The sequence below is a fragment of the Archocentrus centrarchus genome, chromosome 22 (assembly GCF_007364275.1).
Source record: "Archocentrus centrarchus isolate MPI-CPG fArcCen1 chromosome 22, fArcCen1, whole genome shotgun sequence".
Classification (NCBI taxonomy): Eukaryota; Metazoa; Chordata; class Actinopteri; order Cichliformes; family Cichlidae; genus Archocentrus; species Archocentrus centrarchus.
The window spans coordinates 1,237,845-1,379,652 of record NC_044367.1 but is presented as its reverse complement, the minus strand read 5'-3'; the positions used below and the strand labels follow the sequence as shown (position 1 = coordinate 1,379,652).

The window sequence follows — 141,808 nt, the reverse complement described above, 5'->3', positions numbered from 1 at the left end:
ATTGGATTGGCAGACCGGGGTGGTGGTCCCCATCTTTAAGAAGGGAGACCGGAGGGTGTGCTCCAACTTTCGGGGGATCACACTCCTCAGCCTCCCCGGTAAGGTCTATGCCAGGGTGCTGGAAAGGAGGGTGCGTCCGTTAGTCGAACCTCGGATTCAGGAGGAACAATGCGGTTTTCGTCCTGGTCGTGGAACGCTGGACCAGCTCTTTATCCTCTCAAGGATATTCGAGTGTGCGTGGGAGTTTGCCCAACCAGTCTACATGTGCTTTGTGGACTTGGAGAAGGCATTCGACCGTGTTCCTCGGGGTGTTCTTTGGGAGGTTCTGCGGGAGTATGGGGTGTCTGGCCCATTGTTGCGGGCCATTCAGTCCTTGTACAACCACAGTGAGAGCTTGGTCCGTATAGCCGGTAATAAGTCGGATTCCTTTCCTGTGGGTGTTGGACTCCGTCAGGGCTGCCCTTTGTCACCGATTCTGTTCATAATTTTTATGGACAGAATTTCTAGGCGTAGCCAGGTGGCGGAAGGCTTCTTCCTTGGTGGCCTCAGAGTCACATCTCTGCTTTTTGCAGATGATGCGGTTCTGTTGGCTTCATCACGGGGGGGCCTCCAGCTCGCAGTGGAACGGTTCGCAGCCGAGTGTGAAGCGGCTGGCATGAGAATCAGCACCTCTAAGTCTGAGGCCATGGTCCTCAGCCGGAAAAGGGTGGAGTGCCATCTCCGGCTCAGGAACGAGTTCTTGCCTCAAGTGGAGGAGTTTAAGTATCTCGGGGTCTTGTTCACGAGTGATGGGAGAAGGGAACGGGAGATCGACAGGCGGATCGGGGCTGCTTCTGCAGTGATGCGGACGCTGCACCGGTCCGTCGTGGTGAAGAGGGAGCTTAGCGTAAAAGCGAGGCTCTCGATTTACCGGTCGATCTACGTTCCTACCCTCACCTATGGTCACGAGCTTTGGGTAGTGACCGAAAGAATAAGATCGCGAATACAAGCTGCAGAAATGAGTTTCCTTCGAAGGGTGGCTGGCCTCTCCCTTAGAGATAAGGTGAGGAGTGCGGCCATCCGGGAGGGGCTCGGAGTAGAGCCGCTGCACCTCCACATCGAAAGGAGCCAGTTGAGGTGGCTCGGGCATCTGATTAGGATGCCTCCTGGCCGCCTCCTGGGTGAGGTGTTCCGGGCATGTCCCACCGGGAGGAGGCCCCGTGGTAGACCCAGGACACGCCGAGTGCACTCATTAGAATTAAAATTTACATTGGAATAACATTTGTGTTCTCATGTAATATATAATGAGGTAATATATAATTAGCTTTATACAAAAATAGCTGGTAGAAACGTCCTCCAAAGAGCTACTTTTACTTTCTTACTCTGAGTACATTTCAAAGCCTGTACTTTACTTTTACTTAAGTAAAAGTAAAGAAGTTGAACCAGTACTTCGACTTTTACCAAAGTATTTTTTAACACAAGTACTTGTACTTCTACTTAAGAACAGAATGTCAGTGCTTTTGCCACCTCTGATTGTTACCAATACATATATAATTGTTACCAGTGCATAGTTACCAAAGCACAGATAATTGTTACAATGCACAGATAATTGTTAGCAGTGCACACATAAATGCTACCAGTGCATAGATAACTGTTACAAATGCACACATAAATGCTACCAGTGCACACATAAATCACCCCCTGGTGATCAGAGGTCCCCTCCGTCCCGTCCCGTCCCCCCCCCCCCCCCCCCCCCCCACGTCTATGCTTATCTGTGCAGGTTTGTGGTAGAACCTGCTCTAACTGTAATTTTCAATTTGCAATGACAACACTCTGCTCTGCTATTTCCAGTTTCCTTAAACTGCAGCCAAATACTACTTCTTTTATGGGTATCACTCATTCATGTGTTTTTTGCACCGCTATATCCCGCCGTCTTGCTGTCTGTACCTGGACTACGCCTATGCATGGTGGAAAATCCCCCCCCCCCGTCCCTCCTTTAACATAATGGTATAATCCCATGTCCCCTTGTGTGATTGGCTGCATGGTGTGCCCATCAGTTCAAATTCAGTACCAAGCATCGGCTCTTAGAGCCGGCTGTTTTGCGAACGACACATCACTACTTCCTCACGGTCTCTAACCAGGGATCTTTCACGTTAGACCACTGCACTATAACATTAATAACCTAGTTTATGGTGTATTTTCTGGCTGTTTATACATTTAGTTTGATGTAGTGGTTTGCACTGTCACTTAGCAAGCAAAAGGTTGCTGGTTTGATTCCAGCTGGAGACACAAAGCCCTCCAGGGTTGCATCAGGAAGATCATCTGGTGTAAAACACGCAGAACTTCCTGGTGTGACAAGGAGCGCTTTGTCTGCACGTTACTGCACTTTTGTTTCAGGGTTTCTTGTATGTTCTTTGAATTTTTCCATATTTGTCAGTCTACTAAATGTGCTTTGAGTGTTCTCTCGTGTCCTCTGGATATTTTGGAATATTTTGCTGATATTTTCGGAATGTTTTCTCCATTGACACATTTACTGTGCGTGCTGTTTTCTGCATGTCCCTGTGGTGTTGTGTTGACAGTGGGTGCGGCTTTCTCACGCTAAACAAACAGCAGCCTGCAGCACACTCGATGACACCCATGTCAGCAGACCTTTCTGTCAGCTCTGAGCTGGAATCAAAGAGACGTCTGTTCCTCGGTATAAATAAAGCTTAAATGAAAGGATCCATGGTCAAACCGCCCTGAATAACATACATGAAACTTCACAGATCTGAGTTTAGCAACTTCCTCTTTTTCTGCGCAACAAACTGAATCACCAACGGTTTCAGGTCCCTCACCAGTTTCCTGTGTGCCTTTCTGCTTTGATTTGAGCGTCAGAGGAAGAGGAGAAACTCTGCCAGGTTTAAACTAATGTCTGAGTCAAGCTGAGGATGAAGAAGAGAAAGGAGACATACCTGAGTTCACCTGAGCGCTGTAGACTAACACAGACTGAAACAGGAGATGCTTTTTTAGTCCTGAGCCTCGCCCTGCTCCTACATGCAGACCACACCCAGCCCTCCCCCCAAAACACACACACACACACACACACGCACACACACACACACACACACACACACACACACACACACACTCCTGCTGGGTGTGTTTTTGATTTTCATGAATACTAGAGTGCCAATAAGAGTTTTTCTTCAGCACACGGTTTTTCTAAGGATCAGACGTGTTTTCCAACACTGGTTCCTGGAAGTTTCACCCCGCCTCATATCATGGCTGGTGTTTTTTTTCCCGTTTCATGGATCAGGACTGGAAGGATTACCTTCTGAATCGAATATGTTACATATTCCAAAGGGCTGTTAGAATACTCAGATTACTTTAAGTAACTTTAAGTAGTAATTTAACCTGTTAGTTTGAAGATTGAAGTAATCTAGCATTTTTTTAAAGTAACCAGTACCTGTTGAATCTTCTATGGAGGGTATCAACCCACAAGGAGGACTCTCACAAAAGTATTCAAATGATTTTGTTTCAGGCTGATGATGAGCTGCTCAGGAGTTCTGCTGCATGTGTTACAGACACCTGGAAGCTGAGTGTGACTCCACAACGCTGGCAGTGATGATGAGAAATAGAATGATGCTGTCCTACTGCTGGAGTCAGTAAACACTGAGTCCACCGCCTGATCCAGCAGCTTCAGCAGCAATAAGTTAGAGTGATGGTTTCCTGTGTTATCAGTTTGTCACATCACTGTGGAGGAGTTTTGGTCATAGCTTCAGCTCAGTGAGGTTTGCAGCATTCATTCATGCACAGCTCTCTGAAGGTCCCACCACAGCATTCAGTGAGGCTGAGGTCTGGACTCTGACTGGGCCGTTGCAGCACCTTCATTCTTTTCTTTTGCTGCTGTGCTTGGGATCATCGTCCTGTTCATGACCCAGTTTGGTCCAAGCTTTAGCTGTGGGACAGACGGCCTCACATGTGACTCTGAATACTTTGGATTAGAGAGAAGTTCGTTGTCCACTCAGTGACTGCAAGGAGCCCAAATCCTCAGCCCTCCTCCACCGTGCTGACAGCTGGTCTGAGGTGTTTGTGCTGATGTGCTGAGTTTGGTTTCCTCCAAACGTGCTGCTGTGCATCATGGACAAACATCTGCACTTTGGTCTTGTCTGTTCAGAGGTCCTGTGGTTTGTTCAGATGCAGCTTTGCAAACCTGAGCTGTGCAGCCGTGTTCTTTAAGAGAGGAGAGGCTTTCTGCTGCTGTCCTTACAAACCAGCTAACTGAGGCCTGTAGAGTCTGAGATGGAGCTCTTTGGCTTTCGCAGTTTCTCTGAGTGCTGCAGGGTCTGAGGTTGGGGTGAATCTGCTGGGACGTCCACTCCTGGGAAATTGTGGTATTGGGTTAACACACCTGAATGCTCCAGACCAGCAAAATGCAGAAACTTCTGCTTTTATAGAGCTGTTCACACTGCTGATGATCAGTTAATCAACTTTGGTATACAGAGGAGTTCATGGTCCACTCAATGGCTGCAAGGAGCCCAAATCCTCAGCCCTCCTCCACCGTGCTGACAGCTGGTCTGAGGTGTTTGTGCTGATGTTTGGTTTCCTCCAAACGTGCTGCTGTGCATTTTGGACAAACTTCCCTGTTTTCTGATAGTTTTAATCATTTACTGCAGAACGCTCTGAACAACGAGCTGTAATTTCATATTTTTTAACATGAATATATTCTCTATTTCTTTGACCATGTAGCTCTTGGACTCTGCAGAGGTACAAACATCCCAGAATAGAAATGACTGGTTTGGAGGTTAAGCTGCAGCTTTTTGATTGGCTGCAAACTGAACAATCACCAAACATCTTTCATCTGCACAATTTTAAACCTGAACAATGATGAAACCCACAAATCAACATGGAGAGGGGACCCGGACCCAGAGAAGACCCCCCCCCCCCCAAAAAAAAAAATAAAACAAATATCTGAGTTTACATAAACTGTAACATGACAAACACACAGAACACGACCAGCAGGTCAGAGGTCAGCCTGCTCCTGACTGCCAGCTAATCCAGCTCTGTTTGTGTGACAGATGCAGAACCATCAGACACACATCTGTCAACCTGCTGGGCTCAGAGATCCACCTGTTTACCTTCAGACTGCTCAGGACCAGAACTCTGAACACCTGACCTCAGTTCTGAGCCTCCAACAGGCCGACGGGTCCCTGTAGGAGGGAGAGAGAAACAGAGCGCAGGTCCCAGCTTTGTACAAACATCCCCATAGACACACACACACACACACACACACACACACACAGAGGGTTTAGTGAAGTAAAATCTCTCAGAGAAATGAGGAAATGTGAGTTTTTATTTCTTCCAAAAAAAAAGGCTGAAATCAAATGAAATCCACCCCCACCCTCATGTCCTCCATCTCCCCCTGTTGTCTCTGCAGGTGTCTGGCATCAGTTGATTTATGGAGGCTCACAGTTTGTCAGCGCGGAGGACTCGCTGCTCATCTTTATTTGGACTCAGGCTGCTCATGGGGCCTTTCTGTGTGGCGTTTGCATGTTTTTCAGGGTTTGTGGAGTCATGAATGTTAATTTTAAACGGAAGATAAATAAATAAAGTGCTTTTAGTGGTCACACACATTTCAGAGTGTGTCTTTGTCATTGTGGCTGCAGAAGTTTGAATCTTATCTCAGCAGAACAGCGAGGAAGTTCAACATTTCACCTGACCACTGTTTGTTTCTTCTTTCTTCATTTATTAAAATAAACTGGTGTTTTTCATAAACTGCAGTAAACTTTGTTCTAGCAGTTAATGATGAATAAATCTGATCTGGGGTTTCATACATTGTCCATCCATCCATTTTCTTCCGCTTATCCAGAGCCAAGTTGAGGGAAGAGAAGCACAGACCCCAGCCACCTCCTCCAGCTCATTTGGGGAGGTGGGGGGCACAGAGGTGTTCCCAGGCTAGCCAAGAGACATAATCTCTCAAGTGTGTCCCGGGTCTGCCCCGGGGGCTTCTCCTAAGTAGGACATGCATGTTACTAGTCAGATGCCCGAACTGCTTCAACTGGCTCCTTTCAATGTGGTGGAGCAGCGGCTCTACTCTGAGCCCCTCCTGGATGACTGCACTACTCACTCTATCTCTAAGCAGCAGCCACCCTTCGGAGGAAGCTCATTTCTGCCACTTGTATCTGCGATGTAGTTCTTTCCGTCACTACACAAAGCTTGTGACGATAGGCGAGGGTGGAGACGTAGATTGACCAGTCAATCGACAGCTTCGCTTACACGCTCAGGTCCCTCTTCACCACGACAGACCAGTGCAGCATCCGCATCACTGCAGATACAGCAGCAGCCTGTCTCTCAATCTCCTGCTCCCTTCTCCCCTCCCTTTTGGACAGACACCAAGATACAACTCCTCCACCTGGGGCAGCAACTTAGCTAATTATAGGCCAATCTCCAACCTTCCTTTTCTCTCAAAGACTCCTGAAAGAGTAGTTGTAAAACAGCTAACTGATCATCTGCAGAGGAACGATTTATTTGAAGAGTTTCAGTCAGGTTTCAGAATTCATCACAGTACAGAAACAGCATTAGTGAAGGTTACAAATGATCTTCTTAGAGCCTCTGACAGTGGACTCATCTCTGTTCTTGTCCTGTTGGACCTCAGTGCAGCTTTGATACTGTTGACCATAACATTTTATTACAGAGATTAGAGCTTGCTATAGGTATTAAAGGTACTGCACTGCAGTGTTTGAATGATATTTATCTAATAGACTCCAATTTGTTCATGTAAATGGGGAGTCTTCTTCACACACTAAGGTTAATTATGGAGTTCCACAGGGTTCTGTGCTAGGACCAATTCTATTTACACTATACCTGCTTCCCTTAGGCAGTATTATTAGAAAGCATTGCATACACTTTCACTGTTATGCAGATGATCTTTTGGGTGGGCTGTAGCTCAGTAGGTAGAGCAGGTCACCTACTGATCAGAAGGTCAGCGGTTCGAATCCTGGCTACTCCAGGCTATATGCCAATGTATCCTTGGGCAAGATACTTAACCCTAAGTTGCTCTCCGACCGTTCTGTCGGAGTGTGAATGCTAGTTAATTAAAAAAAGCACTTAGCTTAATTAATGATGGAAGTGCTTGTATGAATGGGAGTGCATGGGTGAATGCAAAACAGGTTGTATAAGTGCTTTGAGTGCTCTGATTGAGTAGAAAAGCGCTATATAAGAACTTACGTACCATGATATCCAGCTTTATCTATCCATTATGCCAGACGACACACATCAATTAGTTAATTCAATTCAATTTTATGTAGATAACACCAAATAACAACAAACAGTTGCCTCAAGGTGCTTTATATTGTAAGGTAAAGACCCTACAATAAACTGTTGTAGGGTCAATATTTAGTTAAACTGCAGGAATGTCTTAAAGACATGAAGGCCTGGATGACCTCTAATTTCCTTCTTCTAAATTCAGATAAAACTTAAGTTATTGTACTCGGCCCTAAAAATCTTAGGAGCATAGTGTCTAACTACATACTTACTCAAGATGGCATTACTTTGGCCTCCAGTAACACTGTGAGAAATCTTGGAGTCATTTTTGACCAGGATATGTCCTTCAATGCACATATTAAGCAAATATGTAGGACCGCTTTTCTGCATTTGCACAATATCTCTAAAAAGCTCATTCATGCATTTATTACTTCTAGGCTGGACTATTGTAATTCATTATTATCAGGCTGTCCTAAAAGCTCCCTGAAAAGCCTTCAGCTGATCCAAAATGCTGCAGCTAGAGTACTGACAGGGACTAGAAAGAGAGAGCAGATTTCTCCCATATTGGCTTCTCTTCATTGGCTCCCTGTTAAATCTAGAATAGAATTTAAAATTCTTCTCCTCACATACAAGGTCTTGAATAATCAGGCCCCATCTTATCTCAGAGACCTCATAGTACCATATCACCCCAACAGAGCACTTCGCTCTCAGACTGCTGGCTTACTTGTGGTTCCTCGGATACTTAAGAGTAGAATGGGAGGCAGAGCCTTCAGCTTTCAGGCCCCTCTTCTGTGGAACCAGCTTCCAGCTTGGATTCAGGAGACAGACACCCTCTCTATTTTTAAGATTAGGACTAAAACTTTCCTTTTTGATGAAGCTTATAGTTAGGGCTGGATCAGGTGACCCTGAACCTTAGTTATGCTGCTATAGGCCTAGGCTGCTGGGGGGTTCCCATGATGCACTGTTTCTTTTCATTTACCTTATTTACTTTGTTTATACTCCACTCTGCATTTAATCATTAATTGTTATTAATCTCTGTTTCTCTTCTACAGTGTGTCTTTTGTCCTGTCTCTCCCCTCAGCCCAACCGGTTGCGGCAGATGACTGCCCCTCCCTGAGCCTGGATCTGCTGGATGTTTCTTCCTGTTGAAAGGAAGTTTTTTCTTCCCACTGCCACTAAATGTTTGCTCATCAGGGGTTGTTTTGACTGTTGGGTTTTCTGTGTAATTATTGTAGGGTCTTTACCTTACAATATAAAGTGCCTTGAGGTGACTGTATGTTGTCATTTGGCACTATATAAATAATAGTTTTCCATGTTCTGCAGCCTGACCTCTTTACAGCTGATGTCATACAGACACCAAACCAATGAGAAAGTCTGTCACCTCACAGGTACACTGCACTGTCTGCTACCACAGAACATAAACACAGATGTACCAAACAATTTCTGAGCAGTTTGGATCACAGTCTGAACCATAAGTAGGCCATACTGGACAGAGGTCATGTGTCAGAGAAGTTTCTGTTTCTCACCACTGAAATCTAGTTTCTGAACTCATTCATTAAAGCAGCTTTTACTTTGAAACTAAACTTTAAACTGTTTGATTGTGGCTGAAAATAGAAAGCTTTAAAAAGCTGCCACACTAACAGAGTTCATCATATTTGCTGACTGTGACCACATGCTCAGAGCACTGTGAGGGTTCAGACGTGTGATGACACTTCAATAAGCTTTCTGCTCTTCTTCCTCATGCTGCACTTCCTCATTTTTAGGGTTCTGGTGATGAGCTGTTAGGGCTGCTCGTCCTGCCCCTCTGCTTCTATAAAACCTCCTGAATTACTGCAGACGGAGTGACTCCCTTTGTGCTAACTGAAGATCAGAGACCTTCATCCACCTGAGCAGGTAAATGAACAGCAGCACTTTGTTTGCAGCTTGGTCTGAATTCTGTTTCCTGTATTTCACTGGTTTCTTTTCTCTGTTGCAGTTTTGGAAGAAAGCAGTGAAGGTGAGAGAGTTTGAGAGTGTTTCTGATTGAACTCCTTAAATGAATCTCAGTTTGATTGTTGCTGTTGTTTAAACGGTGCAGATGAAGGTGCTGCGCTGCTTCCTGATGGGCGTCCTGCTGGCTGCTGGAAACAGTGTGGCTGTGGACGTGAACTGGCTGACTGGGATTGTAAAAGCCATCAGGAAAGAGTGAGTGAATTTATTAGCATTCACCGGTAATTTTCCAATTTTTTCATCAAATCTTTGAAACTGTTTTCCTGCTTTTGCTGAGAGTCCTTTTAGGGCACCCATCAGTCTGTCACCTAAGCTTTGAAAAAAGTGGCAGTTGAACTCAAACTGGCTGCTTTTCTTTCTTTATGTGGGGACCGTGCATAAAACCACTGGTGTGTGTGGTTTTTATATATATATATACCTTTATTAGATAGTGTACAGGAGAGAGAGCAGTAGAGGAAGACATGCAGCAGAGGGTCACAGGTCAGATGCGAGCCCAAGCCCTCTGCACCAAAGCCATGTGGCGTATGTGGTCACCTGCTCACCCACTGAGCCACCCCAGGGCCTCTATTATATTTTTTAATATTCCTAAATGTTATTTTTATTTTACTTTTTGTGCTCATTTGCTTCAGTTTGTCACCTTGTTGTTGTTTAATAAATAATCCAGAAACCTGCAGATGGAAATCTGTCTATATGAGTAAATCTGGCCCTTGTGCATTCAAAGCTATGGGGTCAGCTTTAGCAGAAAGGTCATGCTCTGGGTCACCTTTTCTTTTGAAGCCCTGGTTTCTTGGTTTCCATGGTGACACACCCCTTGCTAATTTGTGCTCACTGACACAAAAAAGGCCACAATTCATGTCCATGAACACAAACTCACAGATACAGTCTGAAATGACCTGAGATCTGTTTCTTTCTCCTTTGACAGATACAGACTGAAAGGTCAATTCTGTGTGGCTGCAGCCATCCCACATCGACAGGACTCAAACACACTTGCTGGAGACGTTCTCCACAATGTCCGCTTTTATGAGGGAATGGAAGAAGAAGCTAAAGGGGGTCAAGTATTTGTTGGCAGCAGGGTGATTTTAGCTGCTCCTGCAGGACCTGTGCATGCAGAATATTCAGTCCTGGAAAACCTGCCCAAACTAAACAAATACAAGGACGACTTCCTGCTTATCTACTCTTATCTCTCCCCATGTAGCAAGTGCACAGACAGGAACGACAAACACAACATCCTTAGACAGATTGACAAAAACATTCAGAATTGGAGTGATGGGGCCTTTGTGTTTACAAATGTTTATGACAAACCCAAAGATGGTTTCACTGTCCCCAGAGAGGTTTTGAGATCCTCACTTAAAGAGCTTGCATTTTCGATGGGTGGTCTCCAATATATATTTCGCTGTGCCAACATTCCTGATTTAGAGTGTCACAGCTGCTCAGTACATAACAAAATTTCAGAGTTTTGCATTGACAACAATGCTAAGCCTCATCAGGCAGGAAGCAGTGGGAGCTGGAGACAGAGGAGCCGGAGTAAGAGCAGAGACAGCAGGATCAGAAACAGAGGTGGAGGCAGCAGCAGGAGGAGAGGCATACACAAGAGTCAGAGTGAACGCAACATCAGTGAGAGCAGGAGGAGGAGCATCAGCAGGAGTGAGAGCAGGGGGAACAGGAGGAGGAGCAGGAGTGAGAGCAGGAGGAGGAGCATCAGCAGGAGTGGTTAGAGGAGTTCAATTAAACCAACATCGTCCCTGAAGACAGACTTCCTTTCTGCTCTAAAATGATTTCTTTTCCAACGTTATTTAAATTCTGCTTAAAATGAAAGATGAAAAATATTCTGGTCTATTTTTTCTGAATAAACTCAGCTTCAGCATCAAACCTGCTCCGTGTGTCCGTCACTGTCACAAGAACATCAGCACATTAAACTCAGTCTACGGATATAAATCCCACATCTGCCTCAGAGCGACTCCCTCATCCATCATCAGAGCCCAAAATATATGAAGCAGTATCAACCACACAGGAGCAGCAGCAGAAACAAAGGTGGAGGCTGCAGGGTTAGAGTTCAAACAGAACAATGATGTCCTTCAACGTAACCTGACAGATATCAACTTGCTTTAAAATAATTTTTGTGATCAAATGTGATGGAAAATAAGTGACTCGTTGCTGTGCAGGTATTATCTGTCCAGCTTTAGGTGCTTGTAAAAATTTTCATGCAGAGCTTTCTGAGCTGCTGATGAAAACAGGAAGTTATCATATTCTAAGGTGTAACTCACACAGAGTGAAGCTGCTCATTTGACCTGCACTGAACTGTGAATTTAACATATAAAATATGAATAAACGCTGTGTAATGGGCACATTACTGCTGACCATGCAGTGCTGATTAGTGTGAGTCAGAAACCAGCTTTTATCATTCTTACTGTCTTTTTAAAATCTCTGTGAAGGAAAGAGACACAGAAACAGCTGAGAAACATCTCACCTGCTCAGGTAACTGATGGTTGGAAGGCTGCAGGTGTTTGCTCTGCAGATCAGAACATCATGCAGGCCATCATTTCATAACCACATTTTCCCCTCAACATGCACAACTGATCCATCAGAAGGTCTCTGTGTCCACGCTCACCTCATGTGATCCTCAGTGTACCAAGACCGATTGTTTTCACATAGATGCTCTCAGATTCTCCTATCTGATAATCCAAAGCCTATAGTGCAGGGTGTCTTTAACCTGTGACCGAGTCTACATAATAAAAACAGGAACATGAAAATGCAGCATTTTCTACAGCTTGGTCACAATCGAAAAACTTCTTCTTTTAAAGTATAAGTTTCCTTATTTCTCAGTTCTGGCTCTGTGTTGGTATGATCGTATTTATACTTCAGGGTGTGTTGATCAGCAGTCTTATCTTCACTGTGCTAAATTACAGTATTGAGTTTCAGGTCCTGCTCTGAACCATGATGTTAAAGGTGTCAGAGAAGTTTCTGTTTCTCTCCCCTGAACTCTAGTTTCTTTTTTCCCATAGCAGCTTTTATCGGGAGTGGAGAGAGACAGAAAATGGGGGAAGACACGCGGGCAAATTGGCGACGGGCCGGGACTCGAACCCGCACCGCAACGTGGCATATGTGGTTGCCGGCTTCACCACTTAGCCACCCAGGCGCCCTGAACTCTAGTTTCTAAATGATAATAAATAATAATATATAACTGTTACGTGTTTTAATTGCATTTTGGGAAGTGGGTGAATACTCCTGCCAGATTGTTAGCAAGGTGTGGCTCATCAGCAGCTGGTTATAATTACCCAGTTGGGGTTGGTTTTTGTTTGTGCTGCTGGAACAGGTCATATTTGCTTCATGAGGCAGCTGAGATAAGCATTGTAAATTAAAGTGTTGATAAATAAAAATAATGAAACTTGAACTATATTAAAAATCCTGTGTCTGCCTGCAGTGATTGAAGTCTTGCTGCTCAGTGGTCTTTCCTCACATTCATTAAAGCAGCTTTTACTTTGAAACTAAACTTTAAACTGATTGCGGCTCAAAGTTGAAAGCCTTTAAAAAGTTGAAACACTAACAGAGTTCATCATGTTCGCTGACTGTGACCTCATGTTCAGAGGACTGTGGGGCTTTGAAAAGATCTCTGCTCTTCTTCTTGTCTCGGTCTTCCTCATTTTTAGGGTTCTGAGCTCTATTCTTGCTGCCCTTCACTGGCTCCCTGTGAAATTCAGAGTCCCCTTTAAAATCCTGTTATTTACATATGAAGCTCTACATGGACAGACCCCTGCTTATGTATCAGAGCTACTGAGACCTTCTGACTGCAGCTGGCCTCTCTGAACCTCTAACCAGGGTCTCCTAACTGTCCCACGCTCTGATTTTAAAACCAGAGGCGATCGTGCTTTTGAGGTGGTGGCGCCCAAACTTTGGAAGAGCCTTCCTCAGCCAATCAGGTCAGCTGAGTCTGTGATTGGTTTCAAACGACTGCTGAAAACACATTTTTATGTTTTCTTTGCCTTACTCTTTCCCCTTTAACTTAGTTTGCAACTATTTGTGTGTATGGAAGTGTGTGTGTTTGGGAATGAATGTGTGACTGTGTGGTTGATGTGTCTGTATGTTAATGTGTGGCTTTTATTCATATAAAGTTATCTTTTGGTTTCTCATGTTTGGGAACATACATTTTCCCACATTATTTTTGTGTCCTTGAACAGAGAGAGAAGTTCGAGTCATTTGTCACAGATTTTCTGACATTATTTGAATTATGTTTTATATGTGATACTTCATTAGCCTCAGAAATGAGAAACTGCTCAGTTAGTTTTAGAAAATGATTCAAATCCAAGGTTTTTCAGATCAAGACAAAAAAAAATCTGCTCCTCAGCAGGTCTTAAAATTCAGTAAATAAAACCTCAGATCAACAACACACATTACACAGTATCATTATTTGATTAACAAAAAGACAAAATGCAGAAAAACAGAAGTGCTTGTTTTTACTGGGAACACATGGAAACTTTGTGAAGTGAAAGTTTTTCTGTTTCAGTTTTTATTCCTAGTTGGCGGTGCTCTTACTGATCTATTCAGATCAAAAGTGTTTGAGTAGGTTCATATCACTCACTCACACACACACACACACACACACACACACACACACACCCTGCTGCAGAAGAGCAGGAATCCTTTTTGTTTGGAGCCAAACTCTGAGTCACACAAACCTGACAGGTGTGGTCAGGCACATCCAGGTAGTCCTCCATTAATGCCACCTAATAATACCAACAGGGACATTCCTGCCATGTAAGACTTTTCCTTCATATATCTTTTAATATACATTAAATATACATTTCAAAAGTCTGCTCGAAGCTGTGCAATTAAAGTGAAAAACTTTTAGGGGAGAAAAATCAAACATTAGCATCAGTGTGCACACCCTCTACCACCCATGCTGCGTCAGAAATGAACCAGTCACATTCGAATTGATGTCAAATGGTCATCAGTACACACCTGCCATCAGGTAAAGTTCAGCTGTTCTAGTTGGACTTTCCTGATATTTAGAGCTCACAAACCTGGAGTGAGTGAACTCTTTATGTCCTCTGTAACTAATAATACAGCTGACATATTATCAGCAACTGCTGTAATATCTGACTGTTACTTTTATATATTTTATGGTTCAAAGATCTTTGATGAGTAAATCATCCTCCGGTTTTGCTTGACCAGGAAGGAGCAGACCTGTTCCACACATAATGAGAATATCTAATATAACAGGTAGGAAAGAAGCCTAACCTTCAAAATAAAACAGGAAAATCTAAAATCAAATAAAATGCTGGATAAAGGAAGCAGAGAGAGCGGCAGGCAGGAAACACGGAGGGAGGCAAACATGAGAAATAAAGACCAAGAATCCAAAACTGAGTAGAAGAATATCTACCAGGAAATAAACAGGACCCAGAACTCAGATAAATGCAATAAAACTACAACTCAGCATAAAATACTCCATCATCATAATACACTACAAAGCCAGATACACCTCAGGGACATCAGTCTGTCCTGTTTATCAAGCAGAAACCACCTGCACTGGTGGGCATCAACAACAGAGAGGCAACAACGAGACCCTACCCCAACAGCGGGATGGATCAGCAGGTGCTCACTGTTTTGCGAAATTCTGTTCCCCCGTGGAAATCTGTTCCCCGTTTCGAGAGAGTGAACTGCAGCCAGAGGCGGATCCGACAGTCTTCACGGCGCTTCTGATCAATTTCTCGGTAAAAGTCTTTTACAGTGTTTATTCCTCTCATCAAGAACAACAGCTCTTGTGAATATGAAAACATTTGCTCTTTATTTGCCAAAGTTACACGGGGGGAACCAAATATTTCAGCCATCCAAAATATTGTGTTCCCCCTCCATGAAATGGGAACAAATTAATTTACGAGCAAGTCTTTTACAGTGTCTTTTTACCGAGAAATCGATCAGAAGCGCCGTGAATTCAGTCGGATCCGCCTCTCTGGCTGCATTTCGCGCTCCTGACACAGGGGGAACAGATTTTCACGGGGGAACGGAATTTCGCACAACAATATAGTTTTTGTCATAGTTCTGGCATGACCCCTGACCCCTGGTCATGTGACTACCCATCACCTCTCTGAGAGCATTCATGATGTTTTTGTAATCTCCGTCTCTCGGAGAAAACACATCCAGGCTCATTCTGGCCCCTCCCACTCCTTGCACAAACTGTATATAAAGATGGATGTCAGTGCTGCGATGTCACCCTTTGTTTATTGAATCCATGTTTTGCAGTTGCTTTCCAAAACGGGACAATATGTATGTGACTGAGAAACTAAGAAATGCTACATACTCATACTCACCTATCAGTGGTTAGCCCCACCCCAAATCCTCTGGCTTCCTTTCTGACTTCAATAGGACCAAAATTTCAAAATGACCAAACTCACCCTGACAGCATGAACTCAGTTTCTGTCCCTGATGAAGATCATCCATAAATTTTGTTTCCTGTTGGCTACAAAGAGTTTTTTTTTTTCCTGTGAGTCTTAATATAAATGTGCAATCATAAAACAGGGCGCTTTCAGCTTTGTAATGAACCTTGAACCGTATGTCACTGAAACAGAGAGCAGATTTCTCCCATATTAGCTTCTCTTCATTGGCTCCCTGTTAAATCCAGAGTTTAGACCCGATCAGTGGATTCTGATCCAGAGCCTTGAATAATCTGGCCCCATCTTATCTTAAAGTAGTGCTTTTGAAAAGTAGTGCGTTCACACGGAAACGTTTCAGAAACGATCTCCGTTTACACAGAAACGCAAGATGCCAAAAAATGCTGCAGTTCCTTTTGCCAGGCCACAGGTTGGCGGTGTGGATATAGGAGCCGCAACCATAGTGCGCATGTGCAAGTGCACCTGTTTTCAAAAAGCTGCATTTTTGTCAGTTTACAGGGAAACGGAGGCCGGAGCATTTCAATAACGCTCCACTCTGGAGCCCGTTTCCAAAAGTATTGTTTTCACGCCATTCTCGTGTAAACGGGAGGCTGAAACGCATCAAAACTTATCCTTATTCATCTGGAAAAATCATGTAAACGTGGCCTTGGTGCTATAGAAATTAAAATGAAGTGAATGGATGCTTACATAAATTTGCAGGTAAACATCGTTCCAGGTTTTTTTTTTTTTATTTAGTGATATTTTCTGAGTTCTGAGTTCGAGTTGCCAGTTAAGAAAACATGTCTGTGATCTGTTGAAAGGATTCAGAGTGCAGGGCCCTGTGTGTGTGTGTGTGTGTGTGTGTGTGTGTGTGTGTGTGTGTGTGTAGGTGTTGGTGTATGTGTGTGTGTGAGAGAGGCCCTCAGAGCCTCATCACAGCAGCTGACAGACAGCAGAGGGCGCTGTTGATCTGTAGAGCCAAAACATTACACTTCCTGTCCTGGTTTTTCAAAAATAAAAGCACAAACTGAAGCTCTGGTTTATTTTTTAAGGTTAAAACAGCTGATTTCCATCAGATTGAACCCTTTAACCCCCAGTCTCTGCCTCTGGTTTCCTCTGACAAGCTTCAGTGGTGTTAAACATCTTAAACCGAACATGTGATGCATCGTACTGGAAGACCTCTCATTAAAGACCAGAACAATTTATAAAAGAGAAGAAAGAAGTCAAACAATAAAATGGGGATAAAAACTGAGCCATTCAAGTCAAAATGGTCACAAAGGGATGCAGAGTATGGTGAACATCCAATAAAATAAAACACATGAATAAAATGGAAAAATGTTTTGATGTTTATAAATGTTTTCTTTCTCATTTTGAGCAGATCAGTGACGGCGTTTTAATCAAATATGTATCCAATAATCATGCTCAAGTCAGTCTGATTCCTGTCTCATTTATTTAGTTTACTAATGGAAGCAGAAACAGAGACGCTCTAAAAATGTGGGAATAAAAAAGCTAAAGTTGAAACAAACAGAAGAGTGTGTGTGTGGTTAATGTTTGTGTAAACCTTGACAGGGGTGACATGTGTGCGCTTTGAGGCCCGTTTCAGGGTTCAGACTGTGTTTGGGTTTGAGTTAGAGGCCTGAGACTGAACTCCGCCAAAGAGGGTCCTCACTGTGTGTGTGTGTGTGTGTGTGTGTGTGTGTGTGTGTGTGTGTGTGTGTGTGTGTGTGTGTGTGTGTTTTGCCTGCAGACTGGGATAATCCCAGCTGAGCTGCTGACCTCGACACAAAACCAGTTCAGCAGGAGAGCAGAGACCCCAAACAGACGACAGCAGGGGGCAAAGACAAAGACTGCAGTGACCGTGTACAGTGTGTGTGTGTGTGTGTGTGTGTGTGTAAGTCAGGTTACAGATTTCTTGTGTTTGCCTGTTTAAGATAATGCTTGTCTTCCCTTTACACTCATATGAAACCACTTCAAACGGTGAACTCACTGAAATCACAGCTGCATTAAAAAGTCGGCCTCATGCAGTGACATGAAGAGAATCTGCAAATTCATCACTGCATCACTCTGATATTTAGCTTAAAGAAACATATGTGAATGTAGTTAGATGCCTCCTGATGATGGTTACAGGTTATGTCTCATCCCAAAGAATATGATGGTTTATGTGACAGTCAAGTTTATTATCGTGTCATCTCCAAACTGAGTATCAGCTGCTAAACATCAGTGAGATCATTAATGTGAATCCACAGTAATAAAGGACCTAAACCTCAGCCTAGAGGTACTCCAGATATCACTTTGGAACTTGCAGAGAACCTGAGACTACTACGAGTAAGGAAGAGACTTTGGAGGAAGTGTTATTATCCATCCATTCTCTTCTGCTTATCCTTCTCAGAGTCACAGGAGCCTATCCCAGCTGTCATGGGGCGAGAGGCAGGGTACACCCTGTCACAGGGCCAACACAGAGAGACAGACAACCATTCACACCTATGGGCAATTTAGAATCACCAACTAACCTAACCCCAGTGACTGCGTATCTTTGGACTGTGGGAGGAAACTGGAGTACCTGGAGAAAACCCACATGAACATGGGGAGAACATGCAAACTCAACACGAACAGGCCCGGGCCAAGGTGGAGTTGAACTCAGTCCTTCTAGCTGTGAAACAACAGCACTAACTACCACACCACCATGCTGCCTGGAAGTTGTGTTAATTTTTCAATAATGTTCTTTTGTAGAAAGCGGCTGATTGACTGACTATACCCTGCAAAGAAAGTCTAAGCTCAAAGAGCAGATCACTAATGTGAATAAGAAGAAGAAGAAAGAGCTTTATTTGTCACATACATATACATGCAGTGAGATTCATTCTCTGCATTTAACCCATCACACACATGGAGTATGTAGTACACACAGCACAGCATGGAGCAGCCAAGGGGCGCCCGGGGAGCAACCTGGGGGGGGGGTGGGTTTGCTCAGGGACCCACAGTGATGCCAGCCCAAGGATTTGAACCAGGGTCCTCTCAGTGATGAACCCTCTTCTTCTCCCCTAGGCCACCACTCCCCAACAATAAGGGCCCTAAACCTGAGCCCTGAGGGACCCCAGATTTAACTCAGCAGTCTGTGGATCCTTTAATTCCTGTTTGCATAAAAACAAAGAAGGTGACACTTTTCCGTGTCTGAAACATCTGATTGGAATTTTAGATGTTAGCCTTAGCTAACATAGAGAGCATGATTATTTAAATACAGAAACCAGCTGCTTTGTTTACTGTATGGACCGATAAGTGAAGGGCATTTTCCTCATGGCAGAGTTGGTGTCTCCACAGGATCTAAGCTGAGTCAGAAATGTAGCACTACAGTTGCAGCCAAAACTATATTTCTATTTATTTGCCAATAAAAAAATTTTGCAATCTTGTGATTGTTCTTCATTATTAACATGTAAAAAATAATATAAATACACACTGAAGTGGTGAAGTGCATGAAAACAAACTAATGAGATATTTAGCATGTCTGCAGCTTCAGTATGAGGAGTGATGAGCAGCAGCTGCAAAGAGAGATTCACCAGAAACATGATAACCCTCAGTGAACACTGCAGGTCAGCATGGAGAGAATCCACAAACCACAGGTGATGGGCTGCTGTGTACCTGCAGATGCACACCTGTGGTTTGTGGATCAGTGAGGTCTTCAACAGCGAGCTGTTCAGACACGTCGGAGCAGGAACACGCAGCGAGCCAGAGATGAGCTGCAGATAAACCGCAGAACAAAAAGATAAGGCTTCATCTGCTCAGGAGCCCCGACAGTCCAAACCTGCAGCTTCAAGCTCAGGTTATCTTTAATCACTTTGTTAACTGACAGGAAGTGATTATGAATAAAGTGCTTCAGTCAGAGATTTCCTCATTGCTGTCTCACATGCAAATATTTGACCATCTTTCACCTTTAAGTTTCCTTAGGATGGGAATATTTTGAGGTTGGTTCACTGCTCAGGATAATTTTTGACTCCTATGATGGATCAGTGCAATGCTTTTCAGTCTGTGGACCACCTGAAAACAGCATAATAAACTTCACAGGAAAATGTTCAGTGTGAATAAACTCCTAGTAAATAACCTGGAATAAACAAGGCTGTGGAGTCCCTAGAGGTCTGGACCTGCCCCCCCTCACCCTGCTGGAGGTGGTGAGTGTGTTAAATTCCGCAGGACCAGAAGACCTGAACGCAGATCTGATCCACTGATCAGGTCTGAAAAGCTGCAGCCACCACGTCACGTCATCACTCAGGGGATGATCTGATCTCATCACACACACATTATGCTGGTCTCAGTCTTCAGTTCATTCAGCTGAAGGATGTTCTGGCTTTGAGTTTCCTGAGAGAAAAACCAAAATGCTAAAACTGAAGTTCTTGTGCTCGGCCCCACAAATCTCAGAAACATGGTGTCAAACCAGATAGTAGACATTTTTGACCAGGATATGTCTTTCAATGCGCATATTAAACAAATATGTAGGACTTTGCGCAATATTTCTAAAATTAGAAACATCCTTTCTCAGAGTGATGCTGAAAAGCTAATTCATGCATTTATTACTTCTAGGGTGGACTATTGTAATTCATTATTATCAGGCTGTCCTAAAAGCTCCCTGAAAAGCCTTCAGCTGATCCAAAATGCTGCAGCTAGAGTACTGACAGGGACTAGAAAGAGAGAGCAGATTTCTCCCATATTGGCTTCTCTTCATTGGCTCCCTGTTAAATCTAGAATAGAATTTAAAATCCTTCTCCTCACATACAAGGTCTTGAATAATCAAGCCCCATCTTATCTCAGAGACCTCATAGTACCATATCACCCCAACAGAGCACTTCACTCTCAGACTGCTGGCTTACTTGTGGTTCCTAGGATACTTAAGAGTAGAATGGGAGGCAGAGCCTTCAGCTTTCAGGCCCCTCTTCTGTGGAACCAGCTTCCAGCTTGGATTCAGGAGACAGACACCCTCTCTATTTTTAAGATTAGGATTAAAACTTTCCTTTATGATAAAGCTTATAGTTAGGGCTGGATCAGGTGACCCTGAACCATCCCTTAGTTATGCTGCTATAGGCCTAGGCTGCTGGGGGGGGGGGGTCACATAATGCACTGTTTCTTTTCATTAACCTTATTTACTTTGTTTATACTCCACTCTGCATTTAATCATTAATTGTTATTAATCTCTGGCTCTCTTCCACAGCATGTATTTTGTCCTGTCTCTCTCCACTCAGCCCCAACTGGTCACAGCAGATGACCCCCCCTCCCTGAGCCTGGTTCTGATGGAGGTTTCTTCCTGTTAAAGGGAGTTTTTCCTTCCCACTGTCACCAAGTGCTGCTCATAGGGGGTCGTTTTGACTGTTGGGTTTTCTCTGTATTATTGTAGGGTCTTTACCCACAATACCAAGTGCCTTGAGGCGACAGTTTGTTGTGATTTGGCACTATATAAATTGAACTGAATTGAATTGAATGAAACACAACATAAAGATCTTCAAAAATATGAACATAAATTGTCTTAGAAACCTGAGATGCACACATGCACTGAAACAGCTGGGATTTTCCTCTCTGGGTTACAAATAGATTTTCTTCATGCTAAAGTAGAAAAGGCTTTTCTAATCATTTCTTTTAATGCTTCACATCACATAAAGACTTACGACCCATCAGAAAACTCAGCAGTGTGTTCTTTGTTAGCTCCAGCACACAGAATAAAGCATGCACTCCTCTGATAACGCTAGACCCAATAGGATCTGAGAGCTTTAATAAATAAAATGTCTGAGATGGAATAAAATGACTCTTCAGTCCACAGTGAAGCTGATTTTGACCATAAAACATTAGAATCTTGTAAGCGGTTCAGGATTTAGGACAGGGCGTGCTCCGGCTAAGGTGCCTGTTTCCATGCGAAGCCTCCTGTAGATGTTAGCAGCATGTTTAAAGCCCAGCAGAAGCTTCAGCTGGTTGTGGTGGTTGGAGGTGACGCTATCAGGACACTGCTTTTCACTTCATGCCCCAAATCAAAATGGAGGGTGCCATGAAGCACTCATGATGCTGTGACATTTCTGTTACTCACAGAAAACCTATAATACATCTAAACACAGATGATTGTGTCCTGAGCTGTTGTGTTTTAAACCACACTGGTACTTACACTGCTTTTCTACTAACACTGTGTGTGTGTGGCACCTTGGGGGTCCAGGATCTTATCCAAGCGTAAGATTGGAGGAGGTGGGGCTTGAACCACCAACCTTTTGAGTGTAGATGACCTATTCTCCCGCTGAGCCTCAGCCACCCCCATCCATCAAAAACTGGATGTAAATTTCCAGAAGAAAAGTGTTTAATCTACAGATTTTCTGTTTTGTTCTGCAGCTGTTCGTTCATTTTGGATGAGCTCGAGAGCGCCACCTGAGAAACAGGAAGTCACAGAGCGGATATTTCTCTGGATATATGGATTTTATTTTTAGGACATGGCAAAAAATATCCAAGTAAAGTTTCTTTTGTTTTTAAGGCAAATGAAAAAAGAAGAACAAAGCAAGCACACCAATGGGTCTCCATGCAGAGCACGTCCTCCTGCCTCCAATTCTCACACACACACACACACACACAATTTCTTGGTCTCCTGGTCGTCCTCCAACTCTTCAATTAGCTGCAATCCAGCTTTATTCATACAGCAACATGAGTCATATGAAGTCAGAGCAGCCTGGGTGACTCGGCTTTAATGGTGCTGATTCAGTGTTACTGGAAATATTTTGGACGTGTGGTTTGTGATGCCTGCAGCACAAAATTCTGATCATTATTTACAGTGACTTCAATCAGAAAAATGTCACACTGTAAATCAGTTAGATTAATAAAAACAATATGGTGGTGAGCTGTTATCAGTGTGTGTGGGAGCATCACAGACTCAGATACCTGCTGATCAGTAACATCCAATCAAAATCCAACAGTCTCACTCAGCAAACTGGAGCTCAGCCTTGTTGGACAGTCTGTAAGTCCAATGATGTGCACAGCAGCCACATTATTGGTCAGATAATTGCATTAAAATACTTCAACAGCACAAACATGGCTCTCATACCAACGCTGTAGATTTCTACAGTAGGTTTCTACTGTAACATCTGCTAAACTCATTTCAAATACACACACACACATACACACACACGCACACACACACGCACACACACACACAGCTGCTGTCGGCCGTTGCTGATTTAATAAAGTCATCCAAAGCTTACGGTGGGAAAAGCTCGTCTGATTACCCAGAATGCACTGAGCTGAAAATATCTGTTAATGTGATAAAAACATGTGATGGAGACACACACAGTCTGGACTCATGTTGTGAGTCAAAAACACTGAAATAAAGCAGCATGGATGTGTAAACCCTCAGCCTCCAGCCAATCACAGTGAGTGGAAGTTTCTTCCTGTTTAACAGGAGATTTTTTCCTTCTCTGTCACCAAGTACTGCCCAGAAGGAGTCATCAAATTTCTCTCTCATAGACTCTGAGTTAGCTCCATTAAATCTCTTGATCATTTGCACTCTGGAGCTGAAAATGAAGCCAAAACATGAAGCTCCAGAAGTTGCAGTTCCTCTGCAGTCCAGCAGAGGCGCCACAGTGAGTCAGTCCCCATAGACTCCCATGTTAAAACTTTCCAGCAGAAATAAACATGTTTACGGCCTGATACAGAAACTGCTTTGATCTCTGTGGATAATTCCCCTTCCTAACAGCTGTACAGGGGAGGATGTTTCTATAACTCATCTATTTAAAGTTTGCGTTGTTAGAGGCGTGGCCTCTCTGACTGACAGGTGGATGGTGACACAGGCGGTGTAGCTGCTAGTTGTCTGCTAGGCTTCACCTCAGCTAACTGAGTGAATTTCTGGGATTTTGATTGTATGTTACTGATCATCTGAGTCTGTGATGCTCTCGTACAGTCTGATACAGAATGATAACCATAGCTGATCACAGCACTTCACCCTCTAGTCCAAATATGGTCACTTGACAAAATTCAGACAGCAACTACGTCCATGTTTTATTAACATTATAATTTAACTGATGCTTTCATTACAGGACATTTACACTTTGTGGCCCTCAGGCTTCAAAAGCTGCATAAATAAACCTGATGGTGCAGATAATTACAGAATAATTTGGCATAGCTTTTGAATTTTTCAGGCGCGTTAATTACAGCCTGAGAGCCGCAGGGACCCCTGACCTTTACACCCTGGTTTTATGTATTCAGAAACTTTGAGGGTTGAATACGACAAACAGCTGAAGAAACACCTTATCGTGCCAGGAGAGACTGGTGTCAGTGTCTGTCTGTGTGATGGTGTGTGTGTGTGTGTGCGCGCGTGTGTGTGTGTGTGTTTTCCTGCCCCGTCATCCCCTCAAGTGAAAACAGGTTTAATTAAACGCTCTGTGGTCAGAGTCTGTGTGTGTGTTTTAATCCTCATTTTGCAGCCCCTCAAACACATTTAATTATCACTGCAGGGACTGCACACACACACACACACACACACACACACACACACACACACACACACACACACACACACACACACACACACACACACACACACACACACACACAGTTATTATGCTTTAAACCTCTTGAATATTAATTTTTCAGTTCATTGATCTTTAGTGTTTTATTGTCCACACATTAAATTTGTTCATGTTAAATACACAAACCTACACACACTTCACTGCAGAGGGAGGAGGGGGAGGAGTCTGCATCATCATCATCATCATCTCCTGCAGTCTTGTATTAAATCTTAATGATCCGCCTCTCAGAGACGTTTTTGTCCCCATGCAGTGACAGTGTGTGTCTGAGCGTCTCTCAGCCTGCAGCAGTACTCTGTGTGCTGCTGTGAGTTATGCTGTGATCCTATATGTGTCTGATGACATCACAGCGGCCTCTGACCACCCTGCTCTGAGGCATACGTCAGTGTGTGCGGTGTCTGAGGATAAATTTATACCACAGGGTTGTCTCTGTGGATGTTCGACTGCTGCAGGAGGATTAAACCGCGCCTGTATCAGTGGACCTCGGGGTCAAACTCACCTCGTGGCTCCTCCCCCTTCTCCGCAAGCACTGTGTGCATCATTTAGATTATCTGTGCTACAAACACACATGGGAAGCAGCCCTGTGAAAGATGCTTTACTGGATGACCTCACTGTGTTTGTGTGTAAATCTCACGCAGGTGTCAATGCAGTGATGGAGCTGCTGCTGCGTGGGGATGATAAATGTTATTGATAAGCCAAGACGACGATGAAGCTGAGGGGAACCCATAAAACACAGAGAGGAGGCTGTAAATTGTGGAGATTTAATGAAACTAATGGAGTGCAGGAAGTTCCTCTGTTCATCAGGAAGAAGTTCAGAGAAGAGCACTCAGGAATCACTAACTTACTTTCTTTCCTACAGACTGAAACCAAACAAATGCAGAACCATTTTATTAACTAAAGAACTGCAGCTGGAAACAACTCCAAGTCAGCACCAGCACCAGCCCACAGCTATCACCTCATCTGCACTGACACGAAGGAGATGCAGAAGGTTTTAGGAGCCAGCTCAAAGACTAATTCTGTTGTTCTAGTTCTTGTTGTTCTCGAGGATGTTCTCGTCCTATTAGATCTGTTGTAGATGTTATAAGACAGTTTTAGGAGTCATTAAAGTGGTTAAATGTGGCATATTTGTGCTAAAACACACATAAAAGTGAAGGCAGTTGGTGCAAAATTGAATCCATGTGTACTACATGTGGACCCATGCAGGCTGAATGTGGGCCTAAAGCAGCCAAACTGGACCCAGCAGGTAGCTAAATGCAGGCGCAATAAATTGGATCCAGATGGACTGAATGGAGATAAATCCCAGATAGCAGACACATGTGGGCCACACTCGGGTACCTTTGGCACTTATGGGATGACCTGCCTGTCATCTGGCCCATATACGGTGGCCTAGTGCTTGAGTTAAAACCATCGGCTGAGACTCACAGTGTTCGGCATTAAAAACAATAAAGCAGAAACAACCCCCTTCCACGAGGTTCCACTGGTCACCTGAAGGTCATAAAGGATTCATTGATATGTTCAGTGTTTATTAGAGAGAGAAAATAAAAGCATGAGTGAATTGTTCCTTCTGTTATTTGTGTGGTTTCGAGCTGCCAGTGGGACTCTGCCTTATTTCCTGACCATGTAAATCACTGAGGCGTCATTGGAGCTGCTGCAGACAGACAGTAAATCAGACCAACCATCCCACAGGACCGGAGAGCAGGGGGTGGATGTGGTATCCAAATAAACAGAGCCCGGGCTGAAATCCTCTCTGTTCACACTGACAGATGGACAGACGCTGCCCCAACAGACAGAGTCTCCTCTGTAAACCCGTCCCACGAGCGAGGACCTCCCCACGCCAAACAACTGAGAAGCAGACAAGAGCTTAAAATCAGAAATACTCGCCATGCGGACCCCATCATCCAGCTCTCCTCTGCCCTCCTTTACCTGGTCAGGTAACATCAGCTGACCTGGATCAGGACAAAGATCAGCAGGCTCAGCCAGCCGTGCTGTGACCATCTGAGGGACGTCACAAGGATATGATCAGCTGTGAGTTTATTGGTGCTTGAGTTAGATTAATGTCAGGCCTTTAAACAAACATCAATCAGAAATCAGCAGCAGTGAGACGTCATCAGGTTTAATGACTCTGCACTGACTGCATGTTCAGTTTTACATTTGAAGGCCATCATGGCTGCAGGATGGAACCTGGACCTGCTGTATTTGAACCAATCAGAACATGAGCTCCTCAGACAGGAAGCTGCTGTTGGGATCGAGCTGCCGAGGAGCTCCGACTCATTTCCCTGTGTCTCCTTTCAGACTCACTCGTATCAGAGGGCATCCCGATAAACTCGGTGGAGACTTTATTTTCTTAACTGTCACATTTTTAGGTTATTGTTATTTTATTCTCAGCGAAGGAATCATGATGTTTCTTTAATTTATTCTTACGTTTTTTAAATTTTATTTTTAACCTTCTTTAAATGTATTTTTATTTTGAAATTCATTTTGCATTTATTGTGTTTTTGTGATGAAATCTGTAAAGTGTTTTTTTTATATAGGAGCTACACAAATAAACTTTGTTATTTTTGCAGTAATATGATGCATAAACATTGTTCAAAGATTATCAGAATCGACAGATTCTTCTTCTCGTGACTTTATCGTTACACTCCCACCGTGTCTGCCTGACACCCTCAGCTCACTCAGTATAAATAAATAAAATCACCTGGTTCATGTGGCATCACTTCACTGATTCAACAAAGTTTTTCCATCCGATTTCTTTGATTTGTTTGGTGAGGTCATCTAGGCTGGATTATCCCATGCACAGCTGGAGCCGTCCAAGAGGCAAATGAAAAAAAAGATCTTATCCGAAGTTTATTTTCTTAAACATTAGAGCTTGGAACCATATATTATCAAAACATTTACACATACAGTACCAGTCAAAAGTGTGTCCAAACTTTTGACTGGTATTGTATATTTATTATAAGAAAAAGATATCATCAGGTAATGCAGTCTGTATTTTACCTGCCATTTTCCCCCCTACACTGATGAGACCAATAGTTTCTCCCAAAATTAACTAGCTATTATAGATACAAGCAGAAGTGGGACCCATCCATCCATCCATCCATCCATCCATCCATCCATCCATCCATCCATCCATCCATCCATCCATCCATCCATCCATCCATCCATCCATCCATCCATCCATCTTCTTCCACAGGAGCAGGAGCAACAGCCTATGCAGAGAAACCCAGACCTCTCTCTCCCTAGCCACCTCCTCCAGCTCATCTGGGGAAACACCAAAGTGTTCCCAGTCCAGCTAAGATTTGTCATCTCTCCAGCATGTCCCGGGAATGCCCTAAAGCCTCCTCCTAGTAGGACATGCCCAAACCACCCCAACTGGCTCCTTTCAATGTGGAGGAGCAAGGGCGCTACTCTCAGTCCTCCTGAATGACTGCATTCCTCACCTGATCTCTAAGGGAGAGGACAACCACCCCTTGGGGACATAGATCAACCAGTAAATCACGACAGTCGTCCACATCACTGCAGCCACAGCCCCAATCCGTCTGTCAATCTCCCGCTGTCCTCACTCGGGAATGAGATGGAGTTAGAAGTGGGGTTACAGAGGAAAAACGGGGATGTACAATTTTAATGGCAGTTTATATTTTTTGTAAGCTAACATGAAGCTGCTCACAATCACAGCAAATTTATGACCTGAAACCAAACCAGGCCCGCTGCACCTCACAACTGAAGAAGCATCCAGGGACACTTTGCCTGCATTCATTTTTATTGTATTTTATTGCTTATATAAATTATTTATTTTTGTTATTCTGTTTCCTCTGTCAGGTCATATCAGTCATATTTGTACTGATCTACTTGATGAAAACGAGATAATGAAGGTCTGCAGGTTTATACAGGCTTGTAAGAAAGGCTGATTTCTCCTGGACTGCAGAGTTTCATGTGTTTGTTCAGCAGCTTGATCTTCTGAGGTGAGTAAACTTGTTTGTTAAAGAGGTTTTACTGTGATACGAAGCAGCCCCGCAGCTGTGACGCCTCCCACTCATCCTCACCGCTGTGACCCACCTGAAGAGAAACCACCTTTCCCTCTTCATCACTGAGCTGAACAAAAAGGCCACACTGAATATTTCATGACCCTGACAGCATCTGTAATTACCGTCGACCCACCGCAGGAGGAGAGGCACCTTCATCCTCCTCTTCCTCAGTAAACCTGCACACTGAGAGGATTAAACAGCTTTGGACCTGCAGCTTCTCTTCTGTTTCATACACGAGGCTAACAAGGGATTAATTAAAGCTGATTATTCGGAATCTGAAGACAGATCTTTACTCTGATTCTGACTGAAGGTCCATCACAGCCTGAAGCTCCTCTCATCGATATTTCAGACTAACTGTGAGCAGCAGAGTTTTCTTCCCTGGATCAGAAAAATACAAAATAATTTGCTGCTTCACATTTTCCATTTATTTCAGGTCATGAAATAAATGGAAGCCTGGAAGCCTGGAAAACAGACTACTGTTAGTGTGTTGCTGAGGGCAGAAAACACTTCTGCAGCAATGAGCTCATTAAAGATGATCTCCCTGGCTCTCCCTTATTTCCTGTCTCATATGGACCTTCAGAGTCAGATGGGAGGAGGATGCTCTCTCTGTGATGTCAGCTCCACACTGATTTCTGCTCACTAAATGCAGCACATAAGCGCTGATTGGCTTCCCCTCTGTAGGCTTCCAGAAGCTGGCCAATCAGAAGATTGCAGGCTTAAAGGGGGAGGAGCTAATACAGCTTGTTTCAGACAAAGGATGAACAGAGAGGCTGCACCGGGGCCCTGGATCAGATAAAGAAGCATTATTATGAACTGTGACTAATGCAAAGCTGCTCTGGGACACAGTTTTCATCACTGACTTTGGAACAGGGGCAGCATAAAATCCAAACATCCAAATCTTAATGTGAAAAACAGCCGCTGATCACGCACTTAAAGGCTGTCGGTGAAGACGAACAGGCAAGTAACAAGACACGAAACCCAGGAAGAAACAACCCCACAGAGGAAGTAAAACTGAGAGGAGCGCACAAAGACCGACAAACACAAACACAACACTGTGACAGGGAGCTCTTCATCGTGCAGCCCAAGAGCACTTTCTGAGAACACAGAGCAGCGACTGGCAGCTTTAGAGCAACTGCAGCCTCACGTGTAATCAGAATCGATATGTAAGAAGGAGAAACTCTGCTCTTCCCTCTAAAACACTCTGAGCCATTTTAAATGCTGTAATTCAGAAGAATTACTGACAGTAGAAGCGTAATCTGTCACAGTCCGAGCAGCAGAACCGATGGCTCCATTAAACAGCAGCCTGGGACAGATGATGGCTCAGACCATCTGTTTTATAAATTCAGACTTCAGAAATGCAGATCTGAACTGAACCCTCCTGAGACTGAGGCTCCGCCCACTCAACCTGCAGCTCATTAATATTCATGAAGCTAAAGAGCCACCTGGGAGCAGGAAGCCCTGTTCTCTCTCTGCCGGGCAGATGATGACAAGCGCCTATGCACATGTTTTCACTCTTCATCGTCTTCATCAGTGTGTCAAAGTCACCGTTACCCGTTTACCTGTTTAAAAGCAGGACTTACTCGGTGAGTCATGCAGCAGCAGACCCGTGCATCTCTCCTTCATCCTCCTCCTCCTCCTCACTGTAGATGAAGATATCTTGATGCTGTGAACATGTCTGAGCCTGACTGACTGTCTCTTTATTGTCTCCACTCTGACCCTCAGTGACCTTTGACTTCAGACAATCCTGCTGCTGCTCTGGGACTCCCTGAGGCCTGATGAGGAGGAGGAGGAGGAAGAGGAAGACAGATTTACATGTTGATCCCAGCTGAGTCTTGCTTTGAGCTGCTGGAATAAATTTGAGATGTGTGCGTGCAGGTGTATCAGCAGGTTTGAGCCCGTCTTTTTTGCTTTTCCTCACTCGTTAGCTTTAGGCTCTAAAAATGACTTGGACAAGTTTAGTAAAATATTTCTCTTTGCAGCAGAAACTGTGCACACTGGGAGGAACCGCCCCCAGTTACTGATGCCATGACAACAGCGGATTTTGATGAGATGGGAACATGTTTTGACTCTGTAGCATCCAAATCTAACCTCTGCTGGGCTGAAGGGAGAAGCTGCAGCGGGAACAGAGACGCTCACTCATGTGTTCACAGCTGCTTTATGCTCAGACCAATAAAACCCACAGCTTTAACAGCACTGGATCCTCCTCGAGTCTCTCAGTTTAAGGCAGAGTGTTTTCTCGCGTCCCCTCTTCAACCTCCAGCTGATTAATGACACAATTAACCCCCGACAGGACAGTGTGTGTGCGCTTCATTTGCATGTTAAAGATGTGTTCATCAGCGGAGGTCATTACAGGCTGCAGGGCTGCAGCAGGACGCTGACGACCTTTGTTCAGATCTCACTGTCACTCTGCAGAAAGCCCGGCTTAAATCCACCACCAAATACTGTAAGCACAAAGAAATCCAGGCTGGGGGGCCTTTGTTCCACCCTCCTCTCTCTGCCCTGGATTCACATCTCTGCACTGCAGACCGTCAAATACCCGAAGCAGCGATCGGCCTCATGGGGAGACACAAGCTTTAAAAACAAGCAGTGAATCCTGAGAGATGCTGAAAAAGACACACAAACAGAGACATAAACAGACACACTCAGCACAAAGACAGAAAGACCAACTGAAAGATCCTAGATCACAAAGATACACACAAGAAAAACAGACACAGAACGACCATGAGTCCGAAAACGAGTGAAAGATGAAAGTTGACCAGAAAGACACAAGTGATTCAAAAAAGACACATACAGAAGCAGACACACAACAAACCAAAGAGACTGAAAATAAGCAGCAAGACAAAGCTGAATGGAAAGCTCACACACACACACACACACACACACACACACACACACACACACACACACACACAGTCACCCTCCTCAGCCCCGAGTCAGCGCTGGGTCCGGTGTGATCAAACACACGAGAAACACGTGTGCTCACATTCACACTGGTCTCCTCTTCCTTCCTGAAATTAAGAAATCCACTCAGGGAAACCCATTCAGAAGCTGCCTGAGAATCTGTCAGATTTTAGTTCTCCTTCAGTCTGTCAGTGATCAGTTATCAATAATCTGATCCGTGATGATTCACTGCAGACAGGAGCTGCTCACAGAATGATTGTCTGCTTTTCATTTTTAATTTTCTGTCCATTGATGAACATTTGGAGCGTAAAAAAGTGAGCAGGCAGCAGCTCAACAGCCAGAAAAATATGAAAAGTGATGTTTCTGAATGAGAACTGAAGGTGAGTGTGGACAGGTGAGTGCTGTCAGCTGACTATCAGGTGATTTTTGGCCTGTCAGTCACCCTGCATTAAGGCTTTCAGGGGTCAGAGGTCACAGAAGTCCTGCTGCAGCTGCAGGTCGTTACGACTAAAAAGATAAACCTTCTTAAGGTGGAATTTTTCTTTTGTTTCCCCTCCTTAAACAGTCCCAACATCCAGAATAGATGACCTGATTTCTGAAACGGGGGCAGAAGAAGCGTCCAGCAGCTGTTTCTGTCTCATTAACAGCTTCTGTGCGCAGGGGTCGGTCGTCTCCTTTAACTTCCTCTTTCATTGTTTTGTTTCTTTGTGTCTCCTGTGAAGCTGCTGCAGGTTAAACACATTTTATTGGCTCTCTGCTGTTTGTCAGCCAATCAGATAATTAACCTCCCTCATTTTCTCCTTTTCTCTCCATCAGACACACACACACACACACACACACACACACACACACACACACACTCTCACCTCTCGGCTGGACTGTCACTCATCCCTGCTGTGCAGATGGTTTCCATGGAAACGGGAGGAAACTGCAGTCCAGGTCTGTCAGTGTGATGGAGGGATGAGCTTTAAAGCCTCGTTGCAGCCAAACGAATAAAGAAATGGCAAAAATATTATTTCTGAAACACAACATTTTCAATTCTTTCAATTTTTTGCTTTTATTTTGAAAGTACAGTGCTTTATTTTTTAATAATTTTAAATCTCACATTTTCTAAGTATGACATTTAAAAACGTTTCTGAAAATTTTCACTTTTATTCCTGAGACATTGTTATTTTGCACTCATCGTTATTTTATTATTATTTTTGTATTTTGCATTCCTGTTGTTTTTAAAGACATTTTATTTTTAAATTATACTGTTGCTATTTTGAATTTTTTATCAGAATAAAAGCATTTGTGATCTTTTATATGATTTTACTTTGAAATTTTGAGCTTTTATTTGTGAAACACAAATAAAATGTGCAGTGTGGGATCTCTGAAACTGAAAGTGACTCATTTACCGTCATCAGGTGGTTTCAGTTTTTTGCAGTGAACTGATCAGTTATTAATGCAGTTAATCAATAACCCTGAAGGACACTGCAGTGTTGCTGTTAAGCCCTCTGGGACCTTTGACCCCACAGGTCGGGCAGTGAAACAGCTGATGAATGAAGCTAATGTCACTCATGGTCATAGCTTGTGTTGTTAGACTGAACATAAGAACAGAAATCTCTCTCTCCTCTACATCACTTCCACTCTCAGTGTTGCACAGTCTGTATAAAAAAGATGGCTGAAGCTTCTTAAACCAGCAGGTGGCACCTCCTCTGATGCTCCTGCTCAGCTGATCTCATCAAGCTCTGAGGTCTCAGCCAGTGCTCTCAGGCCTGACTGAAGAAAACATGAGGAAGGAGCAGGAAGTGTGTGTGTGTGTGTGTGTGTGTGTGTGTGTGTGTGTGTCGAGGGGGGGGGTGTTGGAGCTACACAATTCTTCAAGTCACAAGCATTTCTGCGTCAGATCCCCACCTTGGTCATCACGGCTGGTTTCAAAACACTAAGATGTGTCCATCCCTCTGAACCCTTCAGAGCTCCTGCTCAGTGAAATCATGCTTGGACTAAAGATAAAGAAACACAACCTGAAAACAACCCCGAGATGAGCCACAAAACATCCTGCATGAAACTTTTAACCTTTGACCCCTCTGACCTGCTGATGTTCAGCCTTGTGCAGTTTTATTTAGAGACAGCTCTTGGTGTGGATCAACTGCAGGTCTATGTGCTACAGGCAGGAAAACAGCAGGCTGAGGTGGAGGCTGTTTTCAGTGAATCAGTGAGCTCTGAGCACCATTTGTCCCCCAGCAGCATGAGTCAGAGAAGAAGAAGAAGAGGAGGAGGAGGAGGAGGAGGAGATGGCAGCTGATGCAGGAGATTTCCTGCTGATAATCTGGACTTTGACGCATCTGCGGGTCCCTCCACATCTGGATCCATTTGAGACCAAACTGACTCGGATTTATGGATTCAGCTCCAGTTCAGATCAATTTTCTTTCCTTTGATCGATGATGAAACCAGCACTCTGTGATTATTCACACAGATTCAGGCAGGATGGAGACAACAGCTCATCCACTGCAGAGGAAAGAGTTTAAAATCCTGTTAAGCTTCAAAGTTAGACACCACGTTTCTAAAGCATCCAGAAGCCTCAGACAATCGGGAAAAAGGCTTCTTGTTCACCTGTTTAACAAACTTCCTGAACACCTCAGAGCAGCTTAATTTGAATCAAACCTGCAGCTTTTCTTTGCTTTTGGTTCTTTTTGTTGTTGTTGTTTTTTTGTTTTATTTTTTTATTCTGTTGGCACTTTTGATTCCAGCTGATGTCTTGTGTGATTTCTTCAGTTCTGAACCAAGAACAACGAGATTTAAAAAAGGTGGAACTTCTGCAGGTACCTGAAGGCCCTTCAGCTTCTGTTTCTGCTGCCACCAAAACACTTGTTTGCTTTTGTGGATGTGATTTTTTTATGACAGTTGGTACATTTTAGAAGCTGCTCTGTTTCAGCATGAAGTTTGTCTGCAGCACAAATGTGATCAGGACTCTTCAGAGGAGATGAAAATGAAGCACTGAAAAAGTGTCAGCTGTTGTGTTTTCACTCCAACAGTGAACCCAGCTGATTTTTAATGCTAAATGATAGATTTTAAATATATAACAGTCCAGCTGAAGTGTATCCATCTGTGACATGTGTGTCTCTGATGTGAATGCCAAAATCCAAAACCACCTCTCTGAATGCAGTTTTCCTCATTTCAAAAGTGGAAAATATAAGTTCATGAATCGGTGGAGTGGAGATGATGTGGATGGTGCTGCAGTGTGCAGACGAACTGAAGCTGGTGCTTTCCCTCCTTTTATTCATGATTCTGATGAAACCGCTGCAGGAGGAGACGATCGAATCAGCTGTCAGGAGTTTGACTGAAGTGTTTGCGACTGAAATCAATACGAGAAAGAAGAGAAGACTCTCATGTGTGTGTGTTTGCAGGTTAAAACACACACACACACACACACACACACACACACACACACACACACACACACACACTCACCCACGCTGCCGCCCACGCAGACACATAAACACTCTGCTGGTGTGCGCTCAGCATCATGAACATCACAAACAGACTCCATTCTGAAGCTGTTTCAGTTTCCCAGTTTGGAGAAGGAACATGAATGAATTCCCTTCCTGGGCCACACAAACAGCTGCAGCACCTCACTTTTGTTTATCCCGTCCATCACAGAGGTCACACTGAACGCATGAAGGCAGATTTGGAAGGTGGAGATCAGCTTGAGCTGTGCCTCAAACGGTGAATCCACGCCTCAGACTAACACACTGTAACTGGTTCTCAGCAAAAACAGACCAAACTTCAGTCCAGAGAACATCTGAGATGGTCCATGCGCAGCACCAGGTCTTCATTACTACACCAATGACTCGCTGTGAAAAAGCGCTGATCCTCAGCTTCATGCCCACATTTAGAGCGATTCTTCTCTGAAGTGTGTCTGGGACACTGTGAGATTGTGGGTTATAATAATAATGTTTATTTGCATTGCACTTATTAAAACTAGCACTGCAAAGTGCTTCCCAGAAACACAGAATAGAAGAACAAATTAGGAGGAAATTATAACAACAATTTACATATCAGTTAAAACAGCCCACCCAAGACTCAAGAGCAACATCATATAGAAATAAGATCAAGTGTCATTCCACTGTAATGAATAAGATAGACGTCCCATTAAAGTCTAGAAGTTAAAAGAATAAGTTGGAGTTTATGCTCAGAATGTCATGGTCCTGGGCCGTCTGCCCAGCATTTTGTGTTTAGTTCTGTCTTCCCTGAGTTTTGTTGTTTTGATACGTTTGTTCCCCTCGTCCCTGTCTCCCCTGCTCCATGGTCTTGTCATGATGTCTTGTCCCTGACCTCCTGTGTTTTCATGTTGAGTTTATTCCTAGTGTTGTGACTAGTCTGTGTCTCTGCCCCGTGTCTGTGTGCCAGTCCCCCGTATGTAGTCTGCGTGCGCCTTGGTTAGTCACTTCCTGTATTATTTTGACAGTCGTATGTTCCCTGTGCTTTGTGTTTAGTTTTGCTTCCCATGTTGTTAGTTTCATTTGCTTCACCTGTTTTGCCCTGCTGTTTCTTCTTGCCCTAATTACCTGCTGTGTATTTAAGCCCTCAGTGTTCATCTGTTTCTTGTCGCGTCGTCTTCAGTGTTCCCTCGTTGTGTCTGTTCCTTCTCTGTAGTTCCTTTAGTTTAGTTTTGGCATCTGTCCAGCCCCTGCCTAGCTGTGTTCTGGTTTCTGTTATTTTCCCAATAAATCCTGTTTTTGAGTCTGCATCCTGGGGTCCAATTCTGCCTGCCACACACACGCCATGACACAGAATGTCAAAAAATATAAAATCTGTAGTAAAATTTACAAAAGGATTTATGATATAAATGAGTCTTTAGTTGTGCTTTAAAAGAAGACTGCTGAGGTGAGTCAGAGCTCCTCATACAGATCATTCTCCAGCCAAAGAGCCCCAACAGCAAATGCTCCATTGCTTTTGGTCTTTAAGTGGGAGGTGAAAACAGTTACCAGGTTTCTGCTGAGGATCTGAGGATGGACTTTTTAAAACTGAGCACATGCACATGAGCAGAGCTGATAAACAGCTGGAGAGGCCGAGAGCGACGCCTGAACTGCAGCACATTAAAAAGATGAGAACCTCATCCAACGTAGATTCTCAGACTGGAACCACAGTGGATAAACCAGCAGAATGACTGTATATGAAAGCAGTCCTACAGATTTGTTTAATATGTGCATTGAAGGACATTTCCTGGTCACAAATGACTTTTCCACTGACATGGTGCTGGTGCCAAGTGCTCGACCCAAGGTAATGTCATCTGTATCAAGTATCTAGTTAGACACCATGTTTCTAAGGTTTAGATAGATAGACAGATAGATAGATAGATAGATAGATAGATAGATAGATAGATAGATAGTAATGCAAAGTGCATTAATAAATAATATGCACACTAGAAATCTGAAAGACCATTGCAAGAAAATGTAATACAAAAATATGTGTGGGATCTCATGTCCCAGTGGGTGTGTTCATCTGTCACAGAAAGAAGAGTTAGTATACAGTTTTATAGCAAAGGGTAGGAATGATTTCCTGAAGCATTCTTTGTGGGGCCGAGCACAAGAACTTCAGTTTTATCTGAATTTAGAAACAGGAAATTAGAGGTCATCCAGGTCTTTATATCTTTAAGACATTCCTGTAGTTTAGCTTATTGGTATGTGCCATCTGGCTTCATGGAAGGGAAGCATGTATAGTGTAAATAAAATTGGTCCTAGAACAGAACCCTGTGGAACTCCATAATTAACCTTAGTGTGTGAAGAAGAATCAATTCAATTCAATTTTATTTCTAAAGTGCCAAATCACAACAAATAAACAAAACAAACTTCAACCTGCATTTCAGCTATAAAACCAAAGCTTTGATTAGGCGTTCATCAGTCTGACTCTGAATGGAAATATCTGAAATAATCTAAAATAATCAAAGATAAGGTTGCTTTATTGTCATTTCATGTGTTTCCACATAAAAAACTGATTTTGTCCACAGGACCAGCAGCGTACATGACTAAGCTATCCTTAAGAATAAATAAAATAAATAAACAACATAACTTAATAAACATATTGCTAATAAAACTCTAGCACAACATATTAGTAGCAGCGCAGCAGGCAGAGCAGTGTGAGGCAGTCAGTGAGGAGCTGAGCTGAGCAGTCTTACAGCCTCAGGGGAGAAGCTGCGTTTGAGCTCCTCTGCAGCCTCCTACCTGAGGGGTGGGGCTCAAACAGTTTATGGGCTGGTGGGTGGGGTCCCTGATGCAGGCTGCACTGCTCCTGCACCTGCTGACATAAATGTCCTCAAAGGAGGAAAGGCTGTTATGAGTGATCATCTCTGCAGCACCTTCCTGTGAGCAGCAGTGCAGTTCCTGTACCAAGTGGTGACAACGTAAGTAGGTGTACTCTCCACCACACCTGTAGAAAGCTGTCAGCACTGGGGTGTTGAGGCTGGTGTGTCTCAGCCTCTTGTGGAAACAGAGGAGATGTTGGAGGTGTTAATGGTTTATGGGAAATCCCTGGAAATGTGGACTCTGAGGTATCTGAAGCTGTGGGCAGTTTCCACAGCGTTTCCTCTAATGAACAGGGGAGAAGAGGTGTGGCTCCTCCTTCTAAAGTCCATGACCAGCTAATGCAGAGGTTGTGTTTCCCATACCGGTCCACCAGATCTTTCACCTCCTGTCGGTACAGTGACTCATCACTGTGGGATCTCAGTCCCACCACTGCTGCATCAAACTTCACAATACGGTGGTCCTGGTGTTCAGCTGAGGAGTCCTATGTGAATAGTATGCACAGCAGGGGGCTCAGGACACACTACTGGGGCAAGCTGGTGTTGAGGGTGATGGTGAGGACTTTGATGGTCTGTGGCTGGTGTGTCAAAAAGTCCAGGTCCCAGGTGCAGGGGGGAGGTGTTAATCTAAGCAGCAGTGGTTTGCTTTCCAGAGTCTGCGGTATGATCACTTTGAAGGTAAAGGTAAAGCTAAAGGAAAGGAAAAGCAGCCTCATGTAGGCGTCACCGCTCGCACACACCTGGACTTCAGTCAAATCAGCTTATTTTTACTCTGAATTTGAATTAGAAGCAAACGAAGAGCTTTGAATACCAGCAGGGTTTGCACGATTCACCCACACTACAGTACAGTGCTGCTATTCATGCTACACCCACTGCAGGAGAGCGTGCATAGGACCACTGGTGGAGTGTAACTGAGCATGTTTACTCGAGTACTTTATTGCAGTACAGTTTTAATTTTTAATGTACTTTATGGAAGGACTTCTGCTGCATTCTGTATTTTGATGTAAATGTTGCAGTTGGTCCTTTGAACCATCTGAACTCCATCTTTAGTTCCCGGTTATTAAATAAATGAAGCTGTATTATTACAGATGAAGCTCATAGAAGTATACAAGTCCTAAAACTCATCCAGTGACATCAGGGATCTGAGTCTGCAGAACGAGTACTTTTACTTCAGCTGCTTTGAGTTTACATTCATGCTAAAAGATGAGAAGCTAAATTCTTGTCTCAGCACTTTGTGAAGCTGTAAACAAATACACTGCCTGTAATCCATCTGTATGAGGGCCAAACATGAGCCTCAGAGATTCATGTTTTCATATTGGATTCATTCTGATTTCCTTTGGGGCTCCTGCTTTGTTCAGATTCAAAACTCCTGGAAACAGCCCTGACTCCCAGAACAAAGCAGGTCTCATCACTCAGCAGTCATGTTGGTAACACCTCTGGGCTCTTATTTTGAAGTTCTGGGCTAAACGTGTGGAGAGGGTAAAACTGGCATTCTGTTGTAAAATACAGTTTAACTGCTTTGTCCCTGCAGGTGAAGGTCCTGCTGCACATGCAAGAAGGTTCAGCCTCACAGCTTCATGAAGGCTCGGCTCAGAGACCGTTGTTATGGATACAGTGAGAAAAAGAGCACACTTACCTCCATCTTCACTACAGTGATGACTACATATGATGACCTCACAGCTCCGTCTGTTCTGAACCGCAGTCAAAACGATCGACTTCTGTGTTTCCCATCCCGGCTCTTTGTGACAGAACGTTCCTCTCTAATACAACATCAGCAGGGTCCTCACTTTAACCTACAAACTATACATTCAAGTCAACTCAATTCAATTTTATTTATACTGTGTCAAATCACAATTGGTGCTTCATATTTTAAGATAAAGACCCTACAATAATTACACAGAAAACCCAACAATCAAAACAACCCCCTATGAGCAGCACTTTGTGACAGTGGGAAGGAAAAACTCCTTTTTAACAGGAAGAAACCTCCAGCAGAACCAGGCTCAGGGAGGGGCTGAGGGGAGAGAGAGGACAAAAGTCATGCTGTGGAAGAGAGACAGAGATTAATAACAACAAATGATTAAATGCAGAGTGAAGTATAAACAGAGTGAAAAGAGGTGAATGAAGAAAATCTTAAAAATAGAAAGGGTGTCTGTCTCCCAAATCCAAACTGGGATCTGGTTCCACAGAAAAGGGGGGCCTGAAAGCTGAAGGCTCTGCCTCCCATTCTACTTTGAAGTATCCTAGGAACCAGTAGAATGGGAGGCAGAGCCTTCAGCTTTCAGGCCCCCCTTTTCTGTGGAACCAGATCCCAGTTTGGATTTGGGAGACAGACACCCTTTCTATTTTTAAGATTAGGCTTAAAACTTTCCTTTATGGTAAAGCTAAGGGATGGATCAGGTGACCCTGAACCATCCCTTAGTTATGCTGCAATAGGCCTAGTCTGCTGGGGGGTTCCTATGTTTGAGTGTTTCTTTTCATTCACCTCTTTTTACTCTGTTTATACCCCACTCTGCGTTTAATCATTAGTTATTATTAATCTCTGTCTCTCTTATACAGAGTTTCTTTTGTCCTGTCTCTCTCCCCTCAGCCCCAACCAGTCTCAGCAGATGACTGCCCCTCCCTGCGCCTGGTTCTACTGGAGTTAAAAGGGAGTTTTTCCTTTCCACTGTTGCCAAGTACTTGCTCACAGGGGGTCATTTTGACTGTTGGGTTTTCTGTGTAATTATTGTAGGGTCTTTACCTTACAATACAAAGCGCCTTGAGGCGACTGTTGTGATTTGGTGCTTTAGAAATAAAATTGAACTGAATTGAATTCGATAGTGACAGCATTACTGAGTGTTTGGTTAAAATATAAAGTGTGTGAGGAATTCTCCACCAGCAGCTTCACCTTCTCCACCCTGTGAGGATCTGCTGGACATTTTCATCAGGGTGAGCCACGTCTACACAAAACCACCATGAAGTTCAGCAAACTTTGCAGAAAGGTGCTGGGGGTGGGCTGAAACTAATTCAGGACCAGAACTTGGCTTCATCTCAGGCCACAAGTACTGGACTCCATGGAAAACATACAGGAAAACACGGAAAAACAGGGAAAACAGGAAAAGCAGGGAACACTCAGACCCAAACTAAAACCCCCCAAACCCAGGTCTGAAGCTCTGTGTCCTCACAAGATATCAACTCTAATAATTCCTCTCTCTATCTCTCTCTCTCTCACACACACACACACACACACACACACACACACACACACACACACACACACACACACACACACACACACACACACACACACACACATCTGCTGTGAAGGGCAACAGGGATTTTCTGTATCTGAAGGTGTTGAGGGAGGCCAGCAAATGGCTAGGGAGGGGGTGTGTTTCTGTGTGCGTGTGTGTAAGTAGTGTGTATGTTTCTCTGTGTATGTGTGTGTGTGTGTTTAAGGGCACTCTCAAGGATTTTCAGTGTTTCCTGTGAGCAACACTGGTGATTTATTCCTCTGTTCCCTCTGAGCCGGCAGCCTGATCCAGCGTGTGTGTGTGTGTGTGTGTGTGTGTGTGTGTGTGTGTGTGTGTGTGTGTGTGTGTGTGTGTCCTCTTGCAGCCAAACCTGCGGCTCAGATGGAAAAACTAAAAAAAAAAAAAAACAGAAGCAGAGCTGTTGTGTTCAGGCTCCTCAGGAAACCAGAGCGTCCTGTTTTCCTGCTGTCAGTCGGATCTAAAACATTCATTCAGACAGACTGAAGCTGATCTGTGAGCAGGTTCATCCAGGGGACAGTATTTTCAGCATCAGTGGTTCCTGACTGTTCCCCAGGGGATCTTTTCCCAGAATCCAAAAGGAACGTAGGCAGATGAGCTGGTGTCAATTGAATCAAAACAGACGATATCTGCTCGAAGACTCCTGTTTAAACATTTACTTTTGTTTTCTCTCAACTGTTTACTGCATTTTAAAAAACATTTTTATTTGTAGTTCTTGCATATTTGATTTGTATGAATACTGACAGCTCAATGCAACATGAATCTTTCTGAATATATATAAATGGGATTCGTTTGTTGTTGGCGCTTCAGTGGATGTTGGGGGTCACATGATTTTTCATCCTCAGCCAAGAGAGAAATCTATTTTTCAAAAGAGTACAAGACTTCATAGATGGCTACAAACAGTAAGAAGCTGAAAGAATGGCATGAAAATGACCCATGAAGGGTTCGGGCAGTGAAGCAGCTGATGGCTGTAACAGTCTGTGGGTAAAGTAGTTTGAGTAAAGCGTGCGTCAGAGCGACTGCAGGTTCGCTGATGAAATGTTTCATTCACAGAATAACGTGAAGCAGTAGCTTTAATGTTTGTGTGCACGTTTGTGTGTTCAGTGTATGTGAGCGTGCTTGCTGCGTGTGCATGTTAATGCAGTTCTTATCAGCTGAGCCTTCAGCAGTCGCCTCTCATTATGGTAATGATCAGATAAAAACAATGACTAATGACCTCTCAAACACACACTCGTCCACGTTAGTGGAGCAGTGTGTGAACACGCGCACCGCTGACCTGAAAATGAAGACGAGCTGGGACATTCGTCTTCATTTTCCTGCTGTCTGAGTCAGCTCTGCACAGACAAGCAGAGGTCAACGTGCGGCACAGCACAGACGCAGGCAGGACATTTGAATAAATGTTCAACTTCAGGCTTTTTAGACCTTTTAAAACCCTTTTAAATGAAATTTATATAACTGCTCCACCTGTCTCTGGCACACCTGGCAGCCAACAGGCCTAAATGACTGCATTTCACACATTCAGACTTGTTAAGGACCCAAATGAAGCCAGGTGTAGTTTTAATTCTGGAAGAACCGCCGACGGTGAGCTGTGAAAACCGAATGATTTGAAATTCCTGATCGAGCAGCAGCTTCAGGATTCCTTTTGAGTGCTCTGCTCAATAAGACTCAACTGTTTCTGGTTAGCCTACTGCTAATATTTTGATTGTTGGACCTTCCCAGGCCGTGCTGGGAGCCACAGACGGCCTCCTCATACATTTGTGGGCTGTGCAGAGGCACAATTTGCTGAATTGCAGGACACTCTGCAGCAGCAGCAGGATGATGATGATGATGATGATGATGCAGTGGTCGGAGTGAAACAGAGTGTCAGTGTGCAGACGGACTGAACGTCCTCTGTGGAGTGCGGCTGCATGCAAATAAATCCCAGGAGAGAGCAGACCAACACACACTCAACTGTTCCCTGCAGAGAGAAACCATGGCCCACTTTATATTCATTACAGGAAAAACCTTCACTCACTGAGTCACAAACCTCTGGATTCTACTGCTGACGGCTCTGATTGATGATATTATGAATGAACAGTTGGGGTTTTGGTCTTTTTCTCTCCAACATGAAGTCGCCAGGATGCAAACATGAGAGCGTCACAGAGGTGAAATCAGCTGAAGCATGCCGACTATGTGAGACCATCTGTACGACCATATGCGTTTCTCCAGACTGACCATTCAGACACACGTGTGCGCACGCTGATCAGCAGCCATCAGATCTTCATCCTCACATCACAGAGAAACGTGCACTCAGTGACCCCCGTTAGACTCGACCCTAGCTTAAAAACTCCCTCCTTCTCCGATTCTCTGACTCGCTGGTTTCCTCTAACAGCCTGTGGATGGATTTTTACATGAAGGTCTCAGGACGAGTTTTCCACTGAACCCTGAAGGATGTGACATTCATGTTCTGTCTGAGGGAAAATGGCCGTCAGCGCTAACCTCTGTAAACTCATTCCTAAAGACTTTGCGGAGGTCACTCGCTCCTTTAAGCTCATACTGAATAAAACATGAAGTCCATTTGAAGATTCTGGTTACTCCACATGTCAGAAAGGAGGATCACCGAGGACACGCTGACTGGCTGATGACTCGCTCTGCACTCGACACGTCAGCTTTCAAATCACAAAGAAAGAGCTCACCTCGAGGCTTTGTAAGAAGATATGACAAACCAGCCGGTGAGGTCACGGTCCATCTTTGATACCGTCTGCGGTTCTATGCGGTTGTTAAGTGATGATGTAGAATTCCATTTCCGGGTCCAAACTGTCATGTGATCAATATGCCGCAATGCTGTGTCCCTGTTTGTTTTAACTGATCCGACTCAAAAAAACACACTCAGCTGTGATTTTACCGATGAGAGAGAGAGAAGAGGAAATGGCTGCAGTTGATAAGGTATGTTACGATCTTCTTTAACAGTGAACAGTCACTGGTTCTGTCATTGCTGTGTATTTAGGAGTATTTGGACCCGGAAATGACGTCGGACTTAAAGACTGGACTGGAAGTCTGTTCCTGTTAAAATGGAGTTCTTCCTTCCCACTGTCACCTTGAGATGACTGTTTTTGTGACTTGGTGCTTTATAAAGTAAGATGAATTAAATCCACATAAACTCACAAACCTAACTTACCCAGAGTGCTTTGTTCCTGCCATACATACCCACATGGCTTCTCTTTGCTCTCCTCCACAGCTGCATTATATTTGTTTTGTGCTGCTTTCTTAGCCTCCTGTGTAAATAAAACTACATCTAAATGAAATCTGTGTGTAAAAATGTGTGTGTGTGTGAGCAGAACAAAGGTTTGTTTGAATAATGAAGTCTCAGATCAGACGACAGCGCTGGAGTCGACATCAGACGAATCAGATCAGAGCGGCAGATTAAATTCTTCAACTTTCACTTAAAATCCACACAGTCAGCACTCGCTTACATAACCAGATTCATGTGGCGGAGAGCCGGCGTGTGTGATGTGATGAGCTGAACTCTCTCTGAACTCCCTCTGAAAACAGCATGAAGATTTGTGGTTGCACTAATTACAGCCATTAGTCATCTCTCCGAAAACACGGCGAGCCACGAAGCACGTTAAAAAGCCTCCATGTTTACTGCAGCTGTACAACAGTGAGCTGCAACGTGAGAGGAAACGCAGTCACACGGACACAACCAGAGGAACGCTGCACTGGCAGGCTTTCACCTTGATCATTACTTTGTTTTCTCTTGATACTCTTCTGGTAACATCAGAATTACTGGAAAAAGATCCTCACTAACCAACTGATGCGTCATCCCGAAATCAAGAAAACCCTCCTTCAAATATGGTTTCTCCACCACCCAATCAGCTATGACTGAATTACTTTTTATTCACTGAACAATCTTGCTCTCTTCATATCTACCTCACACATCCCAGGTAGTTAAAACAAAGCTGGGGATTCTGTGAAAACACATAAATGTCAAAAATCTACAAAGAGAAAGTTCACTGTACTTGTTCACTTGTGACTGCTTTGTTGATAGTAGATTGCAATACTTTCCATAGTTTGCATGAAAGACGCTGACTTGTCTGCAAACATGTGCCATTTACTCTCTGAACTGTAGTGACCTTCAAAGTAAAAGTTGTGTCTTCCGTTACAACCAGCATGTTTCAAAAGGCACAAGTTTTACTTGGAAGGTCGACGTTCTCCGTGTCCAGTTTGTGTCACACTTTTCACAGTGTCACCAGTCGGTGTCTTCCATGCAACAGGACAGAGGTTTTTTTTGTGTACCCTGTATACCTCCGTATGACCAGTTTCACCTGCAGATCTGCTAGCAACCACTAGCCAATCAGTTGGGGAATACACATTTTCCCCTAGTGACCAGTGGTTAATGGCTGATTGCCGACCAGTCTCTAGGCTGGCGTGATTGAGGCTTAATGGAAGTCATTTTCAGTGGAAGCAGGTGACATGAAGCTGCAAACTTGACACTGCATGACAGACTGAGCTGGCCTCGACGCTTTCAGTCCTGTGATAACCGATAAAGCACTGACCACGTTCATGTGTGCACACCCTGGGACGATCAGTGGTGACAAAGCAGGCTATGTCTAGTCTTCATCGCTCATAGTGTGAACATAGCATTACGTGTAGCTAGCATTTAAACTGTTCATTCATTTCAGCTGTACATTAAGCCCATCCAAGGCTCTGACCTCATTAGGACAGTGACTGGTCCAAGCATCTACAGAGTGGGTGAAAGTGTTCAACTTCCAAGTGGAAGATTGATGGGAGACATCCCACCAAAACTGAGGGAATGCTATCGGTGACAGCTGAGCTCTCAGATTTAAACCACTGCGCCGTGTCGGTGAGGTAGGATGGGATCCACCTATGTACACTGCATCAGTGTCAGCTAGTTGATGAGAAACAGCTGCACTGAGGTCCAGGACAGTGAGCATAGACAGCGATCCATCATCTGTAGCATGGAGGTCATTATTCATCTTCACTGGGGCTGAATCTGTGCTGTGTGAAATTTGGAGTCAAATATCTCAGAGATGAGTTTTTAGGTGATCCTGAAGCTGAGATAGCGTGGCCCGCTCTAGGACTGTGTGTGTGTGTGTGCAAAATAGGGCGATAATTACCATCTGACTCATCAAAGGCTTTATCAGTGTTGAAAAAAAGCTATTTATTCCTTTTAGTTCAAACATTTTATCAGTAACTTTAGCTGTTGAGGCACAGCTGCTGCGCTGCTGTCTTTCATTGTCCACTTTGACTGTAATTTGTTGGACAGACAGAAAGCTGCACTGTTGGTACAGCTCAACGATCTGCAGACAGATCAGACTGAACTGTGAAAAATGTGCTGATAAAAAAGATTTAATGCAAAGATCAGGAGTGTGAAGCAGCTTAAAACACTTGTGATCAGGCTGAGCAACAAATGGAAGATTACTGCTGGATGCCAACTGGGACAAAGTCCTCAGAGGTCAGAGGCAACATGAACCCAGAACAAGGAAATGTTAAAGTCCACATTTAATGAAGCATAAAAATGTAAAGCACCATTGTTGGCATACACAGGCTTTGTACACACACATACATCAGTAACAGTCATTTCCAGCTGCATATGTGAACATTTACAGAATGAAGGAGGTGCAGCTGGATCAGTGTTGGCGGTTGGATGAAGTCTCACGTTTGGTTGAAGAGAAAAAAAAGAAAAATCACAGAAAACTCAAAATAGCTCAACAAAGGCAGCAGAGCACGTGGCAGCTGTGAATGGGCTTTATATGGCTTTGTAAAGCTTAGGAGCTATTTATATCTGCAACGTGTAAACTGTGGACAAATGAGAAGAGAATTTAAATCACAACTTCAAGGCTGCTCATCAAATTCCAGCAATGTTTTGAATATCTTATTTGAGTCCTCTTCACAGAACCAGATGAGTCCATGAAAGCATTCCTGCAGGACACATTCAGCCTAATTTTACACAAACACGTCTACAAGCAGTGCTCCAACAAAACTAAGAACTCTCCCCACCCCACTTTCACAGACCTCACACACTAACACACAAACTCGTGTTAGAGATCCAACATGTCTGATTACAGGCTAAAAACAGTATAAACTGCAGAGTTTCCATTTCTGTTTCTACATCTTTAAACACTTCCTGCTTCCATCTGAGTTAGGCTAAACGTGTCCTTCCTTTGTACCTGATACGCTGTAACTGCTTTATAAAAAAACAGGTCCAAATGTTGTAGAAACAGTTCACTGCAGTATTAAAAGGCTGCGTTACACTCGAGTATAAATGTCATAAAAAATATTCAGATCATTACTAACACATGGGCTTTTCTAAATGTACCAAGCAAATATATTAGGTTTTAAATAGATTTCATCAAAAAAACAAAAAAACACTCGGGATCATCTTAAAAAAAAAAAAAAGAAGAAGAAGAAAGAAAAAGCATTTACAGGTGTTTGGCGTGCTGCACCACAGCGAAGGGCAAAGGTCATGTGGTAATAAATAAAAAAAAAAAAGGCTACACACAAACAACAGAAAACCAGCATTACACCGCCGTCTGTCCACTGACGCTTTGTCTCAAAGTGCAGGAAATACAAAGGTTACTGCAGCACGATCGTCCTCAAACCAGCATTTATGGAGTCCACTGCAGGAGAGTCCCAGTAATGAAGAACCACTTCAGGAACCTGCAGGAGTCCAAATGAAGCTCAAAGAGACAAAAAGTTGGGGAAGTCTGGTGGCAGGGTTTGCAGTGCAGAATATTTCCTGCATTACAATCAATTTTAAAAAAAGGCAATTGTTGTTTCGGCACAGCGTGGAGCTACAGGAGCAATCTGCTGATCATGCATCACGTCCAAGTCCAGGCCTCAAAGTCTGAGAACTGCAGAAGATCAACCCCAAAAATCATTATGGTCCTCCTGGCTCGGTACCGTCACAAATTATGCAAAACATCTGCAGCTCTTTGATATGTTCTGACTTTAGATGGAAACAGACAAACTGGAGGAGCTTTTGATTCCTTGGGAAGTTCCTGGACATCAGTCCCTTGAAATACAAGATCTAGGGATCCTTGTTGGAACCTTTCAAGAACTTTCAGAACCATCTTGGAGACACTCTGAGGAACCAGATTAAAGTTCCACTTCTACAAAAGACCAGAGGACACAAGGACCTGGTCCAACAGCTTCAGGCTGCTTCTAACAAACAGGTTGTCAGACTGTGAGCCAGCAGAGCTACTGAACCATCGCCACCAGATTTATTACTAATTTATTCTAAAACATTTCTGCGTGAATCAGTGAGCGACACTGCTGCCCGCTCTGTCTGTCATTTAAGTCTGTGATTAATCATTTCATCTGTAGGGCCTGGCAGAGCCCCAGCAACAAACTCCTCCCCTGGGAAGCCAGGACGAGGAGGTGACAGGCGGCTTTCAGCGTGGAAACTTGTGGGTGTGGTTGGACAGTATTTGTTTAGATTTGTTTGAAGCCGACCGGCTCCAGGTTCAGGTCGGCTGAGGCAAAAGGACAGAGAACGGGACCAATTTGATTGGCTAAACCCAAACTCCAAACCACACCTTCACATCTTTACAGCTTCCCAAAAAGCAGCTCATGCTGCATTTGTAGGAAGTTCAAAATGGGAAACTTTTGTGTTTCTGATTGTAAGAATTAAAGAATAAAAGCATTGATTTAAAATGTTTTTGAAAAAAAAAAAAAAAAAACTACATTCATACTTGTTTCCTGTTTGGACAGATGTTGATTTATTTGATGTTCTAAACTAGTTTCCCAGCGCTCACCTTTAGGCTTCCCCAGATTACAAAACATGAAAATTCTGGAGAGCTGATGTGGTCTCCAATCAGGTGTCTTGGACTCTAGCATTGAAACATCACAGTGAAGGCCACAGGAAGAGGAGGGAACAGAGGTCACGTTTACCAAGTCACTCAGCTGGGCTCGACTGTGTTAGCCTAAAATGTACCTCATGGAGTTTAATAACAAAAGATCCAATCAGAACTATTTATTAGTTGGATATCAACCTGTAAAAGTCACACAGTCTTCCACAACGACTGCCAACTGCTTTAATGTGAAGAAGAGGTTTGGGGCTGGTTAAAAATTCAGCACAGAAAAATCTTTTTTCGCCAGGTAAGTGCAGCGTGCAGCACCTGTCCTGCCACAGTCCATCTGTCCACCAGGTCTGGGTGAGTCGGGTTGGGGTCAGGTCCACCTGAGGTGTGTGGGTAAGGCAGGTGTGGCTCTGGTCCAGTCTGGCAGGTCACACGGTGGTCATGAGTTTAAGAGAACCTGACCTGAACCGGAGGATCTTCTTCTTCAAGTTGTGAGACGCCTTAATCTTGACAAAAGCCTTTGCCTGTGCTGAAGTCATTTCCTGCCCCGTCACCCTGACCCCAGCTCCCCCTAACTGCCCCCGGCCCCTGCCCATGCCACCACCTCCACTCTCCTCAGTATCGCTGGTGGTGGTGCTCCCCTCCACGTACTCCTCCTCGCTTGACTCGCTGTCTCCAAAGCAATTTGTGGTGTAGTTGGACCTCTCGTCCTCACTGGTGTCCACGATGGTGGAGTGAAAGAGTGACGCACACTCGGCTGAGTACTCAGAGTCACTTCCTGCAGCGTAAGAGTACGTGCTGTTCAGCCGCGCTCCGGAGGACGGGTACACGCTGGCTGGAGTGCTGTTAAGCAGCTCCTTTCTCTGACGGCGCTGAGCACGCCTGAATGCCTCGTCATACGGGACCTCCATGATGGCGCGTAACCGCCGGTAATCGTTTCGTTTGTGCTTTGGTTTGGCAACGACCACAACCTGGTCGCGTCCATGGTGATGATGGTGGTGATGATGGTGGTGGTTCCCACTGTAGCAGTGGTGGTTTCCATGGTGATGGTGCTTGGATACACTTGGTCGCATACTGTTTAGTGCTGATGGGGCGTGTCTGTCCAGGACTTGGTCTTCTGGGATGGATGCAGGAAGGCGTTTCATTCTTGAGGAAGCACACCTCTTGGAGACCTTAATGTGGGCGGAGCATCCATCTTCCAGGAACCGGGACCTTTTTGAGCCGGACCTGTGATGGTATTTGTGACCTCTTCTCTCTGGCGGAAGCTCATTGTGTTCAGAGGGCTGACTCGTCTTCACCGATGAGGAGTTCCTCACCTTGACATTCTTGCTGCCACCCTTGCGGAGTTTGTGCTGCTGGGTGGGGATGTACCGGCTATTAACCATGTGACTCCCTCCTCCTTCGCCCGCTGCTTCATCCTGACTCTGGGAGGAAGACCCCAGACTGGTGATCTCCAGCACCGACCTATCACCTTTCTCTGTGGGGCCACCTTGGATGAGCCTCGGGCTGTTTCTGGGAGTACCTGACTGCATTTTGATGACTGGAGCAGATTTCAGGAGCACCTCCTGGTCATGGGGGCAACATGGCTGCTTGGTCTCTTTGGGGGAGGAGTTAGCCTTGGGACTGCCCAGTTCCCTGAAGTCTTTAGGCAGAGTTTTTGTGGACATCACAGAATGATGAAGAACCCCTTTGCTCTTCTTTCTCAGACTGTTGGTGCTGCTGTCGTTGGTGGCAGAGCAGCTGCTCTGTAAGCTGTACTGTTGAGGAGACCCGGACTCACCGCTGCCCCTCCTGAGGCCATTATGCTTCACATCAAGGCTGCCACCTGCGAATACATTCTGGGTCTCTTGCTCCTCGCGTTTACTCTCCACAGACCACTGCCTCTGTGGAGATGAGGTCCCAGCACCTTCTGCTGATGTTCCTCCAGCCGGCCAGGAGGGTTTAAATTCAGATCCCCTCAGAGTCCCAAAACTAGAACTGGGACCAGACAGCTGCCTCACGCAAAGACTGGCCTGCCTAAGGATGCTCTTTGAGGGGTCCGCACTGATGCTGGTCCTGGGTTTGCTGGTCCTGATTGGCTGGGCCCTACGCTGCAGAAGGCCATAGATGTAGCTTTCCAGTCGCTTATGGGAAGGAGTTTGGGAGGAAGAAGAGGAAGAGGAGGCCAGCCAGGAGGAGCTCTGAGATACATGAGGGTCTGAAACAGAGGCAGGAAGAGCCGCAGTGTCTACCTCATCTCTGCCATGGCATCCATAACCCAACATCTGCAGGAAGGCAGGGCTTTGGACCACCACAGCGTGCAGCGGACTTGGGTAGCGGTAAACATCACTGCCGTTTCGGGCCACCAGGTCACAGTGGTATTTAGACTGGGTGTCAGTGGAAAGAAATGAGGAGACTGCATCCACAGTGGGTGGGTTTGGAGCTGACACCGAGCGGCGGACCGTACCAGAAGAAGAAGAGTCATCACAAAGTCCTCCAACCAGGATGTCACACTCCAAACAGCTGGCTGGCTCATCTGGAAACAGAAAGAATGTGACATTAGTGAGCGGATCGGGGGTGTCACACGTGCTAATTTATTTGGCTGAGTGTGTGACGGTGAGCGCACGCTTACACTTCACAGCTTCAAACATAAACAGTGTGAAGCTTATTTTAACGCTGCTGTGTTTGCTAACAGCTGACAGGAAGTTCACGGAGAGCAGAGCCGTTTCCAGGCAGTGCTGCTGTGATGAAACGCTCTGCTGAGTGTGGTAATGACTCTGTTTGGTGCGCTGTGGACGCTCAGGCATTAGTAAGTGGAAAATTCTTTCGGTGGAGACAGTGTGCTGTGAAATGTTAACCCTCCACATCCACCGCTCTCCCTGGAATGGAAACGAAATGACACACATGTCTGAACAGAGCACCCATTTAGATGTTACTCCGTGGGGGCTGCTCACCACTAAAACGCTGTTTATTCACAGTTTAGCAGAATTTTAATAGGATCACAAGCAGCTTAATTCTGGGAACAAAGCTGAAACAGCACAGACACGGTGAGTAAAAACTCCTGAAAACTGACTGCACAGCTGGAAGCTCTGAGGGCAGACGAATCCACCGGGAACACCCACGCTCGCGTATTCTAGTATCAAGTCAAACATGACCAGCGGCTTAATCTGCATCCCTGCACCAACTAAAAAAAGCAGGAAGTAGCTCCGAGTCCGTCTGACATCCTGGATGAAGGCGTGCAGGAATGTAGAGCTACGAGGCATCGACTGAAGCTAAAGCTGTTTATTTACCACCTCACACACCTCCCACACCCCACACACAGATGCCCAAATGGAAATTTTAATGCATATAAAAGCGGATTGCTGGATTTCTTTCCGAGCCTGATGTGTAATGATACTGACACTAAACTATGGAGCGTTTAAGTCCTTTAAGTCCTGCAGGTCTGACGGTCTCATTACACGAAGCTCCACAGACTGGCGTCAGCGTTCCAACCTGCCAGAAACGTTAATGAAGTGTCAGGAATGTTTTTCCCGCTGTGACGCGTCAGAATCTCTGCTGGATTTACTTCCCCGTTCACGTCTGATTGTATCTGCAGCAAACTCTGACTGCGCTGTTTGCTCGTGTCGGCTCATTTCCCTGCTCCGTCCCTCGGGGTTCGTATTTACACAGTGGACAGAAATAATCTTAGAAAAGCAGGAATGAAAAGCAAACTGAGACGGAGACATGCAGACGAGTTCTGGAGTGTCTAAACATGACCATAGAAGGTGACTGTGGAGCATCTGAGGGTGCATTCAGGCTGCGTCGCGGTTCTTCGAGTACTTGTTGCTGCAGATTGGTCGCACAGAGACAGAAATGCGTGGGCGTGTTCACGCTTCTTATCTGATGATATTTTAGTGCCAAGTATGAGCGGAGCCTCGGCTTCAGCCAGAAAGCCTCCAGCACTCCCAGATTTGTTTAAAGGAATCCTCTCTGCTGAGAAAGGAAGCTGTCGGACTCTCAGTGGAGGTTAAAGGTGACGAAGCAGCTCGTTTTCATGCAGGCAGAATGACTGTGGGGTGGTTTTTCAGTCTCATCTGTGATTTGCAGCGTTTGGTATCAGCTCTGTCAGATCCAGATACTCCTCGCTGACACTGAGCACCGGGACTTTAATCTCAGTGTTATTTAACACCGTTAATTACAATAAAATCTACATTACTGCAACGTTCAGGCCTGTTTGGAAGAAGGAAGCTTCAATAATTAGAATCCAGGCTCAAAGCTTGCATACGCACAATAATGTCAGCGCTGCAAACATCCCGACCGTTGCGGCCACCGTTGCTGGAATCGCACAAAACTCGACATGCATGAGAGAAGCCTGCTGTGTCTCAGAAAGACATCAGTGGCACAAGGAAAAGACTCAAGTTTAGTCTGTTTAACATGAGCTACTGTAGCTGTTATTCGAGGAAATGTGTGTCAGTGTGAGGAGGCTGAAAGCTGGAGTCTGCAGTCCTGCTTTAAGAGAAGCGCCAACCTGGAAAACTGGAATATGTTTCACACTGAGCCACAGTAGGCTCAGTGCTCCAGGTTTTCCAGTGGAAGAGCAAATGGAGCCAGATGATAAACTAATAGTGATCATCAGGAACGCGTGAAGAAGAAAACCTGCAACCAATAATCTGAAATTGAAGCTTTTATTGTGAAGGTGACTAGGTGACTGACTCCTTCTGCTGAGTGTGTGTGCCAGTGTGTGTGTATGTATCAGTGTGTTCACACACCAAAGTGACCAAATGGAGCCGAGTTAAGAGCAGAGGTGAGGAGGGAGGGGAGAGGAAGAGGAGCTGTGTGACCTCACAGAGTGTGTCAACAATCAGCTGTTAAACCACAGAGACACACCTGACAGCACCTCTGAACAAACACCTCCAACATCTGCATTGGCTGCAGCAGCTGTTCACATCTGGACTTCCTGTTCATGGCTGATAAACGGTGCCGGCAGACCGTCCAGGAAGCCCAAGCTCCAGATTCAGTCCGTGAAATTATAGGATTTTATTTGGTGTGTGTGAGATGCTCACATACAGTGTGTGGATAACTAAGCTACCTAGCATTAGCTGATAACCCCACTCTTTTGTCCAAATATGGTCACTTCAGGAAACAAACACCGACATGACGGTGCCTTTAAAGCTCCAGCATCAACTTAATGAGAGACGTCCTCGCGATTCCATCTTTTAAGTACAGAGTGTGGAGCGTCGGATACCTGCGGATGGAAGGCGTCCGTCAGCGTCGGCTGTTGAGCAGAAACATTCGCTGAAGACCGAGTTAGATGAGTTGGAGAGCGAGCCGGATGCGGCGTCGCTGAGGTCGTAGAAACCTGAGGGAGAGAGGAAGAGGAGCCGTTTCAGCTGCATCTGTGGGCTTTTAAACTCGCTCTTCAGATATTTTATTACTTCCACAAACATTTTCACTGTGTGGATCAAATTTGCTTTAATGAACCACAAATTTGTGTTTTAAGTTCGACGTCAGGTCGACACTTGGCTTAAAGACTTCATTTAGTTTCAGAATTTTCATTTTTAATCAAAAACTCTATTTTTTATTTACCTTTAGTTTTATTTTTAAGTCATTTTGCTGCTTCACCAAAATTTGACTTTTGATAATCTAAATTTTTACGCTAAAAACATTTCATGCCTTAAATTCAGACTGAAGCATCTTTCTTTAATTTAGTCGCTCGCTTTTTGGTAAAAAAACAAAACAAAGTAACATTTTCAGTTCTGCTCTCAGATTTTTGCTTTACTTAAAAAAAATGGGACTGAAGTTTTGGTTCCCAGTTTTTGACTTATTTATCTCACAAAGGAACAAACAGGCGGTGCTGGTTATTACTGTCATAAAGCCCTGACCTCCACAGCTGCTCTGCATCACAGTCTTTAACACAAACATGTTTTAAATGTCTGAACGCGCACACACACACACACACACACACACACACACACACACACACACACAGGTAAAGTGTACCTGAGCTCGGCCGGCTGTCGGGTTCTGCCTGGTCAGGTGACGTCTCCGTGTCCAATCGCAGGTCACTGATTTGTCGATCGAGCTCCTGCAGCTGACTGATGAGGCCGGCGTCTCTCCTTCGCAGACAGTTCTGATACACAAACACAGGAACGACTCAGATCACACTCGGCAACACAACAACACAGCAATAACTACTGAAAAATAAAGACAGAAGGTGAAATTTGTGACTTTGTGTTTGAAACTAAAACTAATTTTCATTAATATTTGATTTTTTTAATTCATAGAAGACAGTTTATCTGTTTTTCTGAGAGTTTCTTTCAGTTTTTCTCCATTTTTAATCCTGAAACTGACTCCTCACAGTTTTTACAGCTGATTTATGTTTATGTTTGATGGTCTGCATCTGAACTTTAAACTCATTATTTTACTTATTACTATTTTAAACGATTTTTGCACACATGCAGCAAAAGTCCAAGGTCAGATTCTCATTTGCTTAATCCCTAAAAAGTTCATGTTTTCTCTTTAGTCTCAGATTTTTATCTTAAGCTCTAACTCAAGTTCTGTTCCTGTTTTTTCTGTATCTTTTAGGTTTGTAATCTTCCTTTTTTCTTCCTCTCTTTGCATTCAGCTCGTTTCCTGCTTCTCTCTGTTTGCGTCTGATGAAAATCTCTGAATGGTCTTTTCTCCAAACATCAGAGTCCAGATCCCAGACGGGACCTCCGAGGACTTTAATGGTTGTGCAGAGAAGCCCAGACGGACACACACACACACACACACACACACACACACACACACACACCTGAAATGACCAAAAGCTGTTAGTGAACAGACCTGAGATCAGCTGGCGGTTGGCTCGCAGATGAACAAGTTCAGTAACAATAAACAGAAATTAGAGCAGATTAAATACTCAGATTAAACGTGTGCAGGAGACCAGAGCTGATGTGACACCGAATCACGGACCAGACTCAGAGGAGGAAAACTGGCCCTGATTGGTCAGGTTTAAAACCTTCCGAGGAGAAACAGCAGCTCTGACCACAAAGGCTGGACCTCGATGGGAAACGTGAGCTCCCAAACAGCTGCGACGCTGAGAAAAGCTCGAAATACAGACTGAAGCAGAGATGTGTGAATCATTGAAAGAAAATCTGATGCCACGTTTACAGGAAAGCCCTTATCTTTGGTCTGAGGGCAGAGGCACTGAAGGTCAGAGGTCAGAGATACCAAACATGCCGGATGGTCCAGGCTGCCAAACTTCAGACCGTAAAGATTACTGATGGACTGCTGGTGTGTGTGAACAGGAAGCAGCTCAGATTTTTCAGCTCCTAATAATTACCTGCCTGAAGAGCTGCAGTTGATTTTAGGACATCCACAATCATCCTAAAAAGAATTTTGTCAAATTAAAACATCCTGAATCAGCCTTTAAAGATAAACACTTCAGTTTGAAGAAACTTTAATTTTTTAACGGTGGCTGCTGCAAGAAAAGTCGCAATTTATTCCCATTTCATTCTGACTCTGACAAAAACATGAAGCTGTAAACAGAGACTGAAGTAACAACCTGCTAATCAGCAGCACACACACACACACACACACACACACACACACACACACACACACACACACACACACACACACACACACACACGCGTGTGCACAGGCTGAGGCAGCCCCTCCCCCGGCTCCAATGGAAAACATGCGGGTTATGCGGCGCTGCTGCAGGTCATGTGCTGCATTCCTGCGACAGAGCTGCTGCAGAGGAACCCAAACACACAGCTGCTGCAGGGAACGCTGTCATCGATAATCGCTGATACACCATCAATACATGATCAATCATAAAAGATCACTGGTGTGTGTGTGTGTGTGTGTGTGTGTGTGTGGCTGAAGATCAGCTTCATGTTCAACCTCCAACTGTTTCCTCCATCAGCTGACATCTGACCTCATGCTCCACCCACCCACACTGCAGCTGAGTCCCAGCAGGAAGTGAGGTCACACGCATGCTCTTCCTGTCTAAAGCTGGCAGCCTGACCTTTGCCCTCCCCTCATGCTTGCAGGTCTTATTTTAGCCACCTTGGAGGTTGATCAGGTGAGCAGTGACACCCTGTGCAGCAGGTTGCTGTGTTGATGACATCATCACATGGTGATGATGTCACCATGTGACCATGTGATGTCACCAGCTTTGTAAGTGCATAGTGACATTTCACATCAAACAGGATGGAGCGGGTGGTGTAACGTGTCCGTTGAATCGATCGCCTCGCTCAGGATGAGAACAGAGAAGTGTCACGCCCATTTTTTTACAGGTGAGCAGGGCAGGAAGTCAGGCGCAGGAACAGTGTAGAGACTCTTTCAAAATAAATGACCCTGTGCATGCTTCTGAAACGCTCCTGATGGGATCTGGAGGTTGGACTCAAACTGTCGGAAACACGACGGTGGTTTCTCACAGAAATAAACACCAACACTCAATAATATCCAGATATGATTTTTGGCCCAGATCACCTCCTGTTTGATTAGAATCAGTCTTCATGTAGATGCAGTCCTGTCTGCTCCTTCCACTTTTTGAAATTACCCTGGCACACATTTAAAGCGCCTCTGTTAGGCTGTTCCAGGCATAGGCCTTCAAAATAAAAGCCTGCCTCTGCCCCACTCTGAGAGGATTCACTGTCATGTTGTTCCAATAAAGACTGAAGAGCAGCTCTGAATCAAGAACTCGTGACTCTGAGCTGGAAACGTTCCCGTTCTTTCTGGTTTAATGTGCAGCAGCAGGAGCTCCATTTAAAGCGTCTCTGCACAGCGTCCACCCTTCCCAGTGTTTAAGCTCCTGCTCCCACATTTATTAATTCAATGAGAAAATGTATCTGACACCAGAAATCTCCTTAGCAGGAGCGTCCCGATCAATAACAGTGACCCAGAGGGAGGAAAAGTGGCCGCCACAAACCGATCAGCCAACCAGGCCACGGCGTCGGCCCCAGCTGGACATGGTCTGATGGTAAAAACGGCACAACAAACTGACAGATTACTGCAATAAACAGCAGCATCTTTGATTTCTACTGCAACAGCTGATCAACAGCTGATTTATCTGTGACCAACAACATTTTTACTTACAATGATCTCCATGTAAAGCAAGATTACTGTAATCACATTACTCTGTAACTCAGTAATCAGCTCCTGCTTCCGGCACCTGGAGCTCTACAACTCCGAGCCCACAGCAGGTTTCTGTTCCTGCAGGAGCATCACTGCAGCAGTCGCCGTGAGGTGTCTCTGAGCTGCTGTCAGCTTTGTGCTCAGACTCAAACATCTCAGAAGGGCGTCTGTGTGGGACTACAGACTCTGGTTCAAAGTCAAAGTAACGTGATGGTTTCTCTTCTCCAGTGAGTAACTAAGTAACCTGACACATTACTTAAAAAGAAAAAAAAAGAATTGTGTAAAGTATTGTAAAGTATTGTGTAACACATCGGGCTTTTAATGCTGACCTGTGAGCAGGTTCAGACCTCTCAGGAATGTTCTCATTGAGAAAACATCAATTAAAGTCCAACAGAGACTTCCTGCAGACGTCCCCAAAGCTGAAACTTTCTTCACTTTGGAAATATTGTTCAACCAAGAAAAGATGTCAGCTGACAGTTATTCAGGTGTTTGCTGGATCTTAATACGAGAAGATCAAAACGTCTGCATCAGACAAAGAAGCTTCGTTCTTCATTTATGAGAAAAACAGCCGCACACGTATATAAGGGGACGCTGTTAACACGAGGAGTTTGCACTTTGGCTTGGTAACATCACTCTGCACATATCACAGCACCAAAGATAATGCCAAAACATGCCAGAGCAGGTGACGCTATAACCTTTACTGCATAGAAATGTCAGCAGATCAGAAGCCTCCAAACAATAACATGGCGCTCAGTCTGATGTCCAAAAAGGAAGTGAACGCACACCCCTTAAATCTCTGTTTACTCGTCCACGCATTCAGGCAGACAGCTTCGTCATGGAAGCTTAAACGTCACCGAGGTGTGGCCGAAAAACCACAATGCAGTAACACTAATACAAGCAGTACCACACACAGTAACACTTCACTCAGTCCTTTGTCCTGAAAGAAACAGCTGAAGGAGCTGCTAGGAGATGAGGGCATAGGTCATGGTTCAAAGTTACTGGGATGCTCTGGATCTGACCCGGTTATGGGAGCCTGGGATCAAAGAGCACTGTTATCTGCTGGGACTGGCTCAGTCTGAACTGTTCTCTGAGTTTTTTCTGGAATCATCTGATTTTTAGCAGCTGAGTCAGCGGGCTTGTCCCTCCTGCACCACCGACTCTCTGAGTGCTCGTTTGCGTCTCAGCTGCTCCGTCAGAGCTGAAAGTTGATCTGCAGAGTTTCCAGCAGCTCGCAGGAATCTCCATTTGTTCCTGTTCTAAACGGAGAGAGGAGGCGGTGGTGGGGGATGTGGTGAGGTGGGGCGGGGTGGGGTGGGGGGTCACTAATGCGATCCAGATTGTGGGGAAGAGCTTCAGCTGCAGGACAGACAGCAAACAAACACGACCAGTACAGAAATCTGACCTGGGAACAGACTGTTGAAGCAGATCAGAGATCAGGTTTACATGAACAACAAGAATAACACTGATCCTGTACATGAAGCTGGAGAGAGGAGAAACATCAGCGAGGGACATGCAGGAGAGCTCAGAGGTTTCTCTCAAGCGCCCACATTTCCAGACTTCTTAACGTGCATCTAAACGTCCCGTGACCCTGCAGATGAAGCTGAGGCTCTTCCTCCCTCTGCACCTCCTCTGTCCTGTTTGACTTCACACCCACTCCACTTCAAAGCTCTCACGCCGACGTGTCACAGAACGGAGACAGCAGCTGGCAGTCAGGAAGTGTCCTCAGCAGAAATCAGAGCAAAGCCCGAGTCTGTTCAAACATATTCATTCAGCTTCAGCTTCACTTCCAGGACAGAAACAGTCAGTTAGAGCCCACTTCCTGTTTTGCTCCATCCCAGCCTGGAAGTTTGAATGTCTCTGATGTCTAAGCGGCATGTAAACATGTCTCCGGATGATTTCAGGGAGTCTGACTGAGAGCAGCTCTTTGGTTTCACCTTGACTGCAGCATCAGGTGAAGCTGCGTTCCTGCTCCTGAGTTTGTGTCTGTGAAGCTCTGTGATGGTGCAGAACAAAGAATTGTAATGATTAAATGCAGAGTGGAGTATAAACAAAGTAAATAAGGTGAATGAGAAACAGTGCATTATGTGAACCCCCCAGCAGACTAGGCCTATAGCAGCATAACTAAGGGATGGCTCAGGGTCACCTGATCCAGCCCTAACTATAAGCTTTATCATAAAGGAAAGTTTTAAGCCTAATCTTAAAAATAGAGAGGGTGTCTGTCTCCCGAATCCAAGCTGGAAGCTGGTTCCACAGAAGAGGCGCCTGAAAGCTGAAGGCTCTGCCTCCCATTCTACTCTTAAGTATCCGAGGAACCACAAGTAAGCCAGCAGTCTGAGAGCGAAGTGCTCTGTTGGGGTGATATGGTACTATGAGGTCTTTGAGATAAGATGGTGCCTGATTATTCAAGACCTTGTAGGTGAGGAGAAGAATTTTAAATTCTATTCTAGATTTAACAGGGAGCCAATGAAGAGAAGCCAATATGGGAGAAATATGCTCTCTCTTTCTAGTCCCTGTCAGTACTCTAGCTGCAGCATTTTGGATCAGCTGAAGGCTTTTCAGGGAGCTTTTAGGACAGCCTGATAATAATGAATTACAATAATCCAGCCTAGAAGTAATAAATGCATGAATTAGCTTTTCAGGGAGCTTTTAGGACAGCCTGATAATAATGAATTACAATAATCCAGCCTAGAAGTAATAAATGCATGAATTAGCTTTTCAGCATCACTCTGAGAAAGGATGTTTCTAATTTTAGAAATATTGCACAAATGCAAAAAAGCGGTCCTACATATTTGTTTAATATGTGCATTGAAGGACATATCCTGGTCAAAAATGACTCCAAGATTTCTCACAGTGTTACTGGAGGCCAAAGTAATGCCATCCAGAGTAAGTATCTGGTTAGACACCATGTTTCTAAGATTTGTGGGGCCGAGAACAAGAATTTCAGTTTTATCTGAATTTAGAAGCAGGAAATTAGAGGTCATCCAGGCCTTAATATCTTTAAGACATTCCTGCAGTTTAACTAATTGATGTGTGTCATCTGGCTTCATTGATAGGTAAAGCTGAGTATCATCTGCATAACAATGAAAATTGATGCAGTGCTTTCTAATAATACTGCCTAAGGGAAGCATGTATAATGTAAATAAAATTGGTCCTAGCACAGAACCCTGTGGAACTCCATAATTAACCTTAGTGTGTGAAGAAGACTCCCCCTTTACATGAACAAATTAGAGTCTATGAGATAAATATGATTCAAACCACTGCAGTGCAGTACCTTTAATACCTATAGTATGCTCTAATCTCTGTAATAAAATGTTATGGTCAACAGTATCAAAAGCTGCACTGAGGTCCAACAGGACAAGAACAGAGATGAGTCCACTGTCAGAGGCTCTAAGAAGATCATTTGTAACCTTCACTAATGCTGTTTCTGTACTGTGATGAATTCTGAAACCTGACTGAAACTCTTCAAATAAACCGTTCCTCTGCAGATGATCAGTTAGCTGTTTTACAACTACTCTTTCAAGAATCTTTGAGAGAAAAGGAAGGTTGGAGATTGGCCTATAATTAGCTAAGACAGCTGGGTCAGTGATGGCTTTTTAAGCAGAGGTTTAATTACAGCCACCTTGAAGGTCTGTGGTACATAGCCAACTAATAAAGACTGATTGATCATTTTTAAGATTGAAGCATCAATAATTGGAAAGACTTCTTTGAACAGTCTAGTAGGAATGGGATCTAACAAACATGTTGCTGGTTTGGAGGAAGTAACTATTGAAGTTAACTCTGAAAGATCAACTGGAGCAAAAGAGTCTAAACAAATACCAGCAGTGCTGAAAGCAGCCGAACATGAAGAATAATCTTTGAGATGTTTATGAATAATTTTTTCTCTAATGTCTAAAATTTTATTTGTTAAGAAATCCATGAAGTCACTACTAGTTAACGTGAAAGGAATACTCGGCTCTACAGAGCTCTGACTCTTTGTCAGCCTGGCTACAGTGCTGAAAAGAAACCTGGGGTTGTTCTTATTTTCTTCAATTAATGATGAATAGTAAGATGTCCTAGCTTTACGGAGGGCTTTTTTATAGAGCAACAAACTCTTTTTCCAGGCTAAATGAGCATCTTCTAATTTAGTGAGACGCCATTCCCTCTCCAGCTTTCGGGTTATCTGCTTTAAGCTGTGCGTTTGTGAATTATACCACGGAGTCAGGCACTTCTGATTTGAAGCTTTCCTTTTCAGAGGAGCCACAGTATCCAAAGTTGTAGTGAAACTTGAAAAAGTGCGACATAAAGTGGAAAAAGAATGTTTCCCTTCAAAGTAAAAGCTTTACTGCTGAAACCAAGGCATTTTGAAAGGTACAACTTTTACTTTGAAGGCAACAGTATGTGATTCTGGGTTGTGTTGTCCCTTTTACACTTTGACTGCTGATTGGTGAGTACAAGTGTGCATCTTTCATACAAACTACAGGCAACCGCAGCTACCTGTGAGTGACCAAAGCAACCATATGGGTGCTTTCAGTGCAACAGTGTGTTTCCAGTCAGCAACCACTCACCAACCGGTTGGGGAATGAACATTTTTTTCGGTTACTGGGGGGTTGCTGCCCGGTCTGCGCACCTAAGGACTCAGGCCCACCGGGCTGGAGTCTATCCCAGCTGACACAGCAACTTGTGGGCCGGTGCAGATGTGCTTCACTTCCAGCTCTGACCTCAGTAACACCCTCCTGGTGGGTTTATGGTCTCAGTCACTCAGTTCAGGTCGTAATGGATAAAACAGGAAAGAAGGAGGATTATGCAGGTATGCAGGTGGTTTCACTGTCAGCTCCTCCTCTCACTCGTCACATCATCTTCAAACACCAGGATGGTGAAAAAACCACCACTGGAGCCACGCCCATCTTTTATACTATCTATGTGTACACCTGGACAGGTGACCAGCCTATCACAAGGCCAACACAGAGAGGCAACGATCACACATCTGAACCTACTGGTTGATACAGACAGACTTCAGAACAACGCAAGCAGTGATGTTGCTGTCAATGAGACAACAGAGCAACGCTGCAGAAAAAACTCAGAGATGGAAATCTTTATTTCAGCTCTCAGTGCACCTCCACGGGTTCAGTTCAGGTGTAGCTCCGCCCCACAGCCCAATGAAGAAGACACAACTGCTCCGACAGGAGACTGATGTCCTAATCTGTGATTGGTCGGTAGTGATCTTCATGCGTGAGGAACAAACTCAGCAAGGAGCTGACTTAACCTGTAAACACAACCTGCTCCAGACCAGGTGATTGGCTTCAGTCACAAAACACACACACACACACACACACACACACACACACACACACACACACACACACACACACACACACACACAATCCTGGAATCATTCAAATTCCCAGCATCCTCTCTGAGCTGCAGGGACACCGGATCAGACTGGAGGAGCTAATTACAGTGAAGTATAAACCCTCCTCCACCTCCTGACACACACACACACACACACACACTGATTAAAACCGTGCAAGTTCATTATCCATGACCTCATCGTCTTTACAGACTTCCACACGTTTATTATCCGACAGGAAAGACTCAGACTGATGATGAAAACGAGAAGAACAAGACTCCAAATGGACCCCTGCTGATCTCCATCACTTTAAACCTGCTGAACCTCAGAGAAGCCTCTGGGCCTCACAGTGACGCAGAATTCAGGAGGACGGGGAAAACCATCACACTCAGGAGAACATCAGAAGTTTGTTTCTCATAAATGTAATAAATGATCTCCATGGAGACACTCAGAGTCGGCTCAGGTCTGCCTGAGGAGTTCCTCAGGGCTCTGTGCTCGGTCCTCTTCTCATTTCTGTCTCTGTTTTACGTCCAAGTGAGTTTCCGTCTCCTCCTCTGTGCCGTCAGATGACATTAAAACAGTTTTATGTCATGTGAATGCAGATTTTTTTTTAAGCTGAAAATCTGAAACAATTTTCTGGAGTTTTCAGCCCCATCCAGCAGGTTCCATCACCAGCTTCAGCCTAATTACCTTTTAATTATTTAATAAATATATTTAATTATTAAATAATAACAAATAAATAAATAAAGCTGGAATGTGGAGTTCAGCATAATAAAATTATTTAGTTTGTGTTTTTTCCTGAATATTATAATAAAAGCAGGGCGTGTCCTCAAGAATCAATATTTTATTTAATCTTAAGATACTTTTAAAATTTTATACACCAAACTTTTTATGAAACATTCAGAAAAGTGAAAAAGCTGCTGGGACACTGAAGCTTTAAATGTGATGGGAGACATTTTTAATTAAAGCACTTAAACTGATGAGTTTTCAGTGATATTCATAAAGCCCGCCTGTGACTGATGATTATTTTAATACTGAATAATCTGCTGATTACTTTACTGATTGTAATGACTGAGTGTGTGACACTCCAGGTTTCTTGATTTTACAAGAAGACACCGGAAGCTTTAGAGTTAAAACTCAGATGTTTCATTCATCATTGAAATCGATTGTTTTCGAGGTTCTACTCTAAGCTGAAGCTCCGTGCACCTGCAGATTGCTGATCGATCACTGATCTGTGATCAGCAACTAACAGCAATCAGACTCCCTGAAGACGAGTAGCTGCAGCTCTGCCTCCCTCCAGGTGTAAATTTACCTCGTACACTCGTTCAGGCTGACCCATGCCTGCACGCCTGAGTGCGGGGTCAGAGGTCAGAGGTCACAGACAGACACACAGGTGAGGACCTACCAGCTGTTTCCTGAGCAGCAGTATGTTCTCCTCCAGCAGCTTCTCCTCTGAGCTCAACTGAGCCTCCCTCCGCCGCTCCTCCTCCTCATCCTCCTCCTCCTCCTGCGGCTCCCGGAGGTCCAGCGCCGCTCGGACCAGCACTTCCTGCCGCCGCCGCAGGAGCTCCAGCTCCCCGAGCCCGGACACGGAAGCCTCCAGCCGCTCCCGGACCGCCGTTCTGTCCCGCCTGCAGGGACCGGACAGCAGCATCTCCCCCCCGCAGTCCGAATCGCTCTGAGCTCAGGGCAGGAGCATCCCGCGGAAATACACCTGGTGAGCTCACCTGGATCCCTCACCTCAGAAGACCCGGTGCGCAAACCAAACACCCCCGCCCCCCCCTTCCTCCCTCCTTCAAGAAGCGGTCCAGCTCAGATCCTGCTCTCCTCTGAAGCCCCGCGTATCAACCGGTGGTTTAACGGTCCACCCGCGGGAAGACGGCTCCAAGTAATCCGGTCGGTGGCTCCGGGCGCTCCTCAAGTGCGTCTTCAGGTAGTTCCCAGCATGCTCTGGGGCCGCGGCGTGAGAAGAACCGAAGGAAGCCGCAGTGATCCCGCTGAGCTCCGAGCCACTGCCGCTGCTCCCGTGCACGGATCCACACTGACGGTCAGCCTCACTGCGAGCCACTAAACCCCGCCCCCTGCGCGGCGTGACAAGCACCCACCACGCGCTTCCTGCCCTGCTCTTCAAAATAAAACTATTCTTTAAAAACATTTTACACTGCATAAAGAGACCGTTTAATAATAACCACAGTTATAATGTAAGTTTAAATAATGACAACATTTAAAAATGTTGCAGTCGCGTCAGTCGTTTTAAAGATTAAAAAGAGGGAAATGAAGGTTTAGAGACCGCAAAAAACAAATAAACATCAGCGGTCAGTGGGTGAGAACAGCTGAGAGAAACATGAATGTTTGTATAGAAACAGATCATCAAAATCACAGCGAGCAATACGAAAGAAAGTTGATTAACTGCAAATATTCAGATTTATTCAATCAGGCTGAAATAATTTGATGGGATTATGTGGTTTTATTCTGATTTTTCCTGTAAAATGTTTGGATTTGAGGTTAAAACACTTGCTTTAAACAGAGAAAGTCTGCTGAGCTGCTCCTCACACCTTTCCTTCAAACACAAACTTTAAGTTTTTGAAGTAAATGTAGGCAATAAAAATCCAGCTGGGCTGCAGACTAGAGAAGGTAGAAGATACAGAGTGTGGACAGAAACAGGACTGATCACTGTAAAGATCAGATTTTCATGTTTCAGGCAGAACGCGTAATTCAGACTTTATTTTGGAGGGCCGAATCAGATCCCTTCCTTCCTTGTGAGTGTTGATTAGCGGCAGCTTGACACCCCGCCCCTCAGGCCGGCCCCCTCTCTGGGTTTTATTAATAATAATAATGTTTCTCAGTAAGGCACAGCGTGGAAACATTTACAGTTTAAAGTTTATCTTTTTTTTTACACAAACCTCTGCTACAAACAAACTTTTTATCAGCAAAAAAAACTGCCAGCAGCATCATGTTTTTATTTTTATGATGATCACACTCAGACATAAAGCTGCTGGTTTCTATCGGCTGCTACAGAACTCACAGCTGATATTTTCTCATTAATATTGAGGAGTGGCTGTGATGTGAATTAATCACGTTTGTACAGTTTGACTAATCTTTATTGTTCTCCTGTAAACAGCTGTACATACAGTGAGTGGGTCTTTGTGTGCTTTTTGGGTCACTTCGTTCTCAGTCTGTGTTAATGAGGTCAGCTTCATTAACATGTTGATGAGGTGCTCACAGCACAGCGCCCCCTGCTGCTTCAAAGCTGTTCTGCTGCAGCTTGGGGGGTCTGATGGTGACTGCTGAGCGTAAGGTGGTCCTCTGACAGGTAGGGGTGGATGGGAGGAGAGTTGGGGTATCTCAGGCTCTGGGTCTTCAGGGATGGGAAGGCGGATGGTGATATGGATACTGTGCCGGTTTGTCATGGTGAAGAGGGAGCTGAGCATGAAGGTGAAGCTGTCAGCTCACTGGTCGTTCCCACGCTGTATGGACGGAGCTTCGTCTGCCGGGTTGTCAGGGCTCAGCCTCAGAGACAGGCTGAGGTGCTCAGAGGAGAGCTGCTGCTCCTCCACATGAGGAGCAAGGAGGAGCAGTTGAGGTGGTTCATGTGAGCAGGGCGGCCCTGGATGCCTCCTGTGTGATGTGTTTCAGTTGCTGAACCGCTGTTAAGAGAATTGCATATTTCATTCAATTAAATTTTATTTATATAGCGCCAAATCACAACAGTCACCTCAAGGTGCTTTATATTGTGAGGTAAAGACCCTACAATAATACAGAGAAAACCCAACAGTCAAAACGACCCCCTATGAGCAGCACTTGGTGACAGTGGGAAGGAAAAACTCCCTTTTAACAGGAAGAAACCTCCAGCAGAACCAGGCTCAGGGAGGGGGGGTCATCTGCTGCAACCGGTTGGTGGTGAGGGGAGAGAGACGGGACAAAAGACATGCTGTGGAAGAGAGCCAGAGATTATTAGTAACTAATGATTAAATGCTGAGTGGGGTATAAACAGAGTGAAAAGAGGTGAATAAAAATCTGGCCTTGGAGACGTCCGGAGCACCTGCTCGTCCCGCCTCCACAGCTGACCTCCGGATAAGTGGAAGAAAATGGATGGACAGCTGGAAATGTTTCACATTTTTGCCCCTTTTTTGTGTTGTTTTCTGTAAACAGGGTCGGTCCTGAGCCCTCTGAGGGTCAGCAGCACTGCAGTGAAATAAAGCTTCAGATCAATGAAATCATGACATCACAGAAAAACATCGTCTCCACGAGATGAGAAGATCCGCTTGAGTTTGGACTCACCTGTGATCTAAGAGGTTTCTTTTGACCAATCAGAGCTCTAACACATTCAAGCCCCCTGCCCCCGAAGCTCAGATGACCAGAGAAATCTACGTTCTTCTGTGAATGAGAAAAGTGACTTCCTGTGAAGCTCCTGTGGAAACTTTGTGCTGTAATCTGTTGTTAATGAGCCTCAGACCCAGAAATCCTCCTGAGAGCCTGAATCCTGCTCTCCACTGCTGCTCAGGACAAAATGTCCCATTACAAACTAATCGGCTTGTCACCTGTCGACCAATCAGATGAGCCGACTGGATCAAAGACGCCACTGAGCTGGGAACAAAATGTTTTTCTTTGAAACGAGTTTCAAGGTTCAGCATGAAAGTTTAACAGGGACAAGCCTGAGTTTTCATTCTTTTAGTTATGAAGGTAACAAACCTGCTGATGGAGGAAGAAGAAGTGATGTGTTGCCCTGACGACATTGTTTGCGTTACCTGGTGATGGTTCCCAGAATCCTCAGAGGGATGTATTCAGCTTCAGCTGGCCCTGAGGTCAAGCAGCAGAGGATTTCAGACATCCTGAAGATCATGAGAACCCTGAACCCCCCTGAGCCCTGCCACCTGTGAAAGAGAAGAAATGAATTCGTGCTCAGCAGCATCCGGGTCAAATCTGAGAATTTCACCCACCAAAACTGCAGCTCAGGCTGGAATTATCTGTCGGTGAGCTTCAGTTTCTGAGACATTTGAGTGATGAACTCGTCCGGCTTTATTTCAGCATCACAGCGGCGTTAACATTTTCCAGCACCTGCTGAAAGAGACCAGAGACAGAATGAGGCAGCTTTGTTTTAAAGATGAAACCTCCAGAGAGAGGAGGAGTGTAGGAGAGGAAAAGAAGATGAGATGATAAATCATATTTTCTGCTTCACGACATGAAACAGGCCAGAGGCTGAAATCTTCGCGTGATGGAGACAGAAACAGAGAGCTGTGGACAACAAACAGAATCAAATATTCATAAATATTCAGAGGAGCAAACAAAAAACCTCCATCGAGGTTTCTGATCATATTCATGGATCTGTCGCACACAGAGTCCACAGACAGCAGCGCTCGGGTGGGAGATAGACTGACTGACTGTGGCTGCAGTGATGCGGATGCTGCACCAGTCCATGGTGATGAAGAGAGCTAACTGTGAAAGCAAAGCTGTCCATTTACTGGTTGATATACATCCCTACACTCACCCATGGTCACGAGCTTTGGGTAGTGACCGCAAGAACAAGAACACAGACACAAGCAGCAAAAATGAGCTTCCTTCGAAGGGTGATTGGGCTCAGCCTTAGAGATAGGGTGAGGAGCTCCGTCACTCAGGAGGAGCTCAGAGTAGAGTTGCTGCTCCTCCACACTGAAAGCAGTCACTACTGGGAGGAGGCAATGGGGCAGATCTAGGGCACACTGGAGAGATTATGTATCGTGGCTGGCCTGGAAACACCTCAGTGGGAGGTGGATTGATGAATGTTTTTGCCGTTTACAAACTTGGATTTGCTGCATTAAACACCAACTTCATGTTAAATGGGACTGAACAACATCAAAGTCATACTGAGGGAATTTGAGGGTTCTGAAGGAAATGAACAGGTAACTGTGTCATCTGCATAAAAACACAGCATTTCATACAGTATATTATCACAAAGGTTATTTATATAGAGAGAAGATCAGTGGGCCTAATATGGAGCCCTGGGGAACTCCTTTAGAGACTGGGAGAAAAAAGGAAGAAGACCCAGAAGGTCATTTCTATTTTCTGAGATGCCTGAGGTCCTTCAACATCTGCCGGTCTATGCTCAGTGTCTTTTATGAGTCTGTGGTGGTGAGTGCCATCCTCTATGCTGTTGCATGCTGGGGCAGCAGGCTAAGGGTGGCAGATGCTAACAGACTCAATAAACTGATCCACAAAGCCAGTGATGTTGTGGGAGTGGAGCTGGATTCGCTTCTGGCAGTGTCGGAGAGGAGGATGCTGTCTAAGCTGCAGGCCATTATGGACAAAACATATATAAATACTTCAGTGTACTCCAGATTTATATTTACTGTCACAGCCACTGCACTCACAAGATTTAGATGTGTGTATATAGCCAAATTATCTCTTTAGTTTTTATATTTTATACCTTTAGTGTATTTTATTTTATTTTGGTTTTATTCATTTAAATGGAACGTTGCAGCTGTAACAACAGAAATTTCCCTCTGGGATCAATAAAGTATTTCTGATTCAAAACCAGCATACAACATTCACAGATAAGCTGATACTGTGCAGTCTGTTTAGAAGGAGTCGATGAGCTGTGTGAAGGCCTTCAACAAACCCAGACAAACAGCAGCACAGTCCATGTTTACCAGTATACCATCAGCAGTCACTGGGCCAGCTGATGCTGGGAAAGAAGTCCAGAGTTTCATCTCCTCGAGAGAGAAGAAAGATTTATTCCTGATAACGAAGCTCAGTTTCAGAGAGATACATTCTGATGTTTAACAACGCCGTCGCCCTTTTATTTTGTGACCATTATAGTTTCAGCCCCTAAAACTGCTTGAATAGATTTTAAAATCATGTTTTACTCTTTTGTTTTTACAAAAGTGTGTTACTCTATGTATTTACTCCCTGTACAAACTCATTTATGTAGTATTTTTGAGTTCATCTCCAGTTAAATGTGTAAAATCACATAAATAAAGTTTTGTGCAGGTTCAGGTGTTTTCTTTGTCTCAAGGCTGAGCTGATGAAACAGAGTGTGAAACAGAGGAGAAGCAGAGTGTGTGTGTGTGTGTGTCCCGAGATCAGCTGATTGTCTGCAGCTTCATTAAACCTGCAGAGTTCAATCCTCTGTCTGAGAATATTGATCATCACACAAACACATGGACCCTGAGAAAGCCGATCAATCAGTCTGATCAATATTCTCCCACACTCACACTCACACACCGATGTGCTGGATTCAAAGAGCAAAACCTGTCAGACTTGCAAAGAAATCCTGAAATATTTATTCTGTTTAAAAATCCATTTATGTTTCTGTATTTTTAACTCTGCTTTTATTATAAAGGGCTGAAGTTTATATCTGAGCTCTTATTGTGGTACAAAAACACAGCTTCCTGCAGGATTCACTGTCCTGGATTCATCACACACCTCACTGTCAGGATCTGTCTGCATGACCCAGAGGCCGTACAGATGTGTGTGTGTGTCCTGGTCAGTGTCAGTCTCACTGTCTCCCCCACTGCTTCACTAATCCCATTTCCTGCCCATCATCCTCTTATCTGCAACACAGTCTGTGTCTGTGTTTACTGTGTGTGTGTGCGCGCTGATATCAGCTCTCTGCTGGTATCTGTGTGTGTGTGTGAGATGTGCTGCAGTGATGGGAAATGTTCCCAGGGTTTGGACTTGCAGGCTGACTATGGCTGTAAGCTTTGAATTATTGATGATCGGACTGATCAGCTGAAATTCACAGCAGAAACAAAACAAAAAAAGAGAAACACATTTCCCCCTGAAGGAGACACACAGAGCATTTCTTTCATTCTTTTATTGCCTTCATGTAACAAAGGTAATAAAGGTTTTGTAAGTCAAACTAAAACTGTTTGAATTGAACTTTTTTCTTTTATTTTGATGACAGATGCCATACAAAATGACATTTTACTGGCGTATAGTCAGAATAAAGATTGTGCCGATCCTCTTCCTGCATCCTGCAAGTCTCAGGTTCATTAAAGATTTTAATATCCATGTAACTTCAGCTGAAAGAACTCCAGCAGCTCTTTGAAAGGCCTCGATTTACAGATTTTACAGATACATTGGAAAAGTTTGATGTTAAAAAGAATAATATGAAACAAAAGTCCAACATCAGAGCTTTTTCCAGGTATTTACATCTGGATCTGATACACAGTTCAAAAGATAGCAGCTTTAGTCTTTGTCAAACCCAAATGTTTTCAGTGGATTGGCCTCACTGTTGCAATACTTTTGGAAGGGAGTGTAATTTCTAATCTGGGAGCTGAATCCTGAGCAACTGTGTCCCAACAATTCAATTCAATTCAATTTTATTTATATAGCACCAAATCACAACAAACAGTCACCTCAAGGCGCTTTGTATTGTGGGTAAAGACCCTACAATAATACAGAGAAAACCCAACAGCCAAAACGACCCCCTATGAGCAGCACTTGGTGACAGTGGGAAGGAAAAACTCCCTTTAACAGGAAGAAACCTCCATCAGAACCAGGCTCAGGGAGGGGGGGGTCATCTGCTGCGACCGGTTGGTGGTGAGGGGAGAGAAAAAAAGACATGCTGTGGAAGAGAGCCAGAGATTAATAGTAATTAATGATTAAATGCAGAGTGGAGTATGAGGAGTAAAAAGAGGTGAATGAAAAACAAAACAATGCATCATGGGAACCCCACAGCAGACTAGGCCTATTGCAGCATAACTAAGGGATGGTTCAGGGTCACCTGATCCAGCCCTAACTATAAGCTTGATCATAAAGGAAAGCCTTAAGCCTAATCTTAAAAATAGAGAGGGTATCCTAGGAACAAGTAAGCCAGCAGTCTGAGAGCGAAGTGCTCTATTGGGGTGATGTTTTACCATGAGGTCTTTAAGATGGGACCTGATTATTCAAGACCTTGTATGTGAGGAGAATAATTTTAATTTCTATTCTGGATTTAACAGGGAGCCAATGAAGAGAAGCCAATATGGGAGAAATCTGCTCTCTCTTTCTAGTCCCTGTCAGTACTCTAGCTGCAGCATTTTGGATCCCATTTTGACTCCTCATTTACATGAACAAATTGGAGTCTATGAGATAAATATGATTCAAACCAGTGCAGTGCAGTACCTTTAATACCTATAGCAAGCTCTAATCTCTGTAATAAAATGTTATGGTCAACAGTATCAAAGCTGCACTGAGGTCAAACAGGACAAGAACAGAGATGAGTCCACTGTCAGAGGCTGTAAGAAGATCATTTGTAACCTTCACTAATGCTGTTTCTGTACTGTGATGAATTCTGAAACCTGACTGAAACTCTTCAAATAAACCGTTCCTCTGCAGATGATCAGTTAGCTGTTTTACAACTACTCTTTCAAGGATCTTTGAGAGAAAAGGAAGGTTGGAGATTGGCCTATAATTAGCTAAGACAGCTGGGTCAGTGATGGCTTTTTAAGCAGAGGTTTAATTACAGCCACCTACAAGTAGTGCTACATTTCTGTCACCCAGTATTAAGCTTTTATTCTTGTGAACAAATAAATAAAAATACACCTTATTAAAAACATTTATTGAGCTTTCCATCAAAATTAATTCATTTTAAATGTTCTAGTTAAAATCTGTTAGTATATAAAAATATTTTTTCTAGAAAACATCGTTGGCAGAGGAACCGGAGTCTGCAGCCACACTGAGTGAGTCCTCCATCACCTCCTGCTCCTCTTGAGGTCTGATCAGGGGCCGGTGGATGTTCGTCTTGCTGGCTCCTCCCTCCTCCTGTCCCTCTGCAGGAACAAACGCAGCTCATCAGACCCCAGTATCCCCACCTGTAGCTTTAAACCGGATCTTATTGAATCTCTTTCAAGGTGACTTCAGTGGCGTCCACACAGGAAGCTGAACCCACCCATTTTGTGTCATCAGTGGTTATTTTACCTGCTGTTGCTGAATGTCACTGCCTATCTTTGGTCTCTGTGTAATCGCTGTGAATCCCTTCCTGTGTGGATGCCCCTTCTTCCTGCACAGTTCAAAATAATCCTCCTTTTTCTGATACTGGCCTCGGTGCAGCCCATCAGCTCCCCTCTGAAACAGTTCTAGCTACTCGCACTTTAAGACACTTTCTTCTGATTGGCTGACCTTTGGAAGCCTGCAGAGGGGCGGCATTCACAGCTTGTAAGCTGTACTGTTCATATTTGCTGGGCCTGCTGTGTCTGCAGCAGACGACCGTATAAGGAAAGCCAGGAAGCTTGACATGAAAGGAGAAAGAAATAATAAAATGTAGATACACACATCTACATATAAATACACAGAGAGGTCGACTAAAGGTCGTCCTCAAGCTGAAACTGGACGTGTTGTGCAGAAACATTTTGGGGAAATAAAAATGTCTGAAAAACAGACGTTGGACAGAAGCATCGTGACCTCAAATCGTCTCTGCTGTGGTCCAAACCACAGAGGTGAAGAGTGTTTATTCAGTTTCTTTCTGCTCTGAACATTGATTTTCCAGTGACAAAGACGGAAACAGGAACATTTTTAAACCATAATAACTGAACCGAATGCAGCGAAGCAGCCAGAAACTCACCGACACTGAGGTGAAACAGTAATGAAAAAGCAGGTTTTCAGGGAGGAGCGTTAAAGGGGAGCTTTCACTGAGTGAAAGGAAGTGGTGTGAAGAGCTGAGGGACACTGAGCTCACTGTGAGCAGCAGCAGCAGCCATGATGGAGGTCTGCACACTTCACTTCCTGTCCTTTAAAGGAATTTATTTTTGTTTCTCTCACTGCAGAAAATGTCTGAATCGAGTCCTCTGTGAAGCAAACCTGAGACCTCACAGAGGAGAGCTCAGTCAGCGGGTTACGGCGGCCCGGCTTCGCCTCACTTCCTGTCGTGTGTCTCTTGCTCCTTAAACATGACGTTTCTAATAACGAGGCTCAGTGTATGGACAGTAATCCCGTGAGCCCAAAACTACTCTGAACACACAGTTTATCACAGTTTTCTCTACTCAGGTATCTGTATGATGTCACAGAGCGGCTCCTCCCACCCGCTGTTCAAATGCTGCTTTTTGTGCCTTAAAGGGGGAGGAGCTAAAGTTGCTTGTTTCATGCAAACAACAAAGGCTTATTATGAACTGAGTGATACAAAGCTGCTCTAACAGTGCTGGAATAAAACCACAGAGTGAGCTGTGTTTGTCTCCATGGCAACGGAGACACAGACAGTTAGAGCGATATCCCTAACAACACGTCCCTCCATAAGCTGGTTGTCACGGTTACTGAGCATCTTCTAATTAAAGAGAAGAAGCTGAAGAACCTTCATGCCCCCACCCACACACACACACACCCACACCCACACACACACACACACACACACACACACACACACACACACACACACACACACACACACACACACACACACACACACACACACACACACACAGTGACATGCATGTAAACACGTGCTCTGATTGGCCGGTGAAGCCTAACTGCAAACACATCTGCACAGACACAAGCTGACATGTTTCCATGACAACCAGAGCAACAAAGACAGGCCGGTGATGAGCTTCAGTTCTTCCTCACCTCCTTCGTCTTCAGCTCTCAGGCACGTTTCATTCGTGGATCAGCAGGAGGTTCTCGTCTCTGTGAGCCGCTGCAGTGCAGTCGTGACATCACATGACATCATCGTGTAAACAAACCACTGGGCCCCGTTTAACAAACGCGTTCGGCCTGAAGTCTGTGATCAACGTCATCAAAGGGCAAATTCCAGATGTGGCTGGAGAACATCTGTTTATGTAACCCTGATCTGAACCGAGCCAAGAGGGGCTAAAAGCTGGGCTGTCTTGGTGACGTCTCCATGACGCTGAGTTATAATCAACATCACCTGAAGCTCACAGTGAAACACATTAAAGCTCAGACAGAATACAGAATAGAAAGTGAGAGGATGAAAGCTGCAATAACTCTGTTCAGATCTCCGAGCTCTCACCACTTCATCCAGGAACCACATTTCTGAATTCTGCTTATTTTGCTGAGTTTATATTTGGATTTAAACTTGACTGCATAAATATTTGTGTTTGGTTCTATCATGAACCATATTTCATTCTACTTATTTAAACTATCTGGCATGTTTACTGTGTTTCATTTCATTTTTAGCTACGGTTGGAATAAATAACATTATAAAACCTGCCGGAAATCAGCAGCTGTCAAATTTTACCATCAGAGCTGCAGCTCGATAGTTCCCGACAAGTGAAAGCAGAGCAGCAGACTGGGAGACAGGCTGGCTGGATTTAGCAGGAGCAGGTCAGTGTGGAGACTCGGCGCCCTCTGCTGGGCACGTGATGAAGAGCAGCCAGTTCGTTACCTCTGAGACCAAAAGTATGTGGACAGCTGCTTTCACACTCCTGAAATGAACTTAAGTCTGAATCTTCTGTTGTTGCTGTTTTTCTTTGTGGAGTGATTTTTATTTTATTGATTAAGGCATCTTACACTGTCAATTTGAGACATTATTCTTTTTTATTTTATTCTGACAGGGCTGTAATTTAATTACATCAATTAAATGGTTAATGAGCTTATCTAAAAAACATCTTCTGACCTACAAAGAGGACCCGCCAAAGTCCAACGCTCACATTTCTTTGTTTCAGGGACAGGAAGTAGAAAACAATCAGAGGCAGGTGTGTTTCTTACCTGTGTGTCTGTCGTATTTCCTGACCAGCAACACCTGAACACACACACAGTTTATTTATCAGACTGAAAACTTGGAACTGGCCAACATATGTGTGTGTGTGCGTGTGTACTTCACCTGTCCTGGATTGTGCGTGTTCTCCAAGTATGGAGGAGGAGACAGTGACAGCTCTGTGTGGAAGTCAGAGGTCAGTGTACCCATTGGTTCTCCTGCTGGATCGCCTAAAGTAAATGAGTCCTGATTGGTGGCTTCAAAACTGACCTCTGACACATCTGCAGGAAATGGAAATGAAGTGATGTCAAAGTGATGTCAGCCTGGAGTTTGGTGTAAAGTTGTTATAGAGATAAAACTGACTTCGATGGAAGCAGGATGAGACTAAAATCAGTGATTTCTGACTTGAAGTGAGGTGAGAGAATAAAATGTGGCAATTTCTGAATGGAGTTTGGTGTAAATATCAAAGAGTCTCAAAATGAAAAATAATGACATCATGTTGTGTTATTTTGTGTGAAGTCTGAGTGAACATCAGGTCTCGTCTCACTTAGAGAAATCGGCCTGTGAGGAGGAAACCTTTTGTGTTTTGGTCCCTCGGTTTTGTCTGAAGGCAGATGCACCTGCAGCGTGGCTGATCTGTCCAGGTGAGCAGGTCTCATCGCGCTGTGTAGAGCTTGGTTTCCTGTGAGGTTTTGAACTCTGATCGTCTCTCACCTCCCCCACGCTCACCTCCTCATTCTCCCTCCCCCAGGAGCCCTGAGGACAGAGGTCAGAGGTCATAAGATAAGAACTTTATTAATACCAAAGAAAATTATTTTACTCTAATAAACTCACTTTTCTTTTTCCACATTTTGATGCTGTAAACTCACCTCAGGTTGAGGCCTCTCTCCTCTCTGTGTGACCCCCTGCTCCATTTTGGTCAGCAGGGCCCGCAGGAGGTCACGACCTTTCACCTGCCCTTCACTGGGGGGGTCAAAGTCCTGGAGGGAGGACAGACAGGCAAAATCATTATGAATATTTTAACGTAGCAGTGAAAAGTTTATCTTCTACAGAAAAGAGCATTTTCTAGGAGAAAACCTCCCAAACCCCAGCACTGCCTTGCTCAGTGGTTCCTCACCATGTCCTGCAGCTCCTGCAGAGAGCTGTTGAAGCTGCAGACAGCCTCTCCCTCTGAGAGACAAAGAGATGAGATGGGATTCAAAGTTTCAGGCAGGAGGTCTGCGGCTCCATGTTACAAAACACAAAGATTAAAATCTGCAGCTTTCTGATTGGACTTTGGTGCGTAATGATGATGATACCTGTCATGGCTGCCAGCTGGTTGACACCAATGAGCAGCTCTCCCTCTGAGATGTGTTTCAGAGCTGCTTCGGTGCCAGCCGTCACCGTGCTGCTGCTGGAGCTGCTGGAGTCCTCTGAGGAGCTGGAGGGAGACGCCGGTACTGGTTCAGGTGGAGGAGACGGGGAGTGAGCAGGTGGGAGGGAGGAAGGAGCAGGCGAAGACTGATGAGAGGAAAGAGGAGGCACATTCTCCGCTACCGACATCAGCCTGCAGGAGGAGAAACAGTTTAATGAACCAGGGCGTCTGAACCACCTTCTTACCGGCTGTGTGTATGTGTGTGTGTGTGTGTGTTGGACATACAGAGGTGGTTCGTATGGAGACACATCTTCCACCTGTCTCTCCTCATCCAATGGGAGCTCAGCATCTTCCCAGGTAAAGTGAGGGTGGGCTTGATGAACAGCGGATGGGCTTCCTGCAGAGGGGGCGGGCTCTGGGCTGAGATTGGGTGTGGCTACAAGCTCTGAGGTCATAAAAAGGCAGACAGAGAAATCAGAATTTACTCATCAGGATGAAGTCATGATAATTGTGTTGAGGATGGTGTTAATGTTACACCTGCCACCAAACTCCACTTTGAAAACTGCTGTTTTTATTCTTCAACCAAACAGCAGATTTCAGAGTGGAGTTTGGTGGCAGGTTGAAGAGTAAAAGCAGTTGACAAAACGAAAAGTGACTGATGGTGTCAATACTATGACCTCTAACCTGGTGCTGTGACTGACTGAGGAGGCTCTTTGCTCAGTGGGCTTGTTGGCTCTGAAGGCGGGGGTGTGGTTACAGCTGTGGTCTCTCTGCTGGGTGGGGCTGGACTAGGTGGTGGGGTGGGTTCTGGTGTGGGGACCAGTGGGATCAGTTTGTTCTGGAACAGAAACAGCAGTCATTGACACATTCAGAGATGGACTAACGCTGAAACACACTGAGGAGAAGTTCATGCCTCCTGATGTGCTGCTGCTTCTGGTTCTGGTGGTTCCTGTCCCGGTTCTGGTTCTGTACCCAGTGAGTCTCTCTGACCCAGCATCAGACCAATCATCTCAGTCAGAACCTCGTTCACCAGCTGCTGGATTAACTCAGAGTCCACCGGCACGCTGGAGTCCACGAACAGCTGCAAACCTGCATTACCTGCAGCCTCCACTGGAAACACACAGAGGATGATACAGAGTCATGGAGGAGAAGGAGAAGGAGCAGCAGGAGGAGTGTCAGCCTGCCCACCTACCAATGTCTGAGGTGACGCTCCGCTCTTCCAGATCTGACTGATCGGTGTCATTATTCTGTGCGGGGTCAGAGGGAGGGGGGTGGTACAGGTCTGAGATCATCCTGGACATCAGCTGCTGCTCCACCCTGAACACAAAGAAACAAAAATTCACTTCTGGAGACAAAGTAACAAACAGCACCATCTTTGGCTCAGACTAGTTTCTCACCATTCCACCAGCCGGTCCTCCATGGAGTCCCACTGCAGGTCGATGCCCAGGATGGGTCTCTGATCCTGGGCAGGGAGGGTAGAGGGAGCCTGGGGAGGGAATACTGGACCCTGGTAGAGGACCGGAGGGGGAGACGGGACCCCGTCCAACTCCACGGCCTCCGCAGCTGACACACTCGCCTCCTGCTGGGAGGAGACGACGGGAGAAGACAAAGTGTTGAAGGATCCGTGCACCTCAGCTCAGCACAGGAACTCCCTCCATGATGTTTTTAACATCTGATGCAAAACACCTCAAGAATATTTCAGCTGATTTCCTGAAAGCTTCCTGCAAACTTTCAGCTCAAAATACAAGAATATTTCAAAAACTCTTCATTTGGAATATGCATAATGAAGGTAATTTTATTCCATCTTCGCCTGCTGAAAACATTTATCAAAGCTTCTGAAAATCTTCACACACAGAATTGTCACAGAAAACTGTCAGTTGCCTCCGTGTGAAACAACACAATGAATGAATGAACAAAATGTCTTTACTAAAATATCTACAACAAGACAAAAATGGGAACTGGACTGTAAACTTTAATAAACCCTCTAAAAATAAAAATTATTAATGATTTTTTTCTATGATTTTTATCACTTAGCCGGGTGAAGAAGCTTTTTCATAACAGCACTGATTTAACCTGTTAACTGGCTGCACCCAGTCTATTTTCAGTGATTCCCTCACACACCCAAAATAAATAAATGGTATACAGTAAATGTAAGCACTACATATACACATAGACTAAAAAACAGAATCCTCCCAATAGTTCTTCTCTGATACACAACTTATATTCGGAAGCACTGCATACGTGGATGGGATGTGATGGGGCGTGGCCAGTCAAAAGATTAAAAAAATATACAAAATGTATCAAATATCTTAAATTCTGCAAAGAAGCTTCTGCTATTACTAATAATTATGGTTAATCAGGAGCAGCAGCTCTTTTAAGGTGCCGTTGGCTGCTGTTCTCTTTGTGTCCAGTAGGTGGAGCTGCAGCCTCACTGAAAACACTGACACAAGATGAAGAGGGGGGCGGGGGTCACCTGCACAACATCAACAACAGACAGGAAGTCAGCTCCAGGGAAGACATTATGCTCTTCTTCACCACCGTTCCCTTCCATGATGTTAATGGTGTGTGATGGAGGAGGAAGAGGAGGAGGAGCTTCATCCAGGTGCTGCTCCTGTGAACACAAACACCTGTCAGAGTGCCCATCTCCCACCTTTTAATGACTAAAGTGCCCAGAGGCTCAAAGCTACTCACCTGCAGTTCAGGTGCTCCATCATCTACAGAGGCTGTGGGAGGAGCAGCGGGCGGTGATGTCACTTCCCGATCACACCTGGAGGAAGAATCCATCCTGCGGCGACCTGCAGGGGAGTTCAGTTTTCTGTATTGGTTTGTGTTAAATTTGACCTTTTGACCCCTGAAGGGACTGAGCGGGTTGACAGACATGTGCCACAGTTGCTTGTTTATCTGAATGTTCCATGATTCTCAAATCCAGGCCTCATGGCCCGGTGTCCTGCAGGTTTTAGATGTGTCCCTGATCCAACACACCTGAATCAAATGGCTGAATTACCTCCTCATTATGAAGTCAAGTTCTCCAGAGTCCTGCTAATGACTTCTATGTTTGACTCAGGTGTGTTGAAGCAGAGACACATCTAAAACTTGCAGGACACTGGGCCACGAGGCCTGGATTTGAGAACCACTGGTTTACATAAACATAAACAACACCAAGGTTACTGACCTAGTGGGATCGCCATGGTGACAGGGTGGCTGTCTGCAGGGGTCACGGTGAGGTCACCATAATGATCTGAGGTGAGGTGGGATGAGCTGAAATTTTGAGGTTGTCCAGGTGAGGAGGAAGCAAATGGAGGGGCTAAAATGATTGGTTGAGCCTGATTGAGGGGTGGGATATGTGTGAGGGGCGGGGCCAGGCTGGTCTGAGTCTTACAGGACTTCAGCTTCACACCTGAGATACAAGAGAGCAGAAAGTTTGACGACACCCACAGCTGAACCTTTCTGATCAGATTTATTGATTTGACCTTCTAACCTCTGACACTCTCCACCAGTCGAGGGCGAGACTTCCTCCTGAGCGGCGAGCCAGGTGAGCTGAGGCGAAGGTAAGGGCACTTCTTCAGGGTCCGTCTCAGACCATCATACGGCGCCCTGCCATACAGCCGGGTCAGGTATGACTCTCCATCCGCCTCCAGTTGAGGCTCCATCCCCTGTGGCTGCACACAGAGATAATCAATCAGTGACCACCTGTTTGTTATTGATCAGAAACCAATAAATTGCTACCAGAAGAATCCAGTCTGACCACTCTGACTCCAGCTCTCTGCCCTCGGCTCCCTCTCCTCACTGTTCCTCTTCCTGAACTTCCTGTTCCTCTGAGTGTGCTCACTGGCCTCCCCCTCCCTGTGTGGACGGAGCCCTCAGCATCTGGAATTGAGCGATGGATGCCATGGCTCCCTGAAGACGTCTCAGCCTGAGGTGGACGAGAAGGAAGAGAACGGTCAGTCATAGACAGGAAGAAGAGTTTGTAAATTGGCTGTGTCAGCAAGAGGACAGATGGTGGCGCCACAGCCCACGAATTTCTTGAAGTGAAGCTTAAAGAGAACAAAATAAGAACCACACACATTAGGAGAAAAACGGTGAGTCATCCAGGTGTTCCTGCTGGAGCTCACCTGGTTGTCTCTGCTTAACCTGCTGATCCAGGCGTCCACCGTCTTCTTGATGCGGACCTCGTTGCTGTGGTCTCTGCAGAGGAGACAAACACTTTCAGACCTCTGCAGGACGAACAGAAAACAATATTTTCTTCTTCTGTGGTGTTTCTGCATGATGTGCCGCAGACAGGTGAGACATGGATTAAGGGCGGGGAGGTGAGATGCTTCAGGCTGACAACAGCGGAGGAGAAACCACCTCTTCAGTCTGACAGCTGCCAGTCAAAGTGATGTCTTAATCCACCGCCTGCAGAGTCCTCAGAGGCCAGCTGTCAATCAATCAATCAACACGGCAAACACAGTGACATCATCACGTGTCAAATGTAGTGCTCTGTCCTCTGTTCATTCAATCAGCCAACCTTTATTTTAGTCTCTGTGAACAGACCTCTGAGAGGAAAAGGTTTCAGTTCTGGAGGGTTTCTCTGACTGACCAATCAACTGTGGCCACATGCAGGTAACCCGAACTAAAGACTGCGTTCTGCTTCGAATACACCTGATCTTCAGGTACTTCCTGTGTTTATGATGCGTCGTAACACATCTGTGCCTTTCCTGGAGAGAGAGGATTTATCCTCTGAAGCAAACCGAAACTTAAAAAAAATAAAATGAGAAACACTCTCGCACCTGAGGAAGTGTCTACCTGACAGCCCGGCTCACCTCTTCCTTTCTCTGGTGAGAAAAACAACCTCAGAATGTTGTTTGCTTTCATGGAAACCACATGGACAGGCAAACAGTCAGCGTGTTAATATGAGACACCTGGTTAGCATCAGTTACCTGTTCGCAGCCAGCGCCTCCAGCTGGCACTGCAGGACCTCTCCGGTTCTGGCTCTTAGCAGAGCCTCCAGGTTCTCCTCCAGAACTTTCTTCTGTTTACGAACTTGACGGAGAACCTGACCCGCCTCCTCCAGCAAGGACGGGGCCATGGGCCTCCTCTGGACCAGCACAGACTGGGATTGCTGTGACTGGAACTGGGAAGACTGGGACCACAGCTTATTTTCTCCATCACTGGTTTGATGGGACTGGAATAGTTGGGACTTGGACGGGTTTTGCTGGAACTGTCTTTGTTGGGACTCAGTGTGATGTAAACTGGACTGATGATTTTTCTGGAGCTGGAGGTGTTTTTCATGTGGCTGGTTTTGATGGAACTGGGATTGCTGGAACTGAGACTGGTTTTGTTGGGATTGTAAGTGGTTTTCATGGGATAGGTTTCGTTGAAAGTGGGAAGATTGGGACCAGAAGTTATTTTCCTGGGAGCTGGTTTGATAGGACTGGTTTTCTTGGGACTGGAGGTGGTCTGGTGCGGGTCTGGTGGTTTTTGGAGGGTCTTCGGGCTGCTGGATGACAGAAAGTGTGCCAGACTTCAGATTAACAGCAGTATTACAGACGGAGTGTTGCTGATTCCAGTTTTCTACTGACCGTCAGCAGCATCTTCATCTCAGTCTTCAGACGTTTCATCTCCTGCAGTACGTCATTGGCTCTCCTCGCTGCCTCCCAGCTGTGATTGGCCAAATACTGGAGCTGAGATCTTTCAGCCATGGAAACCCTGGGAGCATCTCTGAGATACCGGTCATCCCTGAATTCAAAAAGATGGAAAGAGAACAGGTAGAACTAAAATTCTGAGGTATGGTTTTGGGCCAGATCACTCAGTGTAAATAAATGGCCAGTGTAAAACAAACAAAGATTTGTTCATGTTTGGTCCTAGATTGGACCAACTGTGGGCTTCTCTGCCTTATCTGACTAAACACTTGACTGAGTACGGTCTCAAAAACACTGTTGCTACTCAAAAAGTACAAATAACATCAAATCCAGTGTCCCCCTCTACATCCAAACACATATTTCTGACTCTTTTATGCTTCTGAAGTAAATACCCTACAGACATGTAGTACTCCCAGTCTGTCTGTACTTTCACTTTACTCAAGTACTTTTCTGATACTTCATGCTGTACTTTAGTTACATGTCGATGTAGAGCTCCATCAGCATTTCCTGGTTTCAGTTTTTTAACAGAGTGGGTCTGTTGCTTTTCCCACCTCTATAGCATTTAGAGGTGGGGGCTGTTGGCTGAATGAACCCCTCCTTTAGGCTGGTACAGAAACACGCACTGTAAAAGCAACACTTATATTTTCACTGACTCTGCACCCTGTTGTTGGGTGAAATTAACAAGTTCTTGTACAGGTAAAATAACACGGAGGGGGCGGAACTTAGGATGCACCCTGCAACCAGCCACAAGGGGGCCTCCCAGCCATAATTTCCATATTCACTGACTGTTTTTCACATGTGGCTCAAACACTGCTGTTTGGAGGTTTTTATACACTGTTAAACACACACACAGCAGCTCTGTGATTTTAGTTATTGACACGACAGAAAACCAGGATCAGAACCAAGATGTGTTAAAAAAATAATATGACTGCAGCATGAGAACCACTGAGGGAAACACAGCCCGAGCACATGAAGGCTGTCATCACATGCAGCCACACACACACACACACACACACACACACACACACACACACACACACACACACACACACACACACACACACACAGACAGACACAGATAGAGTCTCACACACACACACATGCACACAGCAGGAAAAGCCCATCAGTGTCAACCGTCTGCTGTTTATGAGCCTCTCTACAGTCTGCTGCGTCTGGAGTCAGTCAGAGGACACCATAGTGTGAGGGTTACTCGTGCGGTGAGGACATTAATGCGTTAACACTGTCACATTGTGGGGACTCAACTTTGAGCAACAACATTTTTGGGCGGCTGTCAGTAAAGATGATAACGATGATAATAAAACCACACAGCAGGGGAAAAAGGGTTACATGGCTTCTCTTTGAGGCCGGATCGAACTCATCACATGTCAGTCTGAATGAAGAAGAGGATGTAAGCAGTGACAGAAGCTTTGAGCTCATCCAAATCAGTGTGCTGTTTCCTTCTGAACGGGCTAACCATCAACCTCCAGCTGCACTTCCTCTAATGCCCACCTGAGGCTCCAGAAGAGAGCCAGTCCCCAGAGACTCCCATCATAAAATGTGGATTCTGGCCTGAAAGCACTACAGTTTCATTTCTGATAACACAACAGAGACGTTCTGAGTTTTGACCTTTATCTCAGAAGGTCAAAGCATCCCGTATCCCTAAAATTTCAGCTTAAAGCTATGATGGCTGCAGCTTGATGAAGCTGGAAAAACAGCCGCGTCTGCGGCACAACAAGCGTGGTGGGTGGGGATAACATGGCCGCCACCGTCGCCTCGTGCTCTGTCATTTAATCGCTTAGAAATGATCACAAACAGCTGCTGCAGACAGTCTGCTGCTGCTGTTGCTAGGCAACACCTGAGTGGTTTCCCATGGTGACAGTGAGCAGAGATGCTGATGGAGGAAACAGGGTGGGGGAGGAGGTGGCACAGGCCTCAGTCCCCCTCCAGACCTTTACATGCGACCAATAATTCATGAGGTTGTAGTAGCGGCTGGAGATGAATATTAATGCAGCGTTTGTGTGCTTCAACCTTTTCTTTCCCTTTGTCCTTGTGGTTTCCCTTCTACGCTCCATGTGTGCTACACATGGACACCTTTGAGCTCAAACTGGACTGATGCAGGTCCACATGGACAACATTCATTCAAAGGTGGACTGTTAAATAAAGTGAATCCATGTGGACTAAAGAAGACCTAACTGTTCTAAATCAAGAGCAGAAAGCAGACATATTTGGGCCAAACCTGTGCAGGCCAGATGTGGCGCAAAGCTCACATGGCAGGGTTAACATAAGTTTTGATAAGTGCTGTCATCTGACAAGACATCTGACCCGTGTAAAGTGGACCTGTGGGTGAGTTTCAGCAGCCAGACTCTCTCCGAGTCAACGCAGCTACTTTAACTGCAGCAAATTACAGATGTGGGCCAAAAATGGACTCTTTATGACTGAATGTAGAGCCCCTTTGGGCCAGAGATGCTCCATACAGGCTGAATGTGGGCCTAAATGAGCTAACCTGGACACAAATGCTGGATAATGCTGACTTAATAAAGAGCGTTCAAATGGACTAAATTTGAACCTGAGTGGGCTAAATGAAGATTAATACCCCACAGCAGATGGGCTACTTTTGGCACTTATGGCTCAGTTACAGCCCTGAAAATGTTGTGTGGGCCAGATATGGTTCAAATATCATGACATACCTGACAGCTGGCCCATATAAAGCGGTCATCTGGGATCAAGAAAAGATGTGGGCTACATTTGGACCAAACAGTGAGAATCTGGACCAATTCAGGCTAAATATGGACTAAATCAGTAGACTGAATGTAATCCTAAACGGTCTAAATCAGGTGTGCGTGAAATCTACAGGACGACCTGAAGTCAGCCAATCAGACGAGACAAAGACATAAGACACAGGCATCTGCAGTGGGGAGGTGGGGGAGGGTTTACAGCACAAACAGTCAGATGTGGAGGAGGGGGTGCAGGGGGAGGGGGCGAACACTCAAGGCATGAGGACGAGCGAGAAAAAGAGTGCTGACATCATCGTCTATAAATGGAGTCAACACCGTGACACACCGAGGGAGGAGGAGGGACAGCGGGGGGGCCTCGATTAGAATTCCAATGAGCTCGATCGGCACAAATGTTAAATTATTGATCGTTACGATTGGGATTCCATCGCTGTTTGACAAGCGATTGATCAATTCGGTGTTTTTCTCTACATGGCTCCATTTTTCTCAGCACATTCCTGAATGAATTATGCCTTTAACCGGGAAGCTGGTAACCATGGCAACAACAGCATCCTCCACACTAACAGGGAAGGAAGACAAGGAGAAGGAGGAGGAGGAGGAGGGGAAGAAAACTGACTGCAGTGATGTGCAGACAGATGAATCAAAGCCAGGCTGCATCCCAAACCTCTGCCTCCATTTTTACCCACTTCAGCCCACATTCAGATTCAGCTCCTCTTTATTTAGCTCAAAGTGTTCCACATTTAGCCCACGTGAGAGTGGACATGCTGAGGAAAGTCATTTTGGGTAACAGCTAAACTGTTTCTGAACACCAAAAACCAAGCTTGCATTCTTGGACCACAGTGTGTCAGACTTCAGTCACGTTCACAATCTTAGACTTGATTTGATCGACTGAATGTTTGTACGTTTCTGTCAGACCTGTTCTGCTTCTCCTCACTTTCTGTCATGTATCTCCTGCTCCGGTGGCGGGTGTTCAGAATAAACACGGCGTTTCGAATAATGAGCTCAGTGTATCTGCAGTAATCCCTGTGAGACAAAAGCTCAGGCTGCAGACTGCTCTAAACGCTCACACGTTTATCACGGTTTTTCTACTCCATATGAGATCATAGAGAAGCAGCACACAGCTGCTGTTCAACCCTTCTGTTTGTGAGGGGCAGCCAATCACAAGAAAGTTAAAGAGGAGGAGCTAAAACGGCTTGTTTTGGACAGAAGATTAACTGAGAGGCTGCACCAACACCCAGTATGTGATTAAATAAAGGATTATTTTGGACTGTGAATCATGCAGAGCTGCTCTGTTAGAGTCCAAGAATAAAAAGAAATAGAGCTGAAATGAGCAGACGTGACCTGTGGAAATGCTGCAGGAGCAGCTCGGCGTAAATCCACCCACTGCAGTGTGGCGTCTTTGTCTGAGCTGCTTCAGCTCCACTGCAGCACCGACACACACAAAAACACTCTGTCAAAGACCTCGCCGGCCAATCAGAGCAGCAGAGGTGAAGTGAGCATGTGCAGCATGTAAATCTTAATATGATGCCGCGTCCTTAATCAGAGTCCTCGTTGTCTCGTTAACAAACTCCTGATGCAGGATTCAGAACTGTAAACCAGGGCCAGTACTGCAGCTACTACAGTATCAGTATCAGCAGCAGTACTTGCTGTAGTTTTGGTTTCTTGCTGCATTGCAGATTTTTCCTTTTGAGCAACAACACACCTGGTCTCTGTGTGTGTGTGTGTCTCTGTGAATGTGTGTGTGTGGACAGCGATGGTTAAGGTGCCCTTGGCTCGGTGCAGCAGCTCGTTGTGTGAATGCTAATGTGCACAAACACACTGATATGCGTGTGTGTGTGAATGCCTTCAAATCCTGAGCAGAAAACCACCTGGAATCCCCACAGTGTGTGTGTTTGTGTTCCTCATATTGAGTGATTATAATTTCATATTGTTTGCGATAATTTTTTCCTTATTGTGAGTTTATTTTGTGCGGTTCTGCTGGTTTCAGTGTAGTTGTTTTGACTGTAACGTGGGGCTCCTGATGCTTGTTGTGATGTCAGCGCAGTCAGGATATTATGATTTTATTCTAGTTTTGTGAGTCGACATTAAAAACGGAAATGTGTAGTTATGAAACTAAAGTGCTTTTTCAAACCTAGTTTAAGGTCTTTGTGTATTTTGATGTCACCATAACAGCCTTCGCCTGCACTCAGCTCAGTTTGTTTTTTCCTTTTTACCAATAAGCCGTCTTGCGTTCAAGGACAATCTAATTATGTGTCGTCCACATCAGACATTCTCGAGTTTCTGGAGAAGCGCACTCTCATACAGGTTGCAGTGCATTATGGGATGTCTGTAGCCTTACTGCTGTTAGGCTCCAGTGGCTCACTGGTCACATTTTGAACTGATCATTTATAACATTTATGAATATGTGTCAAAGATGTGGCTCAGGGGCCATATCTGGTCCGCCCAAAGGTCCAAATCAGCCCACTGGATGGATTTAAATGTGGATGAGTTAATCAAATTTTCAATAAAATGTTGATCATTTTCGGTTATAAAGGCACAATAAAGCCAAAGTGGAAATGGATGGAAAATTAACGTAAATGGTTGAAATCACAATAGATTTTATTCTAGTTTCTCCATCATTGAAGGGTGGTAGGCTCAAACCAGGGAGCATGGATACATTTTAGGTTTTGGTTATATCTGGTGTAAAATATGCATCTTTGTGAGATAAGCTGAACAAATCTTGAGATGTTGAATTATAAAAACATAAAATATGAAGATGCTGACTTCAGGATTTCAATGTTTTTGATTTTTTTTATAATCTGCATTGGCTGAAGTCTATCAAAGTTGACCTGGATGTTGGAAATGAATTTGATGTGTGCATCATGCTGCTTTAAGCCCCCCTGAACGTACTGCGTTTGCACTGAGGAAATAAAGTAAAGCTATCATGGTTTATGTATTTTCTGCATTTATGCTGGATCTGGGTTTGAAAGCCCAGAGGGAAAATCTCTGTCCCATGTTTAAGCACCACGATAAATGATGGAAATATGGGCATTTTTCTCAAGAGGTGCTTTTAGTGTATCATGGTGTATGCTAAATCATATTTTTTGCATTTTCATATGTTGTTTGTACAGCTGCTACCTCAGCCAGGTCTCTCCTGTAGAACGAGAGCACGACTTCCTAGAGGGAAATAAATAAATACGATTAAATATTATTTCACTTCAGCCCAGTGTACGACTGTTCTCTTACTTTATCTCCATCAGTTTGGCCCTCTGGAAAAACATGTTATCCGCTCCGTCACACAGCATAAATTGTTCAGTTTCCACTGAATGAAATCTTCAGCCAGAGGAAATATTTGAGCCCAGAATGTGAAATCTCAGAATTTCAACATAAAGTTGAGTGTCACATTAAAGAAAAGTCACATTTCACAGAAAAGGTTCATACCAATGGAATTTATTACAACTGACTCAGCTCCAAGGCACGTTACAAGATCAAATGTGTTAGTTTCATCTGTATTTTTTTCATTTTTATCTGTCACTACATTAACAGAAATACAAAACAAGCTGAATCAAACCTTAGATGTAAAACAGAAACACATAGAAAGGAAGTTTTTTTAATTGCAGTAAAAAACATATTAAAAATTAAACTTTTAAATAAAAAAAAAATCAAATTCAAAATTAAAATATTAAATAATTTCTATAAAAATAAAAAAACGTTTGTTTTTTTTGTTGTTTTTTATTTTTACAGACATGACTTTCTAATGTAAAAATGAAGTGTGTGTTAGTGTGACAACAGGCCGCCTCAGCACAACGTCACTGATCACACCTCCATCATCTCCACGACAACACAACACGCTCGTTTCATCGTTAGACACGTTTTCAGAAACATCCACATGTAGAATATTTATAAGTTCAACTCTGCTCCAACCTCCGGCCTGCAACGAGTCCTTTACTGAAGCTGCTCAGCCGGAAAACCCTCTTTTCCACTTTAAAATGAATCAATGGAGGGAAGACACCATTCATAAAATATCACCGTATGCCGACAATCTCCTCTTCTATATCCCACAACTTTTCACAAATTTTCCAAGTACAAAAAAAATTTTTTTTTTTTTTTTTAAATTTAGATAATTATACAAGGTAGAAACTATACACATTTCAAAGCATCGTTTCAGCATGACTTTATGACAAGTCAATCCCATCTGTCAGCTTTATTATTAACTTATTAGTTTTTATCTGCTTTAATCTGCAGTGAAATTCTAAAAAAAAAAAAAAAAATCCAACTGATTATTGGCCAAAGCTATTTTTCTTTTCAGGGCAGAAGAAACAAACTGACATTTATTTTAAAATTTCCTCATTTAGTCTCTCCAGCACCCATCGGAGAGTCAGATGTCTTCAACGATCTCATTTCATCTCCAGTCCAAACATTTCAGCCATTCAAACAGAGAAAATCAACAAATAACCCGACATGGAACCAGAACAGATGCACTGATGTTTCTGCTTAAAAAAAAAAATGAATTCACTATCAGGGCTGTTGGTGAGTCATTTTCTGTTTCTTCTTTCAGTTAAAAATAATAAAGCCGTTTGGACTGAGGAAGAGCTGCAGGTCGTTAAACACAGACTCGTTTTCCTCACTTAAATTGTTTGAAACCAGTTTGTCCACTGAAAAAACACTTTGGATTTTTTCGGGAATTTTGTGTGGTCTTGGTGACGCGCACTCATTCGCTATATTTTTTTTGTAAATTTACACATAATGAGGAAGTCATTATGGCTCAGGTCAGGGAGAGCCTCCATCTCTGTGTGCTTTGTGGATCCAGGTGCTCTGGTGACAGAGGTTTAACATTTATTAGCTGTGCTGGATTTTCATTTCAAAGCTCTAAGTCAAGACACATCATTACATTTTGACACTAAGGCTTCGGAACGAGTTTTTTCACCACAGAAACCTCCAGTTAAGTTGCAACTGAATTATGAGGAGCATTAAAAATCTACAACTGAACCCTGACAGGTTCCAACTGCAGCTGTTTAGGATTTCTACGGCAAGTTTCACAAAGTTTTTCTCGTCAGAAAGATGCTGCAGAGATCAGAGAACAGTCGTTCGAAAATCTGATTGCTGACTTGTTGTGACCGTGATGTTGGATTAGAGTTTGTCAACTGATGTTTCAGACGCCTGCAGCCTTTTGAGAGGAGGAGGAGGAGTGGAAGGAGTGGCTCATTATTTGAACGCAGCGTAAACAGCATGACAGGCTGTTTAACTATCACATTAGAGAAGCCTGAGGTCAGAGTTCAAATTTTTAACCTGGATTTTCAGCACCCAAATTATTTTCTAGCCATTCTACCCTCATTAGCAAACACTTTGTAATGAGGGGGAAGTCCTGCAGGAGCATCATGGCACACACAACTGCAGCCGCTTTCCCACTGCACGAACCCTACACACCTGTGGACTCACCAGGTAATCAAATCTTTTAGTGACAGCTTGAACCTCAACGTCAACTTGAAGTACGCTAAAATCCTAAGATATCATTTAAACAAAGGCTCTGTGTGCTTAAAGCAAAGGCAACACTGAAGGGAATGGAGGTAGTTGCTGTGATGCTCTTTGTTGTGACTTCCTGTACAATGATTTTTACTTCAGCCCCTGTGAGAGCAATTCCACCCAGTTACACTCATCTCAGAGCGGGAGGCTGGCACGACGGACTGCGAGTACTTTTTCTCCTCCTGAAAGACATCCTACCACGCGGTTCCTTCAGTGCGAACGAGCACAAAGACGCCCTGAAATAACCCGCCAATCCCTTCGATGCAAGCGGACTTTTATTTTTTTGGAAAAGTCCAAGATGGATTACAGATGTTTATCTTTTTGACACATCAATGACATTAAAAGATGCAATTCTGACAAGAGAATGAGGTTGTTCATGTCTTTGATGTTAGTCACAGAGACAAAGTTAATAAATGCTGAACGGCTTCCCATGAAGAGGCTGAAAATGAGCACACGCCCACCCTCATTTAACCTCCTCAAACATGTTTTACAGGCTTGCATTTCTCCACCCCATCAAGGCTGAAACATCTGCGCAACATCTGAGTCCGTTAACAGTCTGTTTAATTAGCAAACACGGTCCCGTCTGCGGGTGTTCGCCTCTCAGTTTCCTGAGAGGGTTTGTCCTACCACACAGGAAGAATTCACGACTGTTTAAAAAATAAAACCAGAATAAACACATAATTTAGTGTGAATCAAAGTGCGATGGAGACTCTGACCAGCAAATAAACTGTGACTACATTGTAATAAAATTCATTTCCAGACGGACATTAATAACAAAATGAACGCGACCTGGATCCAGAAAAGCAGCAGAAAGCAGAGATGGATTAACACTTTAAAATAATTCAGTGAGTCTGATCATTATTATAATTATTAATATTTATCTGCAACAATAAACTGTTTCAGTCATTTTTCATTCAAACGGAGCATTTCTGTTGGAAATGATGGATAAAAAGGTGACAGATGGTATTTATAAGCTTTAGAAATTACATTTGTAATATTTTCAAAACCCGTTACGGTGGAAATAACATTGTGCCTTTATGACAGATTAAGGTGGTCCTGATTTTGCAGGAAAAGACACAAATGACAATGAATATGATGATATGGTTGGAGTTTTCTGGATATTTTTACATCAAAAATAACTATTAAAAGATTTAAAATGTAACAAATTTCTTTGTTTCAGGATGATGTTAGCCTGAGTATGAGCCGCTTCTCATATTCGTCCCATTCTCATCCACGGTTTTCTTTACAGATGCAGAAATGGGCTGAAAACAGATTTCATGTCAAACAGAGGCAGCGAAGGTCAAATGCCATCATACTGTGTTCACAAAATTAAAAAATATGGATGAGATGACAGACACTTAAATATAAGTGATAGCACCCAGGAACTACTTTAACTAAAAGTGTACATGGAGACGGAGGAAGTATTCAGACTCTTTACTGAGGTAAAAGTATAAATACCACACTGTAAAAATATTCAAGTAAAAGTTAAGCACTAAAAACAGGAAGATGTACAAAAATGTCAGTACTGCTGTGCTGATGTATATCCTGTTCTTTGATTATTAATAATTAATTTGAATAAAAATGGAGCCTATTTAAATTTACAGTAGGTTCCAGGTTACTCCTGAAAACCAAATCTGATCTCCATGGCACATTTTCTGCTTCAACAGCAGCCATATTCAGGTGTAACACATTTTAAATTATGCAGAGCACAAAGATACGCCTTTATAATGTGTTTTATCACCAGTCTAAACTCCACAGTTACATGAAAAATGACTGAAACAGTTTGCCTTTTTCTTTTATCGTTTTAAATATTCTAATTTAAATATTTTTAATTTAAAGCTCATCTTTCTGGGGGTGAAGCTGAAACCAAATACCTCAAATTGATTTTTCATGAAAAATAACAGCGCACTGATCTCTCTCCACTGACAGACACACAGAAGAAAGTCTGGGTTTGAGGCTCAGCAGCAGACCAAAGCACCTCTTCATCCTCCTCCTCACGGGTCTCTCTCCTTCTTTACCTTCACATCTCCAGCCAGGATGGTGGCTATCTCCCCCTGCATGAAGGCCCAGGGTACGTTGGAGCCGACCAGGGGGCACTTGTCCCCGCTGGGGCAGTACACCTCCCCGGAGGCTCCCTGCGCTTTGATGCTCTCTCTGGAGCAGGGGAAGCAGAACTTGTGGTTCGGGACGGACGGACACTGCACGAAGTGGGTGTCCTCCAAGCGTTCGTGGCAGATGGTGCAACACAGAGGCCCGCTGTTGGCCATGGGGGAGTCGGGCACGCTCTGCGCGTGCACCTGCTCTTGCGTCGGCGCGGAGAGCCCGAGGTCCCCGTTGCGGGAGGACAGGCGCCTCTGGCCGGAAACGGAGGCGGGGGACACCGGGCTGCTGCTCGTGTGTCTGGAGGACGTGGTGGAGTGCACCGAGTCTCTGTCCTTGTTGGGGGAATGCGCGTTCCCGAGTGTGTCCGCCACCGACATGAGCGCGGCCATCGGGGACTGTCCATTCTGCGAGGGCGCAGCGGACTCAGGGGGGGTGGCGCGATGCCCTGAGCCGTGCGGGGGCGGCGGCCCGGAGAAGGAGCCCGCAGCCATGGAGAGCTTGAGAGCTTCGGCCTGGCTGCTGATCCACTGCTGCCGCTGCTGTTCCTCCGCGGAGTCCGGCTCCGGTGAGGCCTTCCTCTTCCGCACCCCGGTCCTGGAGCCGCTGCTCCCACTGCCCGAAGCCAGAGCCCGGCCGGGAAGCACCAGTGAGGTTGGAAGGAGGGGAAAGCTGCCGTCGATGTAGGGCTGCGGCAGCATGTCTCCCGCCACGGTCTCCTTAAAAAAGCGCAGAGACTCCGGTAATAAATCCCCGAGCAGGCGCCAGTCCCCGGATCCGTGCTTCTTCTCGTACTCCAGGTACTTGAACCCGGAGGAGAGACCTCTGCCGAAGTCCTTCATGCAGTCCTGGTACATCTGCTTGGCCACCCCGGACGCGCTGGAGAACACGTTCCCGGAGCCGCTCGGGTACTCAATGAAGATCTTGAGCTCGTAGTCGGTTCCGGGTTTGGACACTGCGTCGAAGGCGAACACGCGGCCCAGAAGCGCGTGGTCCTTCTTGAAACGGACGTCAAACGGGGTGCAGCCGGACAGCGCGACCAGCGTGTCCCGCACCGCTTTGGGCTTGCTGGCCCACTCTTCCTGCCGGTTCCGGAGGCTCTCGCTCAGCTCGGCCAGAACCTCCGCGTTCCGCTGCTTTTCCTTCAGTTCCCGGTCCTGGTCCGTGCTGGACACCGAGGCGGGTCGCTTCCCCCCCGTATCGGACAGACCCACCTGCCCGGGCAGGGAGACGCCGACCATGGGGCTCTGTTGCGCTCGGCTCGCCATGCCGTGCGGCACGGGTCCGTTCAGCAGCGTCTGTGGAAGCAGGTTCGGCGGGACATTCACCGACACCAGCCCCGCGTGGCTTCTGCTCCGAGAGTTCGGGCTCTGCCGGTTCAGCTCCGGTGGTCCTTCATCCGCTTTGAAACCGTTCGGTCCTCCGAGCCCGTTGGGCAACCTGCTGCTGCTGTGCCCGCTGTAGAACTGAGCCCGGCTGTCCGCTCCGAGCGAGTACCGGTCCAAACCGGGCTGCTGGGACTTCCCCGCTCCGTCCGCCTGTTGGTGGTGGTTAAGCGGCTCTTTCCCGCTCAGTAACACCGCCTGGCTCTTCGCTGCGGAAGGCTGCTGCTGCTGCGGTCCCCCCGCGGGGCTCCGGCCCTCCTGGAAGCCGTGCGCCCGCTTCAGGTGGCGGGTTGTCTCGATGACAAACTCGATGCGGTCCGCGCCCTCGTAGTTGACGCAGCCCCGGCACACGGGCTCGGTGAAGTCCCAGATCATGGCCCAGGGCATGCGAGGCAGGTCGCACAGATAGCATGACTGCCGGCGGGACGAGGAGACCTGCGGCGAGGACATCTTCCCTCTGCCGGGTCCCCTCCTGCCTCCTCCTCGGAGCTGCTTCACCAGCTCCCGCTAAAAAAAAAAAGAAAAAAAAAAAAGAAAACACCGACGAGCTGCGGAATCTCCTCTATGCTTATTGTTCCTCCTCCTCCTCTTCCTCCTGCTGCTGCTGCTGAAGCTCCGTGTGCTGCTGCAGAGACGGAGGAGGAAGAGGAGGGAGGAGGGTGGTCTGCGTTTTTTTCCCTGCATGCATCACTCCTAGGGAAGCAGAGGAATTTGGATTGTTACCCCTCTCCCCCCTCACACAATACCACCTGGTAGAGTAACTGACGTCACCTTCCCTCCTCCTCCATAATGCCACTTGTTGCTCTCCTTCCTCCCCCATCTGTGTCACCCCCTCCTCCTCATCGTCCTCCTCCTGTCTGTAGGAGCTCCAGTTTATCACATTCAGGTGTTAGAAGAAGACAGCAGCACCTGAGAAGCCCACGGAACCACTCCAGCTGCTGGGTTCAAAGGTTCATGGGTTGGCACGTGAGTGTCCTCCCCAGCAAAGTTTCATTCGTCATTTTCTTTCATTTCTAGTGATTTTTGCACCAATTTATGGTGGAAAAGTCCCAAAAATCAGACACATCCTCCAGACCTCTCGTTCTGTCACGTTGAACTGGTGATGGGGCCATCCCCAGGAACATTTTAGATTTCATTTCCTGATTTGTGAAGATGTTTGTGCTTCTTCTGCACCGGTTTACAATGGAAATGACTTTATGAGTCAGGCATAAGTGAAAAATCACCCTCTGCTTCTTTCGTGATTTTTTTTGGGAAGGTGAGGGTTTGTTGTTTCCCTACCAATTCAATTCAATTCAATTTTATTTATATAGCGCCAAATCACAACAAACTGTCGCCTCAAGGACGAGAAGTCAGAGATTTAATTTCAGCTCATTTAAAAAAAACTAATCTGTAGGAAAACGTGCTGAAAATAATGAGCTTGTTCCTGAACAGAAGCAGCTTTAACTGAACTCCCCCTGCCCCCCTGTGACCTCAGAGGAAACAGAGGTGTTTCATCACATTACAGCAGTTTAAGGTGGAATATTAAAGGTGGACCCTGGGGTTTTGGCTGCAGCGGCATCTGTGTTGCTAGGCAGGTTTCACCCCCACCCCCCCAGTACGCACTAAGCCTCGATCGCCCGCTCTGCTCTGATGTTTCCTTGCGTTTCTGCCTTTAGGTTATTTCCTGTTTCTGCCATCAGAGCTCAGATAATTGGTCGATTAGTTAATTAATCAATCGTCTTCCCCACCTTCCACTATTACCTGTGTGATGAGACAAACAGCAGGTGGAGGGAAACGACACAAGTTTATATGAGGAACGATGAAGAACGTGGTTTCGTTAATAAAGCAATCCTAACACTGTAGTTTATCCTCTGCTTCAGTCTGATGTATCCAGGGGGTGTCCAGCAGGGCACGGGGGGGACCTGTCTTTAGATGTACTATATTCTCTATCAATAATAAAATCAACGTAATTTAGCACAATTCAGTGAAAGCAAATCAGAGCTTTCCATAAATACAGATAGAGGTTTTTGTGATTTAAACTGTATTTTTCTGTTATAAGATCCACATACTTTATCACGCACAGAGGTGCATGTGAGCATGTGCAGTCAGTCAAATGTTATGGTAGCCGGACTTTAAGCGTGCGTGATGTGATTATGATGCACGTGACCCAAACCTCACAGAGGATTTCCAGCACCGAGAGCGCGTCAGACCGTTTTCTGTTGTTCCTGCAGAAACATCCCGACAACAGCTTCAGTCCTTCTCCAGACCTCAATCAAACAACAGCAGGAGCGCCGCCTCAAACCGAGCAATGAGTCTTTGTGGAGCTGTCTGCGCTCCATAAATGAAACAGGCCGAAAAATAAAAACTACATTAGTTTCACAGCACTCTGAACCATCCATTCAAACACGAAACCTGTAAGGACGGGGTTACCTCACAGCCTGTATATGAAAGATGGGCTCAGCCCCCTGACCTCACCCAGTGGTTTGTGAACACCACATTTAGCATTTTGGCCACAGTTGTGTTGTTTTTTTGTTTTTGGAAGTGACCATATTTGGACATGAGGGAGAAGTGCTGTTATCAGCTGTAGTTATCCAGCTGCACCCAGACAGGGACCATCACACACACGCAGATACCTGCCAATCACTCCAAACAGAACACTTCTTAGACGGTCTGTTAGTCCAGTGAAGCACAGCAGCCATATTATTGGTCAGATAACTGCATTAAAAATGCTCCAAAAGGCTCCAACAGCGCAAACACGGTCCAGCGGTCCAGTTCAGATGAAGCCTAACAGACATCTAGCTGCTACAGCCACCTGCATCACCATCCACCTGTCAGTCAAAGAGGCCACGCCCCCAATAATGCAAACTTTAAACAGCTGAGTTCTAAAAACATCTGCTCCAGGGGCCCCAGAAGTTGAATCTTGGGTTAACTACGCCACACTGATGCATTGTGGGAATATTCTGAGTTATCAGCGGTGGGCGGTGGCTTTGGCTTAGTGCCATCTCCATAAACACACATTCACAAAGCACCGGCGTGCCTCGGATGGATACTGCCAGCGTTGCCATGGAAACGTGCGAGGAGAAGCTGCAGAATGCACGATGAGCTGCAGCCCTCCCGCCCGGCCGGCCCGCTCGCTATGAATGATTATGCAAATGGACGGAAGCACAGAGAAACCTGCTGCAGTGCTCAGACGAGGCTCCTTTATGTCTCCACCAGCTCCAGTGTACAAACACCAGCACGGTGTTCATACTCGACTCTTACTGACTGCTCAGCACCACATTCACGCATTCATCAGGTCAGAGGAACCAGTCTGACTCACGTTCCTCTCTAAAACACATCAACGGTTTCGCTGCACACAACAGGATTTGCCCTTCCATCAAAGGGAAGTCACCTGGACTTGTTTTTTTACTCAGCCAGAAATAGAGCTTGGTTATAAAACGCAGGAAATGTGAGGAAACACGTCTGTTAATGAAGGTAGCAGTGGTTGTAATATGTGTCGACACCTTTAAAGCCTGCGTAGGTGTCAAAGCCCAGGAGCCAAACCGACTCTCTGCAGATTTGAACCCAGCCTGGATCTAAACCTGCAGTTAGTTTGGGATTGGTAGGATTTTATTTGTCCCCATTTTTACAGTAAAAGGTTCAGCTGTATGCTACATGACCCTCACGAACTGAACGATCAAATGTCTCTCACTTAGCTGCTGAAATTTTCCGCAGCCATTAAACTGTCATATTCAGGCTTAAAGAAAAATGTGAAGAATAAAATATTGTTTGATTATTTCTTTTTTACCCCTGCTCCTGTCAGCAGCTGGTGAGGAAAATGTTAATTTGATGAGGTCTGTAAGGATATAGGACATGCAGGAAAATAATCCTGGACAACTTCATCTGAACCTTCCTGATGTGGCTGTCCGTAAACCCCCTCCTCTAAAACAATAAGTGATGCTCTCATGGGGCGCCTGTCTCTGTTTCAGGGCCTGAAGCACACACAGCGATGCCGGCAGTTAGCTGGGCTCTGAGGGACGCAAACATCATCATCAGAGGCTGAATACGAAGCTCTGTGCGAGCAGGATTCCCGGCCTGGACTCCAACATGCCGACGTTCGACAGAAATTCAGGTAAAATCCGTTTATACGTAGGCCAGGTCATGTTTGTAAATGAGAACATGTAAAAGTTTAAAAATAAAATAAAGAGGAGACTGATTTATGCTCCTGCCTACAGATCCTGATTACTGCCCATAATCTTTCACTCCTGTCCCAACGTCGGATGGCTTTCCCTCCCTGATCGGTTCTGTTGGAGGTTTCTTCCTGGTAAAAGGGAGTTCTTGTCTGACTGGGATTTCCATCCTGTGAATCCCGAAATCCCCACAGCCTCTCCTGGAAAATGTGTGTTCATTCATTATTGGAGGATAAATTAATCAGTGATCTCCTGATGCTCTAAAGTTTTGATTGCGAGTGTGATGTAAATTTGTAGGTGGAAAAATCACAGATTTTTTGTGCTGGGAATTTTTCCCATGAAGTGACAAAATATTTATGACCCATCCAACCTGGATTTCGGAAAATTTAAGACACTTTTATGACCTTTTATCACTTAAAGATATTTTTGTGATATGATGTAATATTTCCACATGTGCTCGCCCAGAACACGGCACTTAAATGAGAAACCTAACCAATCAGGCCCCTTTCTGAATGTGTTGATTTGCGGCTGTTTAATGTGCAGGTTCACGGTGTTCCAGGTGTGCCAGGACCGCGCCTGAACCCTGAACCTGTTTCCTGTCTGTAATCCTTCCTGCCGGACTTTCAGAGGCATCTTCCTCAGTCTCTGTTTAACTAAAACTGTCACCATCAAACCCACAGAAACATCCTCCCCCTCCCCCCATCACCTGGTTTGATCTGGCCATCGGTCAAGGCGGCGGGTTTCCATGGTAACTGGGGCAGCAGGGGGAGCTGCGACTGGCGAGGAGCTCGGTGGCTGGGTGCCGAGGCTGTTTGCTGCCGGAGTGAAGCAGACAAAGCGCAGACAGAGGACATCAACCTTAATCATCCAAGAAGTTTCATTTTCCCAGGCCTGGAAAACCCGGAAAACCGTATAGGGACGTTCCAGGTTTTCCCGGTGGATCTCATGAACATGTCGAAATATTTTTCAGTCATAAATTTTGTTTTATTTAGCTCGACAGATACACGCGCGCGCACACACACACACACACACACACACACACACACACACACACACACACACACACACACACACAGCATCAGCGTTGAATTCGGGATTGAAGCTAAAAATAGTCGTGCTGCTACAAACACCCCGGTTACTGTGACAACCCCGTCTCCATCGCCTGCAGCATTGAAAACACACACACACACACACACACACACACACACACACACACACACACACACACACACACACACACACACACACACACACACACACACACACCTGCATCATGTTAGAAATGGCTCAGAGAGATGTTGGTGCCACCTGCTGGTGGACCTGCCTCATAACTCCTCAGCGCTGCCTGTCCTACAATTAATTAATTTTATTAGTTTATTTTTGTTTGTTATGCTCAAATAAATACCATTTTAGCTTTTTGAGACCCCAAAAATACAATCTAACCATTTTTGCACAAAATGAAAAAAAAGAAACTTTGTGAAATATGATTAACACAATGAGTTGTTTCATTGAGCCTCTGTGAGTCTCAGGGGTCATCAACTACATTTGTCCAAGGGCTGGAATTTTCCTCAGCAGACAGTGTGAGGGCCAGATGCTCTCGTAAAGTAAGATAAAAGTAATACTGTATCCTAAGTAATCTATTATCATTTGATTTATCAATTTTCCTTTTAAATTTATACTATTTTTAATGATGTGATGTTCAAGTCTTCCACTTACACGACCTTCTCTGTTATGTTGACAGTTGTTATGGAGACACCACAATTAGATGCAGTTCTCATTGTATAATAATTACATATAACGAACACAGGAAACAATAAATAAGTACTATTTGGGGGGCTTGATAGACAGTCCTGGCGGGCCGGATGTGGCCCACGGGCCGCCAGTTGGGATTCACTGGTCTACAGTGTTATCCACCCGGCAAACTCCACTTGCCTCACGTGAACACACCTGTAGCGATGTGGAAAGACTCCTGGGTGTGCTTACCTGCAGTATTCAGGTGCGTGAGCTGCAGATGCCCAGGCCAGCCTGAAGCTGTGGGGTCAGCAGTGGAGGAGGCGTGGCCGCTCGCTATCTTAATGGCTGATTCCACCAGCTGGCTCTGATTGGAGGAGAGAAAAGCCAATGAAAGGTAAGAACGCAGAGTGTAGGTGTGGCAGTTTCCAAGTTCATCATTAGGGCCCGAGCACGAAATGTGTGAAGGCCCTATTGTAATTGCTCTGTTTATTATTATTCAGGCAAATGAATTGCCTTTTTGGGGGCTTTATCATATTCAAAAACTCATGAAACTTTGCACATGCATCACACCTGGTGAAAATCTAAGTATCGGGCACAAAAAATCCTCTTGGAGCCATGCTCTAAACCCAACAGGAAGTCCGCCATTTTTCTCTAAACCCAACAGGAAGTCCGCCATTTTTACTCAAACATGCAAATTTGGCGATTTGCACCCTTCAGACTTTCACTAATAACTCAAAGATTTTGGATGTTATCAACTTCACATTTGGTGTGTATAATCTACACACCAAGGGGAATCTACATTTATAAAATGGTGAGTTTTTGCCAATGGGGCGTGGTCCTTATGCTCCCTTGAATTTTGATCTTTCGCCACGAAATTTTGATTGCCTCTCATTCATACCTACATAATCCAATCTGGATCAAACTTTCTCAGTAGGATGAGCATTCGGCCCTGAACACATACATATGGCAATATTTTATGACAATCGCAGCGCCACCTAGTGGGAGCAGGAAATGTCATGTTTTACACTTTGAGGTCCAGCTCCAAGGTGGTTGAGCAGAACCATCTCAAATTTCCCCTGGAAAGTCTTAAGGAGTTGGGCTTACACTGTTTTGAAAACTGCGAGTTTTTGCCAAAGGGCGTGACCCTGGCAGGACGGCAAAGGTCAGTGTTTCACCACAAACACAAAAAGGGCTGTAACTCAAAGACACATTGCCCAATCTACCTCAAATTTCAATGGTTTGATGAGCCTTCTCCCCTCATCACATTGATAAGCATAAAGTCAATGAACATTAGGACGCCACCTAGTGGCAGCTCAAAATATAAAATAGCTTGTTTCTTGGGTAGCCCCGGAGCTACATTTTATCTACAGCTCTGCAATTTTGCAGACTCATGTAACATCCTAAAACGTACAAAAAAGTCTCTTGGACCCATACCCGAAACCCTACAGGAAGTCGGCCATCTTCAATTGAAGGTGTCAATTTTTGCCATTTTCAGGCCTGCTATTTGAATGAACTCCTCCTAGGGCATTTGACCCAGTGAGACCACATTGGCTCCAGATCATCTAGACAAGGAGCCCATCAAATATTGTGAAAATTTTTTCCAAAATATTAAACGGCCTTGTCACACCAGGCAACTGAATTTGGCCTTCATTTTTCTCCCTTGCCACAACATTGTTTGTGCACTCATTTCCACATGCCTTGCCCGATCAAGCTTAAAATGTAATCACTCATGTACACACCCAGGCTGAACCCATAACTATGGATTCATGCCTATAGATGCAAGAGCGCCCCCTACAGAAGCAAATGAAAATTTGTATTGCGTCCACAAAATTAGTTTCTCTAAAATGTATGAAAATTTGTTTCAACATTTTTGACATCATCCCGATCAAAAAAGTCAATCAGACCCATGCCCTATTTTGCATGCTGGAGCCATGACCACCCCCCAAATATTCTATTTGGTCTATGTGGAGAGCAAAAGATATATTTTACCATACAAGAATTAAACTTTCTACAGACCTTCTGTACACATCACGATTAAAAGACCTCCGGGTGCACCAAGGGTTGACGTGCGCCACTGGTGCGAGGGCCCGATCATCACCGCTTGCGGTTTTAATTTGTTTTGCTATCCAATCAGAACCAACATGTGTAAACACTGCACTGGTTCGACACCGTGACATCACTAAAACCATTTCTGCTTCTGACAAACTGTTTGTGCTCTACAAAGCAGGATTTCCTCTGATCCAGATAACTGTGGGGTTAACTCTGGATTTTCTGTAGGCTGGTTCAATTCTTAGCCGTTTATCGCCATGGCAACTTCTTACTTTTCGCCACGGCAATCAGCAAGTATGAAATCACCACCCACTGACCAATCAATTCTCCAGAAAATACCATCACCATTCCAGGAAGATCCCTCAGACCTCTGCAGGGAGAGACAGAGGGTCTGAAATCTGTTTCCCTGATGAGCCTCAGGAGTAAATACAAATTCTTAGATGCAGCTTTATTCCTGCATTTGTTTCCTGTTGGCAGCAACAATTTTACAATAATTTTATTGTTCTATAAGCATTAATCTGACTCTGTTTTTATATTTAATCTTTACTCTAAACCCTCAAACAGCAGCGAGTCTGCAGCTGAGAGGATAACTATAACTAAAGCTATAACTAAGGATAACTACAGCTGTCAGCAGCAGCTGATGCTCAGAGTTTAAAATCAGCTGGAAGCGCCATGATCGCACTGAGTCTTTGATTTCCAGCATGTTCTCAGAGTGATACAGACTCTCTGCTGGGGAACATGTTTATACGAGCAGCTCATTACTGGAACCTCTGAATGAAGCTCAGACTGCGTCTCATTGTCAGGAGAGTGCGTGTGTGTGTGTGTGTGTGTGTGTGTATTAATGTCTAAATGCTGTTCTGCTTGATTCTATCCTGCAGCTGAATCTCTGCTGGAAACACAGACACACACCAAGAACACCTGTTCACACCTGTACAATCAGTCACATTAACCTCACTTTGATGTGTGACAGACTGAAGCGATTTCCACGTCTCCTTCATCAGGCTGTGGGACAGGAAGCTTTAACGTGTTTAAAGTCTCAGAGTCAGGTTAGAAATCAGCAGCAGCACTGAGAGCGACTCATACAGAATCATTCACTGCAGCTCAGATCTGCAGCAGATTAACCAGTTTCACAGCTTTAATCTCTCAGATTATTTCACTGTTAGAGTTTTATGTTCTTTAGAGAGTTTTAGGCACCATCTGATAACATCTCTGGAGCAGGTGCACTCGCAGAGGTCATTTTCTGTGGAGGAAGTCATGTGAGCCTTTGAGATTGGTCAGATGCTGCTAAGCCCACCTCTTTCATGTGAACGCGGGTGGGGAACTCTGAACTTAGCAAGCTGGAAAGCGGCTTTATGTGACAGTTTATCCTGATCGGCAGCGTCAGGGGCTGAGTCCAGGTTTGGAGAGATACCCTGGGTATGATAAACTCACTTCGTAGTACAGGGCCCGGGTGAGTGCGCTCACCTGCAGCTGCAGTTGCTGGTTGTGCAGTGTCTCCAGGTGCTGCAGTGTCTGCTGGTTCAGGCTCCGCTCCCTGTCCCCACCCTCCCTGACCACAGAGGACACAGTCATGTCACATCTCTACACTTCTCTATTAAAAATTATGTTTTATAACAAAGAATTATTAAACGTTTCTCTTTTTTAGTAGTTGTTTGCAGCATAACAAGATGACAGGTACACAGGTGTGTTTACCTGTTGGCCTGCAGCAGCTTCTGGACACCATCAGCCAGCTGAGCCACTCGCGCCTCCATATCAGACTGAGCCTGTAAACAAACAAGCAGAGGCTCCAAATCCCAATCCTGCACTTCCATCAATGTCCAGCAGAGGCTCCAGCAGTGATCTAACATCAGTTTACCTTGATGAGAGGAGCCGCCGCCGCCGCTGCTGCAGCTGTGGCGGCGGCGGCTGCAGCTGCATTGCTGGTGTCTCCCAGGTGACCAGAGGAAAGTGTCTGGACCCCGGTGTCCCCCACTGCATCCTGGGAGCTCAGAGCAGGACAGTCCGAGGAGTTTCCTGCAGTGTGGAGCGGGCTCGGGTCTAGGAACTGTACTCTGACCTCCCTCCTCTGGGGGGCGCTCTGAGAGCTGAACAGCACAGATAAGACATGACATGTTTTAATGAGTGACCAGCAGCAAATCTAAGAGGAAAAGACTTTCACTCACCGCTTCTTCAGGGCCGCCAACACAACTCCTCGACTTCCGGATGCGAAACGTGACGTCAGCACGTCGTCACCTGAGGTGATGATGCAAACAAAGATGGCGTCAACATTGTGATGTCATGATTAACAATAGGCAGTGTGGATTTGTCTGAGTGAGGCTTCCTGAAATCAGACTTAATGATCCTGGATTAAGCTGAGCAGAGCTGGTCTGGAAGAAGAATACGCTCACAGGAACCTTCTCAGGTGTTTGTCTGATGTTCACTCTTAAACCGAGTCAATTAAAGCACAAACCTGAATTTAGCTCATTCTGAGATCAAATTTTAAGGTTTGGAGACGTTTCATTGAGGTTCTTGAAGATCTGGCCTGATTTGAGCTGAGGAGAAGGTCTGAGATATTCAATGATTTTTAAACTTCCGGCTGTTTCTGTCTGAGCTGCTTTCTGGTTCAAAGTGAGGAAACATGTCTGAGTATTTTATCGGTTTGGAAAGGTGAGGATCTTCATTGCTTCTGTCTGGTTGTAAAGTATGGACCAGCAGATGAAACAGAAACAGAATCAATTTTATTGTTGTTAAATGTCACACATATAACGAAATGGCTTCCAGAACAAATAAATCAAACAAACAGGGGAGCTAAGAGTCTGCAGCCTCACAGCCATCAAAGGCACTGCCGTTTAAAAGATAGAAACATTAGCAAACACAATGGGGTAAGTGAGGAGAAAAAAAGCATTGTGCTGGTTTTTCCAGCACAATATGAGGCTGGAAAAACCTCTGCATAGCGTAGTGAGCACATATACTGCATGGGAGCAGTAGACAGACCTCCAGCCTCACCCTCTCCATCCAAGTCTCAGCATTTCTCTGTCTTTTCTGCGGTAAAAGAGGTTTTTAAGCCTCGCCCTGCACTCAGGTAAACTCTGAACGTCACAGCTCTGCAGCTGGGACCTGCTCAGGTATGAAGAGTCACGTGAGCAGGTGTGACTCCATCCAGGGTTCCTGTATTTTTCCTGTGACCCACAGAAACTCATCCACAGTCTGATTCACAGAAACACCTTCAGTGTGTAAGAATAATAAGAAACCTGTCAGGTATTTTTATTTCCCCACCTGACTGCACCACGTGTGCGGGGTCCTGGGTCCCTCCTCCGGGTTTCTTACCGGGATCCGGGTCCGCTGTTATCCGCTGTGGAGCACCGAAACCTGTCTGCTGTCTGGGACTCCGCCGCTGCTGCTTCTTCTGTTTCTGGGTCTGAGGAGAGGGAGGAGGATCCCGCAGCTTCCGTACGGTGATCTGGACGGATCCGGGTCTCCGGTCCGGGCGGAGCGCCCGGGTAGAGCGGATTAATACGTCCCCGGTGTCCAAGCTGCAGGAGGACTGCTCCGGAGCAGACATGATGCTGTTAAACTACCAAGTGCTAATAAAGCTGTTTCAAAGCTGTCCTGTTAGCACGGGGGCTAACGGTTCAAACTTCCCGCCGCGGGCCGCTCAAAGGATGAGAGAGGCGGCAGTCAGCGCCCGGAGGCCCGCATAGGAAGGCCGAGGCCTGCGGAGATCATCCCACACACGCGAAGAAACCCCGCAAGGTAAAAACCGAGAAACGAAAACCGAAGAAAACCGACAACTCTTCAAACACGGCAACTGTTGCTGACAACAAACAGCTTCCGGCTTCCGCTTCAGAGAGGATGTAAAAAAGAAAATACAACTTAGAGGCCTCACTCCGCCCCAAAATCCGGATACGAAGAAAAAAAAAAACGTTCCGAGCTTAAACGAAAAACAAACAAACAAACAAACAAACAAAAAAAAAACATGATAAACACAACAAATTCAACCTTTATTTACAACCCAGGACTGCACAGAACAACTTTTCTCTAGACTAGGGTAATCAAATGCACAGAGGACTGAACACACGCGCAACAATGGTGCACACTGCACTCAGTTGCAAATAAACCGTTTATTGCCATCGATACTGACGCTTACTGTAATTATTGCATCATACTACCGCTGCACACTGTAAATACCAGATCTTTTTAATTTATTTGTTTATATATATTTTTTCTATCTTGTATTTATTATTTCGGCACCTGGAGAATGGCTCCAACAAAATGTCATTGCATTGTGCAATGACAATAAAGATATCTTAGCTTATCTTATCACAAAAGAGAATGTACCAGGAGAACAAATATGTAAGATTTAAAATAATGAATCAACTTAATTAAATAAACTAATGAAGTAAAAATATAAACGAACACAGAGGCACAGAGTTCTGTTTGGTTTTTGTTTGGTTTCTTTCTTCATCATTCATAAAACCCTGAAGCAGCGCGTGGATTTTTCTCGGCTCTGCAGCCTGAAAGCAGCTTCATCGCAGCGGGTTTTACAGGTGAGAGGAGAACATACCTGTTATTCTAGTAATGGGAGAAATTATGCTTGAAGATGATTTCCCAGTAGAAAGGAACTTGTTGATGACGTTTGGACAACTTTAAGTTGCTCAATGCAAGAAAATAATAAAATTAAATATAACAAAATAAACATTTAATATTTATGTAATATTAATATTATTCAGTTTTTTACACATTACAGTTTTTTACTGTTACTCAATACATAAAATTATTCTTTAAAATTAAATAGCTGGCGAGGCCTTATGGACGGTTTTATAGGCCCTATTCCAGAAAGCAAAAAGCTAAAAGATCTGAGTTCATTAAACCTAAAATGAGGGAAAGAGAGCTTGAGTCAGTTACCATGGTGACAGACTCTGTGACTCTAACTTGCTCGCTGGAAAGTGTCTCTCTGACTCCGCCCCTCCTGCTGCAGCTGAAACACCTGTCTGACGCTCCGATTCATTTCCTCATTCATTTCCTCTGATGCTGTCAGAGCATCAGAGGAGCGAATTCATCCGCAGGTGTTTCTACAAGCACTGAAAGCCCAGTTAGTCGTTCTTTTAACATGAGCACCTTTACAGTCGGTCACTCATCAACAGGCTGATGGAGACAGCAATGACATCACAGATCTATAATCACTCAGGATCAAATCTACAGTCTCCATCTTTCTGACTCTGAGTGCAGTAATGCAGCTGCAGCTGTCAGTCAGTTCTTCTGAAACATTTACTGTAGTATCTGTAGTATCACTGTTTCCATCACACTGATCTGTATGTCTGGATCTTGGAGATGATGTGAATGTTAGAGTGAAGATGAGGCTGAATGTATTTAATTACTTAAATGATATCAACATTTTGAAAGTTCTGCTGTCTAAAATTCAGAGTATAAATCTCAACATATTTTTTATTTTTTTTTTAGAATACTTTATTTTACTTTTTCAGAAATATTACACTTATAACCTAACAAAACAATATCAACTCAGGAACAATCTCAATATCTTTTGAATAATAAAACAAATCTAAAACAAAACAAAACAAAACAAAAGTAAATAAATAAATAAACAATATAACATGTTCATAATTAATTAACATAACAAAAAAAAGGGGGGGGGGTTAATCATTAAGAATGAAATATGTATATATACACATATACACACATACATACATACATATACATACACACACACACATATATATATATATATACATACATACATACGTACACACACACACACATATATAGGAATCTGAGATATATTGAGAGACATTATCACTATTCATAAATCCCCCAAAACAGTTAAGTTAATCAACCCAATGTGCTGGTAGATCTTGCATATATCTTAAAAATGGTTGCCATATTTTATAAAAAGTCTTACTTCTATTCTGCATCCAATAGGTTATTTTCTCTCACAGTTATTAATTTCACAAAGCCATATTTTAATTGGGAGGGGAGTCTCTAATTTCCACTTTGTCACAATACATTTCTTAGCAATTGCCAACAGAACTCCTGTAAGTTTCTTAGCATGATTTGTCTCTAAATTGGAATTCGCCAAATTCCCTAAAAGACAAATCTCAGGGTCCATTGAGATCGTAACTCTATGTATGTTTGATAAGATTTCACACACACCCTGCCAGAACCCCTGCAATTTAGAGCACTGCCAAGTAGCATGGAGGAAGGTTCCTTCCGCCATGCCACATCTAAAACAACAAGGTGATATATTAGAATTATATTTATGTAGTTTATCTGGGGTAATATACAACTGATGCAAGAACTTAAACTGGATGAGCCTAAATCGAGCATTTAAAGTAGAGGTAACCCCTTCTCTACACAAATTCTTCCATAACTGCTTCTCAATAGATATTCCTTCTCCCATTTTATTCTTGAACTATCCGTGTCTATTATTGTTAAAGTTGACATAAGGGCTGTATACACCCTTGAGATAGTTTTGAATAGTGGCTGGCCGGTATGACATATACTCAACCGGAGACATAGGAGGTAACTTCCAATTTCCTTTTTGATTATTTCTGATAAAGTCACGTAATTGGAGATAACTAAAAAAATCCTTATTTGTCAACTTAAATTTCTCTTTTAACTGTTCTAGGGACATAAATACTCCATCCTTATAACAGTGTTCTAATCGGCTAATGCCTTTCTTCTGCCAGGATTTAAAGTTTCCAGTCTGAAAAATCTTCGGTAGCAATCTATTTCCCCATAAAGGGCTTTTAGGCGAAAGAAACCCTTCTAACTTAAACAATTCACGAAGTTTATACCAAATTTGAATTGACTGAATAATTAAAGGATTATCAGTTACCATCCTAATAGTTTTTATATCCCATTTATACAATAAATTTATTGGTGACTCCTCTTTCATCTCTAATGTTTCAATTCTAAGCCATGAAGGAGAAGATTCCATGTCAAACATCTATGCCAAAAACCTGAATTGAGCGGCATAATAATACAGCTGAAAATTAGGGAGATTGAGACCTCCATCCTCATACTGCAATGATAACTTATCCATGCTGAATCTTGGTGTCTTGCCTTGCCAAATAAATTTCCTAATTATTTTTTTAAGAGATGAAAAAAATACTTTTGGGACATGAATGGGAAGCGACTGAACATATTTTTCACTGAAAATCATGGAAATCAGTCTCAGTCGGCTCACCCAGAACCAGATCCACCTGAAGGGATCAAAGGCTCCGTAATGGATCAGAAACCATGTCCGAGTCCACCTGCAGAGCAGGAGAACCAAATGGATCTGGATCACGGATCAGGCTCCAGTCATTTCCCAGCTCATCCCATCCAGATCTGTTCATAATGGCTTAATTTTCCAGACACAATCTGCATTCTTTCTTTAAAATGTCCCATCCTCCCAAACCTGCACTGAAATATTTCAAATCTATAAAGCTGAGACATTTCTGATAACATGAAACGATGACTGACCTCTGACTTTTAACAGTAACTCAGTGAAACATCTCTGCTGTAGCTGTCAGAGCCGTCATCTATCAGTGAAGCTGATCTTAGATCAGATTAGAAATGGTTACACTGGAACATTAAAGCAGTTTTTCTATGAATGTCATGAAGCATTTTATGCAGTAGCAGCAGAAATAATAAAATAAACAAATAAAATTAAAAAGTGAGGTTGCTATTCCATCAATAAACATTTTACTGAATAATAATTGAAACAATGAAATGTTCATAAACTGCAGCAGAAACTTTGTTTTTTAACAGACTTTATTCCATCTGAGTGGACTGAGCTGATTAAAATGACTCTTTTCTCCCTTCCGAGATAAAAATTACGCTCAGCACTGACACGGGTTCATGTGGACTCTTTATTTGCCCGTTGCCATTGTCAATCCTGGTATAGCTCCACTGATGATTTCTTTCCTGCTGCCTGCACCCTCGGACCGCTGTTGTCACCGACAAACGGAACAAATAAAGGTTTCGTTTAAGAAAATTCTAAATATTCTCTGCTGATAAGTTTGTCTCCAAAGATCGCAGGTTAAATATTTCAAACATCTGTCTTATTTTTAAGTCCAGTTATTTATTTGTTCATTTATTTATCTGTTTGGTTTTTTTAAATTTACATTTCATGTGTTCATTTTTTGGAGGTCGGAACTACAGGAAGTGAAACTTTTGTAGCTCTCCGGAACCTTCCTATTTTGGTTCTGCCGTTAGCAGCAGCAGCTCTTCAGACGGGGTCCGTATAATCTGGCAGGTGAGCTCAGTATATGAATAAATCCCAGGTAACCGTGTTTTCTGAAGCGGGGTCACACCTGTAAGTTCGTGGTTACAGAATAACATGTGAGCGCCGGAGGAGCTTTAAAAGAGGCGGAGCGCTAAAAACGGAGGATTTCTGGCTGGAGTCTGGTGTGAGAGCAGCCGCGCTGATTGTTGCCCTGTCCCCCCACAGAGTCCGAGTCATGGCGGCCCAGGTGTCCGAGTCCGACCAGATCAAACAGGTAAGAGATGCTAGCGAGTTTTCATGTCGATTCGCTGGAAAGAGGCTCCGAACCGAGAGGCCGAAAGTCCTGTTTACCGCCGTGCACCCAGCAACCATTCACCCAGCCGGGCAGCACGGGAGCCTGCGAGGGGCAAACCGCGAGACAGCGACAAACGGTAGATGACAATAGAAACCGATAAAAATGTTCAATACTTTGAAACACTGTCAGAAAGCTGTAGCAGCTGCTCGGGACCAGCACAGGAGCGGGATAGGAAATAATGCTAATGTAGAAAAAGCCATTTAAAAATAGCAAGAAATAAGCGTAAAAATGTATGATTTAGTAAAAAGTGTTTTAAAAATAAAACATTAAAATTAATGAGGATAAAACAGCTGCAAGCACTTATGATTTTAACAAGCAAGTTTAAAGAAGCTTAAGTGAGGTCTTAAAAATTCAGCTTATAAAACTATTGAATTTGTGTAATTTATAAATAAAGTAAAACAAAATAATTCTGTCTGAAAATGATGGGTAAGAAGTGAATGAAACAAAGTTAGTAAAACAGTGAATCCATGGAAAATGCCGGCACCTGGGAAAGAAACAAAATTCCAACGAAATAGTTAAAAAAAGATTTTGAAACATTATATGAAAGGGTTAATTTATGCCCAAAATACTGTTCTGTGATTATGAATTAATAAATTACTTGAAAGGAAACAGCTGCTTCACTTTGCACAGTTATTTTTTCCTTGTAAATTCACCAGTTTATTTTCAGTTTGATCTTTTATTCAGTCGAGCCAACAACAGGAGCAGATCTCCATCACATATGAATTCATATCATAAATTCTACTAACACTTCTACTTCTGAGCTCTCACGGCCACCTTTAGAGCAGTTTTATAAAATCTTTTTTATTTCTAAAAATGAGAGAGGACTGAGCTCTCAGGTGAGCGCGTCCTGAAACCCGTACGAGGAAATCCCTCCACAGCTCTTCCGCTCTGCCTCTGCTGCAGACGGGAAACTCGGACAGTTTGAGTTTGATTCTCAGATTTTTGTTGAGTTCAGTGTTGAAGCCGTTCTGAGCCGTGTCTATTTCCTGTGTTCAGTTTAAGGAGTTTCTGGGGACGTACAACAAGGTGACAGAGAACTGCTTCATGGACTGTGTCCGAGACTTCACCACAAGAGACGTGAAGCCCGAGGAGGTAAAAATATCACTTCCTGTTTCTGCCGCTGTAAACGGCTGAGTTTTTATGGACCAAACTTTGAGTTTTTCCTCATTTCATGAGCAGTTAAAGTGAAACGGGTCACATCCTCACAGCTGTTTCTCCTTTGTTTCAGTCGAGCTGCTCCGAGTCGTGCCTGCAGAAGTATCTGAAGATGACTCAGAGGATCTCCATGCGTTTCCAGGAGTATCACATCCAGCAGAACGAGGCTCTGGCAGCTAAAGCTGGGCTGCTGGGACAGCCGCGCTGAGCCGGGCCGAGACCCTGAGACGGTTCCGGTCCAGCAGACCCTCTGACTCTGTGAAAACAGACTCTGAAACTGCAGATGACAGTTTTGCTGTAAGTCTGATCTGAAGCTCCGCCCCTTCATCATGGAGCCCCTGTCTGCAGGGTGAAGGAAGCAGTCAGGTGTTTGTGTCGAAGCATCATGGGAAACGTAGTTTACAACAGCAGATTCTTTGTTAAACTGCGGAATGATCCTTTAATGTGCATATTTCTAGCTGACCTTTCTTGTGTCTGGAAATAAAAAAATCTGACATCAGGAATGTGTGGAAGTTTTCATCCTGCTGTTAGGAAGTACTTTTACTCCGTACTGCTGTACACTCGCGCTGCTGGTTCACAGGTGGATATTCTTCCTTCTCTGTGTTTCTGATAAACATTTAAAAGGCTTGCAGCGCTTCAGTTATTTCATTCTTTTATTAATAACTTTAACCATTAACAAGATACAAAAGTGGGGCATTTACTCCATTAAAGTATTTTTGCTGCATTTCAGAGGAAATGGACCTTTTCCTGCAACCTACTTCAGATTATTACCCAATAAAATCAAACTGATGATGATAAATTATGAATACAGGGCTTTTATTTTGGTAGTGTTACTGCTGAGATCCCCTTTAGTTAGTGATGGCAGAAGCAGCCGGTGTGTTCCAGTAGTCAGTTTTCCTGGGAAAGGGGAAGCATCTATGTAACTCCAACAATAAGGATAAGAGCTTCAGGGCTTCTTTTAGCAGAGGAGACTTTAGGACCATCCTTTATTTTACAGGCTGTGGGACAGATTTACTAAGTTACTCTGATGCTGCAGTGGCAGATCGATCCACTAACAATGAGCTGTAATTTAATTACAAAGCTGCAGCCGGTTCACTTCAGTAATAACAGCGTTCTGCTGAGTGCAGCTCCAGCAGTGATGAAGGCCTGTTATCCACAATAATCCACAGTGAGCTGTGTTTCTATTGCTGACTGCAGCATCCAGGCATTAATTAACACAGGTTCATTAACATCTGCATTTTTACTGTTATCGCTTCAGATCCAGCAGCTCTCTGTGCTGCTGAGAAAAAGCAGCTCAGCTCATTTCTGCTCTCAGTAAAATCAGCATTACTGAGGAGGAGGATGTAACTCAGCCTGGGGACTGAGCCATTTTAGCTGCGCTCACAGCTTTGACACGATTCTCGTCCTGATAACGCCTGATGACGTAAGCTCTCCCAGGAGCAGCTGTCACAGCAGCAGCAGACAGGATGTTTTCATCATCAGTTTGTGCAGTTTGCAGTCAATTGTGTGCTGCAAACTTTGTAATACTCCTGCCCACAGCTTTCAGTGCCAGCCTGGCGCTGAGCCTCTCCAGGGAATCAGCAGCTTTGTAACATCTCTCAAAGGTCTGATCATCTGATTGTTGGTTTTCTCTGTATTATTGTAGGTCTTTACCTTACAGTATAAAGCAGATCAAGCTGACTGTTGTGATTTGATGCTATATAAATAAAACACTGAGCTGCTGTGGATGTAACTCTGACCCTAAATATTCCTTTGTCTTTAAATCTCCGACCTTTTTTCACAGTCTGTTCTCGTTTAAAATGACCTGCAGAGAACAGCAGGGCTACAACACGCTGTGGCGCACATAGAGTGTCATGCTGTTGAGAGATGAGTGTGAGGTTGTTCGGATTCTCAGAACACCCAAGTCCTCATCAACACTCCTACCCACATTTCCTTGACTGATGGCAGAGGGTAGGAAGAGGAGAGATGTGAAGAGATATCTGATGTTGCCTCAGCATAAAACAAACCACTTCAAAAACATTCCTTCTTCAGTTTCATCGGGATGGACACGCATTGATAGAAGCTGCAGATATTTCAGGGCTCGTTTTATTTGGGGTCAGTTCAGAACATCAAATCCAAACCTGCAGAAAACAACCTCAGGCTTTTATTCAGACACTTCCTGTGCATTTTATTTTGGAATAAAGTGTTTTCCCGTGACAAGGATAACACTGAACTCTGCTTTTTATTTAAGCTCAATTATTTTACTTTAGCCGTCTTCACTTTCTTCACCAAACCTGCAGGCGTCAGTCTGTGTGCTGTGAAAGAGGGAACTCCTTTACTGAAAACAGAACCATGAGACAAAATGAGTTTAATTGTGTCTTTATTGCCTGTCAGAGGGAATCTGTACAGCTCAGCATGAACTGCTTCATGCAGGACAGGAAACAAAAAATAGAGGATGACCAACAGCTCGTTCAAACTGTGACAGTGAAGGTATTCAAACAGGAAGTGTAACGTCCTCCAGGGCGGCAGCAGGAAAAGAAGAACAGCAGCTCATTCACAGCTTCAGTCGTATTCAACGTCTCTGTTTGACCTCTGCCCCCCATATGGACGTCTGTTCCTCTGAACCTGCAGCTGAGAGCCAAGACAAGAGTCAGCACACATACAGTGAGTGGATGAAGACACGGTTACCCAGAAGCCCTTGCTGAGGTGGCAGGTGAAGTTACCTTGACTCCTTCGAGCATGTGCGGGTCTTTCTGCAGTACGTTGTTGAGTCCTTCCTCTGTGCTAAAGCCAATCCAGCAGAACCCTCTGTGGAACCCAGTTTCTTTATCCTGAGGACACAGCGACACGCACACACGTCACGACAACTGCTCATGCTCAGAGCGGCATTCCCCCAGCCGCTTGGATCATCACCTGAGTCAGTGGTCACACACAGTACTTACAAAGGGCAGCAGACACTTCTTCACGGCGCCAAACTGTCCGAAGTACTCCTTCATCTCCTCTGAAACACACACAGGAACACCTGAGTACTTCCTGTCACATCTCCTGCTTCCTGTTTCTAATGATGAGTTGACGTATGTGCCCGAAGCTCATGCTGCTCTAAGCACTCAGTTGATCAGTTATTACACCCTGGGATCTCTGTGACATCACAGAGGTGCCACCAACCTGACCTTCAAACTGAGGGGCAGCCAATCAGAAGAAAGTCTGATTAAAGAGGGAGGAGCTAAAACTGTTTCGGACAGAGGATGAAATCAGGACGAGTTCCTCCGAACTGTGACGCCAGAGTTACTCTGATGACGTAAGAGAATAAGCCGCGCAGGATGGGTCCTTTAAAATGAACTAAGTCAGGTACACCACCAGGCAGGAGGTCAGCAGAAAGGACCCCCTCAGACACGTCACTAACACCTGCGTGAGCCGTAAATCCTCCCGCATCCCTCCGGACGTCACGCCCTCCTCACGCGGTAGCCTACCTGTCGGAAATCGCTACATGTGTATCAATAATAAGCTCTAGTGAGCGGACTCACTTGCGGCCACCGTCCACGGCACTTTGGACACGAACACCTCGAACACCTTCTTGGACGCCGCCATGCTGCCTCTGCTGACCTGTGACGTGATGCTGCATTCAGGGTCAACTGGGAGCTGTGAGCGCTGAGTGAGCCGCGGCTCCTCGTCTTTAAAAATACCAACTGATTTCTGAGTTTTTTTCATAAATTTGCAGATTTTAATTAATAAAAGTTTCACAAATATTTCCGTGCTTTTAATGTTTGATGTTTTACATCATAAAAACGGACCCCGCTTCTTGTTGCGTCACCGTGACCAAGGATCGAAAATCATTTTATGGAATAATTTCTGAGGTTCAACAAATGCAGCTTTGATCACGTGACTTAACAAGTTACCAGCGTGATCACAGAAATTTATACATACGTATGTAGTCTATGTATATATACATATATACATACGTATGTCTTTGAGCGTGACCTCTGCCTTCAGTCTCCTCACGCACGCAGTTTATAATTTTTCTTTTTTTTTTAACTTCCGGAGCAAGTGGCAGAGGCCAGTGACGTCATGGCTAAGATGGCAGCCTCCGCGGTGGAGAGTGGAGAGGACGCGTTTCGGAAAATTTTCAAGTTTTACAGGAGGCGAAGCCCCCCACCTGACTTCAGCAAGGTGATTGACTTCTCCAGGTGTGCCCCGAGTGAGCAGGTGAGAGCAGAGCTCCTCCTCCTCCGTCAGTGAGCCCTACAGGTGGAGCCCGGGGGGTACAATTGTGTGTGTGTGAAGATTGCTGTGCGGTAGTGATGGGCAAATGAAGCTTTTGTGAAGCACTGAACAGTGTGCCAGCAAAAGTTGTTTTTAATTCATAATCCAGCGGTTACCGTCGGCCGTACCAACGCTAAAACTGTACAGGCATGATGGAATGAACCTGACTGACTGTCTCGCACTGATGCCCTCACTCATTCATTCACACACACACACACACACACACACACACAACTTGAGCTTTTATTTTGTGTTTATCGTTTAGATCAAGCTCTAAATAAAAATCTATGAATCTCTCCCACGGGTGAATGTCCTCCATCACATTGTTGTGCTGGTAGGAGAAGGGCGACAGGACAGCTGTGTGTGTGTGTGTGTGTGTGTGTGTGTGTGTGTGTGTGTGTGTGTGTGTGTGTTGATCGAGTGAAAGAGTGAGGGTGTCAGAGCAAGACTTCAGTTTGGCTTTTTAAGGTTTCTATAGTTTTATTCATTTATTTATTGATACATTTTATTCTTTTAGTACTGTATGAGTGGACCTGGGTAGACACCCACATGTCTAGGTGGGGGTGTAGGGACAGAGGGCAGATGGGGGTGTAGTGAAGGGGATGCATGTTTTTCTTTTTTCTATTTTTAACATGTGTAGCACTTTGAGTTGCATCTTTATTGTATGCAAAGTGCTATATAAATTGATGCACCACCCTCACCTGCAGGTCTTTCTGTGTAAATCAAACTCACCTGGATGAAGCTATAGAAGTACCGATCAATGATCAATTGCGCCGATGGATTTAATGTATGAGGCTGTGATGGTCCCCCACACTTTAAATCTACAAACACGTGCAGTCTGACCTGCAGCTCACCTGGATCAGTCTGACTGATGTCACAAGTCCATCAGTGGACCCAGTCTGATTGGTCAAGATTTTGTCCTGTCAGAGTAACTGTAATCCCAGGATGCAGTTAAATGCACACATAAATCAAGACCCCACAGCTGGATGTTAACAGATCAAAGAGACGGTCATCAGATTTACAGCATCAGTGTCAGCTGAATGAGGAAAAGCTGAGACGTCTCAGGCTGCTTTTCTATTGGTTGGTACTAAAAGGATTTTACACCCCTGATAATTATTGCTGTGTGTGTGTGTATGTAGATTGTTCCAGTTAACCTTGACCCTGCAGCAGTGAGCGACGTGGAAGCCAGCAGAGTCGGATTACAGCCCGTCAGAGAGTGGCGAGCCTTCGGCCTGCGGGGACACCCAGGTAAATGCTCACATCTGCGTTTCAATAAAGTTTTTACTTTGAGAGAAAATGAGTATCTGACGGCTAAAACTTGAAGCGTGTGAGAAAGATTTTAGCGCTGCTTCAGTTCTCAGAGGCTGTTTGTGAATTTCCAGAGCAGATTGCTCGCTCCAGTTTAGCTCAGAGGTTCGTTATGAACGCCGCAGTGTTGGTTCTGCTGATTTGACCAAAGCGACAGAGACTGAAACTTTTTTAAAAACATTTTTTTTCTTGGACAGCGAACAATGACGATAAACAGGAAAGTGGGGGGGGGGCACAGGTTAGACACAAACGCCGGCCGCCTGCGCCATGGCCATACGGTGTACACAGTCACCTGCTCACCCACTGGGCCACCCTGGAGCTCGTTTTCTGCACATTTAATTAGTTCTATAAGTTTGTTTGAGTTGGTTTTCAGCTGAAACTGAGAAATCTGCTCATTTGGACTTGCCAGCAACATGTTTCAGTGAGGACTCAAAGCTGCCTAACACTGATGATGATGATGACGCTCTACATCAGAGCTTATTCACTGTCCTGTGTATCACGGGGTCAAACATGCGGCCCGGGGGCCAGAACCAGCCTGCCTGTGTGTCCCAGTGGATGGCTTTGGCAGTTATGAAACCTACATGAGTCATCTGAATGATTTTTAGTAAATGCACAGCTGCCCCTGGTCTCCAGGAGCATACAATCTGTAAAGTTAAAAAATAAATGCGAGCCTCTGAAAGGCGCTCAAAGCTTCTGTGAGAGTGAACAAATGAGCTTCTTTAGAGATTTTTCACCTAGTTGAGATTAAAATGGGTTTAATGTGTGTTTAGTTCTCTGGGTTATCATGAGGTCGCTCTAATGACAGTCGACTTCCTGTGACTCAGCGCTTTGCTCTTCTTTGTTCAGGGTTCATCTTCATCTCTAATCCATTCCTGTGCGGTGCGCAGCCTTTCTGGCTCAGACAGTGTCTGAAGATCTACCCCCAGAAACCAAATATCTGCAACCTGGACATGCACATGCCCTCCTCAGAGACCCAGGACATCTGGGGCAAGAGTGTTCACAGCCTCAGGTGAGTCTCACAGATATCTACATGCTGTACAGGTCACAGCCCAAGGGGAGCTGGGCCGCCTAATGCCAGGTAAACAGTCAGATAAAGAATGACCACTGAGTCCAAAGAGCCAGAGAAAAACTACCAACACATGCATCACTGGGAGGACGATGTACCTGTCATATTGCTCAGGTGTATCTGCACCTCTTAATGAAGGTACGTGTGCAGAGGTAATCAGCTGTAAACTCATCAGAACTCTGAGTTTACAGCTGATTTTCAAACCACTTGGTTTGTTCCACTAAACTGTTTGACTGTTTTGCAGCTTTTTGTCCTAAAATGTTCCTCTGATGTTGGCAAGTTTCTGTAACCTGACCTTTGGATGAATGTCGGCATTGAGCGGCTGCTTTTTGTGACATTCTGCTGTAAAAACAGTAAAATGGCAAAAGTGATGAAACAGTTTATTGTTTGTGTCAGGAGAACAAACTAACCCTTTGAGCAGCTCCAAATCTTGGCATCTTATTTAACTGAATAATAAACAGTTCAGGTCATCCTCAGTGCACGAATGCTGCATTTTGTAGATGTAAATATTTCATTGCCAACCAGCAGGTGGTGCTATTTTAAAGTCCACTGATGCTTGCGGGTTTGGGAAGTTCAGCTGCTGTCAGAGCTTTGAACAAACTGTGTGGGCATCACGTGATTAGAGGAGAGCAGCAGCTCCTGAATTCTGGTACCCATCCCTCTGTAATGTGTGTGATCCACAGATTTGCTCTGGCTGGAAAAAGAGAAGCGAAGACTCTCCTGGAGAGGCTGCGCTGGGTCACTCTGGGCTATCATTACAACTGGGACACAAAGGTGACCGTCACAGCGAGCTCTGCTTCGCGGTCCTGCAGATCAGCTCCTGACCTTGAACAGAAATCAAAATGATTATTTCAAAGTTCACTTACTGGCTGCAGGAGTTGTTAAAAATCATTTTTCTAATGACCCGCAGTCCGTTATGATGCACTTCATCTTCACGTTGTTTCTTGACCTCATTTCTGCTGTTCTGTTTGCAGACGTACTCTGCCAGCAATCACACGCCTTTCCCACGTGACCTCCACCATCTGTCTGTCCACATCACGGCTGCCTGTGGTTTCCCTGGCTTCATCTCGGAGGCAGGAATCCTCAACTACTACCGATCGGACTCTTCTCTGGGGATCCATGTGGACGAATCGGAGCTGGATCACACTCGGCCGCTGCTGTCATTCAGGTGAGAAGCTCCTGTTTTCACTATCAGGTCAGAGTGTTATTATTGGAAAGAAATGTTTCAGCTTCCTGTTTCCATGTTATTTCTAACAGTTTTGGTCAGTCAGCCATCTTCCTCTTGGGCGGACCCTGCAGACAGGACCCCCCCACAGCAATGCTCATGCACAGTGGGGATGTGATGGTGATGTCTGGCCCGAGCCGCCTTTTGTACCATGCAGTCCCACGCATCCTCCCCGCACCTCCGGGCCATTTGGCCTTAGAGAAGGGAGACTGTGGTCCGGCCTCGTCCCTGCAGGACGGCTCTGTGCTGGAGCCGGTGTCCGAAGAGGACTGGGCCGTCTGTTCCAGGTACATCCAGAGCTCCAGAGTGAATGTGACCATCAGACAGGTGCTGGCACCTGGGCAGAAATTTCCAGAAACTCCCTCTTCTTACCAAAGAACAGGTGCAGGACAGAAGGATGGGTACAATGATGGAGAGGCAGACGGAGAGAGTGGAAAGAGGAAGAGGAGCAGCAGTGACTCTGCTGATACAGTAGAGACATGAAACACACTCAGAGGACTTTTAGACTTTGCACCAGAGAGCTCCTTTGCACTGGCAGTTCACCTCCATGAAGGAGGGTTTGTGACTGGTTATTTGGTTTGTTTGTTTAAGGCTTTACGAGTGGATTAGCATGGAAATGTTGCCAGAGGTGAGATACGACCCAAATTAGGAGAGAACATTTGGGCTACGTTCACACTGCAGCCTGACGTGACCCAAAACCGATTTTTTTCACCCTCATGCGACCTGTATCCGATCTTTTCGTGCCAGTCTGAACAACACAAATCCGATTTTTTTCAAATGCGACCCAGGCCACTTGCATATATGGTCCTAAATCTGATACCTATCCGATCTTTTCAAATGCGACCTGTGTGCGTACGGCCAGGTCGCATTTATCCGACCTGCATGTCATTGATACTCAACAAACGTCACTATTCTGCGTTACGTGGACGCGGGAAGGAAAACATGTGACTTCCGCAAACATTGAGCACGCTCGCTACATGTGATGTTATCGCGTCCTCTACTGCGCATGCGGGACACTTTCAGGTTCGTCTGCTGTTCACACACACGCTGTTCACATGCTGTTCATCACATCCATATATTTGGAAATGTGAACGACTGCACAAAAAAATCGTATTTCACAAAAAATCGGAATTGGGTCACTTCAGGCTGCAGTGTGAATGTAGCCTTGGATCTGTGCTAACCTGGTTAGTCAGCGTTAAAATGATGTTTAACACTGTGAGATATGACACGCCCAGCCCTCACAAATATGATGAACTAATTCAGATCAGAAAACTTCACATCGGTGATGATCTGAGGAAAATAATCCAGAGCCAGAGTGGAGGGGACGTAGTTTTTCTGTTGTATGATTTGCACTCACTAACAGCAGAAGAAACAAGAGGGCAGTAAAACCAGCCACCTGAGACTGTTGAGTTCAGGTTACTCAGACTGAGAGTGCCAGGAGTGGAGAGCCAAGACACCCAAAATCCTTGTTTAAATGAGCCCCTCCTGCTCTGAGAACATTAAAGTCAAGTAAAGCAGGCAAGCATCAAACATTTATTAATATTTGATTTTTTTTTTTTTACCAAATATGTTCTTGTACAATAACAATTCACTGAATCTTCTTCATGAGAAGCTTCTGCAGTTTTTCTCAATCATTAAACAAAGCCTGACGTTCATGTTGAAACACGGAGGACATTTCATTTGTTGTGTAAATGCATCTTGTGCTCATGTTGTATCATTTCTTGATGCTTTGTAGTGTGACTGTTGGTAAATAGATTAAAGGTGACACAGAAAATAACCCCGTCCTGTCCTCATGGCAGATATGTTTTGTTTAAATCTCTTCAACTTTCAGTGTTCAGCCATCCATCCACTTATCCTGTTCAGGGTCACAGGAGCCTATCCAGATGACATGGGGTGAGAGGCAGGGTACACAGAACAACAGACAACCATCTATACTCACATTTGCTCTCTCATTCACACCTATGGGCAATTTAGAGTGGTCAATTAACCTAACCCCAGTAAGTGCATGTCTTTGGACTGTGGGAGGAAACTGGAGTACCCGGGGAAAACCCCACCCACACATGCGGAGAACATGCAAACTCCACACAGTGAGAGAGAGAGGCCCAGACCAAGGTGGAACTGGACCCAGGTGGTATTTAACTGTGAGGCAGTAGTGCTAACCACCAGTCTTGTAATTTGTTAAATAACGACTTTCTCTACAGCACAAAGTTGTTATTTAATAAACTACAGCACAAAGGGCTGTACAAATTAAACAACAATATAAAACTATTTACATATCTAATTTAGGAAAAAATACCCATAATTTATTAATTTGTTTTAAATGTATTTTTTATTTTATTTTTTATTATGAATCTGCACAAAATTATTTTTCGGCTGAGTCTCGCTCATTGCTGCTGTTTATTTCTAAGGTGATGGCTCCACATCAGAATTCTGAAACATTAAAGCTTCCAGTCCCACAGCCTAATGAAGGAGACATGGAAATTGCTTCAGTTTGTCACAAATCAAAGTGGTATGAATGTGACTGATCAAACAGGTATTCCTGATGACAAATTTTCATTATTCTAAACTGTGCTGTTAATTCCAGCAATGTAAGAGACTCAACAGCAGATTACAAGCGAGTACAAAAAGGTCTATTTGGAGACTATCTATCTCCTTCATACACTAGCTGCAACATGAGCAATTCCTTTTGCTGTTCAAATGTCGGCCCAGTACCCAAACCTGAGACACATCCAGCAAAAATAGGGGAGACAAGCTCCTCTGCCTGAACAACAGGCAACACACCTTTGTCACTTAAATTTGAAGATACTTTTGACAGTATGCTTCTACCTTTTGTCAGAAATTTCAATCCCATAATGATCTGCTACTTTTAACAGCTAGTCCTTAAGATACTTGTCCAAGATAATCTCCATTGGACCCTCAAAAAAAGTCAGCAATGTCCAGCATACACAAACAGCAGAGCAAGTCAAACCCAACAAAATCCAGGAGAGCAAGCAAGCGAATATACAAGCACTAGCCAAGGCAAAAGACCATAACAACACTCACAACACTGATGGTGCACAAATGATTGATGCAAGTAATGACCAGGTAAATTGGGGGCTGTTTCACGTGATTGGTTGGTTAAGTGGAAGCCCCGCCCATTCATCCACTGTGGGAGACGAGATTCACAGTCCTTATGTGTCTATTTGGCAAGAGCAACGGAGAATTATGACTTTGCTTCTGAAACCTAAATCCACTTTCCTCAACAGAAAAGACAGATCTGGAAATCAAATAAAGACAAACTGCCAGCTTACCATTCAAACATATTACAAAGTTTCCTTGAGTGTCTATTTGGCAAGAGCAACACAGCAATATGATGATGCTTCTGAAACCTAAATCCACTGACACTGTTCCTCAACACAAGAGACAGATCAAGAAATCCTCAAATGACACACCCACAACCTAACATTGAACTACAAAGACTAACATTAAACTCCAAAGTCTCTTTGGAGCTGAATGCTAAAGCTTCTCAATCCAGGTCTGGATTGAGTCCAAAACTGCAGTCATTTTGCAATAAAAACTCAAGAACCGAGAATGTTTCCTCAACAGAAAAGATAGATCAGGAGATCAAATAGACAAACTGACAGCTTACCATTCAAACACATTACAGTCTCTTGGGAGACTCACAAAAATTGCCATAGCTGACTGTATCTCAAGTCATCAAGGCGGGAATTGGGTTAAGTTTTCAATCAGCAATAATCACGTCTCAGTAAAACTTCATAGACTATGAAATTGCCTCTGCACAAGAATAACCAGTACCTTTACAATCTTTAAGGTGAGTATCAATCAACACTCACAACACTGATGGTGCACAAATGATTGATGCAAGTAATGACCAGGTAAATTGGGGGATGTTTCACGTGATTGGTTGGTTAAATGGAAGCCCCGCCCATTCATCCACTGTAGGAGACGAGATTCACAGTCCTTATGTGTCTATTTGGCAAGAGCAACGGAGAATTATGACTTTGCTTCTGAAACCTAAATCCACTGAGAACTTTCCTCAACAGAAAAGACAGATCAAGAAATCCTCAAATGACACACCCACAACCTAACATTGAACTACAAAGACTAACATTAAACTCCAAAGTCTCTTTGGAGTTGAATGCTAAAGCTTCTCAATCCAGGTCTGGATTGAGTCCAAAACTGCAGTCATTTTGCAATAAAAACTCAAGAACCGAGAATGTTTCCTCAACAGAAAAGATAGATCAGGAGATCAAATAGACAAACTGACAGCTTACCATTCAAACACATTACAGTCTCTTGGGAGACTCACAAAAATTGCCATAGCTGACTGTATCTCAAGTCATCAAGGCGGGAATTGGGTTAAGTTTTCAATCAGCAATAATCACGTCTCAGTAAAACTTCATAGACTATGAAATTGCCTCTGCACAAGAATAACCAGTACCTTTACAATCTTTAAGGTGAGTATCAATCAACACTCACAACACTGATGGTGCACAAATGATTGATGCAAGTAATGACCAGGTAAATTGGGGGATGTTTCACGTGATTGGTTGGTTAAATGGAAGCCCCGCCCATTCATCCACTGTAGGAGACGAGATTCACAGTCCTTATGTGTCTATTTGGCAAGAGCAACGGAGAATTATGACTTTGCTTCTGAAACCTAAATCCACTGAGAACTTTCCTCAACAGAAGAGACAGATCAAGAAATCCTCAAATGACACACCCACAACCTAACATTAATCTACAAAGACTAACATTAAACTCCAAAGTCTCTTTGGAGTTGAATGCTAAAGCTTCTCAATCCAGGTCTGGATTGAGTCCAAAACTGCAGTCATTTTGCAATAAAAACTCAAGAACCGAGAATGTTGCTGAACAGAAAAGATAGATCAGGAGATCAAATAGACAAACTGACAGCTTACCATTCAAACACATTACAGTCTCTTGGGAGACTCACAAAAATTGCCATAGCTGACTGTATCTCAAGTCATCAAGGCGGGAATTGGGTTAAGTTTTCAATCAGCAATAATCACGTCTCAGTAAAACTTCATAGACTATGAAATTGCCTCTGCACAAGAATAACCAGTACCTTTACAATCTTTAAGGTGAGTATCAATCAACACTCACAACACTGATGGTGCACAAATGATTGATGCAAGTAATGACCAGGTAAATTGGGGGATGTTTCACGTGATTGGTTGGTTAAATGGAAGCCCCGCCCATTCATCCACTGTAGGAGACGAGATTCACAGTCCTTATGTGTCTATTTGGCAAGAGCAACGGAGAATTATGACTTTGCTTCTGAAACCTAAATCCACTTTCCTCAACAGAAAAGACAGATCTGGAAATCAAATGAAGACAAACTGCCAGCTTACCATTCAAACATATTACAAAGTTTCCTTGAGTGTCTATTTGGCAAGAGCAACACAGCAATACGATGATGCTTCTGAAACCTAAATCCACTGACACTGTTCCTCAACACAAGAGACAGATCAAGAAATCCTTAAATGACACACCCACAACCTAACATTGAACTACAAAGACTAACATTAAACTCCAAAGTCTCTTTGGAGCTGAATGCTAAAGCTTCTCAATCCAGGTCTGGATTGAGTCCAAAACTGCAGTCATTTTGCAATAAAAACTCAAGAACCGAGAATGTTTCCTCAACAGAAAAGATAGATCAGGAGATCAAATAGACAAACTGACAGCTTACCATTCAAACACATTACAGTCTCTTGGGAGACTCACAAAAATTGCCATAGCTGACTGTATCTCAAGTCATCAAGGCGGGAATTGGGTTAAGTTTTCAATCAGCAATAATCACGTCTCAGTAAAACTTCATAGACTATGAAATTGCCTCTGCACAAGAATAACCAGTACCTTTACAATCTTTAAGGTGAGTATCAATCAACACTCACAACACTGATGGTGCACAAATGATTGATGCAAGTAATGACCAGGTAAATTGGGGGATGTTTCACGTGATTGGTTGGTTAAATGGAAGCCCCGCCCATTCATCCACTGTAGGAGACGAGATTCACAGTCCTTATGTGTCTATTTGGCAAGAGCAACGGAGAATTATGACTTTGCTTCTGAAACCTAAATCCACTGAGACTGTTCCTCAACAGAAGAGACAGATCAAGAAATCCTCAAATGACACACCCACAACCTAACATTAAACTACAAAGACTAACATTAAACTCCAAAGTCTCTTTGGAGTTGAATGCTAATGCTTCTCAATCCAGGTCTGGATTGAGTCCAAAACTGCAGTCATTTTGCAATAAAAACTCAAGAACCGAGAATGTTTCCTCAACAGAAAAGACAGATCAGGAGATCAAATAGACAAACTGACAGCTTACCATTCAAACACATTACAGTCTCTTGGGAGACTCACAAAAATTGCCATAGCTGACTGTATCTCAAGTCATCAAGGCGGGAATTGGGTTAAGTTTTCAATCAGCAATAATCACGTCTCAGTAAAACTTCATAGACTATGAAATTGCCTCTGCACAAGAATAACCAGTACCTTTACAATCTTTAAGGTGAGTATCAATCAACACTCACAACACTGATGGTGCACAAATGATTGATGCAAGTAATGACCGGGTATAGTGGGGGATGTTTCACGTGATTGGTTGGTTAAATGGAAGCCCCGCCCATTCATCCACTGTAGGAGACGAGATTCACAGTCCTTATGTGTCTATTTGGCAAGAGCAACGGAGAATTATGACTTTGCTTCTGAAACCTAAATCCACTTTCCTCAACAGAAAAGACAGATCTGGAAATCAAATACAGACAAACTGCCAGCTTACCATTCAAACATATTACAAAGTTTCCTTGAGTGTCTATTTGGCAAGAGCAACACAGCAATACGATGATGCTTCTGAAACCTAAATCCACTGACACTGTTCCTCAACACAAGAGACAGATCAAGAAATCCTCAAATGACACACCCACAACCTAACATTGAACTACAAAGACTAACATTAAACTCCAAAGTCTCTTTGGAGCTGAATGCTAAAGCTTCTCAATCCAGGTCTGGATTGAGTCCAAAACTGCAGTCATTTTGCAATAAAAACTCAAGAACCGAGAATGTTTCCTCAACAGAAAAGATAGATCAGGAGATCAAATAGACAAACTGACAGCTTACCATTCAAACACATTACAGTCTCTTGGGAGACTCACAAAAATTGCCATAGCTGACTGTTGTGTAGCGACTCCACCACCATTTGCCCCTACACCTTTGAGCAGGGAGTACTGCACCGCTGACTCGCTCTTAATTGATCACAAACAATTCAGCTCCCACATTGCACTTCAAGATGTTTATTTGTATGTTCCGAGCTTCCACACAGCAGTCAAGCCCAAGCATATGCAGGCTACTTCATGGCACTCCATACAAAGCGAGGCATCACATAGAAAGCGTGAAGAAAGTGCTTAGAAAGCGGTCAACAAAAATACACTCTTCCTACTCACCGATACTCCATGCTGACACACCGGTGACCAGGTGATTATATTTCCTACCCATTAACCAAACACCTCCCACGTGACCTACGTGCCTGCCGTAATCCCAGGCATAAACATGCAACACCGTAAATTCACCATAAAACCAACTGAGTTGTATATGGCTCTTACATCCCAGCCCCTAATTATTACACAATGTAATAATTATAAACCATAAAACTATACATTCTAGATACCACACATGCTGATTCAAAATTTATCACACCTAAATAAAAATAAGTAAAGTTCAAAGTTTAAACCAAGGGTTCCACCCTATGGCCAAACTAAACAATGTTCTGCAAGTCTGTCAGTCTAAGTTGTCAGCACACTATCTAGATCATCTCTTCAATAGAACGTCATACATCTGCCTCCAATAGCAAACAGACTTTCGTTATAGGCCTGTCCAAACAGTTAGTCTTGGTCTTGATTTTTAAGCGTCGCACAAATCCTCTCTCATCTGTGAAAGTCTGAATGATTCTCCCCATAAGCCAGGAATTGCGAGGAGAAGTCTCATCAATGATAAGCACAACGTCTCCCACCACCATGTTGCGCTTGATGCCACTCCATTTATGCCGTTCCTGCAGCTGAAGTAAATACTCCTTAGACCATCTCTTCCAAAACAAGTCAGCCATATACTGAACCTGTCTCCAACGACGACGAACATAAATGTCATCCCTTTGAAACTCTCCAGGTGGTAATACCGGAAAGGTCTTCAATAGCAATAGATGATTTGGAGTTAATGCTTCCAAGTCATTAGGATCCGTAGATGCCTTAGTAATCGGACGTCCATTCAAAATAGCTTCCACCTCACAAAGAGCAGTGTGGAATCCATCCTCATCCAGGGTCTGCAGCTTAAATGTGGAGTTGAGAACCTTCCTTATAGATCTTATCAACCTTTCCCAAGAGCCTCCATGATGTGATCCTGTTGGAGGGTTAAAAAGCCACTTGATGCCCTTCTGAAGAAGGTAATCATGGATCTGCCCATGATTCCATCCTTCCAAAGCTTCTCTCAACTCTCGTTCTCCTCCAATGAAATTGGTACCGTTATCAGCCCTCATCTCTTGAACCTGGCCCCGTCTTGCTATGAATCGTCGCAATGCATTGATGAAAGAATCCGTGTCCAATGATGTTGCTACCTCAATATGAACAGCTCTTATAGCTAAACAAGTAAAGATCACTCCATACCTTTTCACTCTGTTCCTTCGGCTTTTGACTTCAAATGGTCCAAATTAATCTACTCCAACTCTAGTGAATGGAGCTTCATCAGGGTATACCCTGTCTGTAGGCAAATCTGCCATTTTTTGACACACTGGAATTGCTTGTAGCCGACGACAAATTACACATTTTGAAAGAATTTTTCTTATTGCTGTACTTGCACCTGGAATCCAATATTTTTGGCGTAATCTTGACAACATGTAATTACGTCCGCCATGACCCACTTCATGATGTATGTGCCTCAACAGTAGATCTGTTATATGCAATCCTTTCTCCAGTATGATCGGATGTTTTGTCTCTTCTGGCATCAGTGCCCTAGATAACCGTCCACCAACTCTGAGAATCCCATCCTTTACCACAGGAGAAAGCCTAAAGATATGACTTTTCCTTTTGACGTTTCTACCACTCTGCAAACATGCAAGTTCATCAGAATATGCTGTTTTCTGGCAGAACTTAATTATTTCATTCTCAGCATTTGTCAGCTCATCTACTGTTAGCAGACTTCCAAAAGCTTGACCTTTAGCTTGATTTACTGACTCAGGTTGGGCAGAAACCAAATCCAACTCCTTCCTTTTCCGACAAAGTTGCAAGAACAAAGTCTTAAACCTCAAGATCCAAGCTACTGCCCTTCTCAATCGAGTCCATGAGGAGAAGTACTCCATTAAACTCATAATTACATCCATTGCATTAGAACAATGTAGGGCATTTGCTACCATACTGATTCTCATCTCTGGATCATTCACCAAAGGTTCAGTCAGACAATCTGGATTTACAGGCCATTCCTGTTCAGGCTGCAGAAGATAAGATGGTCCTGAGAGCCAGGTCTTCGTCCTCAAGAAAACATCTATCTTCAAACCCCTAGAAGCTACATCTGCTGGATTGCTTGAAGTGTTGACATACCTCCATTGAGAAGGGTGTGACACTTTTAGAATCTCTAAGACCCTGTTTGCAACAAAGGTACGAAACCTTAATGTCTCATTGTTAATGTACTTCAAAACAGTAGTACTATCTGTCCAAAACACTGACTGCTGAAGGTCCATGTGCAACTCCTGTTTCCAAAAAGAATCCATACGACTTGCTAAAGTAGCAGCTGTCAGTTCCATGCGAGGTACTGTCACTGACTTCAGAGGTGCCACCCTAGATTTTCCCATAATAAAGGCACTATGCACTTGTGAACGAATACTTTGCAACAGCAGGTAAGTCACTGCACCGTAACCATCTTCATTTGCATCTGAAAAATGATACAATTGTGCTGTAATGACATCACCAAAGTCTGACGGTTTAAGACACCTAGCCACCTGAAACTGTTCCAACTGACGAAGCTCGTCCAGCCAATTCCTCCACTCATGTTCAGCTGATGGTGGTATGGGATCATCCCAACCCAGCTCACGTCTAGACAACCTTTGCAAGATGATCTTTGCAGACAGGACAATGGGGCTCAGAATACCCAGAGGATCGTAAATTGAACTGATGACAGAAAGAATTCCCCTTCGTGTTAGAGGTCTGTCTTGCACCATAATCTTGAACTTAAAAGTGTCAGACTGAATGCACCATTGCACACCCAGTACCCTTTCCACTGGCAACAAACCATTTTCCAAATCCAAATCCTTCATGCCTTGTGCCCTTTGTGCCTCTGGTATGGCAGCCACAACTGCACGCCGATTGCTCATCCATTTTGTCAGTCTAAACCCGCCTTTAGAGCAAATGGAAACAAGGTCATGGTAGAGCACGACTGCCTCCCTTTCACTTGCTACTGACACAAGACAATCATCCACATAAAAACAGCATAGAAGTTTATCGACAGTCTGTTGATCATACTGCTCCTTATTGTCTTCTGCACATTTCCTCAAGGCAAAGTTGGCAACACTTGGTGAAGAAGTTGCACCAAAGAGATGCACTCGCATTCTGAAGTCGACTAACTCCTGCGTGATGTCTCCATTGGGCCACCACAAGAAACGCAACAAATCCATGTCCTCAACTGGCACCCTGACCTGATGGTACATGGACTCAATGTCTGCTGCAATCACCACTGGCTCCTTTCTGAACCTAGTTACAACTCCTATCAAAGAGCTAGTGAGATCTGGTCCCTGCATGAGTTCAGCATTAAGTGAAGCTGACTGAAAGGTAGCTCCACAGTCAAACACCACACGAATCTTACCCTTCTGAGGGTGATACACACCATGATGTGGGATATACCATAATCTCCCATCACTGCGTGCCAGTTCATCTTCAGACACTTGCTCTGCAAACCCTTTTGAAATGATGTCATTCATAAAGTTGGTGTAGTGTTGTTGAAACAAGGGATCCTTCTTAAACCTCCTTGTTAAATTCAAAGTACGTTGCTCAACAATCTTTCTGTTGTTTGGCATATTCAACTGAGTCCCTTTCAGTGGCAATGCTATCTGATAATGGCCATCCACAAGGGTAGCTGATTCTGACACCACTTTCATAAATTTTTGGTCTTCTATAGACAAAGCAAGTTGTTCATCATGTTTACATTCTGGGAAATCATTCTTAAACTGCTGCTTCCAAAGCTCGTCCAGGGTCAAAACTGAAATCCTACTGACTGTTGCAACATCCATTTCATCTCCATTTTCTCCTCCCAATGGTCCATTTACAGTCCAGCCAAGAGTTGTCCTAATAGCATAAGGTCCATCATTTATACCTTGGATCACCTGTAATGGTTCCAACATTGAACTCCAAAGTCTCTTTGGAGTTGAATGCTGATGCTTCTCAATCCAGGTCTGGATTGAGTCCAAAATTACAGTCATTTTGCAATACAAAACTCAAGAACCGAGAATGTTTCCTCAACAGAAAAGACAGATAAAGAGATCAAATAGACAAACTGACAGCTTACCATTCAAACACATTACAGTCTCTTGGGAGACTCACAAAAATTGCCATAGCTGACTGTATCTCAAGTCATCAAGGCGGGAATTGGGTAAAGTTTTCAATCAGCAATAATCACGTCTCAGTAAAACTTCATAGACTATGAAATTGCCTCTGCACAAGAATAATCTGCACCTTTACAATCTTTAATGTGAGTATCAATCGACACTCACAACACTGATGGTGCACAAATGATTGATGCAAGTAATGAGTGGGTAAATTGGGGGATGTTTCACGTGATTGGTTGGTTAAGTGGAAGCCCCGCCCATTCATCCACTGTGGGAGACGAGATTCACAGTCCTTATGTGTGTGGCCGACTTGGGTTATGGTGAGTGATCACTCCTTTTTTTGTTTCTCTCTCTCCGTTTACTTGCTCTCTACATGACGTCATACCACACCTGTGGTTGATTTGTAAAGTGGCGTCTCGTATGATAAAGGCATCCAGCTTGCGAGGTGGATTATTCCTCTGTTTAGCCTAAGGGTGGAAGCAACAGAGCAGCCCGGTTGAATGGTGTGAATACGACAGTGTAGCTGCCGCATACAGGAGCCTTGACTTTTAGCGTGGTGGTATATCTGCAAACCGGCCTTTCCGGACTCCTGGGTTTCTAAAAATACCTGTTATCAGCACCCGTTGCAGTCAATACTACTGCTGTATGCTTCATGCATGCCAGCAGTGATTTCCCCCCGATCGCCAGTCTGCTGTTTTGCCTGCAGGGGACTGTTTTACCTGCAAGGACTGTTTTGCCAAACGAGGGTTGTCTTGACTAGCGAAATACTGTGTTATTGAAGGGTCTCTGTTCTGCCCTGAGAAAGATGTTGTGACGCCTCGCTAATTGATTTGCCTGGATTAAATATTTCGCCCCGGTTTGATACATCCTACGGGAATTGACGGTAATGTAGTGGTGGGCTTGAATCCAGCTTGGCGTCCTTTCTTTTTACTATTGTGGGTTTCTAAAACATTTAATCCCAGTGTGCGCGTGTGTGCTCATACTGGGCATTTTAGAATTGTTTTTTTATTATTGTTTACTTTTTACCAATTTGTTGTAAGGTGCTCATTTGTGCGATTGTCGCACCTCACCGTGTTTTTTTATTTTTGTGTTTATATTTTATTATTTCTGGTTTTTAGGTGTGATTGGAGCGTGACGAGCCAGTAGCAGTGTGGGCCCTTCTTGGTGGTGGGATTTTTGTCCAGTTTTGTGGTCACGATTGCTGTGCTGCACTTGCGGTGAGATTGTTGCGTGTATTGTCGTGATTATTCTCTTTTTTTCTTTTAGTTGTGAAGGTCCCCTGCTACTGGTAAGTTTAGCTTGGCTTTTTTTTTTTTGGTTATTTATTTGTTTATTTTGAGGTTGCGTGAGCACCTACTGTTGTAGTTTTATTTCTGGTTTTATGGTTTTATGTGCCTATTTGTTAAATAAAGAAATTGTTAGTCCAGAACTATATCTCTGTCTCCGTGTATTTTCGAACCTGTGCATATTTTAAGGTGTTTAATTTTATTCGATTAATCCTTTCTTGAGGGTGAAATTCCCTCCGGTGGCGTTGTCGCAGCAATTTATTAAGACACCAAAAAGAGGCCTGTGACCACACCGTCACATTCTGGCGTTGTCGGCAGGATACACCTTGGAGGCAGAGAATTGGTTCTGTGATTCATTGTGCCATATATATTTTTTTTTTTCTCTTTGTTTGCAATTTTAATAAACTGAAAAATTTTTTTTTTTTCTCCTGACTTTAGGCAAGACAGCAGTATCTGGTCTGAGGGGTGGGTGTGTACTTGAGTTGAGGTAATTGCCCCCTCCCCCTGTGTTTTTTTGATTGAATATGAAGGAAGAATTACAGCAGCTTAGAGATTTGGTTGCAAAGCTGCGAGCTGACAAGGAACAGCTTCTTCAGGAAAAAGGTGTAGGAGTAGATGGGGCCGCGGCTGCCCTCTTTGACCCGTTTGGTTCCATTCCCTCTGGTTCGCACCGCCCCATTGTGGAGCGAGTGGTGGTTGTGCCTAGGGAACAGAAATGTCCTACGTTTAACGGTAAGACGGGTCTAAGTCTTTCACAGTGGATAGAGGAAGTGCAGGTGTGTATGCGCGTCCGGCACCTTTCAGGGGTTGATCAGGCCTTCTTTATCTTCGACCATTTAGAAGGGGAAGCAAGGGAAGAGATTAAGTTCCGCTCTCGCAGTGAGCGAGAGGACCCAGATCAGGTGCTAGCTATTCTGAGGGAACTGTATGGCAACACTCAATCATATATTAACTTGCAGCAGGCTTTCTTTTCCAGGAGGCAACAAGAGGGAGAGACACTGCAGGAGTTTTCATTGGCATTAATGGCCCTGATGGAACAGGTAGAGCGCTGTGCGCCCTATGGAGTTCCCAATGCCGAGGGTTTGTTGCGTGACCAGTTCATTGAACAGGTAGCTGATGGTGCCCTGCGTCGGGAACTGAAGCAATATGTTCGCCGTGTGCCTCGGGCCACCTTGCTGAAGGTCTGAGGAGAGGCCATTAGATGGGAGAGAGAAGGGCTCCCGGGGAGGTTCCAGGAACATCACTACTCACTCCCCGTAGCATGTGGCTTCCAGTGTGGGGTACAGGGTAGCTCAGGTCACGCTCCGCTCCGTCCCGTTAATTCAGAGCTAGGTGAGCTCCGGGAGCTGTTAAAACACCAGCAGGAACAGTTGCAGCAGCTTACTCAGACAGTGGCGTCTCTGCAACGTTCACGGACACCTAGCCGGCCTGTGTCAAGGGGGCCGGTAGTTTGCAGGCGGTGTCAGCAACCCGGGCATTTCGCTAGGGAGTGCGATGGGGAGCGGGTGTCACGCCAGGTTCGCGTGGGCACAATGGTTGGTCATTCAGGTAACTCGGTAGGCCCATGCTCTTCTGCTGAGTCGTCGGAAAACTGGCGCCCACTGAGCTGATGAGCCACGCTTCAGTGGGGGGGGTCCCTAGGCTCCATAGAAAAACGGCTGAGTAACCTAATGTCATCGTGTCCAACAATGAATGTTTTGTTAGGGGGGGTAGCTGTCCCATGTCTAATAGATACGGGCTCGATGGTCTCTACTGTGACTGAAAGTTTCTTTCTGGAGCATTTTGCCCCCTGGGGACAGGAGCGTTTGCAGTCTTGCCAGTGGTTACAGCTTCGGGCTGCCAGTGGCTTGGCTATTCCCTATGTTGGCTATTTGGAGCTTAGTGTGTCACTTTGTGGTAAGGTGATGTCTGGCTGTGGGGTACTGATAGTAAAGGAACCCCACTGGTGTGGTGTCTGCCCCTGGAATCTTGGGGATGAATGTTATTCGCCGGTGTTACAAGGAGCTATTTGGGGAGCATGGTCCAGCCTTGTTTCATTCATGTGCTGTATCCCAGGCTCCAGAATCAGTTGTGGAGGCCCTGCAGCAATGTCATCAGGCTGAGGTGCAAGTTCCAAGGGACCCAGTTGGGACCATTAAGGTAAGAGGTCCCCGAACAGTATGCATCCCAGGAGGAACTATGAAGTTGGTAGCCACCACTTGCGCGGAGCAGATTTCAGGCCAGACTGTCCTGTTTGAACCTTTGGAGTCAGGATTGCCAGCTGGGTTACTTGCTTCCCCATGTCTTGTACAGGTGACCAGAGGTACAGTGTACCTCCCTGTGACCAACGTGGGGACAGCCGAAGCCTTTCTGCACCCACGCACTAACCTCGGGGCGCTAAGCAAGGTAGAGGTTGTTAGCCTCCCGGCAAGGGTTAGTGAGGAGCGGGGACCCCTTGCCACAATTTTCACGCAGGCTGCTTCGACTTCTTGTCAGGATAAAATCGAGGAAGTGGATTTGTCGGTCTTGACCAGGTCAGAGCAACAGGAGGTAAAGTCTTGTTTGCAGCGGTACAACTCCATGTTCTCCAGCTTGGGCTGTACAACCCTCATTTCACATGAGATACCGCTGCTTGATGACACCCCTGTTCGCCAATGATACCGGCGAATCCCACCTTCAGATTATGAGGCCGTCAGGGCTCATATCAACCAGCTTCTGGAAGCCCAGGTGATTAGGGAAAGTAGTAGCCCTTATGCCTCTCCAATTGTCCTGGTCCGTAAAAAAGATGGTAGCCTGCGCTTGTGCGTAGACTACCGGCTGCTTAACAGCAAGACCAGGAAAGACGCATTTCCCTTGCCCCGTATTGAAGAGAGCCTGGACGCACTGGCTGGAGCTCGTTGGTTCTCTACTCTCGATCTGGCCATTGGGTACAACCAAGTTCCAGTTGTTGAACAAGACAAACCAAAGACCGCGTTTTGTACGCCCTTTGGATTGTTCGAATGGAACCGAATGCCATTTGGGCTGTGCAACGCTCCCAGTACCTTCCAGCGGTTGATGCAACGACTGTTTGGGGACCAGCAGTGTCAGTCGCTGCTGCTATACTTGGATAATATTATCATCTATTCGTCCAAGGTATCCCAACACCTGCAGCGGCTAGAGGTTGTCTTGGCCCGACTTCAACAGGAGGGACTTAAGGTTAAGCTTGAGAAATGCGCCTTTTTCCAGCGAGAGGTGAAGTATTTGGGTCATGTGATTTCTAGGGAGGGAGTTGCTACAGACCCCGCTAAGATTGAGGCAGTGACAAAGTGGCCTGGTCCCACAAGTGTAACCACTTTGCGTTCCTTTTTGGGCTTTGCCAGCTATTATCGCCGTTTTGTGGAGGGGTTTGCGATGTTGGCTGCCCCTCTGCATAGGTTGGTCGCTGCTATAGATGGCACGAAATCAAGGAAGGGTTCGGGGCGGGCTCTGGGTGAAGCCTGGACACCACAGTGCGAGGAGAGTTTTGAGGCTCTCAAGGCCCGGTTGGTGTCAGCCCCAGTGCTAGCTTATGCCGACTTCAAACAACCTTTTGTGTTGGAGATCGATGCTAGCCATAATGGCCTGGGCGCCGTTCTTTCTCAGGAAACTGAGAATGGGGTTAGGCCAGTGGCTTATGCCAGTCGGGGCCTGCGGCCCACTGAGCGCAACATGACCAATTACAGCTCCATGAAGCTGGAATTCCTGGCGCTCAAGTGGGCCGTGACCGAAAAGTTTCGTGAGTACTTGCTGGGTCATAAGTGCACGGTCTTCACCGACAATAATCCCTTGAGTCATCTTCAGACGGCTAAGCTGGGTGCTCTTGAACATCGATGGGCAGCCCAACTGGCACTCTTTGATTTCGAGATAAAGTATTGACCAGGCCGCAGCAATAAAAACGCTGATGCGCTCTCTCGCCAGTGCGAGTCTGGCCAGGAGCTGGCAGAGTCTGCAGTTCCTGGGTTGCCGGTCCCTGCTCTCCTTCAGCAGGCTCCTTGTCCGGGACCAATGCTTCTGACCATGCAGTCAGCCATCTCAGCCTTCCCTTCCCTTTCTCCTGCTGAGCTTCAGGTGTTGCAGGAAGACGACCCCTTGCTGAAGGATTTCTTGGTCTTTTGGAAGCGGCAGGTGCCTCCCTCTCCAGAGGAGAGACGGCAGGCTCCTGGGCGTGTACTGGTTTTGTTGAGGCAATGGGATCGGTTGGCAGAGAGGGATGGGGTGCTGTGTCGCCGGACTTGGCGTTCAGACGGGGGTGAGGAGTGCCTGCAGTTGGTCCTCCCTGAAGTGCTTAGGTCACAGGTGTTGAAATGGTTGCATGATGACCATGGACACCAGGGTGCAGAGCGCACTTCTGAGTTGGTTAGGCAGCGCTGTTACTGGCCCGGCATGTCTTCTGACATCAAGCAATGGGTCCAGAGGTGTGAACGCTGTCAAGTAGCCAAAAGGGTAGGATCTGGGTCACATAGCTACATGGGCCATCTATTAGCATCAAGACCCAATGAGATTGTGGCTATGGACTTCACTGTCCTGGAACCCTCTCGTGATGGATTTGAACACGTGTTGGTAATCACCGATGTATTCAGTAAATACACGGTTGCTGTTCCCACTCGAGATCAGCGGGCTTCTACGGTAGCCCAAATTTTGATGCAGGAATGGTTCTTCAAATTCGGGGTTCCTAGTCGGATTCACTCCGACCAAGGGCGGAACTTCGAGAGTTCTCTGATCAGACAGCTATGCGAGCTGTATCAGGTAGATAAATCTCGTACCACCCCTTATCATCCAGCTGGAAATGGGCAGTGTGAGAGGTTTAACCGGACCCTCCATGATTTGCTGCGCACCCTTCCCTCTTCTCGGAAGCGGGACTGGGCGTCGTGTTTACCACATGTGCTGTTTTGTTATAACAGTACCCCCCATCAGAGTACAGGTGAATCACCTTTTCTGCTGATGTTCGGCAGGGAACCTAGGCTCCCTGTTGACTTCCTGCTGGGTCGAGTTCAGGATCCCGTGCCGGGAGAGGTACAGGATTGGGTAGTAGAACATCGCACCCGGCTAAATATTGCCTTGGCAGGGGCCCGTGAACGGCTGTCTGCAGCCGCTGCTCAACGCAAAGAGCGCCATGACCAAAGAGTGCATGCTGCACCTTTGGCGCTTGGTACATTGGTTTATTTGCGCGATCATGGTGTGCGAGGTCGGCACAAAATTCAAGATGCCTGGAGTTCTGTTTTACATCAGGTCATGAAGGCACCTCAGGGCGATGGGGCTGTTTACACCGTTGCCCCAGTGGGGGACCCGGGTAAGGTTCGACAGGTCCATCGGGACATGTTAAAAGCGCGGGTGGGCCCAGGGTCATCTGTACCTTCCCAGGAGATCCCACCCACAGTGGCTGACAGTGAACCGGATTCAGGTAGTGAGGATGATGTGGTGGTGTTGGTGTCAAGGGTTCCGCAACAACTTGTTGTACCTAGACCAACAAGCCCCGCTACCCCAGTGGTCCCCAGACCATTGTTTATATCTGACGTGCCAGCTCAACAGGTACATTGTTCCCCCTTACCCCTTGTGGAGCACGGAGGAGCCAGTGAGTTGCCCTTGCGACGGTCTGCACGTGCTACAGCAGGCCAACATTCCAATGTTCATCACCTCCCACGGTCGGTCGGCTCGCAAGTGAATGTGCCGTCATCTTCGGCATCGATTGCTAGCGCCCAGAGGTCGATTTTTAGGCCTTGGTGTTAGTTTTGGATGAATAATCGCCGGGGTGTCGATTCAAAAGTAGGGGGTGGATGTGGCCGACTTGGGTTATGGTGAGTGATCACGCCTTTTTTTGTTTCTTTCTCTCCGTTTACTTGCTCTCTACATGACGTCATACCACACCTGTGGTTGATTTGTAAAGTGGCATCTCGTATGATAAAGGCATCCAGCTTGCGAGGTGGATTATTCCTCTGTTTAGCCTAAGGGTGGAAGCAACAGAGCAGCCCGGTTGAATGGTGTGAATACGACAGTGTAGCTGCCGCATACAGGAGCCTTGACTTTTAGCGTGGTGGTATATCTGCAAAGCTGCCTTTCTGGACTCCTGGGTTTCTAAAAATACCTGTTATCAGCACCCGTTGCAGTCAATACTACTGCTGTATGCTTCATGCATGCCAGCAGTGATTTCCCCCCGATCGCCAGTCTGCTGTTTTGCCTGCAGGGGACTGTTTTACCTGCAAGGACTGTTTTGCCAAACGAGGGTTGTCTTGACTAGCGAAATACTGTGTTATTGAAGGGTCTCTGTTCTGCCCTGAGAAAGATGTTGTGACGCCTCGCTAATTGATTTGCCTGGATTAAATATTTTGCCCCGGTTTGATACATCCTACGGGAATTGACGGTAATGTAGTGGTGGGCTTGAATCCAGCTTGGCGTCCTTTCTTTTTACTATTGTGGGTTTCTAAAACATTTAATCCCAGTGTGCGCGTGTGTGCTCATACTGGGCATTTTAGAATTGTTTTTTTATTATTGTTTACTTTTTACCAATTTGTTGTAAGGTGCTCATTTGTGCGATTGTCGCACCTCACTGTGTTTTTTTATTTTTGTGTTTATATTTTATTATTTCTGGTTTTTAGGTGTGATTGGAGCGTGACGAGCCAGTAGCAGTGTGGGCCCTTCTTGGTGGTGGGATTTTTGTCCAGTTTTGTGGTCACGATTGCTGTGCTGCACTTGCGGTGAGATTGTTGCGTGTATTGTCGTGATTATTCTCTTTTTTTCTTTTAGTTGTGAAGGTCCCCTGCTACTGGTAAGTTTAGCTTGGCTTTTTTTTTTTTGGTTATTTATTTGTTTATTTTGAGGTTGCGTGAGCACCTACTGTTGTAGTTTTATTTCTGGTTTTATGGTTTTATATGCTTATTTGTTAAATAAAGAAATTGTTAGTCCAGAACTATATCTCTGTCTCCGTGTATTTTCGAACCTGTGCATATTTTAAGGTGTTTAATTTTATTCGATTAATCCTTTCTGGAGGGTGAAATTCCCTCCGGTGGCGTTGTCGCAGCAATTTATTAAGACACCAAAAAGAGGCCTGTGACCACACCGTCACATTCTGGCGTTGTCGGCAGGATACACCTTGGAGGCAGAGAATTGGTTCTGTGATTCATTGTGCCATATATATTTTTTTTTTCTCTTTGTTTGCAATTTTAATAAACTGAAAATTTTTTTTTTTTTCTCCTGACTTTAGGCAAGACAGCAGTATCTGGTCTGAGGGGTGGGTGTGTCGTGTATTTTTATCTTGATGACATCAGTATTTTCTATCAATATTTTTATATCATGTATTGTTATATATATATTAATCACACACTCTAATTAATGGTCACATTATGTATTATTTGTCACCTATATTGTCACTCACACACTGAAGCTCTGCATGCTGTAGACAGGTAAAAATGCTGAGGCCTGCTCTGCAGGCAACCTGGGATTTTTCCATTAAGTAATGCTAGCCCCCACCTTTGTGAGGAGCTTCACCTTTTACCCAGTGCACTTTTGACCCAGCTTCTCCCGAGGGGAGGGGCGGAGGCGCACCTGGACTTCGGACCGTGGGAAAGATGGGTTTTTGCTAGCCCCCCCGAGATCAATTCATAGAACTGTTGCTTAAAGGAGCATCTTAATATGTCCCCTCCCCTGATAACAGCTGCAGGAGGTGTGAGATTGGGCTATATAAGGGCATGGCAAACTTGGGAGGGAGCGCTCTTCTTTGCTCTTCCTCTCACCCGTGTTTGCAGCGGCTGCAGGCTCTCACTCCCGAGAGGGCTTCTGTTTTTATATTCTGTTAAACTCTGGACGTTTATTTCTTTGCTTTTCTACCACCTTATAACAGCACCAAGGCACTCACTCTCGGGAGGCTTTTTGCTTTCTTGCATTTTGTTTAACTTTTGCTATCTTGTATTTTGTTTAACTTTTTGATATCTCGAACTTTGTTTAACTTTGTGCTTCAATAAATCCTGGAAACGAAACCTGCTCATCTCCAGTGAGTTCCTGTGAAGTGTGGAGCTTTTCTCAAGGTGCATTTGCTTCCATTGGTCTCCCCTCCGCCTGGTAAGAGCAACAGGGGGAGAGAGCCGCAAAAAAACCCGACATCTTGGCGACCACGAAGGGACTCCGAGATAAGAACAGCTGGAGAGGTACCTAGGGTTTGGACGGAGCCTCACGTCGCCACGGAGAACACCAAAAGTGCGCACAAAGTAAGTAAAGCAGTTTTCTGCAACAATGGTGTTGTCTGGGTGACTGAGACTTCCGCCCAAGTTCCTGGTTACACTTTCAAAATAAAACAGCTGTCTTGCTCTGGATAAAGAATTTGTAAAATTTAAGGGTTTTGTGGTCGGCTATTTTGAGTTAAAATGGTCTAATTTGGATAAAAGGAGACTCCTGGATTGAGCAGGCGTTGTGTCTGGGGTTTTTATTGCATGGCTGAACTCTGAATGCGTGTTGTGTGTGAGATCGCAGCTGTGAATGGTGTTTGTCTTGTCTGTTCGTCTTGTCGTATCTGTTCTGTGGTATTTATTGAGAAGCGCTGAAGAGAATAAAGTGATAGGTCCTCGCGGAGATTTACCGCTGAGAATTATCCGGTCCAAACCTTTATCTTGGGCCGGACGAGCTCAGGCTGCTATCTGCCGCGTGAGATACTGCCCAGGTCGTGTATCCGGAAGTAAGCTCTTGGGGGTTGTCTGAGACAAGTCAGAAAGCCTTTCAGACAAGACACTGACAGATTCGACCTGGAGGATTCACTGTATGAAAAAAAGGAAGCTAGCAAAAAGTCGCACGGCGGTTACCGCACGTTTCGTCAGAATCCGCTAAAGGTTCGGGCTCTGACGAGCGGGGTTCCACGGTCGGGGTCGACAACCAGGGGCGGATCGAGATAAGCTCTTAGGGGTAGCTCTCTGAAGGGGGAAACCTTTGATAATAAGACATCGAGGTCCGACTGGGAGATTATGACGTCAGGCACTGGATGAGTGGTGCCACTTGGTTAAGTTGTGTTTAAGTAATGTTTTGTACATATTGCCTGGGCTTGTAGTTATTCCCTGCTGTAAAATCTGCTTTTGAAAAGTATAACTCATTTATCCTTGTTATTGCTGTAAATTGTGCTTCAAGAATATAACCTGCTGTGGGAGAAGGAGGAGAGAGGCTGCTGCAAGCTGCAAAGGCCTTGGCTGCAGACCTGTGTGTGTGTGTGTCTACCCGCCTGGATGTGTGTGTGTGTGTGGGAGAGCCTGGGATGTGTGTGTGTGTGAGCAGGAAGGGAGTTTGGGGGAGAGAGAGAGAGAGAGAGAGTGCTGTCGCTGGGCAGTTCTCTCTCTGCTCTAAAAGAAAAAAAGTTGTGTATATGTGAACAAGGAATTTA

At 44.7% G+C, this 141,808-nt stretch overlaps 8 protein-coding genes and 6 non-coding genes across 15 annotated transcripts in view; 3 read left to right on the top strand and 11 right to left on the bottom strand.

The window, feature by feature from the left end:
- The window catches only part of lgals3b (lectin, galactoside binding soluble 3b), a 9,547-nt gene extending 6,498 nt beyond the window's left edge, over window positions 1-3,049 (bottom strand). Inside the window, exon 1 of the mRNA XM_030718829.1 lies at window positions 2,931-3,049. The gene's annotated coding sequence lies outside the window, so the exon portion shown is untranslated. The remainder of the gene's footprint in view (window positions 1-2,930) is intronic.
- Window positions 3,050-8,923: 5,874 nt separating this feature from the next.
- On the top strand, window positions 8,924-11,068 carry LOC115772991 (uncharacterized). The gene is made up of 4 exons (XM_030719474.1): window positions 8,924-9,114; window positions 9,197-9,217; window positions 9,299-9,405; window positions 10,133-11,068. The coding sequence occupies exons 3-4, from the start codon at window positions 9,299-9,301 to the stop codon at window positions 10,923-10,925; spliced, it is 900 nt and encodes a 299-aa protein (XP_030575334.1). The 5' UTR covers window positions 8,924-9,114; window positions 9,197-9,217; the 3' UTR covers window positions 10,926-11,068.
- A 34,984-nt stretch (window positions 11,069-46,052) lies between these two features.
- Window positions 46,053-64,826, bottom strand: dact1 (dishevelled-binding antagonist of beta-catenin 1). The gene is made up of 4 exons (XM_030719476.1): window positions 64,184-64,826; window positions 54,324-54,453; window positions 53,569-53,682; window positions 46,053-50,880 (listed from the first exon to the last, which is right to left on the bottom strand). Exons 1-4 carry the CDS (start codon window positions 64,430-64,432, stop codon window positions 48,794-48,796), a joined length of 2,580 nt encoding a protein of 859 aa, XP_030575336.1. The 5' UTR covers window positions 64,433-64,826; the 3' UTR covers window positions 46,053-48,793.
- Window positions 64,827-72,139: 7,313 nt separating this feature from the next.
- Window positions 72,140-105,952, bottom strand: kiaa0586 (KIAA0586 ortholog). The gene is made up of 28 exons (XM_030718511.1): window positions 105,263-105,952; window positions 104,170-104,239; window positions 103,863-104,091; window positions 103,700-103,770; window positions 103,472-103,556; window positions 100,208-100,322; window positions 98,931-99,039; window positions 82,298-82,454; window positions 81,656-82,215; window positions 80,849-80,921; window positions 80,482-80,649; window positions 80,215-80,395; window positions 79,909-80,133; window positions 79,428-79,531; window positions 79,210-79,347; window positions 78,134-78,318; window positions 77,929-78,053; window positions 77,650-77,846; window positions 77,421-77,574; window positions 77,022-77,181; window positions 76,681-76,928; window positions 76,500-76,552; window positions 76,252-76,362; window positions 76,003-76,138; window positions 75,509-75,663; window positions 75,394-75,427; window positions 72,840-72,853; window positions 72,140-72,501 (listed from the first exon to the last, which is right to left on the bottom strand). The coding sequence occupies exons 1-28, from the start codon at window positions 105,546-105,548 to the stop codon at window positions 72,373-72,375; spliced, it is 4,272 nt and encodes a 1,423-aa protein (XP_030574371.1). The 5' UTR covers window positions 105,549-105,952; the 3' UTR covers window positions 72,140-72,372.
- On the bottom strand, window positions 90,823-94,779 carry irf2bpl (interferon regulatory factor 2 binding protein-like). Its single transcript, XM_030718508.1, has one exon. It carries the CDS (start codon window positions 94,524-94,526, stop codon window positions 92,586-92,588), a length of 1,941 nt encoding a protein of 646 aa, XP_030574368.1. The 5' UTR covers window positions 94,527-94,779; the 3' UTR covers window positions 90,823-92,585.
- Window positions 105,953-110,152: 4,200 nt separating the features above from the next.
- Window positions 110,153-112,222, top strand: timm9 (translocase of inner mitochondrial membrane 9 homolog). 2 transcript variants are annotated; one of them, XM_030718510.1, is made up of 4 exons: window positions 110,153-110,243; window positions 110,439-110,487; window positions 111,565-111,660; window positions 111,797-112,222. In XM_030718510.1, exons 2-4 carry the CDS (start codon window positions 110,449-110,451, stop codon window positions 111,929-111,931), a joined length of 270 nt encoding a protein of 89 aa, XP_030574370.1. In that variant the 5' UTR covers window positions 110,153-110,243; window positions 110,439-110,448; the 3' UTR covers window positions 111,932-112,222. The 2 variants fall into 2 exon arrangements, with proteins under 2 accessions (XP_030574370.1, XP_030574369.1); XM_030718509.1 differs by having other exon boundaries at window positions 110,183-110,243; window positions 110,322-110,487.
- Window positions 112,223-114,065: 1,843 nt separating this feature from the next.
- slirp (SRA stem-loop interacting RNA binding protein) lies at window positions 114,066-115,365 on the bottom strand. The gene is made up of 4 exons (XM_030719035.1): window positions 115,227-115,365; window positions 114,645-114,703; window positions 114,426-114,533; window positions 114,066-114,333 (listed from the first exon to the last, which is right to left on the bottom strand). Exons 1-4 carry the CDS (start codon window positions 115,288-115,290, stop codon window positions 114,265-114,267), a joined length of 300 nt encoding a protein of 99 aa, XP_030574895.1. The 5' UTR covers window positions 115,291-115,365; the 3' UTR covers window positions 114,066-114,264.
- Window positions 115,366-115,767: 402 nt separating this feature from the next.
- On the top strand, window positions 115,768-121,327 carry alkbh1 (alkB homolog 1, histone H2A dioxygenase). Its single transcript, XM_030718865.1, has 6 exons — window positions 115,768-115,905; window positions 117,102-117,210; window positions 118,117-118,279; window positions 119,020-119,110; window positions 119,311-119,504; window positions 119,594-121,327. Exons 1-6 carry the CDS (start codon window positions 115,768-115,770, stop codon window positions 120,042-120,044), a joined length of 1,146 nt encoding a protein of 381 aa, XP_030574725.1. The 3' UTR covers window positions 120,045-121,327.
- A 1,880-nt stretch (window positions 121,328-123,207) lies between these two features.
- LOC115773152 (U4 spliceosomal RNA) lies at window positions 123,208-123,347 on the bottom strand. Its single transcript, XR_004019082.1, has one exon. It is a non-coding gene; the product is annotated as a U4 spliceosomal RNA (small nuclear RNA).
- Window positions 123,348-123,853: 506 nt separating this feature from the next.
- On the bottom strand, window positions 123,854-123,993 carry LOC115773151 (U4 spliceosomal RNA). The gene has a single exon (XR_004019081.1). It is a non-coding gene; the product is annotated as a U4 spliceosomal RNA (small nuclear RNA).
- A 505-nt stretch (window positions 123,994-124,498) lies between these two features.
- Window positions 124,499-124,638, bottom strand: LOC115773150 (U4 spliceosomal RNA). The gene has a single exon (XR_004019080.1). It is a non-coding gene; the product is annotated as a U4 spliceosomal RNA (small nuclear RNA).
- Window positions 124,639-125,289: 651 nt separating this feature from the next.
- LOC115773149 (U4 spliceosomal RNA) lies at window positions 125,290-125,429 on the bottom strand. The gene has a single exon (XR_004019079.1). It is a non-coding gene; the product is annotated as a U4 spliceosomal RNA (small nuclear RNA).
- Window positions 125,430-125,935: 506 nt separating this feature from the next.
- On the bottom strand, window positions 125,936-126,075 carry LOC115773148 (U4 spliceosomal RNA). The gene has a single exon (XR_004019078.1). It is a non-coding gene; the product is annotated as a U4 spliceosomal RNA (small nuclear RNA).
- A 5,073-nt stretch (window positions 126,076-131,148) lies between these two features.
- On the bottom strand, window positions 131,149-131,288 carry LOC115773147 (U4 spliceosomal RNA). Its single transcript, XR_004019077.1, has one exon. It is a non-coding gene; the product is annotated as a U4 spliceosomal RNA (small nuclear RNA).
- Between the last annotated feature and the right edge of the window lie 10,520 nt (window positions 131,289-141,808).

Coding starts and splice junctions, on each gene's coding strand:
- LOC115772991 (XM_030719474.1), top strand. CDS start 9,299: ATGAAGGTGCTGCGCTGCTTCCTGATGGGCGTCCTGCTGGCTGCTGGA. Junction 9,406..10,132: donor GTAAAAGCCATCAGGAAAGA/GTGAGTGAATTT, acceptor CTCCTTTGACAG/ATACAGACTGAAAGGTCAAT.
- dact1 (XM_030719476.1), bottom strand. CDS start 64,432: ATGCTGCTGTCCGGTCCCTGCAGGCGGGACAGAACGGCGGTCCGGGAG. Junction 53,683..54,323: donor CGACAGCCGGCCGAGCTCAG/GTACACTTTACC, acceptor TCTCTCCCTCAG/GTTTCTACGACCTCAGCGAC. Junction 50,881..53,568: donor CGGACGCCTTCCATCCGCAG/GTATCCGACGCT, acceptor TTCTGTTTCCAG/ATGAGCCAGCCAGCTGTTTG.
- irf2bpl (XM_030718508.1), bottom strand. CDS start 94,526: ATGTCCTCGCCGCAGGTCTCCTCGTCCCGCCGGCAGTCATGCTATCTG.
- kiaa0586 (XM_030718511.1), bottom strand. CDS start 105,548: ATGTCTGCTCCGGAGCAGTCCTCCTGCAGCTTGGACACCGGGGACGTA. Junction 99,040..100,207: donor CACGCACCTGAATACTGCAG/GTAAGCACACCC, acceptor TCACTCCGGCAG/CAAACAGCCTCGGCACCCAG. Junction 79,532..79,908: donor CACCATGGCGATCCCACTAG/GTCAGTAACCTT, acceptor ACTCCCCTGCAG/GTCGCCGCAGGATGGATTCT.
- timm9 (XM_030718510.1), top strand. CDS start 110,449: ATGGCGGCCCAGGTGTCCGAGTCCGACCAGATCAAACAG. Junction 110,488..111,564: donor AGTCCGACCAGATCAAACAG/GTAAGAGATGCT, acceptor TCCTGTGTTCAG/TTTAAGGAGTTTCTGGGGAC. Junction 111,661..111,796: donor GAGACGTGAAGCCCGAGGAG/GTAAAAATATCA, acceptor CCTTTGTTTCAG/TCGAGCTGCTCCGAGTCGTG.
- slirp (XM_030719035.1), bottom strand. CDS start 115,290: ATGGCGGCGTCCAAGAAGGTGTTCGAGGTGTTCGTGTCCAAAGTGCCG. Junction 114,534..114,644: donor AGAAGTGTCTGCTGCCCTTT/GTAAGTACTGTG, acceptor CTGTGTCCTCAG/GATAAAGAAACTGGGTTCCA. Junction 114,334..114,425: donor ACATGCTCGAAGGAGTCAAG/GTAACTTCACCT, acceptor CTTGGCTCTCAG/CTGCAGGTTCAGAGGAACAG.
- alkbh1 (XM_030718865.1), top strand. CDS start 115,768: ATGGCTAAGATGGCAGCCTCCGCGGTGGAGAGTGGAGAGGACGCGTTT. Junction 115,906..117,101: donor GGTGTGCCCCGAGTGAGCAG/GTGAGAGCAGAG, acceptor GTGTGTATGTAG/ATTGTTCCAGTTAACCTTGA. Junction 119,111..119,310: donor ATTACAACTGGGACACAAAG/GTGACCGTCACA, acceptor TTCTGTTTGCAG/ACGTACTCTGCCAGCAATCA.